This window comes from Mirounga angustirostris, unplaced genomic scaffold, assembly GCF_029215605.1.
Source record: "Mirounga angustirostris isolate CCGP_5_RB_7025 unplaced genomic scaffold, mMirAng1.0.hap1 SCAF_15, whole genome shotgun sequence".
NCBI classification, from domain to species: domain Eukaryota; kingdom Metazoa; phylum Chordata; class Mammalia; order Carnivora; family Phocidae; genus Mirounga; species Mirounga angustirostris.
In genome coordinates, this window is record NW_026991723.1 from 26,026,333 (window position 1) to 26,170,511 (window position 144,179).

The window sequence follows — 144,179 nt, forward strand, 5'->3', positions numbered from 1 at the left end:
GTAAAATGTAGGGAGCCATGTTTACCTCTGCGTTTGTATGATTGCCTTTGGGAGATCCTTAACATACATCTGATGAATGGATGACTCAATGAACAAGAAAACTGAGGTCAAGCCTTTGGGAAGCATACCATGTCAAATCAGAAGGGACTCATCTAGTCATTAAAATAGGTGCAGTGAAAGGCCTTTACACCTTTCTAGACTTGAAAACTTCTCTATAATAACTATCGATTACTTTTGTAATCTGATAAAAACAAAGAAAGAAAAAAATAAACAGAACACTAGTAAAAAAATAAAAAGAGATCTAATTGCTTTTTTAAGGATGGCACTAATTTACTTCATGACACATTTCTTTAACGTTTTTCTCATTTGCACCAAGTGATGTTTTAACAGTGCACAATACACACACTTGCATACTCAGTGAGTTACTGATAAAAACATTAAGTCAACAAACATTTATTGAGCACTTATTGCATAGCAGGGTGCTTTCTAGGCACTGTGGGGGATTTATGGATAAATAATACATGAGTCAGACCTTCAAGGAGCTCACTGATGATGCAGGTGGGACCAAAGCCATAATTGTTAATGATGAATGGTAACTTTCAGTGGTAAACTGTTCTTTACAAGCAAGTAACATGCTTTGTCCATATTAAAAACATATCCGATGGCACAAGGCACATCTCTGACATTTTTTAATTAAATTTTTACTTTGAGAACATTGTAGATTCACATGCAGTTGTAAGAAATAATATAGAGCAATCTCATGTACCCGTTACACAGTTTTCCCCAATGGTAACAGCTTGTAAAATTGTAGTACAATATCACAACTAGGATATTGACATTGATACAGTCAAGACACAGAGCATTTCTATCACCACATGGATCCCTCATGCTGCCCTTTTATAGCTACACCCAGTTCCCTCCCAGGCTCTTCTCTTCTAGCCCTAACCCCTTGGCAACCACTAATCTGTTCTCTATTTCTATAAATTTGTCAGTTCAAGAATGTTATATATATGGAGTCATACAAGATATAGCCTTCTGGATTTTTTTCACTCGGTATAATTCTCCAGAAACTCATCCAGGTTGTTGTGTGTATCAATAGTTTGTTTTATTTGTTTCTGAGTGGTGTCCCAGGGTACAGATGTAGCCGAGTTTGCTTACCAGTCTCTTATTGAAGGACATCTAGGCTGTTTCCCATTTTAAGCTGTTATGGATAAAGCTGCTATAAACATTTATGTACATTGTGTGAACATAAGTTTCCATTCCTCTAGAATATATGCCCAGGAATGCGATTGCTGAATGGAATGGTAGTTGCATATTAAGGTTTTTTAAAAGAAACTGCCAAAATATTTTCCAGAATGGCTGTACCATTTCACATTTGTATCAGCAATAGATGAGTGATTTGGCTTCTCCACACACTTGCCAGCCTTTGGTGTTGCCACAAATTTTGTTTCAGCCATTCTGATAGGTGTGTAGTGATATCTCCTTGGGGTTTCACTTCCCGTTCCTTTAACGACTAATTATTTCGAATACCTTTCGTGTGCTCGGTTGCCTTATGCCATCCGTATGCATTTCCGTGAAATGTCTCTTCATACCTTTTGTCCATCTTCGAACTGAATTGTTAGTTGTTTTCTTAAGTTGAGCTTTGAGCATTCTTTATGTATTCCAGGTATTAGTCCTTTATCAGATATGTGGCTTGCAAATTTTTAGGTCTTTTCATCTCTTATAATAGGATCTGTAGCAAAAGCTTTTGTTTTTGATGAAGTCCAGTTTATTAATTTTTCCCTTTGTGGATCATGCTTTTGGTGTCAAATCTAGGAAAGCTTTGTCTTGCCATAAATCCTGAAGATTGTCTTCTTTCTAGTTTTTTCCCCCTAAAAAGTCCTATAGTTTTATGTTTTACGTTTAAGTCCATAATTCAGTTTTTAGTTGGTATTTGTATGAGGTGCAAGACTTAGGTCATGGTTCAGGGGTCTTTTTGCCCATGGATGTCCAATTGCTCAAGCCCCATTTGCTGAAAGGCTACTAGTTTCCTAGAAATTATCACAAACATGGTGGTTTAAAACAACAGAAATGTATTTTCTCACATTCCTGCAAGTCAGAAGTCCGAAATCAATGTTGACAGGGCTGTGCTCCGTCTAATGGCTCTAGCAGAGCATCTTTCCTCGCCTTTTCTAATGCTTGTGTTCCTTGGCTTATAGACCCATCACCTCCCAATCTCTGGCTCCATTTTCACGTGCTGTTTTCCCTCTCTATGGGCACACTCTCTATGCCTTCTGTTTCTGTCCTGTATATGGACACTCATCATTGGATTTAAGGCCCACCTGAACCCAGGATGACCTCATCTTGAAATCTTTACCTTAATTATAACTGCAAGGACTCTTATTCCAAATAGGGTCACCTTCTGAGGTTGCAAGACGTATCTTTTTGAGGCCACTGTTCAACCCACTACAGTTATCTTTCCTTCTGCTCAATTGTGTTTTCATGCTTTTCAAAGATCAGTTGGGCATAGCTGTGTGGGTTTATTTCCGGGTTCTCTATTCTAACCATTAATTTACATATCTATCTCTCCATCAGTAGCACATAGCCATTATGACTGTAGCTGTGTAAGTTTTGAAATCAGATATACTGATTCTTCTCATTCTTCTTCCTTTTCAAAACTATTTTTAGCTATCCTATATATTGCATTTCCATATACATTTTTCAGAACAATATTGCCAATATCTACAAAAAATTTCACTGGGATTTTGATAGGAATTGTGTTAATTTGGAGAGAATGGAAATCTTTACTGTGTTGAGTTTTCAATCCATGAACATAGTATGTTTCTCTATTTATTTATATCTTCTTTGATTTCTTTCATCAAGATTGTTTTCAGTATATAATCCCGGCACATATTATGTTAGATTTATACCTAAGTATTTCGTTTTGGAGGAGCAATTTAAGATGGTATTGCATTTTAAATTTTGGTGTCCACAGTTCATTGTTAGGCTTAGAAATACAATTTAATTCATGTTTACTTGCATCCTTACAAGCTTGCTGAACTCACTTATTCTAAGAGTTTTTTTATTTTGTAGATTTTTAAAAAAAAATTTTCTATATAGACTTTCATGGCCTCTTCAAATAGAGATAGTTTATTTTTTCCTTCCCATCCTGTGCTTGTTACTTCCTTTTATTTGCCTATTGTACTGGCTGGCGCTTCCACTACTGTGTTGAGTAAGAATGGTGAGAGCCTTGCCTTTATTCCTGATCTTGACGGGAGTGTATTCAGTCTTTTACCATTAAGTACAATGGTAGATTTACCGTTAAGCATATTGTAGTTTTCTATATAGATGCTTTATATCAAGTTGAGAAACCTTGAGGTGCACCCATTAGAAGATGGGGCCTAGGAAGACTTGGCTAGGTTTCATGGTGGGTTCTTAGCTCAGTAGACATATGAGGTGCTGTTTAGGAAACTGAAGGAGACACTTGTCAACAGACAGGACTAGTCAGGGTGATCAAAAATAACAGTGCTGATACCTGCTACAACATGGTGAACCTTGAAAGCACTGTTAAGTGAAAGGATACCAGACACAAAAGCACACATATTGTATGATTCTATTTATCTGAATTATCCAGTTGAGGCAAACCCTTAGAGATGGAAAACAGATGAGTGGTTGCCATGGGCTGAGGGGAGGGGAGGAAATGGGGAGTGACTGCCTCATAGGTCCAGGGGTTCCATTTCTGGCGATAGTTGTGCAAAACTGTGAATGTACTTCATGCCATTGAACTGTACACTTTAAAATGATACATTTTATGTTATGTGTATTTTACTGTAATTTAAATAAATGATGGAAAATTTAAAAAAACTAAAAAACTTCAAAAAACAACAACAAACCCAGCAGTATTTCTAATCCCTGTGCCCAGCAGACATTACTAATTGATCATGGCACTCTTCCACTAAGCCCCCAATCCTCTCAGCATAATGCTTTATGGAGGCACTTCCAATCAATAGGAGAAGGCATGGATGAAAAAGATCTGTTTTCCATCTCAGGCAAGGAGCCCATCTGGCCGCACAGGATGTCCAATCTAGAGCAGCACAGTGCATCCCAGAGCCCTTCGAAGCAGGCCTGGGGCTGCTCATTTCTTGCCTCCCTCAATCAGAATTGGTCCAGGGCCGGGTACAGCTGAGCCTGTGGATGCCGAACTCGGTTACAACAGCTGACATTAGTCAAGGGCCAAGAGGCAGAGAAAAAACCATGTTACTTTTTGTATTAAGATCCAAGACATAGCAGCTCTATATTGTTAATTCCTAAAGATTTCAAAGCAGCCTGCTTGCAAGTTGAATTTCAGGGGAGAGATGGGAGTGATTTATGGTGACAGCTATTAAGCTTTTATAGAACATAATACATGTGTTCTTGCTCCTACCATAAAATTAATTGTTGCTAATTAGTTAGGGCTGCCAGCTCACTTGTGTGTGAGAGTCTGTCACACTCCCTTCTCCTGGTCCTGTTAATTAGTCTTCCGAGTCTCATCCTATCCCTGTGTCCTGTAGCTTTTCCCTCCCTGTCTATTTCTTATTTAAACAATCAAGCCTGCTTGTTGGCCTTGGTTGGTTTTGGACAGAGGTTTGACTTTGGTGGCAGAGAAATCCTTGTGGGTAGTCTAATGATGGCAGGTGAGACAAATAATGTTTTGCACACCATTAGGCATGAGACAAGTGCATCTGACCCACAATGAACATCTGTCTTTCAAAAGTTCTTTTTTACCAAGGACCAAATTGCTATGAAATAATGCAATTAAACTTGGGGTACTTGGTTCAGGTCATCCCTTTCTGGGTGGCTGGAGTCTGGGGCAGAGGTGGCTCTGCTGGAATGCTAGCCCGTACATGTGTGCAGCAGTGGGAACACCCGGGCAGGGCTCCTCTTGGCCACAGTGACAGCTGCCTGGTGGGGCACATTGGAAGTCTCAGCTCCCAGAGAGATGCTTTGAGGTGGTGTAGGTACCCTCGCGGTGATTGAGCTTGTCTGCAGCCTTGTCGCCCTCAGACTAGCTCTGGCATATTTGCCTAGGGAGTGCTGGTTGTATAATTGCTGTTGACATTTCCACGGGAAAAGAAGGTCAGTTCTGTTGGATTTTTCTGCGAGCAGGGCGCCTGCTTTGTCCAACCAGCGTGTATCTTCAACCAGCGTGAATCTAAGGGTGACAGCCTCATGAAGTTATTATCACATATAGTGACAATAAAAAGAAAAGGTTTTTCCTAAATACACTTCTGCACCCAATGAAGCTTGTTCACTCCTCTGCTCAATGAGCCAACAAAACAGGCGCAGGAGAGAGAAGAATCCCGTTTCCACTGATTGCATCGTGCATGCCTCTGCCTACCTCCTGTGAGGAGGCTTATTTCACACATCCCCATGACAGAGTAATGTGACTTCATTGACTGGCAAGCAGCTGTTGGTACAGCATGTGAGGTGTCTGGGTGTGCGTGTGTGTGTAATGCCCACACACTGAAATGAAGAGGGAATGGAAAGCATGATACAGCCATTGAAATTTAAAGGGGAAGGATGCCTTTATTACAATTCACTTATGAAATAGAGGCTGTGGCTATGTTCAAATCTGATCATGTGTACAGACACGCCTGCCAGGCCAAAAAAGGGAATGCGTTTCAACCCTGAACCTGTTTTGCTTCTGAGCACGTCTTCAGATCCCAGGTGCTGGAAAGGCCCGAGCCAAGCACTGAGAATCTGGTTGGACCAGACAATCAAGTTATTGGGATCCAGGCTCTCCAACCACCAGTGTTATACTTGTCTATGGCCTGCCCCTTCGCCGTCTCGGCTCCATACCTGGGGCTTTGCACCTGCTACTCACCTGCTTTGCCCCTGTTCTTCATCTTCCCCTGCATCTCCTCGGAGGTGATATGGGTCCAATGAAAGGTGACTCTTGAACAACATCTTCTGACACTTAGGTGCAGGAATTCATATGACACGAATCCATAACTCACTGCATTGGGAAGGTCTGAAGATGAGCCCGAAGGTGTTTGCGCAGATGTATAACCGTTTTACTTCTGAGAAGTCTTCTTGGATAGAAGACCAAGGGATGAAATAAGGAATCTTTTTGACAAATTCATGTGATATTTTTTAAAGATTTTATTTATTTATCTGTTTGAGAGAGAGAGAGAGCAAGACAGAGCAGGGGAAGGAGCATAAGGAGAAGGACAAGCAGACTCCACGCTGAGTTTGGAGCCCGATGTGGGGCTCAATCCCAGGACACTGAGATCATGACCTGAGCCAAAATCAAGAGTTGGCTGCTTAACTGAGTGAGCCACCCAGGCGCCCCAAATTCATGTGATTTTTAATGAACCCTTTGCTTTGGCAACTCTGGATCACTTGGCAGCATGGCTAAGGGGAAATGTGATTGAGAGAAGCTGGTCATGTTTCTGAGAGTCATGTGGAGTATGGTAGCTGAGTGAATAATTCTTTGCTCAGATTATCAACAAGTTGGCTGTTACGATTTATAGCTTTCTTTTTATTTTCATTGCCACACTGTAACCCAGGACTTCATGATTATGCCTTTATTAATGCAAACATCTAGCTTCTCTCTTTGCTTCTGGGTGCATTTAATACACTGAGCATATTCCTACCAGAAAATATGCTGCTTATATAATGCCACACCCTCATTCAGGAACCTATGATAGCTCCCATCTACTTATTGGATCAAATCTAGACCTCTCAGCTAACCCACAGGCGCTCTATGATCTGGTCTCATTTAACCAATGGGAACTTCTATTGAAACCCTAATCCTGCCCCCTCTCACCACACCCTGGATTAACCAGAGCAGCTGTATTCCTACTACCCTGCCTTTGTGCCTTGGCTTCTCCTTGTTTCTTAAGAGCCCTGCCCCACTTTGCCTCTAACTATTCAAAGAGATCCATTCTTCACATTTCAACCCAGACCTTTTTCCTTTTTCTTTTCTTTTCTTTTCTTTTTTTTTAAATCTGTGAAACCTTTCTATAATTCCCATACACATTAACTTCTCCTTCTTGACTTCCTATCCCTCCGGTAGGCAAATGCTTGGCACTATTTTTGATTAGCATCTTGCATTGATCTTAGTGTCTGACCTACCAGTTTTATGTCTGGAATGAAGCTTCTTACTCTCTTGGTCTCCAGAATGCCCACTCTGCCACTCGGGCATTAGGGATATTGAACTTGGAATTAAAAGGCCACGCTGGGGCTTTGGCTCTAGAACTGACCAGCTGTGCAGACTTGGATGAACTCCCTGGCCTCTCTGAGCCTCTGTGTTCTCAGCTGTGAAATGGAACTCAGGACATTTTCATAGCCTATTTCACCGAGTTGTTTTAAGGTTCAAATTAAAGACCGTGGGAGAGTACTTTATGAGCCTGAAAGTACTCGGAGAACAGCAGGCCCCATTATTATTGTTGTTGTGTGTCATAGTTAACATTACTTTGAACCAATGAAGTGTATCTGTAAGTCACCGTGTAATCTTGAGTGTGAAGTTGCTAAATAGCAGTGGTCCCAACACATAACATTTATAGCACATTTTATTTGTTAGAGTACTTTTTATTTAGCATACCATTTCGTTTTCACTAGGGGGCAGGGAGCAGGTATTTTTATTCCCATTTTACAGCTAAAGGAAATAAATTGAAATTGGACAGAGAGTTTAAGTAAATTGCTCTTAGTCAAGTGGTTAGATATTAGCAGAGATTGGACTGGGGCTTCCTTTCTGCGCATTACTCCCTGCCTGCGGACTGTGGCCATTTTCACTCATCACTTGCCCCGTTATCATCCTGGGCCCTGCACAGGGAACACCTCCCTCCTCGTTTCTCATTTCTCTTCCTCCATGGGCATTTTCCTCCTTGGCCTTCACAGGTTCTTGGATGGTTAGGGTCGTTTCATCTAGGCTTGTAATCACTGTGTACCTGCATAAGATGGAGGGACAAAATCTAAGCATATTTTTTCTGTGCCTTACAAACATTGGATCACTCAAGCATTTCTAGGGGGAGGAGCCCAGACCAAATTAGTGACTGGAGTCTGATGGTAGGCCCTCAGCGTAAGCTCAGGCTCCACTGTAGACGTCATTCCTCCTGAGAAATCAGGTTCTTCCTAGAGGCTTGTCTGCCCAGGTCCCAGTGGGTCTACCAGGCAGGACTAGACACTTTTTAGTGATACCCCCAGGTACCCCCAAACTGATTTCTTCCTCAACTTCAGCATACCGTAAAATTTAATGTTGGCTTATTCTTGAATGAATTTGTTTAATATAATCTACTCCAAATATTTGATATCATTTCAGTACTTTGGACCATGCCAACCCTGAATTAAATGGTTTGTATTAACGCATAAGAACAGAAGTTTTAATCACATTCAGTATAAGTAGTTCCCTTTGTAATAGCAGCATTGAAACTCTCGCAGGAGAAGGCAATTTCTATAAAAGACTTCATTATAAAACCTGGGGAACCATAACAGGAGCTGGATTTGTGGGACCCTCTCTTAGTTTCCCAACAGGACCCCAAAGCCCAATGGGTGGGAACTGTTCTCTCCTCTCTCAAGCAGTACAATTAGGTAAATGTTACTTAGTTGTGTACTTCTTACAACTGTTCTCCAGAAACAGAACTTGTATCATTGACTGCAAAAATTGGAAGTATTCCAGCTGACAGAAGCCCACAGAACAAGAACAAGTCTTCATCATAAGACAGAGAGGAAAGGGACCCGAACACCATGACTCTCACGTTATAAATCTGCTCACAGCTCATAAACCGCCTTCATCACTATGCTTCTTGACATGAATTCACACCCAAGGTTTTGCAGCTCATCAAAGATGGAAAGTGTAAATAGGCAGAAGACAAAAGAGATAAATCTGGTAGCTATGGAGGAAGAGTGATTTGACTTCCGGGGACAGACTATAGCAATATTCCACTGACTTCATATCGCCTTTGCCTTTCCCGATTTCCTCTGTTCTTACTCTTTTGAGGTATTTATTGTATTTGGATGATAAATGTCTATAATGAGAGAGATCAGAGTATAATGAAAATGGCATTGGATTTAAGGGCAAGCAAATGGGTTTTGGGTCCTGGCTCAGTTCTGGCAAATGAGCACTTTTACTGTGCCTTACTGTCCTCGTTTATAAAACGGATAGGTTATTTAAGGTCTTGCTTGAGCTCTTGGAGAACATCCCATCTGCTTTGGAGACTCCAAGAAGCACTTCCTTAGAAAGGTAGTGAAGACATTCCATCTGGACTGTTGAGCTGAGCATATCCATACAGTGAAGGGAAGGAGAGGTGGAAATCCTTAATGGGTAAGATTTCTCAATAGATTTTTGGAAGAGAGATGGTGTGTGGTCATCATGGGCATGCATGAAACACAGTAGAGGAATCTTCATTTCAGAATATGCTATAGGGGGTCTGAGGTGGAGACAGGACTGCCCTATTGCTCTCCAGGCTTGGAGCCAACAAATGCAGCAGGTACAGTAGAGAGTATCTATGGGAAAGGGCTTACACATACTGGCAGGGCAACTGAATGAGTGGTATGCACCACCCCCTCCAATCTGGCAGAAAAACAGATAGCCACCCATTATTTATCCTCAGATTAAAAAAAAAAAAAAATCAAAAGCACTTCTATGCAGAAATTGCCAGATTGTCCTAGAGGATGAGGGCTAATAGTATGGATATTGAAGCCCCAGAGTGACGTTCTCTTTAGTCTGGCATGTTTATGCTCCAGCTTAATGGCCCACTTTCTGCCTGTGTGTCCTAAAGCAAGGCCTGTCTATCTATGTATTCTACCAGTGACCCAATTCCTAAGCAATATCACCATCTGAAAACAGAATTACTGACATAAGAGCTCAAGAAACCCTACCCAGGCTTCCATCCTTAAATATAAATAAGATTCAAGATCCAGCATACACATGAGGATGATAAGCACTGAATGTAAAGATCCAAAGAGAAAAAACTGACATTGGAGGAAACAAGTATTTTAGGAATCAGAAAAGAATTAAAAACAAGCAAGTGTTCTCTGACTTGAGATGTTTATATACATAAATCAAAGTTAGGTAGCTACGAAAAATGAATCCTAAGATAACAAGAAGGAACTCATAGAAATTAAATATATGATGCTGAACTAAGGTTTTCAATCACAAGTCTGAAAGAGAGTCAAGAACATTTTCCAGAATAAAGAGCAGAGATAGAGAAGGCTGGTGAAGAAAAGATAAGAGACATAGAGAAGCAATTCATGAGAGATAATTCATACAGTTCAACTATATGAGAGGTGACATAGGCTACTAAGATTTCCAAATAGTAATGAGAACACAGAAAAATGGTAGAGAAAAAATGAACAAAGAAAAAAACCAGAAGGCAATTTCCCAGTGTTGAAGAAACCCCAGGCCTCAAATTGAAAGGTCTGCCAAGTGCCAACAGGATAAATGAAAAATCTATCGATTTGAATTATACACTAGGACAATCTTGATGGTAGGGAAGAGAAGGCATTTGATCTTGATGCTTAGGAACATCCTCCTTCCAGTGGCCCAGAAGTTCTCTGTGTGACATTAGACATGTGGAAAAGAAAATCCAGTCCTGGCACCTACTTAACCTTGTAGCATACAGTATTAAGCTGGCCGTTTATCGAAATAAATTGTGTTTATCACTTTTCAATTTTTAGTCACATAAGACACTTAATTGTACCATATCATAAGTTGAAGTACATAATAACAGTCATGACAGAATTGCAGTAAAGGTCAAGATCAAAGAGTATGTGAAGTGACTGGGGTAGAGGAAAGGTAGGGGGAGCTAATAGGCTCATGATATACAGAAGAGTCTAGCATAATGGCTTAAAAAAGGGTATGATAGATTATCAGTAGAAGAACTAAAAATATACAGCTCCCAGTTATTGGGAAAAGGCGGGAGATAGTGTGAATAAAATCTTTCTCTTGAAGAGCGGAGAATTGCTGAGTGTCTTAAACTGGGAAAACAGGAAGAGAAAGTATACGTATTGATTAGAGTTCTGGAGGAAATCCCTAGAAAACAAAAATCCAAACTGGATTGAATCAGACACCCAAGAGAATGGGTTTGAGGATAGGGAGGCATGTAGAAGGGTACAATTTCTTTCCATCATGAGTTCTTCAGTACTATTTGATTTCTTACCATGTCCGTGTATTGAGTTCCTGAATATTTTCTTGAAAATTAAAAGATAGGGCTTCTTTTCTAACATCCAGAAGTTCTGTTTGCAAACACAACAGCCTAGCCATAAATTAGGTTAAGCCATACAAAATAGCTGATATTTGTCACATTTGGGCCTGCACAAATGAAAACTTCATTTAGTTCAACTTAAACAGTTTTCAGATTTGGGACTTTAATGTGGACATGTCTTAACATGAAGATCCAGTGTACGATCAAGTCCTTGACATCCTGGCATTTTGGAAATGTCATAATTAATTATGGCCAACATGGCCCTTCTTTCTGACCAACATTTCAAGCCCCACTCAACTTATAAGGGAAAATTCACGCGGCACATCTTCCAACCCCAAATCCTTTACTCAAAGAATTTGACTCTTTTTCTTCTATACACCCTTAACCCTATATTTTTTTACATTTGTCACAGCAGTTTTGATAGTCTGCCTTTGACAATTGTTATTTGTATATTTGCCTCATCTCTCTGTTAGACTGCCCATCCTTTGGGGGAAAGATTCATGTTCTACTGGGGGAGATTGCTTGGTTTTGAAACCAGTCTGAGCTTGCCTTGCCCACTTTCCAGCTGTGTGGCTTTGGGCAAGTTACTTAACATCTTCAAGACTCAGGTACCACATTCCCTAAAAGGAGAGAGTGATGTCTCTCCGCAGGTCCGTCAGAATGTCTTGAGAAGAGAATGTGTGTACAGTGCTTAACACAATGCCCAGCACACAGCGGCTATGTATTTAACATCCACTGACATCCTCTTCTCCTTCTTCATCCTTGGGTCTTCCACACCACCCAACACAGCGCTCTTCACATAGATGCTTAAATGGTGAAATGGGGGGGGGGGGGGGGGAAGAATTGAAAGATGCTACAAGTATTACAAAATCCTTTAAAGAAAATAAACATTAACATTACCTTCCAAAATGTGAGTTCTGAAATAAGCATATTAAAGAGGAAATATCATCAGACTCTGCTTTGCCTATTAATTGGACAGAAAGCCCTCTAGAGATGGAAAATATTTGGGATGCACCCAAAAATCTTGTCTGTCACCCTCCATCTTTTGGATATTGGCCATGTATCATTGGTTATGGACTCTCCTGGAATCTGGGCAGAGTCTAGAGCCGTGGAAAGCAGCCTGAGAAGCTGGCATGAAATTCTGGACCTTATAAAATGACCACTGGCCTTCCACTGTGCCTTAAGCAAAGCACTTGCCCCTTTCTCTTGAGTTCAGAGCTTCCCTCATAAAGACTCCAACCTGCTCTTCTGAGGTTGGCCCAATGGCCTCATGAGCCTTTCCTGAGTGGCCCACTTGCCTTGTACTTTGCTTGTCCTTCCCATCACCATTGATACCATTGTGATCTAGAACATGTGTGCTAGAGTGTGTGCACAGAGAAGATAGTCACTATGTTTACATTAGACACAGGTCAGGGAAGCCCTGAATTCCCACCCAAAACTAAAGATGTCTTGCATGATGAGAGCATTCAGGTAGGTGTACATTGGTAAAACCCAACTATCTTGAAGAAGTCGATTAAGAAACCATAATGGCTACCAGTTGAAGTTACTGAAGGAAGGAAAGCTTCCATGGGGAGGGCACAGGAGTGGAGGGTCTCAGATGATAAGACAGGCACCAGTGTTGAACCCTCAAATGGAGGCTTGTGCATACAGCTTAGGAGGGGGTGTGGGTCATGAAAGGGATGTTTTCCATCCTCGGGAGCAGGAGGAGCTTTAGAGCTCAGGGACACAGGGTCAGAGGGATAGACAGATAAGACCCTCTGGCCCACCTGCCAAGATTTCGTACAATCACTCGGCATAATTATTCTTGAAAATATAAACATTGCTGGGGCTGACTGACAAGTATTGTTCCAGCAGGGAGGGCTGTCAGGGCAAATCAATCCAATTCCACCACATGCCAGTGTGTAAAACAGATATAATTTTGGCTGTTAGGGGCTGTCAAAGCGAAGGATGTGCCGTATGTGTATTTTGAAGTATGGTGTTCCCTTCAGTCTCACAGCTTGAAAGATGATTTCTGGGGCTTTCCCCCCTCCTTGGATGTTTTCTACAAGAAGCGTTTGGATTTTAACTTCAAATAACCTGATCACCTTTATCTCCTGTGACTTTGGGTTTCAATAATCTCCATTCCCTCTCCCTTCCCCCACAGCTGCCCTGCTCTCATTCAGCACCGGGTCTTAAAATTTGGTTTAGGATGGAAGGGTCCTTTGCTGCCTCTGGATGTTGTATGGGGCATCCAAGTAGCTACTTGGTGTCTTAATGTAAAGTTGCTTGCAAGAGTGTCTTGCCCATCACTGGACCCCATGCCAGGCTTAGCCTGAAAGCTTATGATGGTCTGTTCTTTTTTTTTTTTTTAAAGATTTTATTTATTTATTCATGAGAGACAGAGAGAGAGAGAGAGGCAGAGGGAGAAGCAGGCTCCCAAGGAGCAGGGAGCCTGATGTGGGACTCGATCCCAGGACCCCGGAATCATGACCTGAGCCGAAGGCAGACGCTCAACCATCTGAGCCACCCAGGCGCCCCTGATGGTCTGTTCTTAGTGGGCCCTTCCGGAATCCCCAGAAGTCTACTTCCTCCTTCCTTGGCTCCATGCTGTGACGAGCAGCAGAGTTGAGGCCTTCAGAAGGTGGCTCACTCAAAATCTCTACTCTCTGTTTCAGAATGTTTCTGGTATCTCTTACCCACTGGACCCTCAATGGCTTCCCCAGGAATCTCTCCTACCAGTTCCCTTCCTCCCTCCCTTCTTCCCACTTACTTCTTGTTTACTCCTGTGCCCCCATCAGGCTCATTTGTGGCCCTTTCTCCTGCCTTTCTTAGGTGCCCATTTTGATCACATGGCTCCTTGTTCTCTGTGTTGATCGCCTGACATGTTCTAGGCCCAGCAGTGGGTATAGGGAAATCACATCCCCAAGGCATTCTTGAGCATTCCCTGAGACCTTGATTTTTATGCCATTCTGATAAGATGCCATCATATCTTGCAGTGCTTTTGCCAAGGGTAGCTATTGTGCTGTGTGTTTATTTCTTACAGAGCTCTGCTGTAAGCACTATTCTTTTTTTTTTTTTTAATTTTTTTATTCTCATATTATCCCCATACATTGCATCATTAGTTTTAGATGTAGTGTTCCATGATTCATGGTTTGTGTAAGCACTATTCTTAAGAAAGAACACTATTTACTCTATGGGCATGATTGAGGACATTGATCCCCTGTGTAAAATCCACATTCCTTCAAATATATTTTGATATATATATGATATATGATATATTTTGATATATTCCTTCAAAAACTAAATGCCATGAAGAATCTCACTTACCATAAGGAATCTGTGTGCTTTTACTTATGGGTAGTCAACATTTTATTAATTATTGTGTTTCTCTTTTGGTTTCTGCTGCCAGGAACCTCAGAGCCAAATTATGACTTAATTTTAATAACCATGTGGGACCCCTAGAATCTGCACATTTGCGTTTCTACTTACCACCTTGTCTTGGCCTTCTATTCCACTTTCCTGGACTTGAGTTTTTATTTGAGTGTTTTGTTTTTCTTTGCATGGTCACATCAAGTACCTACAATCTTTTGTGAATGAAGCAAAGGTGTTAGTAAAAGATACGATAGATATGAGTATATGTGTTTTTCTGCTCCTTGAGGTTGTGAGTTGCTTAAGGACAGGGATTATTTTGCTCATCCCCACTATCCTTGGGGATAGTGGGCCCCAGAAAAATGCCCAGGCTATAGTAGGTGCTTAGTCAAGACTTATTGAACTAAATTGGTAAAAGTCGACCCACATATCCCTAGGTGGAGAAAATCCAGCTAATCTGGCTTTTCTTTTACTTTGTTTTCTATAAGAAGGCCAAGGCAAAGTAGAATATTGTAGTAGAAAGAATTTTAACTCTGCCTGTTACTGGTTGTACAACATTGGGTGAATTACTTAGTTCATCTGATCCTCTTCTTTTTACTTTAATTTGAAAATGGACATAAGGATACCCTACCGGATTACTATGAAGATTGATAATTCTTGTAAACCTCTCAGCACATTTTCTGGCCCATAATAGCAATCTGCACATGTTAGGCCCCTCCCCGTTTCCTCATTTCAGTGGAAATAGCACTTGGAAAAGGATAAGTGGGTCCCTCTATGACCACGAGTAAGTCAATTAATTGCGGTGTCATCTGTAAAATAAATGTGACTGTTGACCTCATTTGGAGAGATATGAAAATTAATTGATGGTAATGCACATTGGGATTTTTTGCTAAAAAGTACTTAAGAACAGCTCAGTATTATTACATGTTCTTTTTCATCATAAATATTATTTATGAATATTTCGCCTTGTCTTGTCCTGGTATGTTTTATGTCTGTGGTCTTAATTGCATTTATTTCCAATTTAGTGCCACCTTGTATTTTAATAAAAATGTAGATGAAATTCAAAACCATAGTTCCAGTCTTTCATGCAACTTTATTTTTACAAGGTGGATGATTTTACCTGTTTCAATATGCTGCCCATGAAATAGACAGTAAGATATTTAGTAAATGACATTTGTTCATCCTGTATAAAATCAAGCTCAAGCTTTTTCCAAGGTATTTAAGTTTTATTTCTTACTTTTTGCACTCATTTTATTTTGTTAGCAGTTTTCTGATGAAATTCTTGAGTATGAGATGCTTGGTCCATTTCAGATGATAAATGTGAGCATTTCAAGTATTTCTGATAGAAGAGATATTAACTAGATGAAATGCCTATTTCCACCTTAATGCCAAGAGGCCCTCACTGCCTTCAGTCTCAAATGGGGGCCTATGTTATAGAGTCCTGGCTCCGTCACCTTCTAGCACTGTGGCCCTGAGGAAATGCGTCACTATTCTGAGCCTCACTTGCTGACTACCAAACATGAGGAGGTTTAAGTTCTTTTGCCATTATAGCATCCAGTCCTTTGAGATGGAAATGCTAAGGCTGACCCCACACTCAGGTTTGTAGAGAAACAGAGAGATTGCATCTACTGTAGAATATTGTCTTCTAGAGCATATTACTTTTTACCTTTCTGCTTCAAACTCTAGAATAGTCTTCCTTGTAACTTTAGATCACTTAGTACTTGGCATATATTAGAGATTTCAATTAATGACTCAATTTAAGGGTCATAGGCTGAGCAGGATATGTCCACTGGGCCAAGGGGCTTTCTATGAAGCCGCATTACTGAGGAAATTAGAAGGATACATTTCCGATTTCATCCTTAAGTGGGTAGTTTTATTTATTTATTTATTTATTTATTTATTTATTTATTTATTTATTTCGTTAGTTTTAGATTTAGTAGTAATGAATATGGACATAGATTAATACTTTATCTATAGCCTGTGTGTCTATATAGAATATCTGTTTCTGGGGGATACCAATACGAGAAATTTGATTTAAACCATCTGAAACTGCAAGCGTCTCTGTAAACTACTGAAGGTACTTGTGAGAAAATGCATCTGTCAGGGGTTGTAATGTGATACTAACACAAAACTGGAAATCTACTCAGTTCTGGTCCTCATGAAGCAAATGACCAAGGGCACCAAATTTCCACTCTGGAAAATCCCATTAATGGCAAAGGCATCCAGATAGTTTTCAGCCACTCATCCTGATTACTATTGCTGGTCATCAGTTTCTCTCTGATTCCATAGAGTAGATTTGTTCATACAATAATTTAATCCTGTGCTTTGTTTTGACTCTATTGGGGTACATAGGTCAGTCTGCAGACCATATGAATTTGGTGTATTTCCATCTCGCATTGATACCTCCTCATCTTCTAGCACGGTGAATTTTAAAGAGGAACTTTTCTACAAAACTTTTTTTTTTTTTTTAATCAACTATTGTTTTGAGTTTTCCTCCAAGTGTAGGAAGACATTTATGGTAGAGTTTGGGTTTTTATTTATTTTTTTATTACTTGTTCACGTTGGGTTTGAGGTGATTTTACTCAAGTCTCAGGAGTTAAGAACAGACAATTGACTGATCTCAGAAAAGGAAGCATGTAAAAATTTTACATACTTACCTGATAGTTTATTTATCATGGAATCTTTAGACTCACTTCACTCAGAATATTTTGTATCAAATGAATCCAAATGTTCATAAGGCCTTTTAAGACAGTGTTATTCAAAGTGCTAGTCCACAGTGAAATCAAGAGCTTGTGCAGAATGTGAATCAGTGCATTGCTTCCTTCATTAAGACAGTCTTGCTCCCAGAGAAAGTCACCTTAATGCCATCCAGACAGCCAAACCAAACCTCCCAGTGCCTGGCTCTTGGCTACACTATTAAAAGACTCAGATAAATGGTAGCCCAGTGTTTCGGCAGCTTAGGCAAGTTACTGAACGTCTCTGTGCCTCAGGCTCTGAGAATGATGGCATGGGTAGGGTGAAGAGGAAGAGTGTAAGCCAGGAGATCGGTGGATAAGAGGAATAACCAGTGATGAGGGGGCAGAAGTGGTATAGACTGCTGGATCCTTAAAATAGATTCTTTGAGACAGCTGAGGCTCTGGCAGGAGAAAGGGGGTAGTGGTCAGAAATTAAGCACACAGGCCCTCAAGTACCTGGGAAAAGTTTGGGGGATGGTCTCCATTTGAGGCCACAGAGGTCCTCTGGGCATAGCCAAGATTTTATTTGAGTCAAGGAGGTCGAGGGAGGCTTAAGGAGAGGTTGGGGACATAGGGAGCTGATGCGTGAAACAAGGCCAGAGGGCCCCTGAGAAGGTCTTTGAGGGAGATGAAGGGATTGGCATTTATGAGTGGTGTTGGAGTAAGAGGTTGGGTAAGGAGGGATGATACCCTGAGATGGTCCGAGGACTTCTGGTGGTGACGGATGGAAACAGGAGTTGGGGCAGGTGGGGATGAGCCCTGATGCTCTCTTGGAGGAGATTGGGAAGAAATTCTTAGCTCAGTGATGTGGGAGCTTCAGGTTAGTTGTCCCCACCCCTGACCTTGGAGAACTGGGCTGCTTTATTGCCCACTTGAGAAGATGGTTGTCAGTGAACTGAAATGATATTTGATTAAATAGTATTTATCTGTGGTTGTTAATTACTATTGGTACCTTTTTTCAACAAATATTTGTATAGCACCAGCTATTTGCAAAGCACTGTGAGGCCCTGTCAGGAACACAAATACAAACACAAAATTTTTCTCTCTGCTTCTGAGTGGCTTCTAGTCTTATAAAAGAGAAATTCTGCTTAGAGGGAATCCATTGGTAAAAATCCATTCATATAATCTATTATGTCCCAAACCAGCAAAGCAATTAATGCAAAATAGCCCATTTCTGAAAGAAAAGATAAACTTGCTGCTTTCAAGGTCAGCATAGAAAAACCAGTCCCATCAATTTTAGTTTTAAAGGTGATGGAATTATGGCTTTATCCATAGCTTTATACACTTCAACTTATTTCCCACCAACTTCTTCTCTTAGTTAGAAAATTAAAAAGAAAGAAAGAAAGAGAGAGAGAAAAGTGTAAATCAAAAGCAAAAGAAAAAAGTTAAATACTTGCCTCGATTTGGTGAGAATGTAAAGTAAATCAAGTGGCAATTTAATTCTCAATGAACGTGTGACAACCATGGAGTTAAATATTAGATTTAAATATGGCAGCTAATTCTCTGCAAGAATTACATTTGTCTCTTTATATGGGCACTCTACCTAATGAACACATTTCTCTTAAGTTCAGCCGTTGCTACTGGAGCATGAGAAATTAATATACATTCTTATATTCATTAATATTGTTGCTCATAAAAGACCTTTTGATTTTTTTTTTTAATCACCCTGTGTTCCCAGAGGGTCATGGAAGCTGTCATAGCTCCAAACCACATGAATTATCAGGGGAAAAATCCTATTAAAGCAAAACCTTAATCACCGCTTGCATTTTATATGAAATTGTATCTAAAAAGAAACTGTAGAGCAGATCCATCAACATAGAATGAATAAATAAGTGGTGGTATAGTCCTTTCAGAGAATATTATAAAGTAGTAAGAGCAAAGGAATTACTACTACACACACACCGTAACTCAATGCAACTCAATCTCAAGGATATTGTTGAGTGAAAAATGCAAGACATGGAAGAACACACATTGTATGTTTCCACTTATGTAGCAAAGTCAAACAATATCTCATTAGGGATATATCATTAGTAGCAAACCTATAGAGGAAATGATTAACACAAAATTCAGGCTAGTAATTACCCCTGGAAGAGAGTGGGGAAGTGGATACCATCAAGGAAGAATAAGGTGTCATAGTGGTGTTTTCACTGTACTAATGATGGTCTATTCTTGAATGGGATGGGAGGTTTACTTTATTTAAACTACAGAAATATGCTTTGTATTTCCTTTTGTTTTCACAATGCAGTTCACATTCAAGAAAAAAAACTTTTAAAGAAAGATCATCAAATTTAACCACAGTAATAAATCTTCCACGGGCTCAGCACCTGAGGCATTGCACATGATTATAGGAGATAGATGGGGTTGCTTTTAGCCTCGGGGAGTTTACAGATGTGCAATGATTGGGAGATAAGCCAGAATTCAACTAAGCATAAATCATGACATACTATGAATTCAGAGAAGGAGGACTTTGGTGGCCAAAGTTGTCTTGGAAACCCTCTCAGGAAGAATTTGAACTGGCCTTTGAAGGGTGGAAGAGTATATTTACTTTTTATTGTTTATATATTTCTATTTCTCTTGCCATGTGTGACACGATTTGCTATGGAAAAGAAACTTTGTGCATGTACTCTGGATTCAGATAGACCTGAATTCAAATTTCAACTCCTCCGTTCCCACACTGAGAATCACTGAAATTTCTGCAGGCTCAGTTTCCCCACTTACAAAATATGGAGAGGGATGCTTCCCAGGGCTGTGGGAGTAAAATGAGAGAATACTGTTAGCTACACATTCCAAGTTCCAGAGGGCTTCTCAATCTCTTTTTAATACTGCCATTCAGGGATGAGGCATCCAGAAAAGAATGGCAGGCAATGACCTTGTAGAACCCTGTGCTGAGGATGGGAGCATTTGACGGTCAAGGTGAAGAGGCACAAGCTCCCACTGCAGCTCTGTCCTCCACAGAGTCTCCTTTTGGGCTTCCCACTGGCTCTGTCCTTCTGAGCAATGCTTCGTTCTGCTCCCCCCCCTTGCAGCTGATGGGCTTCCAGAGAGCCTTGGCTGCCTCCTGCCTTGTTCCTCAGGAAGAAGTACCGATGAGTTGATGTGGACCAGCTCCACTCTAGACTAGAGGGGGAAGTATTCTCTCTTCCTGCCATGCAGCTATTCTTGTCTCTTCTTGGCTTTGGAGAGCCAAGACTAGGGTATGATCTTAGAGAGGGTTGGGGAAGCCAGCCGTAGCATGGTCTAAACATTTCTGGAACGAGAAGTGAGTCTCAACCATGGTCTAGCCCGGCTCACCAGGAGGACAAAGCTTTAACTAGCCATGAGGCTCACTCCTCTGAGCCTCCCTCCTCTAGAAGTCTGAGGCATCTTAACAAAGAAATAGGGATTCCTGGCTCTCTCCCTGCCTTTCCCCACGAGACACATGACAAACTAGTATATGCAAAGCGTCTGGCTTGTGAGAGGCCTGCCGTTAATGTCCCATCCTTTCTCATTTCTCCCCTCTCCTAATTTGGAAAGTTCATTAATGACATTCTGTAGCCAACGGGGAGGTCACTCTTTCAGTTCTAGTGAAAATAATAATTGAGCTCTGGAGAGCACGCTGGTGCAACCTCCTTCCAGCCACTTGGGGTGGACAGTGAGGATGGATACTGAGCCTCTCCTTTGGTTTGCTGGTGCAGAGGGGAGAAGCTCAGGAGGCGGGCCCCTGACTCCCACCCTCTGCCTTCATCTCCGCGTGCCTTGATTCCAATTTCCATTCTGTCTTTGTTTTACAGTTGTTCAGCACATCAAGAGACATAACATTGTTCTGAAAAGGGAGCTAGGCGAAGGAGCCTTTGGAAAAGTTTTCCTAGCTGAATGCTATAACCTCTGTCCTGAGCAGGACAAGATCTTGGTGGCAGTGAAGGTAAGAGAACACTCCAGAATGTCTCATTATCCGTGGTCACACTCACATGTGGAAGTACGTTATTTCATGTTGTATTCAGCCAGTTCAGGAGCAAATTATGTCTGCTCTGGTGGATGAGTTCAAATTTCCTGGAACTAAGTGGACAGTGGGAAGGGTGTTTTGGGCACATCTAACTGTCGGAGCTTCTTCTCAGGGGCGACCTACCAGTCCATAGGCTGTAAATAGCTCTGGGCTACTCTTCCAAGTCAATGCTAACTAAATACTGGATGGAGGTCAGTAGGGTCAAACAGAATTCCTCCCGCCAAGTCTTGGAGACTCAATCTGTGTCCTTGGATGGCTCGGTGCTTGTACCAAGCTCAGGTGCAGCTTGTCCTCAGCGGAGGCTCTGGGAGGGAGACTGGAGTTCGCTTCCCATCTCAGTTCTCTGTTCTGCTGACATCTTCTGTTACACCTGTCCCTGTCCCTCCCAAATGTTCCCAGAGCCCCAGAATTGAATACAGTATGGGCATGATTCCATCCTGGGGTGGATGGTATCTCTTGTAGATTCCACCACCCTAGGAGACACAAGGTTTTACTGAAATAAAGGAGGCTGAAAGTCCCTACTTCCCACCACTTCCTCCCAAAACTCAAAAAGGAGACCTGGTCTTGAGTAAGATAAATGTTACTGGAGGGGATGAAATTTCCACTGAGCTCTCTAAAACATAAGAATTAACAAAAATAGCACAAAAGACTTCAGCTGATCTTTTACATATGCATTGTCAAAACTAAAAAAAAAAGAAAACCCAACTCACCAAGGTATTGAATAATATATGTAAAAGACTTAAAAGAGGCATATATTTATAAAATGAATTAAGTGGCAAAGGAATATGGGCTTGGCTAGTATAATAAAATGTAGCTTCTTGGCTTCACGGAGGATGATTGGGTTTTGTTTGTTTCTGCCAAACACAGGATGTTTATAGAGTGGTGTTTGTTTACTAGTTACAACCAGGACAACCTTTCATATTTAAAAATCAAATGTCTAAAAAAAAAAAAAATCAAATGTCTATTTCATTACTGCTGTACTTAGCATTGAAATACTTTAGTATATACATAATAGGTAATTGAGGAGAGAGAAAATTCTTCTGGAACTTACCCATCCTGCGGATTAAACACAGTTTCTGTTAAAATTCATCTAAATGAAGAAACAGTGCATTTGCTTTCCTGATACCATCTAGAGTAACCCAAACTGAGTGGCACGGAGGCTCTTAGACTCTCACCAAAGGTTTTTAAAGCTGCACTTTGGAGCAAATAAAGGACAGAACTTTCTAGGGAGGGTAAATGTAATATCAATAAACATCATCTCACTAAGCTAGGCAAATGGAGGGGGAGAGGGAGCCAGAGGAGAGGAGACAGGAAGGTGAAGCTGGAAAGATGGGAGGTCAAGTGGGGTAAAAGGTGTAAAATAAGAATCCTTCCGTGACTCGGGGGGGGGTGCGAGGGGGGGGTTCCTGGTTGTGACTGCTTCCTCTTTTCTTTCATTTACCCAAAAAGTTTGTTATTTTTTAAAGCACAAAATGTTCAGAACATTTGGCAGTGTTCTATCTGCAGTCTTCGCTTTCCTCTGCAGCTTTTCCCCGCACTTTGGGTAAATGGGACCAAAAGGTGCCTCTATTTTTGTAGATTCGTAGACTGATAAAATATGAGAGATGGAAGAAGCTTAGGGAAGATCTGATCCTAATCTAGCCAAGAGTTATACCCAAGGACACTGAAGACCATGGATTCATGTTCTGGGTTCATGTTTTCCTCCCACTGATATTTGGAGGTCACCCAGGGAGCTAAGTCAGGCCTTCAGACTCTGAATTCAGATTCTTGGGGGTCAGAAGGTGAGCATCTTTGAATGTGAGAAAATTCTGGGAGATTAGGGAATCCTAGATGACAGTGTAGGAGTAGCTGAGGGACCTCAGCCAGATATGGAGAGGGAATCACCAAATTTCCTAGTGGGGAGAGCCTTTCATTTTAGTGTCATTCTGTATTCTCTGCCTGCTTCGCTGTACTTCTCTGAATGCCCTTGAAAACAGGGTGTTCCCCGGCTAAATCCACGCACCCTCAACTCCTGCATTCATTTCCTTCCCAACACATGCTAAGACAGGGCTTCAGGGCCTGGGCTGGTCATGATGAAGGATCAGCTAGCGTCAGCTGGGTGTGGACAATTGCCCTGCCCACAGCCTGCTTCCATTTAGGCACATCTCCCACTGCTATTATCAGTGAGGATCCTCCCTGGTTTGAATCCAGTCCCAGTCCTAATCCCACCTCTGACCTAGACACAGGACCTGGTCCTCATAAACCCCCTGCCAAAGAAGTTGGCGAATTCATGACCTATGGTGAGTGCTTGTGAATCAACACTGCTAAAAACAAACCAACAAAAAAACAACCAAACCAACACAAACTTAATTTTCCCCTTTATCAACTCCTGACTCCCTCTCTGCTAGTTCCTTCTTATTGAAATTCAAATGAAACTATTATTTCAAGTTGAGAGGATGAAACACCTGCCGCTCAAAAATTCATTCCAACTTCAAGGTCGCACACCTAAGACGTCTCATCTCCACGACCTTGCGTGCAAAGTCTTGTTGCAATCAGAGGCTATGTTTGCCTGAATGACTACTAGCTTCAGAGAGGATGCCCATTTTCACTTTCTGGGATCCAGAGGCTGCAGCCACCCAAGGCACGAGTGAGACCTTCCCCAGCTCCAGGATGAATGGATCTGAATAACACATGGACCCCTTACAGAGCTGCTCTCACCAGCCTGCCCTGCTCACTTTTTGGGCTGTGGGCTCGGCAACTGGAAGTGTATTCAAACACTATCCTCTGAGCCTGGGAGGAAAATTTCTATGGTTCAGTCCTAACCACAGCAAAGCGATTTTTTAAGGAATGAGACGAATGGAATGCAGCTTCCGGGGCCCTACCCAGCCTGTCACCTCTGAGGAGTTGCCGCCAGAGATGCTCCTCTTCCATTGGAGGCACCCAGGGATGTTTGACAGGCTTTCTGCCCGTTGCCTAGCAACCCCTGCAGCATTGATTATGCATCTAAGAAATAGCAGCTATTGTCCTCTTTCCTTCTCTAGAAGGAGCTGACTGGTTTGAAATCCAAGGCTTTGCATTTAGACTGACAGATGTCAGTTTCCTGTAAATTCTGGCATCACCTGCCCCAAATGATTTAAGAACTTGAGGGATCTGCAGGAGCAGGTCTAAGACGGAAGTGATCCTAAAACACTCAAGAACCCACGAGGGCTGAGCACGCCTCTCCCGTTAGAGGATCTGCTTGTTTGGAGCCAACCAGATTGACCTTTTCTTTATATTTTTTGGATGACCTTTGTTTTTTAGTGAAATGGATAAACCATCTCTTTTTTTTCCCTTTACACTGAATTACAATTGAAGAACCCATAAAGGGGATGAGGAGCAGAGGAACCCATCTTTGATCAGAATGAGTTACTTTACCTTTAAGTATCAATTGCCAAGGAAATGCTTCATGGTAGTTTCCCTGCATTAGCTGTGGGTTAGCTATTTTTGGCTCTGTCCAACCTGCATTTCAATAGCTATGGTGCCTACAACATTTTCTTGTACTATGAATGCACACTGATTTTTGTTTTTTAAATAAAGTGCGCTTCGTAGGATTCATGGCCTCTTTTCTCCCTCTCCACTAACTCAGGTGTATTTCTAGAAACAGAAAATGCTGCATACAAGACAGACTTTAGAAATCATATAGAACCCAAGCCTCATGTTTTATAGATGAGAAATCCGAGACCCAGGGAAGTTGAGTGACTTCCTCGAGGTGTAAGTTAAAGCGAGTGAGAGGCACCGCACAGGAACATTTGAGACTGGGAATGGTGAGATCTGACTTCAGCAGGCACTTCCTTCCGGATTTTTGCATTTCATGATTCTGAATATCTTCTTGTTAACAGAGGGAATAATGATGATTTTCTTCACCAAGGGTTTTGGCAAAGTTGACTGATAAGCCCTCTGGCACATTACCATTCTGCAGCCCCTAAGTAGCATCCAACATGTTTTGCCATTCCTACGTCTGGAGAGCCCTACCTCAGCCCCTCGGTCCACACAGCTGCCATTAATCCATCCGCTCTCCGTCCAAGTTGCTCATCTTTGGGGAGACCTCCCCTTGCCTGATCTGCCAGCTGGATCAGACCTCCCTATTATATCTATTAAGGCATCTGTACTTGTCCTTTATAGCCTTTGTCAAGGTTGTTAATTCTATATGTATCTGTCGGCTTATGTCATCAACGGCATGTGTGTATCTCCTCCGTTAGAGTGGCATATCCTTGAGGGTGGAATCCATGCTTTTTAGCACATTGTCTAATATCTAGTAGCATGGAATAAATGCTTGTTGAATGAATGAAGGGACGGACGGATGGACAGATAAACTATAGAAAAAAGTAGCCTTTGAAATAGTGAAGAGTCGCAGTTGGCATTTCTAGGTAAGGAAACGGTCTGATGAGCTACTGATAGTCATAGAACTTTATAGCTGAGAGGAACTGTAACGATGATATATATATAGAATAATGTAATCTAATGAGAAATCATTTTAGAAATGATTAAACCACCATGCAGATATATAGAGCTATTAACTGATGTTCTTTAGCTTAACTCCCACATTTTGCCAGTGAGGAAATGGGAACGCGGAGAAGACGAATGACCCATCCAAGATCACGTAGCTTGAACGAGGGCACTTAATGTCAGATCTAGGACTAAAACTCAGGCCTCCCCATAAGTCTGATGCTCATCATGCACCACACTTTTTACTTATTGAATTTTTCACATGCCCTAGTAGACCCAAGTGAAGAAATTCAACACAATGCCACTTACCAAGTAATGCAAAGGTATGTGTTAGTTGGGCTCATTTGTGTGTAAGGATGAGAGACACTTCTGTGTTTTTCTGAGTAGAAATGCAATTCAAGGAAATAGGTGGAAATAAAGAAACTTGGAGTGAATATAAGCAAAACATCATAACCAGCTTTGATAAGAAAAATTATAGAATACTTATGAGAAACCTAACTCAATCTGGTTTAAGCAGAAAAGGAAATTTATTTGCTGAAGCTACTGGAAAACCTTGCTATTGCTGTCCTAGTTTCAGGTATTGCTGGTCAAGGAAATCAATTCTCCCTGTATGTATCTCTTGGCTCTGCTTTCCTCTGTATCAACTGTATTCCCAGACAGGTTATCCCCTTTCCACTGTGGGAAAGACTTGGCAGCAATGGCTCTGGGCTTAGATCCTGCCATCCTAGCAACCCAAAAGAGAGCTCCTGTTCCCCAACAATTACACTGATGTCCAAGGGCCAACTCCTACTGGCTTGTTCTGAGTTGGGTCACCAGGTCCTCTGACTCTCTGGATAATAATCTGAATATCCAGACTTGAGTCACATACATACCCCTGGAAATGGAAGATGGGGTCAGCTCTATACAACACACAGAGACTGAATGTGGGGAACCATGGTTTCCCAAAAGAATATTAGAGATTCCATCCTTGAAAGAAGCGGTGAGGAGCTGAGAAGAAAAAATAGAAGATGACCAACTCAAATAGGAACTGCGGGGCAGAAAGGCCTCACTGTGACTGAAACACCTGGGGTCTAAAAGCTCACTCTGGATCTGAGGTAGCCCTTAGGACTGTGCCTTCTTCATCCTCTCAGCAGGAGATATCAGGGATTGCCCTCTAGGCTTCCCTGCTGATGGAGTCCAGGTATCTCTTGCCTTTCTGCTGCTTCCTAACACCTGACTCCTGCTTCCAGGCCAGTTGCTGCTCATGCAGTCTCTGTTCCTCCATACAGACTGCTCAAGAAGGAAAAGACCATGTGTTCAGTGATTCCACTCTGTCTTCTCCAGGTCACCTACCTGTGGCCCAACCATCCAAGGTCGTCACATGGGACAGATGAGGCCCTTTGTTGGGGAAGAAGCGACTAGAGCCAGTTGTCTCAGAACATGGATAGGGCAGAATAAGGGTTCAAAAAGGAAAACTCATTCTCTCCCATTCTGGAACAGTGAAACAATCCATAGACGAGAAAGGGCATCGAGAGTTCATCAATTCAAGTGCTCTACCCAGGCACAAATTTCTCTAAGACAGGTGGCTCTTTTCTTTTTTTCTTTCATTTTGGGGCTTTTTGTTTTTATTTTTTTATGGTAGTCACCCTATCAGTCCTCACATCTTGATTAATCATGAAGTTTTCCACCCATTCCTCCCTCTTCCTGTGCTCCCTCCACACTTCTCCATGGATACTGGCACGTGAAATCCTTGTTCCAACAAAATGGAAAAGGAAGATGACAAGATGAGTATATTAAAGAGAACATTCATTAGCTCTGCCCCAAAAAAGGAGTTTGTATACCTTACCAGCAGACAATGTTACAGAAAGTGCTATCCACTCCCATCTTTACAAGTCTCTAGGAATAGAAATTATAGAAATTTTAATAGTGGCTTATTAAAAGCCTTCATCATCTTTATGATCCAGACATTATTTAGTAGATTTCTATTGTACTTTAGTGTAAGCCCATTTTTCCCTGGTGGCGTGCATGTGTGTGTGTGTGTGTGTGTACATGCACACTCACATACACTATGGGACGGAGAGTGACATCTTCCTGGTGAGAACCCCCTCCTGTACTTGAGTCAGGTAGACTCCAGTTACTACGTTGCTCCATCCATGTCCCCTTTCCAGGAACTTCAACATTTAACCTTTGACGGGAGATCTGGTTTTTGTCCTGTTAAGTTGTCTTGTTAACCCTCTTTTCTGGCTCATCTCCAATTTATTCCCATTTTCTCAGAAATGCTAAACCCAAAACAGTGCATTTCACTGGAATGAGGACTCCTCTGGTATTGAACACAGCTGGAGGCTTCACTTCACACTTCTATATCTCTGGAACCTGGGCCTTGCAGTAGCTGTGCTACTTTTTAATTGACTTTAGCATGATAAGCCATCTCCCGATTAAGTTCCGATCTACCATGATCCATCAGCAACTTTAGTGAAATCGGCTCTGATTTTTAATTGTATTTAAAGCCGGTAAATATATTGCAGCTGCCCTTACTGGAGGACTTCTGATTCATTCCTTTGAGTCAATATCACTCGTATATGACTGTTGCTATGAATTAGTTTCATGTCTTCCAAAGACTTAGCATTTGTAATATGCAGCTTGATGTAATATGCACACATAAGCTGTCAATTTCACCACCCAAATTAGTGCAAGCATTTCAGAGCATGTGAATTAGGACTTGGCCTTGTGTTTCCCATTGGATGGTCGACTCGTTAGATTCTGAACGGTAAGAGTTAGCGTGGCTGTGAAAATAAAGATAGCAGCAATCAACACCCTGGCTATGAATCTTGTATTTGAAGCTGTCACTTGGTACATAATTAAAGTCCTCACAAAGGCCAGTTACATATGATCGAGTTGATACACACAGAGTGTTGCTTTCTAGTACGCAGTGAGCACTGAGTGTGATCAATTTCATTTTCATATCATCACTTCATTAGTTTTTACATTTGTCAGGATGTAGGGGAGCCACCTAATGTGCCCTCCTTAGTTTTTAAGATCTTCTATCAAACTCTTCCTATCTCTGAATGTATTACAACATAGTCTTCCAAAGTTCACTTTTATAAGAATTTGATAAAAGCTTCCTCTACCATTCTTTAGAAGAGACCCTATAAGTTAGAAGAATCTCATAGCATTGGGACTACAGCTTACTCTAAATACCTGGCTAATCATTGCCCGTGAAAACCTTACAAGAAGGGTATCTGCCTTAATTCTATTTCAGTCTAGTATTGTTTTCCAGCAGTCCGAAAAGATATGTTGACCCATTGATAGCCTATTGATATGGCTTTTATAGAACAGTATTGTCCAACGGAAGTATAATATGAGCCACAAATGCAAGCCACATTTGTATTTTTAAATTTCCTAGTATGTACATTTAAAAAGTAAAAAGAAACAGATGAAGCTAACTGTATTCATATATTTTATTTAACTCGACATATCTAAAATATCATTTTAACATATTGTTGATATAAAAATATTAATGAGATATTTTATTCGCTGAAAGTTTCCAAAATCTGGTGTGTATTTTACACCTACAGCACATCTCAGTTTGGATTAGCCATATTTCAAATGACCACCATCCACTTGTGGCTGTTGGCTACCATATTGAACAGTGCAGGTCTAAGAGTTATCAGAAGAGTCAACAGTCTCCATTAGCGACAGATCTTGACCCAATGAACCTGACCCAGAAGAACTTAGGCACATTGACAGACATTCTCGTGCATCTTAGTTGTTTCCTATGGGGGTTTACTCACTGCCCTCCCATGGCGGTGGGCATTGGGCACGATGAGGGCTCACCATAATGATCTGTTCTTTTCTTATCCTTCACCTTAACTTTGTTTCTACCTTGTTAAAAATTACAGGAGAAGAATATAAGACCTGTTTAAAAAAAGGACACACACAAAAAATAAAATAAAAAAAAATTTAAAAAGGACACAATCTCTGTTTTACCTTGTGTCTCCTAAACCACCTGTACTTTGAAATGCATGATCATTTGTCGTATCCTACAGCATCCATTCACACAGACGATTTCAAATAAGCTCTCTTGCCTCTCCTACCAGCTTCTTGTTAGTTAGCCTTAATATTTCGTGGAAGCATTTGAAAGGAATGTTAATTTTCCTTTGTTTTTTTTTTTTTCCTGACTTCTATTTTGCCTTCACTAGTTTCTCAGTTCTGTGCTGAAGTTTATTGCATGCTGCTCAATTCTCCCAACTCTGAATCAGTGTGTGCTCAAGGCAGTAATTCGCTGTAGCTCTGGATGAGACCTCTCCCTTGAGAATGTCTTCAGAAAAGGATGGTAGCTTTGAAGTGTCAGGAAATTCACCAGGAATAAGAAGAAACAAAACTACAAAGCAGACACCAGGAGTAAGAAAATAGCAATGCTCAACGATGGGGCAAATATGCCTGTCAAAGTGGTGGCGATTGTCAGTGAGGGAAGCTGCCACCTCATGTCCATTGCCAAGGACTTGGGGAACCAGCCAAGCCTTCCTTAATTGAGAAAAATGACAATCAGCCATGGTACAAAAACAGAGATGATTTTTATAAATAGGGTTGATAGCAGGATTTTTCCAGCTTCTGATTGCTGTCTGGCTATGGTTCCACCCTTAGAAAAATTCTGTCCTTCGAGTGCCAAATTCAGAAGATGATTTTGCCCAACTTGTTACTGCCATATTTTCTGAATCTCTTAAAATAGAGTTGAATCATAATTTAGAAAAAGGACCCAACATGCAAAAATGGATGGGCACATAGGATGGAGCTAGGTTTGTGGGATGCTCTTGCCCCATGAATAGTAAAATCTTTCTTAAATCTAAAAATTTTACTGAAGCACAGCTTCTGACATTACACTAAGAACAGTCTCTTCCTGCAGTAGATTGCTTTGGGGAAATTGAAATGTTAGATGCTCGTTAGCTCTTTTAGTTTGGTTCGTGCCCCCCCCCCGAAAATCCTGTCTTCTCTCCCATCCTACCCCTCTACCCCACTGCCTGACTCTCTCTCTCTCTCTCACACACACACACACACACACACACACACTAGCACTCTTGAATCAACACTATAAAGCTAAACTTAAGAAAAGAGGTTACATGCAGAATTTGTTCACACCTTGTGATGATAATGGCCTAAAAGGGTCAGGAGCCTTCTCTAGCTCACTGTTAAAGAAAGGCTGAGGCCCCAGCAATAAGCTGTCCCAGTGATGCAGGGCAGCCTCTGAGTACGGAGTCTTGATCTCTGAGAAGACACCACAGGCTTCAAAGGCTTTCAGCGGGGGGAATGCGGACAGCCTCCAGGGCCCACAGTTCCCATGGTGGGGGGCCATCTCTGTGCCTTATCCATGCAGCTTTTGGCCTCCTGGAGGTTTTGATTTCAAATATCACTCTCTACCAGGACCTGGGACACATCTCAGCTTACACGGAGGACCTCACTCATTCCTCCCGGTGACCCTGTGAAGTAGATGATATCATTACCCTCACTCCACAGAGGAGAAAATCAGAGTTCAGAGAGGTCCAGAGCAGAGTCAGAATTTGAACCCAGATTTTTTTTTAAATTCTAAGCTAGAATGCCTTCTTTTTGAGTACCACCATTGTGAGGACCAGTCTTTTGACCAGAAGGAGAGCACAAATTTTTGTGGCTAGCCCTCCAGGAGACAGTGAATCGGGAAGTCTCCTCTTCATCCTTACATCCTCCTGCCTGCTTTCTCTGCCTGTACTTGGACCCGTGTGCCACCTTTCCAGATGAACGCTCACTTTTCATTCCTTTCCAGTGCTCTTTTATCTCTAGTTTACACAGACCTTGTGGGTCAAGGGTTCTTTTATTTGCCCAGCATTGGATTCTGCTGTCAGAGGAAGTAGTGGAGACAAGACACATACCCAAAACCAGAATGCAAGTCCCAGGGTGAAAGATGTTCCCATGTGTGTATTTTGCATCAGCCGATGACAATGTCCATCTCCTCCGTGTCTATCTGCTTGCCCTAACTGTGATTTTTTCCTACTTAGAAATTCAACAAAACAGTCGTTGGATTAAAAACCGACCTAAACAAGTCATCAAGATAAGCACTTCACACCTCCCTATGCAACAGGGATGAAGGGGCTGAGTTTGGGTGGGTATAAACCCTGTTTCTGGTGGTTCCAGGGAGCAGAGCCCCAGACTCCAGGCTCTCAGCCACTGTTCATTTTGTTATTAAATGAAGAAATGTGTGGTTTCCATGGCAACAACCCTACCAAAGTTTTATAGCCTCTCTCAGTACTTGCTGGACCAAATCTCACTTTTCAAAGCAGGTGCTCTTAAGGGACCCTTCTCAGAAAACCACATGCTAACATGAGAATGGGGAACCCCACCACCAGACCCTTTTTTCGCTTGGTATCTCCAGAATTTGGCATAGGAAACAACTGCCTCTAGCCTAAAGAAAACTCTAGGTATAATTTCTGTATCGTTGGGTCAGGTCATCACTGGAGAGAAAGCTTCAAATCCGGCTAAAGGCCGTTCGTGAAAATGCTAGATTGTAGCAGAAAACACTTTGCGACCTTGTTGTTGCCTCTGTCATCTTAATGTTTCCTTGTCACTGAGGCAAGGCAGGCCCTGCATATTCATCCGTGCCCTCCTGTGTGGAGAGCGGCCTTGGGCATGCTAAGTTACATATTGCAAGCTCATCATGCGGCAGACTTGATGATGAGCCTCTTGCCCCCTTTGGGAATGAAGGACTTGCTCCCTCGCTTGCTGGGAAGGCTGCAACAGTCTCAGCTGCCAGTAACCTGTGGGGGCTCAGGAAGTCCACGCAAGGTCACAATCCCCTTCTGGGGTGGCCTCCATCCAGCGGCGGGCTGGTGTGAAGCTCCAAAGGCCCAGCCCCCTTGGCTCGACTCAGGACAGCTCCGAAGGTTCATCCTGGAGGGCCAGACGAGGCTCAGCTTCAGAAGCTCAGCTCCTCCCTCTGCCCAGTCCCTCCCAGCAGGTGTTAATACCTAATAAATGTCTTGGCTGCTAATTTCCACGCCAGGGTCTTTTCCTTGGGAGCTTGACTTGTGGCACATCCCAAGGTCTAGAAGCTGCCCGGGTCAGGAGCATCCCCCCCAGGAGAGCAGAGTCAAGGCAGCGAGCTACAGCAGGACCGCCAGGGGCCTGGCAGTGTTCTTTGATCCTGGACATGGGGTGTAGTCTCACGCTCAGTACACTTCTGATGCATGACCGTGCTTTCATTCTGCTCCAGGGTTCAATTTTTTGTGACTATGGATGTTCACATTTGCCATCTAATACTGGTAAGGACTCACTGCAGTCTCCAGAGAAGGCGTTCATGTACACACATGCCACCTCTACCAGCAGGAGTCCTCTGCGTGTCCTTCTCCTTGTCCCTTAACTGTAGCTGCTGTCACTAATTACTACAAACTCAGGGGCCAACACAACACAAATGATCTCTCTCACAGTTCTCATGGTCAGACGCCCCAAATCAGTTTTACTAAGCAAAAGGGAAGATGTCAACGGGGCTGGCTCTTTCTGGAAGCCCCAGGGCAGAAGACGTTTCCTGGCCTTTTCCAGTTATTAGAGGCCACCCACATCGCTTGGCTTGTGGCCCCTTCTTCTAAGCCAGCAGCGTGGCCCCTGTGTCCTGTCTGACCTCTGCTTCTGCCCTTACAGCTGCTCTCTCCTGATCCACCTTCTCACCCAAGGGCCCTTGTGTGGAGTGACTCAGAGCCCACTCGGACAATCCCTCTGCATCAAGACCCTTAACTTACTCATATCTGCAAAGTCCCTTTGGCCATGTATTCTGGGGATTGGCATGTGGACACCCTTGTGGGGGCATTATTCAACCTGCGACCCTGGTGACCATGCCTGAGTGAGGATTCCAGGCGAAGAGAGGGACACGGGCAGAGACAGGGAGGCCTGGCCTGATGTCATGTGGGAAGCTGCAGAGCCTTGTTACGGTGAAAGCACAGGTTTCAAGAGAGACATGTCAAGGGATCGAACCAGGGTGCCTGGGTGGCTAAGTCGGTTAAGCGTCTGCCTTCGGCTCAGGTCATGATCCCAGGGTCCTTGGGATCGAATCCCACATCGGGCTCCTTGTTCAGCAGGGGTCTACTTCTCCCTCTCACTCCCCTTCTGTGCTCGCTCTCTCTCTCAAATAAATAAATAAAATCTTTAAAAAAAAAAGTGATCAAACTGGACAGAGATGCAGGTGAGCTGGTTCAGTTAGGATGTGTGTTTTAAGCGTGAATTAGAGTAATTATAAATGTTACTTCTCTCCCTCTTTGCCCATAAATAAGCCCCTGAGGCCAGGATTCGGGTCACTGTCTTCCTGATGCCAGCACAGCTCTAGCTCTGTGACTGGCACAGGGCAGGAGCTCAGCACAGGTGTGTGGCATCACGGAATGTCACCTTTGCCCTATGACACCGCAGTGGCGGAGCGCTCTGAGAAGAGAGCTAAGGGCCCCAGAGCCTGGCCGGCATGACCCTGGGCATTGTCATCTTGGCAACGTGATGGGCTGGCTTGGCACTGACTGGACAGGGGCATCTGCTGAGCCGGCAGCTTGCGTGGGCCCAGGGGGGAGAAGGCTTTCAAACGTGTTACATAATAAAACTGGCAAAATGATCACTGTTGAGGCTGGAAGATGGGTACATGAGGGTTCGTTATGCTCTTCTCTCGACTATTTCCATGATATGAGGTTTTTTTTAAAGTTATGTGAGCAGAAGTGAGCGGCACGTGGCATCCTTGAAAGTGGAACAGGTACCACAACAGAAGAGAAGTCTGTGGTAATAATTGGGTGATAACAGGGATAAAAAGGATGAAGACTCTAAAAAGCTCACGTCTGTTACTTAAGAAGAAGCACGTGTACCGAGCGCTTCATCAACGGCAAAGCTTTCCGTACCCATGAGGGACAACTGCTCCTCAGTGTTTAACACAGACAGTATTTCCTCGGGAATGAAGCCATTTCCCAGTCTTTTGTATAATGAATGAGATGAATTTCTTCACATGTAGGAACCGCAGGGCCCGCTGGAGTCATTCCTTCTCCACACAACCTTCCCTTAGATGTTCTCAGTTTGAAGTGTGTTGCTTCTCTCCCTTGTCTGCCCCTCGTCCCCAGACGCTGAAGGACGCCAGCGACAATGCCCGCAAGGACTTCCACCGTGAGGCGGAGCTGCTGACCAACCTCCAGCACGAGCACATTGTCAAGTTCTATGGTGTCTGCGTGGAGGGCGACCCGCTCATCATGGTCTTCGAGTACATGAAGCACGGGGACCTCAACAAGTTCCTCAGGTAGGGCGCGGGGTGTGGCGCGGGAGGGAGCTGGGGGAGGGAGCGGGCCTCCATGTTCAGACAGGCCTGAGGGTGAGGACAGGGAGACCCGGGGAAGGGCCAGGGGTCCGCTGGAACGTTCTCAGGTGAAAACACCAACACGTTCTACAGAGAAAGAAACGGAGGACACTGAAGAAATGAGGGACGGGAGAAATGAACTGAGCCGTGGACTCTTTGGGGAAGGGAACCAAGCGATGCTTTTATTTGCCTTGAGCAGAGGTACAAATGGAAGTCGCCCATGTAAGAGCATGAATGGAAAGAGTAAGCAGTCCCAGTAGTGTGGGCTGGGAGACTGGATTCTCCTTCCTCGTCTGCATCAGCGGCCATGTCTGCCTGGGTAGGTCTCCAGCCCACTGTGTCCCAGGCACCCCGACTCCAGGTGGGCCTGAGCTGGACCCTCTTTCTGTCATCCCTGGCTCTAACACGCTGTGTTCTTTCAAACGTGGCTACCTCTCAGCTTTGAAAGGCCAGCAAGTGTGCGGCCTGTGGTGTCTTGGTAGGTAGTTTCACTGAGGAGAAACAGGAAAGATGTCAGCCTCGGTTTTCTTAACTGTAAAAGGGGTATAATAGTACCCACATCAAGGATTAGTGTTGGGACGATTGTGATAATAGATAATCAATAGATATTGTCCCCAGAGCCACATGGTTGAGGGATCCGCAACCCTGGGGATGTTATACCTCTTGTGTTACGGTGACATCTAGACCTCTCTGTCCTCCTCCAGCTACTGGGGGCCCTGGAAAGAGCTTTCCTCAGAAGTGGGCACCAGGAGCCCCTGGAAAATTCAGAAACCGTGCAGTTTAATAGTCCATCGCTGAGAGAACGGTGGCGGGGGACAGTGTACTGTGGTGCTTAGAGATGTCATCATGCGGCTTGTACCTTCTGGATCACTTGTACTAGGCTCATGAATACACGTGCAATTTAGTCGTCCTTCCCTGGGATGGGTCCCCCTTCTCAGCCTTGCTTATGATTGCATGGGGGGAGGGAATGCCAGGTGAGATTAGGAATACGTAGCCAACTCTTGGTGCTCAGAGTCAGTCATCCTGATGCGTTCCTCAGTGTCAGCAGTTTTTCTTGCTGGGGAGAGGGGATGATGATATTTTGTCTTTCAGATCTCATGTGAAAGGAGGAAAAGCAGCTACATTTGGTGGAGGTCTAGCTGCTCATAGAAGTATTTTTCCCTTGTTCCCGTGTTCTAGGCTACTTCTCTAATTAAAAATGGTGCTTTCCAAAAATATAGCACCAAAAATAATACACCAAACGTATTCACCTGGCTGCAATTAAATGCTTCTGTGAGCTCACACTGTGTGTGTGTATGCATGTGAGTGCATGTGTAAGCATGTGTGTGTGTGTTAATCCTTTCACTTTTGGCTCAGCCATCCTCTCCCTAGCTTTCCTTCCTGCTTCCAGAAGGAGCAGACCCCTAATTCTCCCTGGGCGTCTTGCACAAGGCATGGAGCTATTAGAAATCTCTCCCACTTGATTTCAGAATCTGCTGAACTCTGGTAACAAGAGGTTTTCAATGCCAAGAAGCAGGTTCTCAGGCACAATAATGCACTGTGAACTACAGTCCGTCCTCCCTTTCTGGAAGGGAACCCAGCCCCTCAATGCCATGACCATGTCCCACCCCACCCCCCGTGTCATTGGCACTGCCCTATAAAGACAGATGTCTACAATTTCCTCTCATCCTTTTTATTCATCCAAAGCCATACACTTAACACTAACATGGCCAGGCCCTGTGCTAGGGTGGCTGGGAAATGAGGAGAAACATAGTTCTTGCTTGCAAAGAAATGCCAGTTTTTCCTTTGGAATCTCTCCAGAATTCCCTTACGACAAGTTTGCAAGTAATAACAGCTAATATTATTGAGACTTCTAAGCATTTTAAATAGTTTAACTTGTATAAACTTAATAAACTATTATTACAAGTATTCCCATTTTATAGTCAAAAAAAGAGAACTGAGTCACAGAGCTGAGATTCAAACCCACAGCCCCTGGCTGCAAAACCCAGAGCCTTAAGCACTGCACTGCTTCCTCTTGAAGTAGCCGGTGAAAAAGATCAGAAGGAAAGTAGCATGCTGTGGAATCTGGAGCCAGACTGTGTGGCTAAGTGCTGACTGTAACCCACACTTGGAGAGAATAAGCTGAGGAAAGGTGTAGAGGCTCCCTCATTAGAAGCCCATTGAACCTTCCTGCTCTCCCAGCCAGGGTGCTAATCGTGCTTTTCCCCTTTTAAGGCATGTTCTCCCGGAAGAGGTAAAAATATGTTTTTATTTCCAAGAGCTGCAAGGTAACCTGGAGAATGAAGCAGAGGGCTTTTGTGTTGACTTTATTTATACTCCTCTTGAGAACTTGTTTAGAAGACTTGCCTGCCCTCTTTTTACAGCGGGATTTTCTGCTCAAAGGCTTCTCCCATTAAAAGGAGTCTTGTTCGAATACTCAAAAGCAAGCAGAGGAGACAGCTGGTTTAAAATGTGGGAGCCTGCCCTACACCACACCTGGTAGCGGAGAGTGCAGAAGGCACTGGAGGCCCACAGCCTTCTGGCGCCTTCACGCAGAGGTGGCCTGTGGCATTGGCCTCAAATGTCTCCTCTTCTCTGGAGTCTTTGCCATAGATAGATTCTTAGAAGGGTCTAGATTCCTGGGGCTGAAATAGGTTCTGGCAAGTGAGCAACATGTTTCACTCTTTGATTTGAATCTATGAAGATTACATCCTGGCCTAGATTCTCTGGATATTTCAGGATTTCTCCTAGTTTATGTGTTCTTCTAGGTCTCTCTGCTGGTTTGAAGTCACAGTAAGGGCTTTGTCTCCTGTGACAGGTGAAAACATTCCGCCTTTCGCCTGCCCCCTCAGTGCTGGGAAAAACAACCTCAACCTTTGAGCAATCTTAAACTGGCTTTCCATGAAAGGCCACGAAGCTCCGCACAAGCACGGTATTGGTTACTACTCCCATCAATGTGCTTAGGAGGGTGCAGTGGGTACCCTCACTTTACAGAGGTGAACTGTGCTAGGACCGTCTTGCACAAAACCAGGAAGTTCCTCCCCTGGAATGGTTCAACCCAGATATTTAGAGATACAAGGGACCTACACGATCACCCAGCCTAATAGCCCTTTGTCTGTTTGACTGATGGGGAAATTACAGACTGGACAAGTTAAAAGTCTTCCCTAGATCCTGGTGGTGGAAAACTCCCCTCCTCCTCATCCATGCTTGTTCTCTGAGAATCCAAGAATGAAGGATTTGGAAATCCAGCAAAAGGGGGACTCGCTGGGGGCTAGAGCCAGGAAGAAGGGGCATACGCCTGCAGTGGGAGACAGTCCAACCGAAGTGGGGCTGGCTGGTGTGGGGAGAGACAGAAGGAGCAGGGTGTTCTGGGACAACTCCAACCCTTTCGTTTTTCAAATACTCGTACAGCTCCACAACCCTACAGGTGGGATCGTCCGCTTTAAAACCCATTTAAAATCTTCCATATTGATTTTGAGTGCTTCCAGCTGTCCTGAAGGAAATCTTCTCCCTTATTGGCCTCTGGAAGGAAGCAGCACTTTGACCGCTCCGCCGAAGCGTCTGGAAGAGAGAGACCCTTTACTCTTTGCCCTGCAGCTCCCCTCAGGCCATCAGGGGCCAGTGACGCCAGTCTTGGCAGGATTCAAGAGCAGGGCCTGGTGGGGCTGAGGGCTCATCCTGAGACTGGGACACTCCCCTCCTTAAAGCATGTGCCAGTGTTGAGGTGCCTAAGTCATCACATGGCTGGGGAAAGGCCAAGTGCATAAGATAGAAGAAAAAGAAGATATAAAATACCATACTCCCCCTCCCCCCCGCCATAATGTAAAGAATAAAACCTGGCCCAGTAAAAGAATCGATGTATTGTGATTCCAGAACTCTCCATGTGGTGGCCAGGGCACAGGTGGGCAGGGGAGGGCTGGGCAAGAGATGGGATTTTTCACAGCAAATGAATGTCCAGGCTGAGGGTCCCTGGGATTCTGCTCAGGTGGGTTTGAGGGAGACCAGGGCAGCTTGGAAACCCTGCCCCACTGCAAAAATCTGGCCCTCGTGGGGGCACGCTGGAGACATTGCCTGGGTGGGGGGTGCTCCAGCTGCAGCTTGTAGCTGGGAGGGGAGGGCTGGGGCTCCCACTGGGGCATGATGACCCACCACTCCAAGAGAGCCAAACTCTCCCCCCATGTTTTGGTTTTGGTTTATTTTTATTTTTGTTCATGTTTTTTGCACCACTGCTTCTCAGGGTCAGGGGCTCTGGCCAGTACCTGGCCCCAGGCTAGCTCTGGGGCCCCTAAAACACAGAGCTCTGTGTGTGTGTGTGTGTGTGTGTGTGCTGAGGAGGGTACCATGCAGGCCCACATGGCCCTGAGAATTCTAGATTTCCTGGGAATTGAAACTTTAGGGGTGCACCTGTGGGTGAAGCATCTCCTCCCATTCTTTAGCTAAGTCAGGCAGCCCTTGAGTCCCAGCTGCTGCTGGGAGACAGGGCTCTTGGAGGGAAGAGCTGGGGCTCCAGCAACACTTCCGTGTCCTCCACAGGGCCCATGGGCCTGACGCCGTGCTGATGGCCGAAGGCAATCCACCAACAGAGCTGACCCAGTCCCAGATGCTGCACATCGCCCAACAGATAGCCGCGGGCATGGTCTACCTGGCTTCCCAGCACTTCGTGCACCGAGATCTGGCCACCCGCAACTGCCTGGTCGGTGAGAACCTCCTGGTGAAAATCGGGGACTTTGGGATGTCCCGGGACGTGTACAGCACTGACTACTACAGGGTGAGTGGCTGTGCCCATCAGGGGTCCCCAGGGCCCTCTTTCCCTGGGAGCCCCTTGTATTCATTTGCTGGGGCTGCCATAACAAAATACTGTAGACTAAGGGGCTTACCTAATAGACTTTTATTTTCTCTGAAGGCTAAAAGTCCAAGGTCAGGGTGATGGCAGGGTTGCTTTCTCCAAAGGCGTCTCTTCTTGGCTTGCAGACAACGCCTTTCTCTGTGTGCTCACATGGTCTTGTTGCTCACACAGTCTTGTTGCTGTGTGTGCATCCCTGGTGTCTCTCTCTCTGTGTCTAAATTTCCTTGTCTTGTAAAGACACCAGCTAGATTGGATGAAGGCCCACCACAGCCTTGTTTTCATTTAGTCACCTCTTTAAAGACCCTATCTCCAAATACAGCTATAGTCTGAGATACCGGGGGTTAAGGCTTCCATGCACAAATTTGGGGGGAACACAATGCACCCCATAAACCCATCCTGCTCTTTCCATGGTTCTCCAGAGTGGTGTGTGATATCTCCAAGACAAAAGCCCTCAGTGTGATGGTTCAGCCAGGGGAGCCCAAGGGCTTGGGGGAATCCCTAGTTGGCACAAGGTTAAAGGGTTTTGAGGTTTATATTTGATTCTGTGAAATTATGCCTGGAGCCTTTATCTGAGGGTGTGGCTGAAGATGAACTTTTCACACAAATGATAACACCATAGACCTTAGAAGTTCCCACCCAGAGCCATCTTGGTTGAAAGTGGGTTGGCTGGTGGTCTTCTTTGTGAGATGTAAGAGGTTCTGTTCTGCCTCCTCCTGAATAGTCCCACCTCTGGCTGGCTAGGTTTCCACCACTAGAAACACTAAGGGCTAGAGTTACAGAAACAAATCAAATCCCCTGATTACCTGGAACTGGTCCCCTGGGCAAGGTGGATTTGTTAACTGAGATCTTGGAACTTGGGTAGGAGAGGAAAAGGACATTTCTGGAAATCTTGAAGTCACAATATTGAAAGTGAAGGTTTGAAGTGGTATTCTACTACCTCAAACTCTCAATTTGGTTTTCCTGTGGTGTTGCTTGATTTTCAAGGGTAGAGGAAGAGAATAGGAAGGAAAAGGAATAAATGTGTTGTGTGTACATAGCCTAAGAAGGTAAAACATATAACTTGACTAGATTTCGTAAGGTAGGACTGGCAGAGACAATGCCTCTCCTCACTTTTGGTCTTCCCTTTATGATTTTTTTTTTTTTTTGAGGAACTTTGTTTCCAATGCCCCTCTCTGCAGCCTTACTCACTTCTCATGCCCCTGCATTTTAGTTAAACCAACATCACTACAAGTAGTCTAAGAAAATAAATCCAGTGCTTTGCTGCATATTCTTCTGTAGATTGTTTTGTGGGATTTCTTCCTTTGTCACCTTGAGAAGCATTGTTCGCAGTCTGTGGGACAAAAAAAAGAGTGGAGACCAAATTGAAAAGGATTCTCTTGGGTGTGTCTGTAGAAAATGTGAGTATGGTCTTAACTTCAAGTGTTCAAAATGGAGCTTTGAAGGACCTGTCCTGAGTCTAACGATGACTAGTCTATTCTGGATAGCTAAAATATGGTGGGAGCCTTTACCTACTGATGGAAGCATCTCCACTGTTAGCTCTGTTCCTATGGTGGGAGGTGGGGGTGGGGACGTTTCCCTGTCTCAAGAGATGAAGAACCACATGAGTCCTTCCCTAAAGAAGAGCTTTGCTGATCTTGATGAGCACCAAAGGGAGAAACATGTGGCCCTAACAAGAGCTTCGTCTTTAGCAGTAAGTTAATAAAGGTCCTAGAATGCTTGGCACAAAATAGGTATTCAACAAATGTTTTCAACTTTATCATGATCCAAATGGATAAAATCATTCTTCATTCCCAAAGCCACAACTGAGCCAGGTGGAGTCCAGTGTCATTTCTTATAATCTTTAGAAAAAATAAATCAGAAAAACAAGATAGAAATGCTCAACAGGAAGAAGATAAACAACCTGATTAAAAAATAGGCAAAATTTTTAAGTAGAGGTGTCGCCAAAGGGGATATACAAATGTTCACATGAAAAGATGCTCAACATCATTAGTCATTGGGGAAATGTAAATCAAAGCCCCATTGAGATAGAACTTCACACTCACTAGGATGCTGTAATAAAGATGGACAATAGCAAGTGTTAATGGGAATGTGGAGAAATCAGAGCCCTCGTACACTGCAGGTAGGGATGCAAAATGGTGCAGCTGCTTTGGCAAATGGTTTGGCAGTTTCTCCAAATGTGCAATACAGACTCATCATATAACTCAGCGATTCCACTCCTAGGTATATTACCTAAAAGAACTGAAATCATACTTTCACACAAAAATGTGTACACAAATGTTCTTAGCAGCATCATTCATAATAACTAAAAAGTGGGAACAACTTAAGTGTCCAACAACTGGTGAATGAATAAAGGAGATGTGGTGATCATACAATGGGCTATTATTCACCAGTAAGAAGGAATGAAGTACTGACTCATGCTACAACACAGATGAGCCCTAATGCAACCATTATGGTAAATGAAGGAAGCCAGACTCAAAAGATCACATATGGGATTCCATTTATATGAAATGTCCAGAATAGGCAAATCCATGGAGACAGAAAGTAGATCAGTGGTTGCCGATGGCTGGGAGAATGGAGAATGAGGAGTGACTGCTGCTGGATATGGAGTTTCTTTTTAGGGTGATGAGAATGTTCTAGAAGTGTACAGTGGTGGTGGTTATTTAGTATATTGATAAATGTGCTAAATACCACTGAAAGGTAAATATTATGGTATATAAATTGTATCTCATGTCTTTAAGAAAAGTCTAAAAAGCCTACAAGTCTATGGTATATGAATTATATCTCATGTCTAAAAAAAAGTCTAAAAAGGAAAATACTAGCTAATAGTGACCATTATTATGAACATAAGAAGTTAGTCTGGATTATTTATACATTAAAAAAGTACTGTAATTTGTTATCTACTTTATTTTGTTATCATTTATTAAAAAGGAAATTCACCACTTAGGTGACATTTTCCCGAAGTTCTTTTTTCTGAATTGATTGGAGGAAATAATGTTTCCCAGTTTCTTTGTTAAATGTTCTTGGAACTCTCCTCATCATTAGCAAATGTACTTCAGATGCCACATTTATGCAACCCCATCCCCCACCCCTCTCCCACCATGATCACTACTCAGTGGCAGCTGGGGGATCTGTATGTTCACTTGGCTATTTGTTGTTCCCACTAAGGATGAGGAAGAAGAACCAGCCTTACATTGGCCTCTGTTATAGGTGGGGATGGGCAGGAGGGGGTAGGAAAGTGGATGATGGATATTAAGACCAGACAATTTGATAGTAGCCTAGGAAAACAAATGATGATTCACCTTTTGGTTCCATGAAATTATTTAGGTGGGGATGGGCAGGAGGGGGTAGGAAAGTGGATGATGGATATTAAGACCAGACAATTTGATAGTAGCCTAGGAAAACAAATGATGATTCACCTTTTGGTTCCATGAAATTATTTATTAACCTAGAAGTCATTTGTAGTATATTTTTCCTTATTAAAATATCCATAGCAAATCAGTGGGCTTCATTCTGCTGGTTTTGTCCAATGGACAAGCCGAAGCTGTTGCCGATTCTGCACGTGAACTACAGCACCATCTTGCAGTGGCTGTTTCCCAGACCATTCTTGCTTTCCCATTAGTTATCAACCTGTTGGATCATCTCTAAGCTCTGCATTAGTCCCCTTCCCATCATGGTGTCTTTTCATCCTGTCTGTCACTGGAGCTGGGGAATGTGCCTACTTCAGAGCTTTGGTTTCTCATGTGCCAGCACCTTAAGTATGTTTTTCTTCACTATTCTCCTCCTATCCTCTCCAAAAGCCTGCGTCAAACCCCAGGCTGAGGAGCTGCTTGCTCTAGCTGGTGTGTGCTGTCATCACCAATGTTAAAAATCTCCCCCGCCACAGCAATGGGGGAGGATTTTTGTGTCAGCCAAGGCTCTCGAAACTGGAAGGATGGTGCTTGGTCCCGGAGTCAACTAGGTTGAGGAGTAACATGTCCCTTATCTTTAAGCAAGAGCAGGTCCCACTGGTAACCTGTGCCCTCTGCTCATGATGCTTTAGGAACAGCCCTGTGGGGTGGCCACAGCTCGGGGCAGTCCGTGGTGGGAGGGGCATGTAGCAGCTGTTCCTCCATCATGGGGGAGCAGGCAGCACCAGAAAATGGCTGCCTTATGGCTTCCACCCTGTTGCAGCTGAACTAATTATATCCTCCCAATGAAGGGAGAAATCGGAACAGTACATTTGCATTGAAACTAGGCTGATATGGTGGGTTCAAAATTACTCTAGCATTTATGTCCTCTGAATTGTTTTAATTAGCAGCTCTGCAGTACCAGCCTTTTATTTAGTTTTTATTGCTTCCCTCCACTGGCAAAACCTAGCATTTCAGAGACATCTGAACCAGATTTCTGTCACATTCTGCCTGTCGGAGACCTAGGATCTCACTCTCCTTGGTCATTACAGGGCCACAGTGGATCCACTGAAACTTTTTCTCATATGCACTTTGGTAGTTTTCCCTGTTTGGGTCCAACACGTGCTTAAAATGAATGTGATCTGTTGGTGAGGAGAGATCCCTAAAGATCTGAAATCCTAGCTTTTAAATCTTGTTCTCCTTTGGGCTTTAGTTTTATATTGAGGTGGTAAGAAACCCTGTCCTTTAATTCATCTTCCACTTAAGGAGAAAAAAGAGGGAAGCACAATAGGCAAATTGATTTATGGTGGACGTTTACAAAAGCAAATGAGTATACATTGGCTAAGCAAGGTTATGGTCAGAATCCTGAAGTATTAAAGTGATACCAGCTACAGTGTCTAAGAACTCATCTTCAGTTGTTCAGTATCAGTTTATTAGCTGCAGAGAGAAAAGAAAATGGATGGTATTGATATCAGCTGATGTAACAAGTACCAAGAAGAACTGATTTAAACTTTAGTACCAGCTGGAAAATAAAGTCCTCAACCACAGAGACGAGAGGAAGACTTATGTAACTTAAGAATAAGATAAACACATGAGAAATAATCAAGACTTAACTTTTCATACCTTGGGTATTGAAAATAATGTTTATTTTTTATGGAATATTTTTATGTAATATGAGCATTTCTAGATAGATCAATTGATAAATAGACTGATTGATTGATAGATCAATTATGAGTCATTTCACAAATGTTCTTAGTGAGTTGTCATATAAAATACCAATGTCATTCCCTCTATGAAGAACAGCACCGAATCTCCCTGGTGAATGCCTGCTAATTCTTCAAAGGCAATTCTTGTTTCATCCCCTCCCTGACTTCCTCCAAGCACAGTAATTGCTCAAAACCCATGATGCCTCTACGCTTCATATAAATAAGCAGTGCAACATAGTGATTTGATAAGTTTATGTACTACGCTATGCTGTACACCTGAAACACTGTGTATCAACTCTAATCAATTTTTTTTAAAAAATGCATCTCACTAGGGACATCTGGGTGGCTCAGTCGGTTAAGCGTCTGCCTTCAGCTCAGTTCTTGATCCCAGGGTTCTGGGATCTAGTCCCTCATCTGGCTCCTTGCTCAGTGGGGAGCCTGCTTCTCCCTCTGCCTGCAGCTCCCCCTGCTTGTGCTCTCTCTCTCTGACAAATAAATAAATAAAATCTTTAAAAAATGTGTCTCAGGGCACCTGGGTGGCTCAGTCATTAAGCGTCTGCCTTCAGCTCAGGTCATGATCCCAGGGTCCTGGGATCGAGTCCCACATCAGTTTCCCTGCTCAGCGGGAAGACTGTTTCTCCCTCTCCCACTCGCCCTGCTTGTGTTCCCTCTCTCGCTGTGTCTCTCTCTGTCAAATAAATAAATAAAATCTTTTTTTAAAAAAGCGTCTCACTAATAAATGCATTCTCACAAATAAATAAATAAATAAATAAGCATTAGAGCATAGAGCACATTGCATCATGGAAATTTGTTCATATATGTGTCTTCTCACTAATACGGGAGCAAGGAGAGGACAAGTCTTACATGTCCTTGTATCTGAGACTGCCCCTGGGCATGGCACATACTGAGTGGTCCACACATGATTCCTGAACAGGACACGTATCAGGGAAAAACCTTTATGAGTATAACGTTTTCGCCCTGTAGAAGAATGAAAAAGATACTCAGATTTTGGTAGATGGGCCTGGCCCTGAGGCTAGGAGCGCTGGTTTCAGGAAGCAAAGGTAGGGATATAGAGATGTCCTTATCTCCGACCATTTTTTTTTCAGTAGAGATCCCGGAGCTACAACTTATTTGCACTTACACTATAGTAAAAAACAAACAAAAAAACCAAAAACTTCCTCTGACGTACTCTGCCTAGAACCTTTGAAACCAGGCACATTGTTCATTTTAAGAGGCAGCAAAGTCCCTTCCTGAAAGAGGAATGTCCTCTGTCATTAACTCTTCTTTGCATACATTTCCTTCATTTCCCCCTTCATATATAATACACAATTACTCAACATCCACATAAACAGTTATAGACCTTTCTATTTGACTTCTTTTGATTAAAGTGGCCCCAGAAACTTAAGAGCTTATTTATTTCATGAAATCATCTTCAATTTACGCTTCATACCACACTCAGAGAGAGCACAGTTCAGAGGAACCTGTCTGCTGGGGAGAAATCAGAACATTGAGTTCAGACGAATTCTATATTAAACTAGATTTGCATAAATTATTTCAAGATTCTAAATTGGCTTAATTTGTATTCAAGCCTTCCTAAGAACCTTTTACATATGCTTTGGTGTCGCAAAAGGGTGGGTGAGTGTCCTTGCGTGCATTCATTCATTTTTTGGACACACGTATGAAGCAGCTACTATGTGCTAGATGCTTTACTAGATACTAAAGGCATCCAGATAAAAAAGACACGTGGGCTGGGACTCCGAGGAGTTCTTGCACATGTGATAATGTGATAATGTTGTAATAGAGACATGTACCCTAAAGAGGAAGCCACCAGCCTACTTTGGGAAATCAGAGTAGGGTTCGCAGAGATGTGACATTTGAGCTGGAATATGAGATATGAGCCCCAAATTGTTCTATTGGCAAGAGGGCCCCGGCCAGGCGGGGAGGGAGACATTGTTGGCATAGGAGGGAGCTATGAAAAGAGATGGTGGTGTAAACATCATGGTGTGTGGCCAGGGACTGGGGGCTCCTCTGCCTGCAACCCTTGCATGCAGGCTAACAAAGTAGGCTGTTGATGCTATTATCAGATTTCACAGGGACCTGTTTGCCATGCCAGAGCCTTTGGACTTGGTCCTTTTGGCAGCGGAGAGCCACTGAGAGATTTTATGCCAGAAAGAAACATGTCAGATTGCATTCTGTCAGCTTATGAAAATAGATCTGCCCAACAGATCCCCAAATCCCCACTCCTGTATAGTAGAACAGTGTCTCTCAAACCAGGTCCCTGAGCTGTCAGTGGGTGTTTGCCGGTGAAAGAGATCCATGATCACCAAGCTAAGCAATCATTTTCCTTGCTGCAGAACTCCTCAGAGCCTTTAGTCTGTCACTGTGCCATGGGACCTTGGTAGGGAGTTATGGAAGAGGTATGGAAGGTGCCTGAAGTCAGCATGGAGGGGCTGGCCTGCAAATTCTTCGTCCAGGTCCCTGGGCCTATTCGTTTCCTGGTGAAGACTAGTGAAGACGGTTAGCAGGACATGGAATAAATCTCTCTTGCATTTTCAGTCTCCTGAGTCCTTTATTCCTGAGATCACTAGCCTGTCTACTTTGTGCATAGAAGAGCTACCTGCAGAAATTAAGTAAGCAGTTAGGTGCTCTGGGAATGAAGATAGGCCATGGCTCATTGGCGCAGTTGGGCCAGCAGGACTCGGATTCCTCAAGGTGCTGAGAGGTGAGCAGGTACTTCCTCCCCCTTCTGCCCTGTTTTTGAAAGTCTGGCTTTAGCTTTCTCACACTCATGGTATTCCATGTTCTTCTCATCATTCAGACCAGAGCCCTTTAAAATGGAAGCTGGCAACAAAAAGTTAGCTGGGTTAAAGAAGAAAATGTCTCAGACTGAGATCCTAAAGGCAAAGGTTCAAATCTACTTTCTCTTTTCTAATCTTATGCTTCTATCAATGAAGAATGAATTTAACCGAGGCTAGCAATATGCTACCAGCAATGGCTGAAGCAGGTAGGGAGTCATTTTTGCTTACATGACAAGGAGTTCACAGGTGGGCAGCTTCTGGTTGGCTCCCAGGCTGCCCCATGTCAGAACTGTGGACTGGCACTTGATATATCCTTGGTCTTTTCCTCCTGGCTGCAAGATGGCTGCAGCAACTCCAAACACATCCAAACTTCACTTAGAGGAGAAAGGCAGAGCAGCTTCAGGGAGCAGGTAGTTTCTCCTTGCATACTTTCTTCTCATCAGAAAATAAATCTTTCCCAGAACATCCCCTCTGCAGACTCCTCCTTTCACCTCCCTGGTCACAGGTGGGTCAAGACTAAGAGCTGAACAAACTTGTAGAGATCAATGGCTTGTTACTGAACACCTAGACAAAACTGAGATTCTACTACAAGGACAAAGGAATGAAAAGATTTGTGACCTTTCAAAAAAAGACTTAAACAAAACTGTGATTCTACTGCAGAAAAAAAGGGAGCAAAAGTGAATGGCTTTGGAGAGAGTAAAGAAAATTATGCTATACTCACCTTATGTACCCTCATAGCCTCTGTTTCTTTATTTGAAGTGAGTCCCTGCCTCTAAAGTTTGTTGAGAAAACTGAATTGAAGTGGTGCATAATCAATGCTAAAAAATAAACTACTGGAATTTCTCAATGGGAGATCTTTGTTCCTCTGGATGCAATGCTTCTTCTTCTTCTTCTTCTTTTTTTTTTCCTGGTTGCTTTTTTTTTTTTTACGATTTATTTATTTACTTGACACAAGCAGGGGGAGCGGCAGGCAGAGGGAGAGGGAGAAGCAGGCTCCCTGCTGAGCAAGAAGCCTGATGCGAGGCTCGATCCCAGGACCCTGGGATCATGACCTGAGCTAAAGGCAGTTGCTTAACCAACTGAGCCATCTAGGCACCCCATCTGGTTGCCTTTAAAATAATGTCTTTATTACTGGTCTTGAGAAATCTGATTACAATGTGCCTTGGTATAGTTTTATTCATATTTCTTGTGCTTGGATGCAATAGTTAACTTGGACTTTTGGGCTTACAGTTTCCATCAATTTGGAAATTTTTTTTTTTTAAAGATTTTATTTATTTATTTGAGAGAGAGAATGAGAGAGAGAGAGCACATGAGAGGGGGGAGGGTCAGAGGGAGAAGCAGACTCCCTGCTGAGCAGGGAGCCCGATATGGGACTCGATCCTGGGACTCCAGAATCATGACCTGAGCCGAAGGCAGTCGCTTAACCAACTGAGCCACCCAGGAGCCCCAATCAATTTGGAAATTTTTTGACCAATTCTTGTTCAGATATTTCTTCTCTTTCCCCTACTTACCACCAAGGGACTCCAGTTTCACTTATATTAAACCATTTAAAACTGTCTCATGGCTCACTGAAATCTTTCATTTTTTGGATTCTCTTTTCTTTGTGTGTTTTATTTTGGATATTTTCTATTACCATATCTTCAAGTTCCTTAATCTTTTCTTTGTCAATGTTTATTTTTCCATTATTCCCAACCAGTGTATATTTTCATCTTACACATTACAGTTTTCATTTCTAGAAGTTCATTATGGCTTTTTTTTATATCTTCCATGCCTCCAGATAACATCTTAAACATAGAGAATACATTTATAATAATGTTTCAATATATTTCTTTGTGGTGCTAACATGTGCCAGTCCTGGGTCAATTTCCTTTGGTTGATTTCTCTCCTAATTATGAGTCATATTGTTCTGCTCCTCTGTATGCCTGGTAATTTTAGATTGGATGCCAGACATTGTGAATTTTGTCTTGTTTGGTGCTGGTATTTTTGCATTCCTTTAACATTTTTGAGCTTTGTTCTGGAATGTGTTTTTATTGCCTTGAAACAGCTTGATCCCTTTGTGTATTGCTATTAAGATTAGGCAGGACTAGACCAGTGTTACTTTAGAGCTAATAATTCCTTACTACTGAGGCAAGATCTACTGAGTAGTCTACCCAAGTCCCCACTCGGGTAGAAAATCATGAGGTTTTCACCCTGCTTCATGGGAACCAACACTATTTCTGATCCTGTGTGAGCACTGGGCACTCTTTCCACTGATCCTCTGGGTAGTTCTTTCCCAGACCTTGATAGTGTCTGCACATGCATGCACTCATCAGCACTCAGCTGAATACTCGAGGGGCACCCTCTCCAGATCTTCAGAATTCCCTCTGTGTGCAGCTCTTCCATTTCTGGAATTCTGTCTTTTCCACTCTAGCTGCCTGATCTCCCGAGACTCCCAGCTCCCAACTCCTCAACTTAGGGAATTTGCTGGGCTTCCCCACCTCTGTCTCTTGCAATGAGAGCTTAACAATCAATCACAGGACTCATTACATTTATTTCTCATCTCTCAGGGATCACTGTCCTTCACTGTTATCTAGTGTCTTGAAAATAATTGTTTCATATGAATTTAAGCCATTTTTAATTTGTTTCACATGAGAAGGTAAATCTCTTCTCTGTTACTCCACCTTGAATAGGAGTAGAAGACAGCTGCCATCTCTCTTGATGATGAATATGTCATTCCAAAAATCTATTAGAGAACCACTTATAAACTGCAGTAAAGAAAACAAGTTCTGGGGCGCCTGGGTGGCTCAGTTGTTAAGCATCTGCCTTCGGCTCAGGTCATGATCCCAGGGTCCTGGGATCGAGCCCCACATCGGGCTCCCTGCTCCGTGGGGAGCCTGCTTCTCCCTCTCCCACTCCCCCTGCTTGTGTTCCCTCTCTCGCTGTGTCTCTGTCAAATAAATAAATAAAATCTTTAAAAAAAAAAAGAAAAGAAAAGAAAACAAGTTCTCCCACCTCTTTAGAACAGCTACTTCCTGTAAAGTTTTTTTGTTTTCCTTTTTAATTAAATAACTTACATTTACCTAATACTTTTTCTACAATTAAAGTTTTCCTGCCTACACAAGATTGTTACTTAAGTAGGAGAGGAGATTTTTCTCCATATCCAGTGAGTATTGAGCAAGAGGAAATTATCTGAGCTTCCCTGTTACCTCTGAGAGATTCCCCAGGCTCAAATTGTGAATTGGTTCAAGAAGATTTTGGGAAAAAGTATGTGGGCTGAATATTAATATTGCTCCACACTTTTTACATTTTCCCACAGTCTTTGTCCTATGCTCAGGGACAGAACACCTTGGATGGATAAATAACGAAATTAGTCCAAGATGGCAGTGCATGTATTGTTCTTAGCCATGCCTCTTCAATTTGTAGATACTGAGTGAGACATCTTCTGTTCCCTAAAGAAGATCACAAGTCTCCTGGGGAGAAAACACATAAATAAATCACTCTGATACCACGCAGTGTGCTACATGTTATGAGTAGAGATAAATTGATTTTTGTTGGGATGTGGGATGAAATCTGGAAAGTTCTCTGGGGGAGACACAATTTGACCTGGATCTTAAAGAAAGAATAACGGGTGGGGGTGTTGTTGGAACTTAAAGACTATTGCATGTGACTGAAGTTATAACTGACTCAGTGACCTGATTACACGTGATTCTTGGGCAGAATGTGTATCTTCTAAATTTGACCTCCACATCATCTCACACAGTACGAGGCACTTACTAGGTTCTTACTGATTATAACTGCCTAAAAGGACTTTCTGAGAAAGATGGTATGATATTCTTCTTGGGAATGTTTGAAAGTAAAGATGCTATCCACTGTGGTGAGTCTTTGGGATGGAAATAGTTCCTAATCAAGTATGACTTGACTTCTTTTCTCAACTCTCCATAAAACTTAGAATTCTACCTTCCAGTAGTTATTTCCTGTTTCTGCTTGGTCTATTTGTCCAGATATGAAAAACCATAAAACGCTCAGAGATTGTTACAACCACCTAACCTAATATTGGATACATATGAAGTCATTAAAAACAACAGGATTGATCCCTCTGCAGAGTTGTGGCAGCTTCTCATTGCTGATTATTGTATTGGTCATCAGAACTTAGTACAGGCATATAAATTTAGAAATTCTACTTACCAGATCAAAACACATCCTTATTTGGGCTCCACTAAGAGAATTTTTAAACACAAATTACTTGTAATGTCTGACTGTACAACAAATTCTTTCCATGCTAATGGAGGCATAGCAGTGTTATCTTACCTGGTACTAAAGAGCTCCCCACTATCTAGGCTCCTGAGCTTGACTGCACATCTCAGTAGTTCAGAGTGATTTTGTCAAAATCTTGATTACTGAACTTCACCCGAGACATGCTAATTCAGCATCTGGGAGTAGGGGGATGAGAATTTGGGAATTTATATTTTTAATAAGCTTCTTAGGTAAGTCTGATGTGTAGCCAAGTCTAAGAATTGCATTGGTCCTAATCAGCAGCATTTACAGAAAGTAGCCAAGGACAAAACATGGTCTCATTTATGCTAAGATTCAAGTGGTAACATTATAACAGATCTTAATTATCCAGCTTCAAAAATAGGATAGGTGCTATTAAAAATTTTCTCAAACTTGACCCATTGTTCTCCTGATGGAGATGGTATTATAGTAATTAATGGATTTTTAGGACTTCCAATGGGAAAGACTCTAAATTGTAATCACCATCATGCTATCATACCCTGCTCTCCTTATCCTCAGAGTCTAAATTTTTTGAACCATGGCATCTCTGAATTGGTAAATTAAACATCCATTGAGGATGCCCCCTCTCATCCCAGGAGGGTGAGCAAGGCTCATCCTCTAGGTAAGTTTTGCCAAAGACAACATAAGGAAAGAAAGAGAGACAGAATAAGCAGGAAGTTCAAAGCAAGGCGATATGCTCCTGGACAAGCCAACATCAGAGCAGCAATGCCTTCCTCCTGCAAGGAGCTAGGTCGCCCTGGCTGGCCCGCAGTCTAGGCAGACCCCTGCTGGCCTTCTCTGTCACTGCATGGTTGTATATCTGTGTGGGTGACTGGTGGGGGCCCTGAAGCAAGAAAAGGCTTGTAAGGAGTCAAACAGCTTGTTAAGGTATCCTTGTGGGTGTCTGTATTGAAGTGTCACAGTATGAAGGCTTTTTATTAGCAGCTATTTTAGAATCCTAACACTGAAATGGAACAGTTTCTTCCCTACATGGCATTTCCAGGCCGGCTTCCTCCCTCACAGCCCTACGACAGCATCAGCCATCTCCTAAGGGGGTGGAGAACATGACGCTGGGCTCCTTTGACGGCGGAGCCAGGCTCTGTGGCCCACGCCCTCAGCTCTGGAGATAATTTGGTTCATTCACATGTTGCTGATGACGGGGAAGCGGCAGCGGAGGCTGAGGAGGACTTGCGGCTCATGCCTTGCCTGTGCATATGGTACAGAAAACTTCCTGGGTTTTGCAAGGATGTACAGGGATTGTTGCACAATTTTAAGGGCATAGAGAGAACATGTGCCCCACAGTGAAACTGTGGAGTGAGTTAAATCCAGTATTAGTATGTTTTCTTTTGGCTACTACAGATACTTGAATTCTTCCCAGGTCTTTAAGGGCGGAGGTGAATTTCTTCAGGAAAACTCTTTAAGTTTCATTGTAGGAAGGATTGCAACCTTATAAGACTCTCCTTAATGTCTTAGAGGGTTGATGTTGGGTCTTGTAAAGAAGACTAACATTTACTGGCCTCCTGTTATATTTCAGCCTGACATGTAGCCTTCCCACCCATCTTTAACAATATAGACAAGGAGAGTAATATTCAGAGACGTAAAGTCACATTCCTGAGATGCCACAACTTATCCGGATGGCAGAGCTGGCATCTGAACTCCTGTTCTCGAAGGAAAAATACAAATTCTTCTCACTTTGAACTCCCTGATGCCCTCAGGCTCGTCTATCTTCTCTCTGCAATTGGAACATTATCACCTGGTAGATCCACAGAGCTCTGCCCATAGTGGTCATCACAGGTTCATCTAGGATAGTGGCTCACTATGTAGGAAAAGTCCTAAAGCTTTATTGGCTGGAGAAGGAAAAGGGATACTTTAAATTTCTGAACCATAACATTTTAGACCAGGAAGGGGCCTCAGAAAAGCCAATCTGACCTTCTTAAGGAGGGATTCCGGAATCTTTCCAGATTCTAAATCTGGCTAATATGCCAGGGAACATGGAACCAACAGACAGCAGACCTGGATCTATTCTCATCTGCAATATGTTTGCAGTGTGTGACTTCAAACAACTCATACTTTTCTGAACCTGACTTCCCGTCTTAGTTAAATGGTAAAGAAGTCTGCCTGCTACCTGGTGCTGTCATGAAGCCACAATGGAAAGTGTAAAGTATATAAAGCTGAATCCTGTGGCATATGCTGGGCTCTACCTTCCACGTGTGGAGGAATGCTATCTTAGATAAACATCCTTGGATCTAGGATGAGTTCCTAGAAATGTGAGTGCTGTCCCAGATCTTTATGGAATAGTCCCAGGATGTTGCCTTTGGGGCACATGCATTGACCATCACCCTTTCCATCCCTTCATGTCTCCTGAATTCATGCCCTACCTCCCATGAGTATCTTACAGTCACTTTTCATACACTGTTGGTCTAGCCGTGAGGGTTATGAGGTCTTTGAGAACGTCAAAGGACTTCCCTCGATCCCTCCTGCCTGCTGATCTGAACTCTGTGTTCCTACTACTATGCCCTTAAAGGCAACGTTAGCTGCTACCAGAGAAGCACATTTTCATTTCTATGTGATAGGCTTCCTTTGTCTCTTTGTGGTTGGCCCAGGACTATCCCTTGCTTACCTCTTGTCAGTTATGAGTCATAACTATCTGCCTGGGCATGAAACACATGTCATAAAGGGAAACCATGGTAGCATAAACCACACACACTGCAGCCTGAGTTGACTTGGACAGCACGGGACTAGCCTCTGCCCTTCAGCAGTCTGATGAAGCCTCCTCCAAATAAGACTTTAAGTGCATAACATAAAGCACGAAGAGTTACAGAGGAACACAATCACACTGCAGTACACTTATAATATGTCAATGATGTGGTATTATAATGCATGTGTTTTTGTTAAACCATTAAATAATGAGATCTGGTGGTGGGTCTAATAACTCTATAATTTCAGAGTGATGAACACAAATGATGTTTTGAGATATCTGTGACAGCAATAATGTGATATGATAGTATCTAATTCCTATAGGTGACAACTTCACATACGTTGCTGATACTACTGTGGTTTGTTGTCTGTGTTCATAACTGAAGGAAATGCTAGCTTTTTGGAGGGATTAGTGAATATTAGAAGCAATCCAAGTTTATAGAACCCTGTGAATTCTATCCATGAATCCCTGAAGGGTGAATGCATTATAAGTAAAGTTCTACCTTAGAGCACTGTAGAACAGAATGCAGAAATGCTCATTCATCAGGCACAATAAAGTCCTGCTGGCTGAGAACATTCTAGAGCATCTGAAGCATGGAGGTAAGGGGTGGAGATAGTGTAAAGAATATAGACCTAGAGCCAAATTCTAGTTCTACCTCTTGCTGTGTGACCTTGCACAAGTCACATAAGGTCACAACATTCAATTTCTTCTACTGTTAAATGGCAATCATCCTAATGCCTTCTCAAATTGTGTAAAGATTCAATCGCTTTAACCAATACCTACCTCACAGTGGGCATTTTACATGTCAGCTATCATCATTATAATTATATATGAACATTTAAAAGAGTATCTCAAAAAGAAATGGTATAACAGTGAATCAGTCCTGGGCAGGGCAGTGGTGAAACTGGGCATGCACACACTGGTGTTTGACGAGCTGCGAGTTCAGCCCACACTTCTCTACCTCTCAAGGATCCTCTGGGGGACTTTGCCAAGAGTCTTGTTGAAATCAATATACTTCATGCTCACGGCAATCTCTCATATCCCATCCCAACAGGAACTGGATGATCCTTTGCTATGACTTCACCTTAATGAACCTGTACTTGCTCCCAGTTATCACCACTTCCTTTTCCATGTGCTTTCAAACCACCTTTAAATAGTTGCTGTGAAAATTCAGTCTGGGACAAAGGTCATGTTTGGTTATCAGTTGTTTCTGGAATGCTACTTCTTTACTCTCTTTTGAAAATCATATCAACTTTTGTCCCTGTCCCTTTATCATCTTCACTTCTTTGTTTCTTCGGTTCCCACTGTCTGTGTGGATGCCAAACTTAATATTGCCAAGAGGAGGAGGCTGGGGAACTGGTTAACAATGCCTAGAGACACACAGTCTTTTAAAAACAACCTTGAGCTTTCCACTTACCTCCTTTGGGTTTCAGATTTCTCTTGACCACATTTGTTCCACCTTTTCCAGATTGAAGATTGGGTCCCTTGATGGAGTAGAGAGAATTGAAATAGAAATTACATAGTCAATTCACTCAACAAAGGCTTTTGAACAATTTATGTGCAGTAGGAGGGAAAAAGTAAGCAAAGATAGACATGTCTCAGCCTAGTGGAGCTAATGATCCAGTTGGAGAGCTAGGCATAGACCAGATAATCTCAATATATGTAAATAATAACTGTAATACGTGTCATGAGGCATATGTCCTGAGGTCTGTAGGAACCTACAATCAGGGGAATCTGACCTGGTATAAGAGTTCCAGAAAGACCGAGGGAGGGCATCTTTGAGCTGAGTCCTGCAACTTGGTTTAAGGGCCAAAAAAAGGAGGGACATACACTCCAGGCAGAGGTAACCACAGGTAGGAAGGCCATGTGGCAGGAGAAGCAGATCATGGTAAAGGAGGGCCAGTGTGCCGGACACAGAGCATGAGATGTAAAATCCACCTGGAGAAGCAGAAAGGACTAAGTCACATAGGACCTTGTCAGCCACGCTGAGGATTTTTCATTATCATGAAACAGTGGCACACTGCTGAGAGTTTTAAGCAAGATGTGGGATGGTGCAACTCCAGAAAGCCAGAACAGCTGTAAGCGGGTAGGCTCAGGGGCTCTTGCAGAAGTTCAGGAGATAGACAATGGAATGGCAGTGAAGGGAGCTAGCAGTAGAAACAGAGCCAAGTGAAGAGATTTCTAAATTATTTAGGAGGCAAAATTGCAGGGCCTGGTGGCGGATTGGGTATGCAAAGTGCGGAGCAGAGGAAATCAAGGAAGTGACATAGATTTCTGACCTGCATCGCTGGACAGACAGTGGTATCATTCACTGTCCTGGTTTTGGAATGGGCTGAGGAGACACCAGGGATTCAGTCTGGTACATGGAGAGTTTGAAGTCATTTGAGCCATCTGTATTTCAAGGGCGTCTCTAACAAGCATGGGAACACTCAGAGGAGGGTGATCAAGAAGTCTGGGACCAGGCCATAGGAGGAATAAGTGAGGGAGCTAGGGACACTGGGACAAGAGGGAGGAAGACCCAGGTGTGAACACATTAGCTGTCTTCTGCTGGCCAGAACTGAGACCATTGGGTAGAAGTTTCATGAAGCATATTTGGCACAACATGAAGAGGAATTGCCTGAGAATGAGAGCTGTGACACGGGCTGCCTTTCCAAGAGATCAGCTTCTTGTCACTGGACGAAGTGTCCAAGCACAGGCTTTCTCTCTTCCATGACACACTTCCACGAAAGGAGTCAGTGTTGTGTAAATTGTGTTCTGTGGACCCCAGTATTTAGTGGAGTGGCTTCAGTGACTGGCTCTATAAACAGCTGATTTCTGATTTAAATGCCACCTGATGATGTGTACTATAACCATTAATATTACTATTTATACTATATGCATTATAACCATTAATAAAAACTAATGGAAACCAACATGCTTGGATAGGTTGTATAAATAATTTTAACACATTTGGCAACAGCCAAACTTTAATGTGCTTTTGGGGTTTGATCTACAATACATAAGTGTTACCAGTTTGAAATTCTAGAAATAAACTCGTAGTGATACAATGCATTTTTATTTGATTTAGTTTGGGACATTTGGTTTTAAGAATGTACGTGCTGTAAAGAACTTATAAAAAGCTCTACAACTCGAAGATTCCATGATTTTTTATTCTGACAATTAAAATCAGGTATCATATTCTCATTTCTGTAAATTATTTTAGCCCGAACAAAATGAATAGGAACAGATGTGTTGCACAGGGAGAAATTTATGAAACACTCTGCTTCTGGAATCAACTATGGTTCAGACTCACCCTATGCCTTCCAATAAGCCCTCCTTCTACACTCTCCTTGCTTCTTTCAGACTTGCCAAACTTCATTGGAGCTTTCAAAGGCAATCATGGACTATTCTCCAAAGTCTGAAGCTTAGTATCTCATTATACTTATGACATAATTATTTAAATAGCATAAGGACCGTGCTCAACGATTTCTCCATGTCACGGGGAGGAGAATGCCCAAATGTTCACGGCTTTGAAGTACAACTGACTGTAAATAATGAAGTGGCAGTAGTTAAGAGGAAAAGGGGAAATGGTAAGCAGTTCAGGGAAACCCAGAGAATGTTTGATTAAACTTTTCACCAGATGACTGCCTCACTGTTCCCCAGACTCTCAGTAGAACTCACCAACTTTGCAGTAGAGAAAACATTCACCCAAGGACACAGCTGGCCATGACAGTCTTCCCTGTTGCTCCTTCAGAGCTAGAACATCTAGTGTGTCCTCCAATACTCCTGCGGGAATGAACAAGAACATGGCGGCCCATTTCAGCCCCTCACTCAACATTCCAGGGTCTTCATTCCCCAAAGCATATGCCTCAAAACTCTCTCAACTGAGAAACAAAGTTGGTCGGCTAACGAACATAATACTCCCATTATATAATGAAGTCAATGACCTGTAGTTACTTGAGCCCAAAGTGTCCTAAGTAATGATTTCTGTGCATTGAGTACCACCCAGGTGATCTGCATGTCATCTGGGCAAACTCGAACCTCCTTGGGCCTCAGAATGTGGATCTCAGTTGCGAAATGAGGACAGTGTTTATGTCAGATGATTTCTAAAGTCCTTTTGGCTTTAAAAGTCTGAGCTCTATTTCCAGTTGCACTGGATTAAATAGAAATATCCTCTGCACAGAGAAGACTGAAGATCAGTTCTTAGAGAATGTACCAATCTGGCAAAAATAAAAAATAAAAACACAGCCACAGTTGAGTTCTTCTACATGAGGTAAAGTTTTTTGCTTTAATTGTATTTTTAAAAATTTCTTTGTTTCTTGCTCATTGGCCCACTCCATGAATCATTTAGAATTTTTTTTCTGGATGCGTCCATCTCCCGGCCTTACAGATAAGAGGACTCGGTGGTATTATCTTCTACCTTTTTCTCTCTTAGAGGACTATCTCTATATTAGTCAAAGAAGTTTTTTTCATCAATTAGTCTTACACAGACCTTCATGGTTTCTTTGTCTTGGGTGTGTGTGTGGATGGAAATACATAAAATAGCAATGGAATGCACAGGTATGTAAGATACCATAACATCTTCTTAATGACAGACATAATTGCTAGCATGTTATAGATCAATATTACCTGTGGATAGCCAGAGCCTCTCCTCATGACAAATATCGTAGCAGGATAAGGAGACAAAGGAACCAACGCAAACACAATCACGAGATGGTCCTTATGCAACAATACACCAAGGGCATGTGCCTCGTGTTACTTGGTGGAGTTCAAATAAGTGAAATACTGTCAACAGTTGTCAATGTGCTTCCTAAAGATCTGGTTTATGAATGACAATTTAGAGCTTCAGAAGGTTAAAGGCCTTGCCCAACATGGAGCCAGATAGCCCGAGAGTTCTCGTTACATCTTTAAAGCATAAATCGGGGAGGACTCTGATCTTATCACTCCGCACACTGCCTTTCTAGAGAACCATCATTTTTCCTTCAGCATGGAGACCGAGCAGGATGGAGGGTGAGATGTTTTTGGTAGGAGGTCTCTGGTTTACAGTAGAGACTTTTTTCCATCCACCAGCTTGGTTCAGTTTCTCAAATGAGGTGAAGAACATTCTCTCTTCCCTTGGTTCCTGCCTCCTGTAGGTCAGCTGAGAACTTCCGAGGGGAGGTGATGTGTCCTCTTCTCGCCACAGCTCTATCTGCTGGCTTCAACTTTCCCTTAGCAAGCTCAAGGAAGTCACTGGCAGTTTGGGGGTTAAGAGCAGCAGGCTTAGACATCCCCTGGGTGTGGCACGTTTCCAGGAAAGAAAGCTCCAAAAGGAAAGAACAGTGTGGGAAAGAAATGTCCACTTGAATGAGATCAGGATGTTCTGAGCCCTGTCCTGGTGCCGCGCGCCCGGGGCTGCAGCTTGGCAGTGCCAGAAGGCACTCATTGTTGCGGGCGGCTCTGGGTGCACCTCGGAAGGCAGCTCCGGTCCCAAGGGAGTACACACACACAAGCAGTTGCGGGCAAAGAAAGGCCACCCAGGGGGACTTCTCAGAGGAAGGAAGGTTCTTTTGAGGAGTGGTCAGCGAGACATTCTTACTCTGGGACTCATGAGAAGGGGAGCTTTTTTTCCTCTTTCTCAAAATGCAAATCGCCTCTGTCCTTGGAATAAGAAGATGGGTTGCTAGGCAATTGCTTCGAAACAAGCGTTCCCCCTGCCCCTTTTTCCTGACCCCTAGAACAATGGAGACTTTTCAGCAAATGGAACCAAGATGGAGAAAAAGACATGGCAAAAATAAAAAAAAATGGAACCAGAGATTATGGAAGGTCTGGCTTGTAGAGTAGGGGAAGAAAAAATGTAATATTAATAAGTTGTGCTCTCGGCAGAACAAGGGGGTTTCATTTCTTCCCTTGTTATCACCAGCCAAGCGGTATGGGCAATGAGCAGCCACTGTCCCTTGGTGATCCCATTTGTAATGACTCGGGTGACCCTGAGTGTGTGATGTGATCAACAGTTAATTAGGAGTTCTTGGGCCTCGGTCTCTCAATCAGTGACGCGATATTCAGATTGTATTTTGAAAAATAATCTGTTTAGCAATTCTCATGTTATGTTAGTTCCTGTCAGGGTTTTGATACGAAAAATGTAGCACACTGACATGGAGTAATAGAAATATTTGAATAAAAGGACAATTTACAAAGGTGTAGATAGACTTTAGGGAAACCACAAGAGATGGTGTTGGACCCCATCACCCTTGGACCCCATCCAAGTGACAAGGGGAGGGAGTGGTTACCTGAATCAGGAGGGGTGGTTACCTGGAGAGTTGCCTGACAAGAACGTCGATGTGGTAGAAGCCTGCAGCCGGCCTGTGATGACTCCAGATCCAGTGTGTCCCATCCTTTGAACCCAGTGGGAAGCTAGAAGACGAGAAGACTGAACCCAAGTGTATGAGTCAGCTCGGGCTGCCATAACAAAATACCACAGACGGGGTGGTTTAAACAACAGAAATTTATTTCCTCACAGTTCTACAGGCTGTGAGTCCAAGATCTGGGTGCCAGCATGTTTAGTTTCTGGTGGGGACGCTCTGGCCAGATGGCCGCCTTCTTACTGTGTCCTCACATGGTGGAGAGACAGAAAGCAAGCTTTTTGGTGTCTCTCTCTCTCTTCTTATGAGGGCATCAGTTCTACTGAATCAGGGCTTCACCCTTATGAAACTCATTTAACTTGAATCGGCTCCTTAAAGGACCTCTCTTCAAGACCATCATGTTGGGGGTGCGGGTTGGAGTTTTGTCAGAGTCTGCTCCGACTGCTGTGACAGGATACCGTGGACTGGGGGGCTCACACAATGGAAGTTTATTTCTCAAAGTCTGGAGATCAGGGTGCAGCATGGTCAGGTTCTTGGTGAGGGCCCTCTTCTTGGTTATGTCTTTCCGTGGCCTTATTTTGGATGTGCATGCAGAGAGAGAACGATCCCTTGTCCCCTCTTTTTGTAGGGGCAGTAATCCCATCATGAGGGCCCTGCCTCTTAATACCATCCCACAGAGGCGAGAGTTTCAACATATGCATTTTGAGGGGACAAGCTTCAGTCCCTGGCACCAAGTAATAGTTTAAAGTAGACATTCTGAAGACCACAGGGCTAGCACCCTAAAAGAATCAGAAGATCTCCCTGGGAAGCTTACAGCAGGATTTTAATGTACACATTCGTGCAAGGCCTGATATTATCTTTACCTCTTAGTGGAGCCAACTAAAACATTGCAAGATCAGGTGACCTGTCCAGAGAATGAGCATGAAGGACACATGCTGGCCAACTTGTTTTGTTTGACAAGGGTAGTGAGGCCACTGTATTCCAAAAAAATCTATACTTATGACTAGAGAACTCTGTTATCCATCAGCAGGGTTTCTTTGGCTTTTGTTCATTCTAAATGTCTGCATGGTGAAAGCAATGTTATAAAAACAATTTTGAAATTTTAAGAGAAAAACTCAAGGATCCCTAAACCCGGATAATTGCATTTATGTATTTGTACACACAATTTTCTTGTAGCGTTTGTATGTATGTGTGTATGTATATATATACACACATACACCTCTGTCTGCACACATGTATGTGTAGTTGATTCTTGCTACTAGTGGTAGTCGTGCTCTATAAACTCACCGCAAACACTGACTTAGTACATACTGAACCGTTGCTCCTAGAAGAAATACAGGGTTAGGTTCTTGTGAACCTCTGGCGACAACATTTTTCATCAGCTGATCAATGCATAATCTTGTTTTATGTGTGTGTTTGTTTAAAGACACTTTATTTAACATACACCATGGATTCATTAACTTTGACCTCAAAGCCAACAGCCCTCTATCTCATGCCTGAAGGCAGCTTATCTAACACACATATTTTCTCTGTAAGATACATCATATCTTCTTGTCCTTAGGAATGCTAAACGGCATTGAACATTATGCTTGCAGGCCATTTTCAACAGTGAAATCGCCAACAAAACCCATAAGAAATGCAAAAAAAAAAAAAAAATGTGGCACTAATTAGATGGGGAGAAGGATGCTCATTTATAGCGTGAGACCTAAAACGAGAAGGCAGAAGAGCATCACCTTATCTGACTCAAAATTGTCCCTGCTCAGCGAAGGTCTGTGAATGACTGTGAAAGCACCATGAGTATCGATTTGGGGGTTACAAATAAATTTTAGAGAGTAGAAGGATTTTCAGACACAGAGTCTCCAAATGAGCATCTGTGGTATATACGCTGTGTATATGTACACGTGCACACACATTATGTAGTTGTGATCACCTTGATCTTACGATGCTTATTCAATTTTACCTGGTCTTTTATTATAAACATTTTTCTTGAATGATCATTGTGTCATGATCATTTTTTGATGGTTAAGTAATATTCCTTATGGTTGAGCTACCAAGGTTAGCCTACTTGTTTTCTACTATTGAACTTCTAAATTTTTCCTTTCCTTACTATTTTAAATAACTGTGCAGAGAGCATGATTGTATGTAGGACTTTTTTCTTTTTTTGAATTACTGACTTAGGATAAGCTCCTAGTAGTGGACTTACAGAATCAAAGGATCTGAGCATTATTACGACTCTTGATCTATGTTGTCATCCTGCTTTTAAAACAATTGCACGGAAAAAAAAAAATAAATAAAATAAATAAATAAATAAATAAAACAATTGCACGGGATCTATCAGTATATGAATATTGCTAACCATCCATCCCTGTGTGTCTTGGTGGCATCCAACCCTGAGAAGATTGGTGATTAAACTAAAAGTTTTGCAAATTCCTAAATAAAACACTGTCTCCCGGGTGCGAACCTGGTTCCCCTTGGTTATTGGTGCATGATCTCTGTCCCTCTGACTGTTGATGACTTCCTTCGGGGCAAGGCAGAAAGTCAATAGCCAACGAGGTCTTTTACCCACCTTGCCAGCACAAAGGGCAGAGGCTGAATGTGGGCCGCACATCTGAGGCAGGGCATGCCGGGTTGAACTTGGGTAGCATGCCCAAAATGGAACCTCAAAGCATGCGATGCTGAAAATACCCCTCAGGGTAGAGGTAAATGCAGAACCTTTGAGGATGAAGACAGGGTTTAGTGAGTCAAACTGTGAGAGAGCCAGTAGTCCAAAATAAATGCTTCAGATACACATGCCAGGTTTTTATATGCATTTAGGTGATGCCTTCGTTGGCAGGGCTGGAAAGGACAAATGGCAAAATCAACCACCGTCCAATTTTTCTAACCCATTCTTATTTTCCTTGCGTAGATTCTCTGCCTCTGTGCTTCCAATATTTATGTTTTGAAGTCCTGATTTTTTTTTTCTTTTAAGTGAATAATCCCTTAAAATACGTGGAGGGGTGTGTGTGTGTGTGTAATTACTCATGTATATGTAATTAAGCAAATATTTTTTCCTAATCTGTTGTTTTTCCGTTTTCTTTTGGAAAGAAAATAGAGTTTATTTAATCTATATTTCAAGTTGTATAAATATTGGAGCTTGCTGATTTTTTCGTTATTTTCTCAAATCACTTGAGAAAGCATGATACCCTGGCATCCCTTTTTTTCGTAAGTGAGATAATTGTATTTTTTAAATAGCATTTCACTTCGGCCATTATGTCCACAGGATAAAAAAGAAGGAGTTTTAGAGAGAGAACTTATTTCAAAATGTCTGTGTTTTGAATCATTTAGCAGTTTAACCTTTAAAATGATAGTTTTGGGTTTTTATTGATTAGTCTGAAGAGAAGTCTATGTGGCCAAAATAATTAAATTGGCTTAGCCAAGAAATTAGCTAATTCAATGGGGGAAGAGGATATCAATCCAGTTGATTGATTGGTATCATGTGGAACAACTAACCAAGGGATTTAATTTCTTTCGCGCACATGCCGCAGGATATAAAGACGTTGGGTAACTAACACCTCTCTGGTACACGGAATAGCTACTGTTCAACATTCACACGGCCTTTCAGTCTAAAGGAAGTCATTTGTACGCTTTGACTTAAAAATCACCTCAAAGATAGACTGTATCCTGTAGCAAACTCCATTTCACAAAGATATGTGTACAAAATGTAATGATACATAATTGTTTATCAGAGGGGAGAGACAACATGGGGTTGAGCAAATTACATAGATTTTCTTTCTCAGAGCCCTAGTAGATTCTTCCTTTCTCCTTTCTCATTCTACCCCCTCCCACCCCCATCCAGGCCACTGTGGTTGGGTGAAGCCTGAGTAGGGAAGTGGGAAAGCATACTTCCTCTTCTGAGCCCCCTGAATTAGATGTTGAAGTGTGGTCATTTCACAGATGTATGCGCTGAGATATAAAGGTCCCTTAAGTGCTCCCAGTAGTTCTAGTCTTAAAAATTACTCCCTACTTGCCCTTTACCAGCATCTTATACCAAATTGCTGTCCTTTAAGTTTATAATCAGTTCTGTTCCCATGATTTCTTGAAAACTTAATGACCCCAAGGTCAGACTGATAGAGAGAAGCAGCATAAAATGAAATATGCAACCACTTATGCACAGGCCCCATCCTGGGATCAGCATCCACAGCTTCCAGGATGAAATCACAGAGCACCTGTTGTTCTTTGAAAAATATCTTGAAAGACAGCTGTCAAGACTTCCATCAGGGGAATGCAGGCCTTCACCATTATTTTAATTGTTTGACTATAAACGACTCTCTTTGAACCACTGAGCCAATTCTAGTTAGGGAAATTGAGGTCAGTTACATTTCTTTCTTTTCTTTGAAAATAAGTACCAACCATTTGAAGAACTCAGTGATCAAAGTGTTCTTCAATTTAAAATTTGGAGTAGTGTGTAAAAAGTGACCGAAGCTGTGTGAGCCTGGATCCCACTGGAACTGGGCATCTGTATGATCGACCCCTAGAAAAGCTCAGATTTCCACTGTCAAGTGCGAAGGACTAATGATCTTAGCAGCCCATCCGCCAAATTGCATGATGAGAATGGGGAGCACAATCGCCATCATGTTAAATGCAGCAGTCTATTGTGAAGTAAAGGCTAGCCTTATTTGCGCAGGAATTACAGACAGATTGAATGAACCCTTGCTAGTAAAACTCTGTCAGTTAACACTTGCTGAGAGGCAGTGGGACAGTGGGTTTAGAAGCTGGGCCCCTGGAGTCAGGCAGACATAGGGTTTTTTTCTTGCCGACCACATGATGTTAGAAAGGTTGACTGTCCCTTTAGAGCCTTAGTTTCCCTATCCAAGACTGTGAGAACAGTATTACATATCTTAGAGTTGTTGTAAGGATTGAATGAGATCATTTATTATTAGCCTCCTTATTCTAGGGCAACGGTTCTCAAACTTTGATGTACATGGGAGTCACCTGCAGGCCTTGGTAGAACAGAAGGCTGGCTGCACCCCCAGTGTTTTGGTTCAGTGGGGCTATGGTGGGGTCCCAGGATGTACACCTCTTCCAAGTTCTCACGTGAAGCCCCTGGTGCTGGTCTGTTGACCCCTCGCTGAGAACCACCGTGACTGTTTACAGCCCGTATTCAGATTTTTAAAAAATCAACTGTAGTTCATGAGGAGGTAGTTCATATGTAAACCGGAAAGAGCTTGTTGAAAGACAAGGTACCTAAGCTTTAGGCTTCTCCATGCCGCTAATTCATTGCATTGCCACAGGAAAGCCTCTTAGTCTCTCCGCTTCGTTTTTTGTTGTCTTCTGGCTGTATTTTCAGCAGGTTGTGGTGGAGAGCACATGAAAGAACATGCTTTATGAAGAATTTTAACGGTATGAGTATCTTAAACAGTGAGAGAGGAGAGTTGCTGCCACTAGGCTCTGAGCCTGACTTGGCCCGCCTGCCAGAGACATGCCTTAGGCTAAGCCACTAGTACAAGACTATGCCTCCTTAGGAAAAGGAGGTTAAAACAATCACCTATCTGTCCTTGCAAAGGTCATCGCAGAAACAGCCAAGCCCTTTGTTGATAGATTATTTTTAGATAAACCAGGCACCTAGGGAGTTACTAACCAGGGATAAACCAAACTCTTGATGTTATTTTAGTGTCCCTTTTCCATGATGGAAACAAAGCAAAGTTGCCCTTTTGGAAACTCTGTAATTTTTTTACAGATTTTATTTATTTATTTGAGAGAGAGAGAGGGAGATCACAGAGGGAGAGAGAGAGAGGGAGAAGCAGTCTCCCAGCGGAGCAGGGAGCCTGACACGGGGCTTGATCCCAGGACCCTGAGATCATGACCTGAGCCAGTCAGGTGCTTAACTGACTGAGCCACCCGGGCACCCAAAACTATGTAGTCTGTAACTCTATTTGGAAGAGCCATGATCAGCTGGATGAAGTGACTGATGTTTATTGAGTCTTACCGAGGACGGACCCCTCTGAGCATGTTATAAGTGCTACTCACAAACTCTGCCCTATGAGTCAGTGAGTACACGGGCCCCTCCTGGAAAGGTGAAGAAGCTCTACCTGTAGTCACATAATCAATAAATGCTGTAAGCCCAGATCTGAACCTACAGAGTATTCACCGCACAGCCTAAGATTTTTACCGTTCCTCTGCCAAAAATCTAACTGGGAGTAGCCTGCCTTTTTGGCTAAGCAGCTGACTTATTAAGAGGGATATATACCCACTAATTAATCTTTAGGCTAGTTGTTTGGTATAAATGTGGATATATGTTATGGTGGTATCTTCCTGAAGATTAATATCTACCCTCCTTGAATTGGTTGAGCATACATTGAGATACGGTGGAATATTTTAAGGTGCAGGATTCATTTGCATAGAAGTAATATTTTTGCCAGCATCACTGGGGGCAAAGAGAACTTTCATTAATTCCGCCAACGTCTATGAAGGCTCTCTGTCAAGACAAATAGGACAGGCCTTCAAGGAGCACTCCGTTTAGTTAAGAAGTGGGACTATTCGGTGTTTTTGCAGTTTTTCTGTGGCAGTTTCAGAGATGAATTATAAAGCCAGAAAGGGTGGGAAAGAGGAGGAAACAAGAAGAGGATGTGGGAGGGGCAAGGAAGACTGAGAGAGACTGGTCTCCTGGACTCTTTGAATTTCTGACGAGCGGATCCATGCAGCTGGGGCTTTAATTACACAGAGAAGCGCTCTGTGTTCTTTGCAGAACCACCCTCTCCCCGCCCCCCCCCCAGAGCTGTAAAGGTGGCTGCTCTCTGTAAGGCAGGAGCAGGTTAAATTACAGTTATTATCTGGTCTCTATTTGAAGGCCAGAGATGACTACCACTTAACAAGCAGCCCTCCAGCCAAATTATGAAGTTCTTGAACCCTCCCCAGTTCAGTCTGACAGTAATTCTTTGGAGAGACGCTCCAGTCACCACTGCAACTGTTTTTGCCTCCTTCAGAATTTCTTCCACTTGCAATAACTATGAGCTTCTTGGTCATCAATGCACCTCGTCCGTTGGTAGGCTTAATTCCATTAGATCTACTGAAACTATTTGATAAGTTATTGGAGCGAGCAAGCAAGAGACAAAAATAGGGATAGAGAGAGAGGAAGAGAAAGAGAACTTGTGCCCATAACTGGGGATCCCACTGTTTGCATTCACTAAGCCCAGAGAGGTGATTTTAATTGAACTGTTCTACTCAGGACATTCTTAGATGTATTCAAAAACCCTGCAGAAGTATCCTGGAGGTTAGAAGGGAGCATCTTAGGGCGCCTGGGTGGCTCAGTTGGTTAAGCAACTGCCTTCGGCTCAGGTCATGATCCTGGAGTTCCGGGATCGAGTCCCGCATCGGGCTCCCTGCTCGGCGGGGAGTCTGCTTCTCCCTCTGACCCTCCTCCCTCTCATGCTCTCTGTCTCTCATTCTCTCTCAGATAAATAAATCTTAAAAAAAAAAAAAAAAGAAGGGAGCATCTTATATAGGGCTTTGAAACACTGGCGATTTCACTAAGGAAATGTGAAGTCAATGAGCTGGTGCTGTTTCTGGTGAGGATGATGGAGAAAAAGATCACACTATCTCCTGTAAATGAGATCATAGATTTGAAATCTTTTGATATGAAAGAGTGAGGGTTTGAGACTCCAAGTGGGTCCAATTTTGCATTCAGAGTGAAAAGAAATGATTAGGAAGTTCAGCCTGCTGAAAGGGCATTATTGCAGTTTTATGTTAATTAAGCACCAGGCTATAAATTGTGAGGGCTCTCATCAATATCTGGTCAATAACTGGTTTGCCTGAAAGAGGCAATGATCCGGGGACTACCTTTAGATGACTCAGCACATGGACTGCGAAACAATTTCATAAAATAAATGGAGAAGAAACCCCATCCCATTTTCCTTTTTTAAGTTTGGATAATGCAAGTAGTATTGTTCACTCAGTGCAGAGATGTCAATCTAACGCTCAGTCCTTGGAGAAAGCAGAGAATACATATTTTCTTTCTTCTAGTACTTAAACTCCCTCCTTCTCCTTTTCCTTACATCCCTCCCTCTTAGCCTCACATTCAAAGCTCATGATTCATTTTTAAGGAATCAAAGGGCAGTGAAGCATTAAGAATGAAAAATCAGTAACATCAAGTCAAGCAGTGTAAAAGTTATTTTTCCGAGCAGAGGCTTTAACTAAGCAATGGCCCGTGTGAGCAAATAATTCTGCTCCCACTTTCCTCTTTACATAAATTCTTCTTGATTGCTGTGCTCACCACTACTAAATTACACTTATGATGCAGAACATACAGTTTTTAATTTATTTTTACAAGAATATTAGTAGTGGAACTTCTGAACTTCCATTTTATTTTTTAAATGATTCAGGTCTGCATGTAATATTTATCTATTTGTACTTCAAAGTCGTGAATTTCTCATTTGATTCCTTACAATACCGCAGTGACGCCCTTAGCATAATTACCGTGATGTATTTATTATCCATCAATCAACAAATGCTTATTCAACCCCTACTGGGCACTGTGGGGGCAATAGATGTGCACCCAATACAGTTCCCACTCTACAAGGAGGAATTTATTTTCTTCTTTACTGCATGCATGTGACATGTAACACTGTGTAAGTTTAAGGTGTACGGCATGTTACTTTGATAAATTTATATATTTGATATGATTATAATATAGAAGGGTTTAAATCTAGTGGGAAAGAAAAAGAATATCCATAAGGTGATGACAGCACAAAAGTTTAATCTGATCAGTGGTTTCTTCAGAAAGAGTAAATGTTAGATGCTCCCCCGGGTTGGGGGTTTCGTAGAGTGCTCCCAAGAAGGCTGAGCTTTAGCTGGAAGGCTGGTCAGAAATTGACAAGGTCCAGAAGAGACCTGAGTACGTTTCCCCAGGAAGCACGGCCCCGGCAAACAGAGGCAAAGGAGGCGCCACAGACAGACTTCCATGGCTGGTGCCCAGGGCTCCACTGGTGAGAGGTTTCTAGAAAGCACAAAACCCTTACATAGGCACCCTCACCCCAGACAGGGTTGGCAGAACCTTGGCGATGCCATCAGTGAGCAGCCCACAGGCCGAGATGCTGAGGAGCTGAGGGTCCCCAAGTGGCTTATTTGACCACATAAGATGAGCTGAGATGACAGATCTCCCTGATCTAAGCTGGATTCAAATCTGAAGCTTGGATCTACACGGAACTGTGCTGTCTTGGAGCTGGTATAGGAGTAACCTCATTTTCCAAATGCAGATATCTAGGATCAGAAAACACAGGCAATGTGGCTCCTTAGCAATAGTAAGTCACCAAACTAACCTTAAGAAAAAAGTATTAGGACTCAAGTAGTAAAATTAAAACTTCTTGTACAGAGGTACCTGCCCACCCCTACTTACCTCCCTCCGAGGCAATATTTTGTTTCTTGGTTACATGGCTTTTGTTTTTGGCAGGAGATACATTGATACGCGTCTCAGAAGAATCTCCTTTTGCATTTTCTTCTCCGTCACCACTACAAAATCCTGTTCTCTTCCGCATTCATTCATCCATCCACGTCTTCATGTATTTATGAAGCAAATATTTACGGAATGTCTATTTTGTTCCAGACATTCTGCTTTCCATCCTTATAATCTATTGTGTAGGTTATAGTACATGTGAGAGGAGACCTCAAAATAACAAGCCCTTGAAAATACTGTTTAGCTCTTGACATTCAACCCATCTTGGCAATTAAATAAAGGCATCTATATGTAATAACCAATTGCATAACTTCTAAAACTGCATTTGATCAAATCTTTTTTCAGGAACTTCCAAATAACGCATACGATCGCAAACCTGCCTGGTAAACCATGCTGAATTTTTGACCTGCAGTTTAGAAATAATCTGGCCCGATTTCCTCATTTTCTAAAAGCCACAGGGTAGCACCGGGCTCTCAACCTCCTAACTCCTCGGCCAGTGTTTTTTCTACCCCCATTAAGCCATCGCTTTGAAATGTCCCCTTTGCAGTCTTCTTTGAAAGCAAAGCCAATTTTCTTTCTGAATAAAGTGTCCTCACTTTCAAAGATTTCTTTGAAGGCCAACTTATTTAATCTCCCGAGAGGCTCTTCATACCCAGACTGCCTTGTGCCTTGGTCCCCAGAGAACATACAGTTTTAGCACCTAAATTTCCTAGGTGCAAAGTGAGTTGGTAAGAGCCAGGATAGCAGCCCCGAACATTGTTGGCATCCTTTGTCAAGGGCTTCCTGCCCCTCGTTCCTTGCTCGGCAGCACAAGCCTTATCTCCGCCCTGCCAGGCTGGGCACGAGGATTAAATTAGATGATGCGTGTGAAGTGCTTTGGGAACTGAGTGTCCTCTGCAAATGTAAGAGAGGGCCATTATCTCCAAATACCCTCTTAAAGAAGGACAGGTGGGTCGTCACTTTTGTATTCTACCCCTGCATCTCGCAGAGTTGTTCAATAAATATTTGTTGAAAAGAAATGAACGAAAGATTCATCAAATGTCACATTGAAAAGCTGGGGCTTGGGAGTCAAGCATGTTACAAAGTCTTTGTGTCAAAAATGACATCAGCAGGACAAAGGTGAATGTGACCGTGTGTATCTTATTTAATATGACCAAATAAGGCTTTTCTCTGCATCGTTCACCCGGACCGGGAATGCAGTGCCTCCAGGTTTTGCGTGGCTTCCAAAGCTTCATTCTCCAAGCGCGGGCCGCCTCCTGCTCTCAGGGTTTGCTGACTTGGATCCGAGGCAAGCTCCCAGCCCTGGCTTGTTTCTGGGAGTTGTCAGGCACGGATAAAGGCATGGCAGAATGTGCTCATTCCTTTGAGAGAAGGGGACTGTCAGAAACACAATCAGCTTGTGGTCGGCCTTTAGAAACTCTCTCCCACGTTGGTCCCAAAGAGAACATTTGTGTGTGTGTTTGCTTTGGTTTGGGGAACTAAACACCCCTTTCGACATTAATGTGTGCCAGCCACTTAACACTGGGGTGTTTCAGAAATGATGCTCTGGGCTCATGACGCAAAAGGCACTGCCTTGCTTTAGAAACAGGAAGAAAAGGCTGTGAAAGGGAGCTCTATAGAACGGGGGGGATGAATCAAAGCACTTCAGATGGGACAGAGCTTCAGACAGTGCTAAGGGGTGCCCCAGAATTGGAGGGGACCCCCAGACACCCCATCTGCTGCTCTGCCGTCCTGCTAAAGAGGACATGGAGGTGCCAAGCGTGGCTGGCCCAGTGTCTGTCCCCACAGCAACAGCAGGTGTCCTGGGTCACATCGGGTGGGAGCCAGTGGTTCCAAGCAAACGCACCTCAGTGGATACTCCCTCTCTTACGGCAACTCAGGAGAGCACGCACCTTGTATCGACTGTATTTCTCTCTTTTCAAAGGAGATATCATCGCATTTCGAATAGAATTCTCTGGCAGAGTCAGAGCACTAACAGAAGCTCCCAGTGACCAATCCACATGTGGATGAGAGCACACTCAACCTCGGTACTGTGTTTCACTGGCTAGGGAGGCAGTATTTGATTCATGAGACGGGCCATTGCGGACCTGTTTCTATCCTCCCTCTTTTGTGTGGGGCACCCCATGGACGAGGTGACATGAACATCAGCATGTGTAGCTGGATCTCCCAGTGCCAGGCTCCACTGGTCCTCTCTCTGTGTGCGGGCTTTTGTGTCTACAGGCACGTTTGTGTAGTGACCCCCTTGCCCTCAGCCAGGGAAGCTCCCCATCTCCAGCCACATCATTCCCCCAAACCCTTGCTCTCCCTCCCCCGCCCTTAAGCCCTTCTTCTTTGGAAATGCACCAGTGGAATTTTTCTCCCCACATCTCTATGGTGAGTTTTCCCAGCATTGGAAGGCTTGGTTGCCATGGCAGCGAGCCTCCTCCGCTAGGAGCAGGCGATTTCGGAAGAGGGGATTGTTGCAGTTGGAGGCAGGGGATGAAGAGTCATTAAAGTAGGCCAATTAGTATGCAGGACCAGAGCTTTCTTACAGCTTCTCCCCCAGGAGCAGCCAGTGCTGCACTCTGTCTTCCCGTGGAGATGGAATGAGGCGGGCGAGGGGAACCTCCCTACACACCCGTCTGAATGAGGCCAAACGAGCCCAGCCCCATGGGGACCCGGGTCCTGCTGCCAGCTTCCACCTGCTTCTCCTCCTTTGACCCGCTCTCCTTGGCCTCCATTTTGAAAACAGAGCTTCAGGAATGACCCTAGTAGAGCAGGAGTTGGAATGTTCGACATTAGTCAAATCTACTGCAAGGTTTCGAATACTTAATTATTTTTCTGATTCTTGGTCATCTATCAACTAGAATGAGAGACAAGAGCAAAACATGTCCTCCTATGATATTTTTGGCTTTTGGATATCTGGGGATGGCCAACTTGGGTGATATCGGGAAGAAGAAAATGACCAACCTTTCATAGGAAGCAGTGGCTAGTTAATTGCACAACTCAATAGAATCTGTTTCTGGAGACCCAGAGCAACCCGCAAAGTAAGGTACTCTAAGAGGCAATGGAATAGAAACGTCAAACACCAGAATTCTGAGATCTGGGGAGGACTTTGCCATACGTGGTTGGGTGATGTGAGCTCCCTTGGAGCCTGGGGTTCCGTGTGTTCATCTGTGAAATGGGCTTGTTAGGAATTCATCCCTCGAACCCACCAACTAAAGTTCCTCCTAATGTTCAGTTAGAAAATGGAAGAGCTGTAAAATGTCTGGGACTCAGGTGTAGAAAGATTCTCCGCTCTTAACAGTCTGTAAACTCTGAGAGGTATTGCTATGACCAACTGCCCAGAAAATCTGTCTTGAAGGAAAAGCCTTGATGCTTCTGCCACAACCTGAGTGAGCTTCCTTCTGCCACCACCAGGGGCTCGTTCCCAAGGACTCACCACTAGAAATCCTGCTCCCAGGTCCACTGTGGCCTCTGACGTTGGTGCCCACTGCCAGAGATAGATTTCTACCCTCAGCTTCCTATTCCCCTTATTTCTTGTCTTGAACCTGGGGATGCGAATGTTTCCGCAGGAGTCCCCACCCTGCACCCAGTACCTGACATCGTGCCTAGTGCTGAGCAGAATACAGTATTTACTGTCTACACAGCCTCTGTCTCTTCTTTCCCACCCACTCCGATTTGACTTCTGATCCCAATACCTCACCACAGCAGCTCTTGCTGTTATCTGATGAAGGTCTGCCGGGGAGTCTCTCGTCCCACACCAGTGTCAGGGTCCTGGCTGTGACATGATGGCTGTGTAAGATGTTACCACTGGGGGAAGCAGGGTGATGGTACGTGGGAACTCTCTGTACTACACAATCACTTGTGAGTCTGCAATCAGTTCCAAGTGAAGAGTTGAATGAAAAATAGAGCTACTCTCATGAACCCTCCAGGGAAATCTCTCTGGAGATCAAGCCAATGGTCATTTTCAGCCTTCATTTCATTTGATGATTTTTGTCCACTCTCTTTTTCTTTTTCTTTTTTTTTTTTTTCCCATTCCCTTTTTCTTGAAGTGTTTTCCTTCCTTGGCTTCTTTGATCCCTGTCCCTGCTGGTCATGCTTTCTTACCCCCCTTTCACAGGGCCAGCCATTAACTATTGGAATTTCTCAAGGCCCCACCTAGTGCTCTGTCCAGAATCCTCCCCTGCACCCTGGTTTCCTATGGGATACCACAGAGGCTCCCCTGTAGCAACACCCTCAGCCTCTCTCTCTTCCAAGAGTCTCTCTCTTGGCTCCCAGCCCCAACATGTCCCAGGCCTATTCAAGTGTGTCCTAGCTCAGCAAATGACCGTCATCTAGCAATCTGGCAAGCAAGAAGCAATATGCTCTCTCCACTCTTATCACCAGTCCTAGTCTGAGCCACCATCCTCTCCCTGGAATGGACACAGCAGCCTTCCAGATGCTCCCCCAGCAGCCTGAGAGTGCTTTTATAAAAGGCATACCTGGCCATGCCTTTCTCGGCTGAAAATCTTTAATGGCTTCCCATTGTTCATAAGAAAATAAATGAAATCTACACAATCCTGCGTGTTCTGGTTCACATGCAATACCCTCACCTCATCCCCTGTTACACAGCCTTTGCTTAATGCACTCTTGTCACGCTGGACTTCTTTAAGCTTCTCAAACACATTTTGTTCCCTCCTACCATTGGGCCTTTGAAGGCTCTCTGCTCAAGGCGCCTAAAAATAAGTTCTGTCTTCACCTAGTTAATTCTTACTTATTCTTCGGGTCTTGGCTCACATATTACCCCTACATGAAACCTTTTACCAGCCTTCCAGCCCAGAGCAAATCCCTCTATTATAAGCTCTTATGCAATGCCAATGTTCAGCCAGAACACTGGTTGCAAAACTTGAAAGATTTCCACACAAGTTGGTAGACAGCCACCACCCTGAGTCTGCTTCCTTCAGCCACTAAAAAGTGGCCTCCAGGAACAGCGTGGAGCCTTCAGGCACCAAGACCAACGTAGGTGCAGTTGGTCAGGGCCTGCTAGGTGTTTTGAATTTCTCTCTTATTTCTCTGCATCATGAATCTCTCCTCCATGGCATGTATGCACTTAAATTCCATATTTATTTTGAGATCCTTTGATTTAATATCTTCCCCAACCTCAATTCCGTGAGGGCGAGGGCCATGTTCTCCGTGATTTTCCCCATGTGGAATACAGAGTAGGCACCAGATAAATATGTGCTCGGCGAATGAATAATTTAAGTGAATCAACAGGCGTTTCTCAGGCAGCATCTGCTTTGACCCCTGAGCGCCACATGCCTTGGCGTCAACAGTGGTGGCCGAGCCCAGACCACCCCTCGGCAGCAAGTCGCCTACCCAGGGCTCTTTCCAGCCTCCTGCTCTGTCTTCTCCTTGAAGACTTGCAGAAGACACTTTTTATTACTACCATCCCCGGATTCTTTCAGGGCTTCCAAGCTCTTCAGCATCCCCTAGCCTCTAGCCCATCTCCATGACCCAGTTTTAGACTTTGAAATACAGGCTCTGCTGACAGAATCTGTGTGTGGCTTTTTCTTTTCTTTTCTTTTCTTTTTTCCTACTCTCTAAATAAAAGATGAAATCAGAATGGTCATGTATATGCTGTCTCAAAATAGTGCTTTATTTAGAGAGAGAAGGTGTTAGTTATTACTGGCATTTAACATTTGTTGAGTGAACAAAATCTGCTGAACATTGAAGAGAACATGGAATTACAGAGTTCCTGCTCGATGTGTGTTGTGGCCTAAATTAGACCCAGACGAATCACTAATGGGCAGCAGGGATGGATCTGCGCAGAGCCCCAACTGTAAGGCACAGAACATGCTCCAAACGGAGGGGTAGAATTTTCCCGAAGAAATGGCCATATTGTGCTCAGGGCTTAGAGGGTAATCCTTAGACCATTTTAAAAATAGCAAAGTGAATTATAAACTCCATGTGAGTCCTTAGAAACAGACAAGTCTTGGAAAAATTCGATTCGTATCAGAATGCAGGCCGTCCGGGTCTCTGGCTAGCGTGCCTTGTAGAAAAGCCTGCTGGGCTTCAGAAAGAATCACACTGTACAGGGCCACATTTTTACGAAGAATGACTACATACTGTTGTTGTTGGGGTTTTCCCCCAGAATAATTACAATATTGGTGGGATTTGAGGAAAGATCCCTATTTGTCCCCACCTTTTTTTTTGGCATGGGGTAGTTGATGAATCTTGCTGTGTCCCATGGAATCCCAAGTGCCCAAGTGAAGAGTATGTTTGACTTCTGTAGGTTCTGATCTGAATCCAAAACATGATGATAATCCCAGCAAATTGGAGCTGATTCTGGCCTGGGAGTCAGGGCACCGCGGGACTGGCTCGGCCATACACTGGGACAGTCATTTATCCTCTCTGAGTCCCCAGGTTCTTTATCTGAAATTTAGACATTGTAAAGCCTTGCTTGCTGCGTTGTTGTAAGAAACTAAGTAAATTAATGTATGTGAAGAACCAGCATATGGCCTGGAACATGTGTTGGTTACGTTTCCCACCCTGGGACATACCCCCTTTATCTAGCCAACTAAACAAAAACTCGAGACCAGATCCAAATTTAGGGTAACCATTCCAGACTCGTAGAGTTTTTTTATTTCAATAGATCACATTCACTTGTCTAAAGGTAATTAGCCTTTAAGAGGGGACAAGAAACACATGGACACTTGAGATTCCCAGAAAAGTCAACAGTTTCTTGTCTTTCCAAATATTACAATCCTGGGAAAATAGGGAGGCAGAGTTTTAAAAGGAAAATATCTGATTGGACATAAGTCCCAAATGGAACAAGATGCTTAAAACTGACTTAACAAAGAGCAGCAAAGTGATCATCATACTCTTTCAATTTGGACATTATTGCGAACATATGAGACTGCTGTACACAGGTCATAAAAATGTCAAAAGAGTGCAGAGATTTAGCATGAAATATTAACCTTGGGAAAAAGCATTTCTAAAGATGTAAACCCCTTCCCATTTATGTCACTTATTAAGCACTCAAAATTTACTAATGCAGCATGAAGACGTTGCCGCGATGACTCAGCAATGACCCGCCATCATGGTTTCTCATTCCAGCAAGCTTGCCAAAGAAAGTTTTAGGGAGTCTCACCAGAGGAACAGCTAAAGCAAGATAGCAGTTCTGCCCCAGGTGTCTGTGTGCTAGTGGGCAGAACCCAGATGCCCAGAGGCAAGTCATTTAAAGCTCAGCTTTGCAGCTGGGAAGTGGAGTTATTTCCCCCATCGGTCTATCTCCTGACCACACCTGACTGAAGGAGAGAGACCTTGCACTGGGGCCCCAGACTCTGCCCTCACCATGTGATTTCCAGGAGAGGACATAGGCTGCTGCCAGGACACCATGAGGTGGAGGGTAGCCAGCTCTGGATTCAGAGGCAGAGAACTAGGGCTCTATTCTAGGTCAGTAACTGCTACCATTGGCAGTTCTTTAAATACCAAACTGTCATCGAAATCATGGTATTATATGGAAGAGAAAATGGAAGGAAGTTCAGAGTAGAGAAGAGGTCTAGAGAGAGAGAAAAAGAGAGAGTACCAGGCAATAGCCTGTCCCCTACCAAGGGAGTGCCAGATCACAGCAGGTGCTCTGTGATCGGGCTGATTTTCTAGTACCCTTGCTGATTAACCCCCTTCCTCTCTGTGGCTCTTTCCTGGCTGGGGAGCCCAGTTTTGCACACGTGTAGAATCTACTGGGGCTTTGTCCACATTCTGTCCAGCGATTAGTAACATATGTCTGTATTCCTGTCTCTATCTGGCCATAAAGCTGAGAGCATGTGCACAGTAAGAGTCTCGAACAACTATGCAGGAAGCCAACTAAGGATGAAGTTTCTATCAACTGTTGACTTGTGATTGATCCTAGTATAGGATTCACAGAGAAGATGTAGCAGCCAGGCAGGGTGGGTGTAGGGCAGGCAGGTGCCAGGTTTTAGGCTTGGACACTATGGTAGCAAGTCCAGCTAGTTGTAGGAAAGTAACCCAGGGGCAAAATTAGTGTCTGAGATTTAAAGAAATCTCCAGTCGAGGCTAGGGGTCAAGAGGATGCTAAATGCCTCTTGAAGTGGATGGACCCAGAAATGAGGAGTTTTATACACAGATATCCCCAAATCCTGTCAAGTAAGAATTGACTACAAAAGTATCTGTCCTGTGGGACAGGGTCCCAAGGACTGAGCTTGTGTTTAGAGGCACAGATACACGTATCTCTGGAAGCCTAGGGGACAAGTAAGGCAACCAGAGTGATAAGTAGAATGGAGATTAAGCAAAATCCCTGTGCCAGAAAAAGGACTGTGTGGAGAAGCTCCAGTGCTGTGAGTTTTAAGCTGTGAGCTGGGGGTACATGGTGGACAGCCACTTGCCACCCCTGGGGCAGAAGAAAAAGAAGAGGTACTTTAGGCATAAGGTGGAGGCTGGGTTGTCAGCAAAGGGACACCAAGTCAGCCTGACATGGAGGTTGATTCTATATTCAGCAAAGCAATTTGGGGACGAGTTTGGGGGAAACTGAGGTTGCTTAGGTAATGATGGGTCTGAAAATAAGGGTAGGGAAATTTGGATCCAGCCCTAGTGGAATGCAGAAGAAAGGAAAGATAGTAGGGTCTTGCTGCCTAATCCCCTTCCTGGGGCAGATACTTCTCATGCACTGCTTCAGATCCTCTTGATTTTACCTGTCTTTGGGACCACTGGCTACTTGTTCTGCTCCAGCTCCTGTGTGGGTTTCCCACTGACCCCACAGCACCTCCATCTTGCCCATGTTGTGTACCTCTCACATCATGACCTCCTGCCTGCCTCTTGATGCTGAAGTAAGAAACTCCATTAGACTCATTCTGATACCCATGTGTGCTTGACTGAGAAGTGCAGAGAAGCCAACACCCAGTGCTGGAATCCTTGAGCAATAGGGGAAAGGCAACTGTAGAAAAGCTATTCTCCATTCTTCTCTTCAATCAGACTCTCTTGAGACCCAGTACTTCCTGTAGGCTCCCGGAAGGAGCCTGTGAGCATGCCGTCAGTCACATGGAACTTCCTGAGAAAATAGAAGCCTTGGCCTCAGGCTCTGCTGCACGGAGAAACTCTCCCATCTGCCACCATTCTTATTTCTTAGAATTTGGTATCAGGTGAATCCATTCTGGAAAGAAAAGGAACTTGCTACTGGAAACACCTCATTTATACATGATGCAGTGTCACCCAACATGGTTCTGTAATCCAGATTCACATGATGTCATTTTAGTGAAGCCCCAGTGCATGGAAGTTTGCCCCAAATTGACCCTCATCTGTGGTGGAAGTTGTCAGTCCCTTTTCTTGAAACCCCAAACAGCCTTTCCTTTCTTTCAGCCAAAGAAACTCTTCCCTCTTGTCTCCAGACCTTTTCAGTCTGTCTTCCACACACTTTTCTCGAGTATCTCCAGGGGACCCTCTTCCTGGTTCACCTAAGAAAACCCAGTCACTTATACATGTCCGAGGACAAGGTTGACCACCCAGCCAGCCATGAAGTCCATTTTAGCCTTTTGTTTTATCCCTTTTCCTCTGAACACCCTCTGATCACCTGACACTGAAGTTTTCTCTTCTACGACTGCCCAAGCCTATAGAAGCCTGTCAGAATGATCATTAGATATTCACTGTTTTCAATTGTGAATCGTCCCCATCAATAAGCTGTAAAAGCTCTTTTTGTACTTCCTATTAAGAGTCTAATATCCTTAAGGAAGAACTATTATGACTAAAATCATTCTAATATCTTTAACTATGATACAGCCAACAATATCCGCCCATTAAGACACAAATTGTAATAATTAAAGATGCTTCTCATTAATATCCTTTACTTCTTCATCTTTATTTATTCTAGCTTGCACCACTGCTATCCTGATATGCCCAACATTCTTGTAATCCTCCTGGCAAGTTTAGGTATCAAGTTACCAAAATTTAAAAAAGTTTTTAAAGTCATATGTGGAAGAAACAGTGCGTACATTCTACTGTAAACTTAATTTTATCTTGGTAAGAATGGTTCGGTCCCATATTCTCTTGGCCTCCTTCCCAAGCCTTCACAATGTCCCCATTTCGGAGACTCCCGAGAAGCATTGTTCTCTGTTTCCTGTTGAGAATGGACTTCCGGCCACACTGACTTCCACCCCGAGGCATGGGAAGGCAGGCTACCCATGCCAGCGTCCATCCAGCTGTATTCTCTGTCACTTTCCTCCAAGCCACAATTCTGCACCTCAGTTTCTACAGAACAGCACCCACCCAGAACAGTCCCGTGAATGCCAGGGGATCATAGTAAGGTTGGGGCAGGACCAGCAACCTCCTTTCCTGAGCTTTTGAATGGTACAGATAGAAACCAAGCGATGGAGCCTCAGGCACTGCCACAGCCCATGCCCTCAATGCAATGCTTTAAAAAAAATAGATTTTATGTTTCAGAGGAGCATTAGGTTCAGAGAAAAACTGAGCAGAAAGTAGAGAATTCCCACATATCCTCTGTGCCCCACCCATGCACAGCCTACCCCACTATTGTCTCCCACCAGAATGGTACATTTGTTCTAATCATGGTCCTACATCGATGCATTGTCACCCAAAGTTCAAAGCTTCCGTAAGGTTCACTCTTGGTGGTGCATATTGATAAGTGTATAATGACATGTAGCCACGATTATAATAGAGTAGTTTCACTGTCCCAGAAATCCTCTCTGCTCTGCCTACTCATCCTTCCTTTCCCTGAACCCCTTGCAACCCAGACTCTCAATCTTTTATTATGTCCATAGTTTTGCCTTTTCCAGACTGTCATATAGATGGAGTCATATAGCATGTAACCTTTACAGACTGGCTTCTTTTACCTACTAATATACATTTAAAGTTCCTCCGTGTCTTTCTATGGTTTGGTAGCTTGTTTCTTTTTAATGCTGAATAATGTTCTGCTGTCTGGATGGACCACAGGTGATTTACCCATTCACCTACTGAGGGACATCTTCAAGTCGCTTTCAAGTTTTGGCAGTTATGAATACATCTTCTGTTAACATCCAGATGCAGATTTTTGTGTGGACATGTTTTCAACTCATTTGCTAAATACCAAGACACACAATTGCTGGATCATATGGTAAGAGCATGTTCAGTTTTGTCAGAAACCACCAAACTGCATTCCTACGTGGCTGTACCATTCTGCATCCCCTCCAGCAATGAATGAGAGGTCCTGTTGCTCCACATCTGTGCCAACATTTGGTGTTGTCAGCATTATGGATTTTCACCATCCTAATAGGTGTGGAGTGGTATGCATCACAACGCTTTTGAGGCCAATTATTTCCCAGCACATAAGAGCATCTTGTATAGCCGCACCTGGGTGGCTCAGTTGGTTAAGCATCTGCCTTCAGCTCAGGTCATGGATCCTGGGGTCCTGGGATTGAGTCCTGTGCCAGTCTCCTAGCTAAGCAGGGAGCCTGCTTCTCCAGATCCCTTTGCCCCTCCCCTGCCCTGCTCATGTGCTCGTTCTCTCTCTCTCTCCCTCATAAATAAATAAAATCTTTTTAAAAAGAGAGCATTTTGGATAGATTCCAAGAGTTTCTGTTCACCTTCAGCTATAAAACCAGTTGCATCCAGTTTGTACTGTCCTTCTACTATCAGATTCAAAGCTTCTCCATCCAGCATCACAGGCTAGACTTCTCCCTTCTCATCTTGTCTCCAGTTCCTACAAGGTTAGGGTCTGAGAGGAGGGATTGAGGATAAAGGGCAAACCTCTCTTTACATCTCTGTTGTCATCCTCTGCTTTACCATTACTGCTTTCTGCTAACACTTCCAGGGGTCAGGTGTCACCCTGGGAGCAGCCAGGGTACAGACCAGAAGGCTCAAATGTAGACACTTCCCATAGTGCCCACTAACTCCTGAGACACCCACACAGCTTTGCCCTTCCCAATGCTGGGGGCGTAGGCTCTCCTGCTGCCCCTTTCAGCTCTGCTGTCTTTCCCCTTTTCCTTGCAGTGCACACAGTCTGCTGCCCAAAGAGAGGCCCAAATGCAGAATGAGGTCCCAGTCTTCCCTTCTTAAGGCACCCCCAGCCTTTATGGGAAGAATTCTCTTGAAGGCCTTTCCTTGAGTGCAGGTTGAGGATGGGGAGAGCAGAGAGAAGAGAAAGGAAAGAGATGACCCCTCTACAAGAACATTTCAATGGCCCCAGGCCAATAGTCCCACTGCTCTTGCTCACTCCCCTCCCCCATTCTCTCCCCCCCACAGACCAAGGAGGAGAGGGACCTAGGGTGGTGGTGGTTACCGTGGGGCAGGTTTATTATTAGAGCAAGACTCTAATCCTTCCGTCAGATATGGTGCTGGGCTACCCAGCGCTCCTTTTCCCTCAGCTGAAGGCCCGAGTTTTTAAATCAGGGGGACACCTGGAAAAGCTCCCCTGGGGATCTTAATATAGGGCATCAGAGGTATAGAGAGAAGGGGACTTCACAGCCACCCCCATCTGAGCATTCAAGCAATTAATGACCTATTGGCCATTAACGTCAAAAAGCAATTATATCAAGCGTGAGATCCTCATGCCACAATTCACCTTCACCTTTACTTGACCTGCCCTTGGTGATGAGCAGCCAAGCATTATTCCCCTGGTGATACCGCCTCATCACTTGAACATGGTGTCAGACCACATCTTAGCCTGTTTCCCTCCAGGTAAATAAACTCCTCCCCCCTCCCCACTGCCCAGCTCCCAGTTTTCCTGACCAGGACTTGGGTGATATAAATGCAAAGCAAGCCCGATTGTAATTTCTGAAGACCCCAAGAGGATAACTATCAAAATGAGGCCAGTTCTGATTGGCTGAGTTTTCATTAGTAGAGATCGTTAAGAGTCTGACCCGTGAGGCTCACGGTTCATGTCTGGTGTGAGCCTCAGATGTGTGGATGTGCAGGGCTTCCCACATGCTATTAGTTGCCATTGTCTCTCTGCAGTGCTTTACTTTATAAAGATCACTCTGGGTTCCTCTTCTGCTGAACCTAATTTTTCCCTCCAGGGGTAACCATTTTTCCCACTTTACAATAATGGTGCAACTTTAGTGATTTAATTTAAAGAAGCAATGAAGTGACCATTAAAGTGTTTAGCAAATGGGTAAAAAGCCTTTCACACGTTTCTCAAAAAATCTGTGTTCCTGTCTTCTGGAAGTTTTACCAAGTATGGACCATAAACAAGTAACCACCTGAGCATATACTTTTAGTTATTTGACTGTTCCAGCATTAAGTTTCGTTCAAATCTAGTTACAGTGAGGGACAAAGGTAAAATCTGGCCCCTGGGGCAAAAAGGGAGGTCATTTGGTGAGTCGCTCCTGTGAGGCAGAGGCAGCAGGGACAGGCCACTGAAACCATGGAGTTTTGGGGGACAGGGTTAGGTTGTCTTCAGGTGATGCCCTCAACATGAGGCAGCCCAGGCTAACATGAGAGGAGCTCAGGTAGATTCCCCACTGAGTTGGGACAGCTCTTGGGGTGGAACTGAACGCTCAGAGGAGGCTTTGGTGAAAGCATGCGGTGGTGTAAATCTACGTGGCTATGGTGGAAACGGGCAGGGGGTGCATTCAGGGTATATTTTGCAGTCAGATAAAAGAACCTGGTGATGACTGGATGTGGAGGACAAGGGGAAATAAGGAATCCAAGATGACTCTTAGGATTTTAGCTTTGAACAAAGATAGTGGTGGTTGGTGGGGATGGTGGTGCCATTTAGGGGGATTCAGAAGATGGGGGAGGAACAAGGGTTCAAAAGCGGGGGATCTGAGGACATTGAACCCTTGGAGAAGCAGAGGACACACCAGCATTGGAAAGGGGCAGATTGCTTAAAATTTCTTTGAGTCGGGAATCACCCCCGTCTTTCCTGAAGTTTTGAGTTAATTTGCAGTGGCTTTTTTGTTTTGTATAAACCTTGCCCTTCTCTGGAGCATTCTTGTCTTCATCTCAAAAGACAAATCTGGGCTGGAGGGAATTGTTTTCCCTGAGTCTGTGTTCATAGAGTAGATAGTGGTACTTAAAGACCTTTATATGTTTCATGAAGCTATTTCCATAAGTGGATTCAAGTAGATATTAATCAGTAAATATAGTATCTTAAATGCCAATGATCTCTACCTAAATAGATGTTCTGATATCAACAAAATGTAATATCTGGGGAGAGAGACCTTGGGATGAATTTGCAGAAAAATGGTTGTAGGGGTTGATGAAGGGATAGAGACAGGAAGGGAGATGCAGAAGGAATGCTAAGGGACCATCATTAAGGATTTCAGTGTTATGAAATCTTTTCTCTTCTCCCCTTGGGATACCACAGGGCAACTTTCTTCCTTAAAGGAAACTCAAGTTGTTTCAGGAGTCAAAGGGTGCCTCGGCAGTGATGTGACCATATAGCTGGTGGAATATTGGGAAATAATCAGGAAAAACAAGGTAGTAACATAGAGGTGCCCCCTGCTCATGTACTGACAGAGAGAAACATACAGGGACCATTAGCATCAGTCTTAAGGCTGAATGCCAATGGGGCTATAACTAAGCATCCTAGAGATTCCAAGCTGTGAGAAACTCAGGAATGCATCTGTGCTACTGAAGACTACTGCCTCTTCCTTCTTGCACTGAAAGAAAGGGGTGGGAGACCCACACAGTCAGACCTTACTTCAGTTCCTAAATCCAAGTGGTGGTGCAATTAGGTCCTTGTTGACCTCTCTGGATCAGGGAAGAAGGGATTTCCTTGTGAACAGGGCTTAGAGAAAGTGACTAATGATTGCTGTCACTGGCTTACAAAGCTGGCCATGCCACCAGGTGGATTAGGGCAAGTGGTGCAAACTTAAAGCACAAGTGAAAGAGAAAGAGGCAAGCTCAGTGGATTTGAAACATCTGCCTTCCATTGTCACCTCAGACCCTGACTCTGACTATGGTCTTGGGTTTCTATGTTTTAGTTTCCCTGCCTAGTAAATGGTAATGGTAGCTAGGTCATAGACTATGTGTTTATTGTAAAATAGTATTAAACAGCTTGCCTTAAAATACTATCTGGATGTAGCATATTATTTAGATATAAAAGTAAAGATATAATTTAAATATAGATACAGATATGGATATATAGACACACACACACACACACACACACACACCCCATACAAGATGCCCAGGTAAACACTCCACCTCTTCTCCTACACTCGCCTTCTTGCCACAGTCACTCCAACCACACTGACCCCCTTATTGTTCAAGCACATCAAGGTTGTTCCTACCTCAGGACCTTTGCACTTGCTGGCCCCAATGCCTGGAATGCACTTCTTCCTGATGTTTGCGTGTCTTGTTATTCTGATCTCTGCTTAGATATCACCTGCTCAGAAGAGTGTTTGATGACCTTCCTATTTAAATTAGTATGCCTCTCTATCCTTTCAATCTATTTACTTCCTTTTCTCCGTAGTATTTATCACCACCTGACATAATCATGCATAGATATCTATTTATGTATGGCCTGTGTCTCCCACTAAAATGAGAGCTTCATGAGGACATGGAACTGGTTCACATCCATGTCCCCACTGTCTAGGACAATGCCCAGCACCCTGCAGGTAGCTCAAAAAAATTTTGCTGAATGAGTGAATGATACCAAGACAAACAAATGATTCTCAATTCAACAATTTAAAAAGTCAATTTGTACTCAGTGCAATAAAGGTTTGAGAATCCAAATAACGTTATAATAGCTTTTCTTAATATTATCTGCTATGATGGAAGTAGATAGTCCCTTGAGGTATGGGGGCTTGGTTTTTACTTGAATTTTAGTTATTAGCACCCTGGTCATGATTGAAGGTTGTGGAGTTGGGGTAGTAGGTGAGAGGCAGAGGGCAGGTTGCAAGGAGGCAGTGGTACTGCTGGGGCATGGTTGGGGAGATGTGGACACCCCCTCCTTAATTTCCCTCTGCCCCATTGTTCTCTCCAGCTGGTGAGACTAAACAGGTGTGGTGCCCTGCCAAAGCCACTCAAGGACAAGCCTCCTCTACCTTCAAGCAACATTCTTCCCATGGGAGGCTTCCATGGGAAATTCCAGTGGGACCATCAGGGGTAGCCTCTGAAAGTGGGATGGCTTTAGGGAGTGAAGTTGGGGTGGCCAAGGGGGACGAGCAAAGGGAAGGGAACCCGTGGGACAGGGCACCCAGCCCTTCCATTCTCTCTGACTTTCCCCAGCACCCATGCCCTCTCCTCTACCAATGGGTCACTTCAGCCCCATTAATCTTCAGCTTCCACAGCTTTTCTTGGTAACTTGTCCCATATGTTTCTTACTCTGTGTACAACATATGTCTGTTCCATTCCTTATTTACAGTTTAAATTAGAAACGGGTGTCGTTCTCTAAAGCAAATCAGCTACTGTCTGTCTTTTCCTTTTCCCCTCTGGATACCCCTCTCGGCTCCAAGGGGTCTGTGCTGACAACCCTGAGTGGGGTGGACAGGAAGCTGTCTTTCTGGCCTTAGCCCTGGTTCTCCTTCCATATTTATTCCATACTGTAGTGTGGGCCATTCCCTGAGGCAGCCAGATGCAGTCATTTCATTTGACAAATACCTGTTGAGCATCCAAGCACCGGAGAGGGAACCCTTCATGAAGCTTGGAGTCTAGAGGCTGAGGTTAGATTGCAAACATGTAGCTACACAAATAGGCACGTAATTACAACAGATTGGTGCTGAGTAAGTCGTGCTACCTGATAGTCTCACTTGCTTCTGATGTCTAAGAATATGGCATTTAAGTCCTGAGGGACAAGTAGAAGTGAGGGAAAACTGAAGGAGCTACATGTGTGAAGGATCTGAGGTGAAAAAGTGCTGAAGACATTTAAGAGAAAGAGGGAAGACCAAAGTGGACGGGTCACTGCAAGAAAGGGGGTCAAGCACTGGGAGCAGACTGGGGAAAGAGGTACTGAGATCAACAGGGGTTCTAGCAGCCACTTTAATGGTTTTTCATTTTATCCTAAGGGCAATGGGAAGTCATTAAAGAAATTTATAGCAGAAAACGAAATGGTTTGATACAACTAAAACTCTAAGACTATTGCTCTGGTTAGTGTATGGACAGAGGATCAGGAGGGAAGAGGGTGGGCTAGTTAGCAGGTAGTAGCAGTGGCCCAGGGAGGAGAGAGTGGAGCCAGGAGATCAAAATAGAGGCAGAAAGAAGTGGAAGGTCCTTGGAAGGACTTATTTTTTTTTCAAGATTTATTTAGAGAGAGAGAGTATGTGCACAAGCTGGAGGAGGGGACAGAGGGAGAGGGAGAGAGAGAGAATCCCAAGCAGACTCCATGCTGAGAGCAGAGCCCAATGTGGGGCTTGACCTCAAACCCTGGGATCATGACCTGAATGGAAATCAAGAACTAGATGCCTAACCGACTGAGCCACCCAGGCACCGCTGGAGGACTTCTTAGAGTATTCCACCAGCCCTTGACTGCATGCTTCAGGACTCCCTGTTAAGTGAGGAAAGCAAATTCCCTCCATGGGTAAGTGACACGCGGCTGCTGACAATCCTTACCTGATGTGCCCTCTTCGTTGCTGCATTGGCTTGGTTTGCAGTTGAGTGCAGCTTGCTGAAATAATGTATGTAAAGTTCATGGCCATGCTGAACTTCCATCCACAAAGCTGAGCACAACTCAGCCATCACAGCATCTTTGGGGCGCTGCAGCCAACTCCTTCTTCTGAGGAGGTTCAGTGAGGATCAGCTCATCAATTTGCTTTGAAAACTCCCCATCCTATTTCCCAGTAGTCTCCCTCCTGTGACCCTCTGGACATGGTGGCAAGTTTTCTGGCATCCAAATATATACCTCTTAGTGGAAGGGAGCTGAAAGCATCGGTAAATTAAGCTGTTGGCCAAACTGCACAAGTATTATGATCCATAGCCAGTCGTTCACATTCCCACTATGGCATCAATCCTCTGCCTGGCATTGTGGTTATAAAACAAGCTCCAGAGGGCAAGGACCTAAGCTTATCCAATGTTGTTTCCCCACAGTGAACATGGCACTAACTAAATACAGATTTGTTAAAATGTACTCTGAGAAAAGTACGTGAAAAGAAGCAAGATTAATGAGAGATTGCAAGGGGGGTGGGTGTTACTACTTACACCATGCTTTATGTTGGTGACCTCACTTGAGCCTCCCAGATGTGACACAGTAAGTAGTGTCATCTCCAGTCCATAAAGGAAAAACCAATGGCTTTATGGGACGCAATGACTTACCAAAGTCACATGGAGAGTCATGTAAGCACCAGAATAGAGCCCTGGGCTTCTGATGCGGGGCGCCATGTTGGACAACTCCAGGAGGGGGTGTTTATGTGGACCAGAGAGTGAAGGGTGCCCTTCGGAAACTCAGGACCAGTCAGGAGTGGGCAGGGCTGTACGGAATCCCCATGCAGACTTGTTACAGTTACTCCACTGCTACCTTTGGCTTATGGGTTTTATTCCTATTTCAATGCAAAAGAGAGATTCTAAGATATAAAGTAATTTATGTTCATGTAGTTAGTAAGTGGCTAAGCTAGAACAGGAAACCAGGTCTGTTGACTCCCAAACCCATGTTCATTCTGTGGCTTCATGGGTCTCCCATGCGGACACACTGTCTTGCATTTCTGCACCAATGCCTCTCAACCAGGAGTCTGGGTAGCCTTTGAACACAGGATGGTGTGTTCAAACCAGAGACCCATGAAGCCAAAAAATGAACATGGCCCATATTTCTAAAGCATCAATTTTCATAAATGATTTGGAGATGAATCATTACTTTTGATAATGCATCGTGGAGTCTAATGCAACAATTACATCAGATGTTAAAGATGAAACATAGAACTTTGAAGAAATTCCAGACTTGCCGTCAGCACCTGGGGCTAGAGCCACAGATATGGTCCCAGTTATTCCCCACACCCTGGTCTTTTACTTCTTTCTGTGGTTTGGGGTGTTTTGGTGGAAAGGTTTGAGAAGCACCCAGTGACACCACACTGGTTTTCTATAACACCGAGCTGCTGCTATCTTGGGTGAGAAACAGAGCTCCAGTGCTCATAACATGTGCACTTTCTATGGGTATGTTTTGTCTGTAGGTATGTCTGGAGAGATGGGAGATCGCTGAATTTTAAATGTAAGGTAATTAAAGGTAATTTAAATTAAAGGCAATGTCTTTAGCACAGAGCCTTGCACAGAATAGGTAATTGAGAGTTAATTTTATATTATTTCTTAACTCTCATGATCATCATAAGAAATCACAGGTCTTTTGTAACCCAGGTCACAATCTCTATGCACCACATGTATCACAGACATTGCAGAAAAGGACCATAATGATGCCCAGGTAGGCATTCAGAGCTCCCTGGAGGAAGCAACTTTCTCATTATCGTTACACTCCTGTGGACACAAGACATCAGTTTTTCTATCAGAATGAACGTCTGCAGCTGGGAGGAAAGAAGACTTTATTCATCTGAAACTGGCTCTGGTGTATTAAGTCTTCATCTCAGGCTAATGGTGGAATGTACATTCTGGCATGGTCTTCAGTGTTAACTAATGGGCTGGGGTTAATGGGGGGACAGATGGATGGTGTCCACCCAGAAACCTGATCTCTCCACTTACTGGACTTGATGCACCCAGGACAGCAGTAACCACAGTAATCACCGCTGATATGGAGAGTGCTGATTCTATTACAGAGAAGCTTTTTTTGTTTTGTTTTCCTACTCTGTGAACAAATCACTGATTTCTTCCTTTGTAAAAGCTAGCTGGAATACCAGCTCTTCTGAATTATTTCCATAGAAACGATTTCACATTGGAATTTTCATGCCGAACCAACACACTGAAACCATCTTAACGTAGACAATGACATGAACATACATTGCTCCCACTTTTCTGATTGCCTTTGCTCAGCGCATGTTGGTCCCTGTTGGCTTTTCATTGTGAAAGGGTGCAGTGCTTTGGTCTCAAATGTTAAAGAGTCAGATGGTCTCGTGGGTTTAAAACCATAATGCTTAGGAGGCAATAAAAGGCTCAGGAACACTGAACATTTAAAAATGGCAGCTTGATGAAATGTATATGGTTGGAATATACAACTTCCTATTGCTGAGTGATGTGGAAGTGCAAGAATCACACTCCAGCCAGCGTGCTGTATTAGTGCTTCCCATAGGCATCATCCTCCCCTTGACCCCCTCAGGAAACTCCCCATCAAGTTTGATAAGAGTTAGTGGGATGGGGCTGGGGGTGATGAGCAGAGGCAGGGGGACACATGTTGTTACTTCTAATTTCACTTTATTATTAAGAATGGAAATCTTTGCTTCTAGATTTGAATGTGATTCTTAAACGTCGGTGCAACTGTAGTTTTATGCTTTACTGAGAGATGACTTAATTTGCTTCTGATTAGAGCCAGATGTAAAATAAGATGAAGCTACAGTCACTTCTGAGACTGGGCTCTTTGTTCTTTAAATTATATATAGTGCACAAGCAGGAGACAATGGGACCCAGGAGGGATGTCGCTTACGGCGACATGGAGTCCTGGAAGCCCTCTGCCTTTATCTTCACATCACTAGGGAGTCCAGGGTCTGCCTGCTCTCCCTTAGCCACTCCCAGGGAACCCCAGGTGGAGGAGGGGATAGAGCGATAGGGGGAGGATTGAGATTGCCCTAAGGTTTGCACTGGAACTAAATCTTCTGTGGGACAACAGCAGGTCAAGCCGCTTGCTAAGCTTTAGAACTAGTTAGTAATAATCAAGAGTTACCCAGGAGGGAAAGGAACAATGGGGTCAAACCTTCAGTCTGGGGACATGAAGATGCTGATAAAGGACCACATATTTGCATTCTGGGCCAGAATTACACAGCTCCTAGTATGTAGAGCTATTCTTGCTTTCCCAGAATGTACTGGAGTCAGAAGGAGGAGTGTTGGCAAGGAGAGTATTATGGACTAAATGTTTATGTCCTCCTGCCTTAGCCCCCAGTGTGAAGATATTTGGAGATGGAGCCCATAAAGAAGTAATTAAGGTTAAATGGTCATTGGGTGAGGTCCTGATCCAATAGGATTAGTATCCTTATAAAAAGAGACAGCAGAAGCTCACTTTCTCTCTGTACACATACAAGCTCTGTGCAGGAAGAGAGCTCCCACCAGAAACTGAACTCACTGGAACCTTGATCTTGGACTTCTAGCCTCCAGAAATGTGAGAAAATAAATGTCTGTTGTCTTAGCCATCCAGTCTATGGCAGCCCAAGCAGACTAATACAGAGAGCCTTTCCTAGCTCTGAATTTGACTCCATGTCAGACTTGAGACAGAATGGGAAGGGTGCCATGCATTTGGAGATCTAGGTCCTGCTGTAGACACTATCATGCCTTAGCTGTTTTGTCTTGGGTAAATCACTTCAACTCTGGGCCTGGAGATTCCTCACTTTTTAAGTTGGGATAAAAGATCATGTCTAACTAGCCCCACAGGATTACTGAAGAATCAAGAATCAAATACTTAGCATAACGACAACAGCTAGTATTTTTTTGCACATTTACTATGTACTGAGCATTATTCTAAGAGATTGATTGATTGATTGATTGATTTTAAAGTCAGGTTCACTGAGGTATAATATACATACAGTAAAATTCACCTTTTTTAGTGTACAGTTCTGAGTCTGGGCAAACACAATCACTTAATTGCCACCATAACCGAGTTGTGGGACATTGCCATCACCCCCCAAAATTCTTTTGTGTCCCTGTAAAGTAAGCCCCCCACCAATTCCCATCCCCTGACAACCATGGGTTCTCTAGACCTATAATTTTGCCTTTTCAAGAAATTCATTTATATGAATAAATGGCATCACACGATGGCACCACAGAGCTTTTCTAATATGAAAATTTAATCTTTAATTGATCAGTTGATTCAATTAATTCAATGAGTCCATTAATTCAATTAATCATTTAATAATTTAAGTGATTTAACAATCATTTAATCTTCACAAATATATTTTGGGGTACATAAAATAATGATAAAAATGAATAGATGTGAAAATGATAAGAAAAAGCAAAAAAGTGTTATACAAACATGAAGTGTTATTATTGTTATTTTCATCACTTTTATTATTATTTCATGGTAGAATAAAGACAAAATCAATTTCCAGAGGAAATTTTGTATTGAATTTGCCTTATCTGCTCACCTAGAATCCGAGTGTCTGAAGATAGCAATTTTAGCTCTGTGACCTTTCCCTTCAAAACATGATCATTTGCCTGGTTCTGACAGCAGAGATTTAACCATGAAAAAAAAAAGTATTTGCAAAGATATGGTTAGCAATAGGGTCCAGCACATCAACACTTAGCTTGAAGTTACTGATCCGTAATCCTTATGTCTATGACCACACTGGTAATGATAAAAGATAATGAGAGATTTCTAGGTTACAAATAACAGTGATTTCCAAGTGTAGTAATAATCAGTTCCCACTGTAAAGGAGATGATGATCAGGTTGTCACCAGGGCTCCTCTTGACTCAACCTGAGCTGGCTTCATTCAGGGCTTCTAGGCAGGGCAGGAAGGGCTGAATTTCTTCCCATGAAGTATCCCCTCGTTCAGTAGCCACATGCCATGGAAGCATCCCATCACTCTTCATAATAGAAGGATTCTGATCTTCCTGGATGTGGTCATAAAGTGCCCAGAGTCTGACCACAGTGGTTCCAGGTTCTCCAAGGAGAATATTTTGTGTAAATTGTTTCTCTCTCCTTTTTAAAACTTCATATTACAGATGTAACACATAATAAATAAGTAAATAAGGTCCAGCTATTTCTTAAAGTTTACAGCTTTCATGAATTTTTAAGGAACAGGTCAGGAGAAACTGCTGAAGCAAAGCAGTTGGGTATAGGGTGTGACAAGGAGGTCTAGGAGCCTCTTCAATATTTCATGTGGCCAAAAGCCTCTGACAGCTAATCATCTCTTAATGGGGCTTGCCCTTTGGCCTGAATGTTTCTAAGGGAATAAAATGTTTGGCCTCCAAACAAGTTATCACCCACTCATTGACTAAACACCGCAAGCTGAAAGTGGCCTCCCAGGCATCGTTGGTCTTAGCTAGTTGAGTGTAGAAGGACCCCGATTAGCATTACTCACCTTTAAATCACCAGTGGTTTCAAAGCCAGCTAAGCATTTGCTTTGGATCTGGAGACAGGCTCCAGTCTCCCATTATGCCTCTCCTAAACACAGAAGGGAGACCAGACATCAAGGCAGCTGGAGAATGAGTTGTGGAGGAGACAGGCATGATCATTTGGGGGAGATGAAAGAATTGGACAAGACAAAATGCAACATGGGATTTTGGAATGGGACTGGACAAGTGAGATTTGAGAGGAAACTCAAGGAAAGGGAGGAGAAATAGACCTGGAAGGGGCCACACTGAGAAGTATGGAAGCAATAGGAGAAAAGAAGAGAAGAGAAGGGAAGGGGAGGGAAGAGGTGATGATGAGGGAAAAGGGAGGTTGGTAGATGCATTGTGTGTTCATCCCAATGGAAGGAGGAGAGCTAAGCTTGTCACCTCCTCTTGCATTACCCAGAACACCAGGAAAATAGATACTGCATTCCTCATTACCTTCTACCAGCAATAAAGATATTTTGTATATTTGTAAAAATGAGAAAGAACCTAGGCTCCTGGTGTGAAGAGTGGTGGGAGGGAGAGCTGTCTTTAATACTATTGGTCACCAGTTCGTATCTACACTTGATCAGCAAGTGCCAAGATTTCCCTAAATTCTAGTTTTCCAATGTGGAAAAAATGAATCATATTGTTTGTTAAGCCATGAGGGAATTTTCACAATTTACCCTGTGACCAAAGAGTATGTACCTAAAGAGTGCTCCTTGGGTAAGAAATACTGTTGTTGAACTGATTAGATGTGTCTAATTTGATTTAAAAAGAGTAAAGTCATTGATTACTAACACAAGATAATTTTACCAATGGCCTTCTAGTATTTTCTTCAGGATTTATTGTCTTAAACACCTTGAGCACAGGTATATTTAAAGGATGCTCAGGCCTTGGTATTTTAATTAGAGCACAGTGGTTATTTTTGATTAACCAGATCATCCTATCCATGTCACCATCAAAATTATGAGGTATCTGGGAAACAAACACTAAGAAATAACTAAACAGTTCTTTTCTTGAAATGCTTTAAAGACAAGATCCATTATTTTCCATAACCTGATTTATTTTAGATACTATGGAATTTCGTTTTGGTCACAGGCCTCAGACATGGTTCTGATTTATTTCACTGACTTAAGCAAGTTGCAATGATTAGAGGCCAAGATGGTCATCAGTCCTTGTGTTCTTCACTCCTTAGCGTTCTTCTTCTTTTTTAAAAAAGATTGATTGATTTATTTTATTTATTTATTTTAGAGAGAGAAAGGGAGGTGGAGAGAGTGAGTCGGGGGAGGAGCAGAGGGCGAGAATCTCAAGCAGACTCCCCACTGAGCACAGAGTCCCACTCAGGGTTCGATCCCAGGATTCCTGAGATCATGACCTGAGCCGAAACCAAGAGTCAGACGCTCAACCGACTGAGCCACCCAGGCACTCCACTTTAACTTTCTTCTTTAGTCTGTCCTTTTTCTCCAGCTTCAGAGGCTATGAGATGCTAATCACTATATGTAGAACAGTAGTCCTCCATATTATGCATTATGACATCTTTCTAGCCTTCCTCCCCGGATCAAATAGTTTCAGGTCAGTACCATAGACCCCCGCCCCCCTCCCCCATCTACTGCACAGAAGGCAAATCAAGGAAGGGATAGGGCTCCCCACACAACTCAGGGAGCTCTCATACTCCCTGTGAACTCCAGAATTTTTGGTTGAATTTTAAGGAGTTATGAATTTCACTAAATGTTTCTTATTTGTAGCATCAAATAGATGAGCCAGTTTCTCTCAATTTAATACAAGGTTGGTTCTGTCAGGAGTTCAGAGAGTTACTAGAGGTTAGATAGGAGAGTAGTGAACCCTGATCTCTTTGAAAGAACATGTTGAGAATTCCTCTCCAAATATCAGCACTCATAAGAAACCCGCTCAAAGACATGATAAGCTTACCAACCAACCCCCTCATGCCTGGCCAGATATAACCGAGAAGTACCCATCTTTCTTGAGGCAGGTGATCTGTTAGCAAAAGAAAGGAGTGCCTGCCATGTCGCCAGAGCTGTCCTGAGGGGCGCTGGATTGTCTTTGGGCAATTCATTGGGCTGCAGCAGAACTGAGAGTTCCTTGAAATGGTGTGATTTGAGCTCATATTCAGGAGCTCTTTGGGGAGTAGGTAGAAAGGAAAGGGGATCAGACTTCCAAGAGGCATGAGTAGGTTCAGCCTGGGTGAAGCACCACACAACTGGGCCTGGGGGCTGAACACAGGGCATGTATTAGAGATTGCAGAAGCAGGATGCACAGAACGACCTGTGGGAACAAGTACAAGACGTCCAGTGGGCAGACATTATTGTGTGCCCTGACGTAAGCTACTTCAACTCTCTGAAATTACAGGGCATTATTTGCAATATGAAGGCAAACCAATGTCTACCCCTGAGTGTAACTACTGGGTTCAAGTGAAATTCTGAGTGGAAATTCTTTGTAAAAGTGAACGACTCTGTGCTGATGGATAATGATGGGGGCCAAGTGGTGGTGAGCGATTACGGAACCACAGCGTTTTGTGCTAAAAATAATCAAGGGCTGGTCTAACCTGTCCACATTTTACCAGTAAGCCAGACCTGAAGTGACTCAGCTGAGCTAGTTAATCGCACAGCAGGAGCTAGGTCCCCAGTGTTTTGGGTTGAGAAAAATAAACATCTCAAGTCCAAATCAAGTCCCCGGCCGCGTGGATTTCCCATCTGTCTTCAGCTCAGTCTGGTGAGTTTAGTGCCGGGCCCGCGCCTGACCCGCCTGGATCCTGGATCCTTGGAGAGCCCCGCCCGGCACCGTGGCAGGTCCGGCTCTCGAAGCAGCGCTCCGACTCGGCGTGTCATACTTGGGGTGGCATTCCATCTCACAGATACTGAAGCCAGGGTGTGAGGGCAAGTTGCCAGGTAGCACAATGCAAAACAAATGCCTCGTTGTGTTTGTGGCCACTCAGTATGTGGTTTTGTGAAGTCCAAAAGCCATCCAGTCGCTGTGACTGGAATGTGACAGTAATTTGTAACAACGGTGACTCTATTCCCCCCACCCCCTTGGTCTACTTTTGTGATATGCTCCAAAATGCTGAGAAAGGCCTGCAAAAGAAATGTTCAGAAATGTTCTAAATGGGTTTGGAAAACTTGTGAACCCTGTCTGAACTTTTATTAGATTCTCCCACCACTCACCCGTTTGACATCAGAACAAGGAAAGCATTATTTATAACAGCATGTGTGAAATCCCAGAAGGGACTCTTGAAAAGAATTAACGTGAAAAATGTGTCCCAAAGAGACTGCAAGCATAAAACAAATGATCAGATGGGAAAACATGTAAATCAAAAGTGGAATCTTTTTTTCTCCTTTAAAGGAAACAGGAGCTTTTTCTTTGGCCATTAGCAACATGGGACAGAGAAACTGGGAGGGTCGGGGCCACCATCGGAGGAACCCCAGAGCACTTGTCCCTGCAGAGCAAGGCACAGAGGAGAGTCGTGTGCACTGGCTCTTCTTAATGTCTCCAGAATGGAGGAGATAAGATAGTAAAGGTTACGGGGAAGGGAGAGATACCTTGAATAAATTAGTGCATTGGAATTCACCAAGCACTTTCACAAACGTTGTCTGTTTGAGTGTTTACCTCACCATCACCCTGGGAGGTATAAGTTGTTACCCATACCTCATAGTTGGAGCAACTAGTCAAGGGTTTGGCAACTAGTCAAGGACACCCAACGAGGAAATGGTGCCCTGGGACCCAGCTTCTAACATCGCAACCTGAGGGTTGTCCATGACATTACCAGCGTGTATATGCAGGAGTATGGAAAGCATGGTATCTTGTTAGGTTAGCACATCCCACAGTGGGAGTTTAGCTGTCTGATTCTAGACGTATGGAAGCGATTCTCTGACTCTCCCTCTCCCCACAAACACATATTCAAATTAGTTTAATTCACTAAGTTAAACAAAATTAAATCTGTTTTTTTTTTCCGCCAAACTCCCGAGACACGTTAAGAAAACTCTGTGCATCATGACTCTCCAAGAAGTGAGGCAAGTTACAGGTTACAGCATATTTGGCATGTCTGACCTAGGAACTTCTGTGGGGAGCTGGCTCTTAATGTTTTGAGGGCCTAGTATCCAAAAAGTTACCACATGTTTGTCCATAATGTCCTAGGTCTCTTTTTATCCCTCACAGACCAACTATATCTTGATCATAAATCTGGATTTTATTTTATTATTATTTTTTTAAAAGATTTTATTTGACAGAGAGAGAGAGACAGCGAGAGAGGGAACACAAGCAGGGGGGAGTGGGAGAGGGAGAAGCAGGCTTCCTGCTGAGCAGGGAGCCCGATGCGGGGCTCGATCCCAGGACCCTGGGATCATGACCTGAGCCCAAGGCAGACGCTTAATGACTGAGCCACCCAGGCACCCCATAAATCTGGATTTTAATTGCAATATTCCCATAAAATAAATAAATATGTCTTTTTCACTAAAAACCTGTGCAGAGACCTCTCACTCCACGGGACTCTGCACCATGTAGCTCCCTGCACCCGCCACAAAGCTTCTCCTTGCTGCTGGTATGTGGGCTGCCAGCACCTGAGCCGATCATTCCACGTTGGTCCTTGGGAGTATCTGGAAACAGGGGAAACGCCTTGTGTATTGGCACGTTTCCTTTCCCAGAGTCCTGAGCCCGTGGGGCTCCAGGGTCGGGAGCTGGGCAGTTCCTCAGCAGGCCAGCAGCACCAACACGGCGTGCTGAGATGGCCACCAGCATCCTCTCTGGCCCGTCAATGCCTGTGCCACACAGGTTCTGTTTTGAATATTGACCCTGATGGGAAGTATTGACATCACCTCCAGGCATGCCCGGGCAGCTCCATGAAGGGTATCTGTGCCCATGGAAGCATAGCTGCCTCTTACTGCCTGGTGAGAAGTGAGAGACAGAATTGAAAGCGGATCGAAGGCTACCCACCTCTACTTAGTGTCTGAGCTGGGGGTGTGTTCAAGGCTGAACAGTAAAGATATGAGGGCACCTCACCCCTGACCCAGGAATTTATGTCCCTACTTGTCAGATCTGGAGTCCTTGTACAGAGAAGAATGGAGGAAAAAACCCCACAGGACACCCTCCTCCTTCGACACTCAAGCTCTCTTCGATGCTAAGAGCATCGCTGGAAATCGCCAAGCATGTTACACATCCCTGACACGCTCAGCTCCTTGGGCTCAGGGGTTGGGCAGCATTTTTCAGGCACCGTTAGTCTGTTTCTTTCCTTTAATGAGTCAGAAATGGACGCTGACGATTGTAATCGGGCATCCGTCTGAGAACGCAGGGGCCGACGGTCTAACCCCTGCTGTCTTTGTGCTCACCTGTCACCCGGGCATCCGGCAACACGTTTGGGCTGGTAGTGCTGGGTTTTCCAGCATGAAAACTGGGACCCACCACCCACAGGGCTACTGTGCAGAAATCTGATCATGGTTTTAAGTCAGACAGCCCTGATGGGCTACAAACCGAAACATGAAATTCTTAACTTTTCTCCAGGAAGTCGGAAATCATAAACAAGTGTCCTTGTCAAACAAAGTACCCTATGGCTGGGGTAAAGCTCTTGCCATCTAATGCCTCAGCCTTACTGTTTTCATAAAATGGACTTTCCCCAAACTGGATCTCTTTATTTTTGTACACAAGCTCAATTGTAGTAGAGGAAAGTCCTAAGCTTGGGGTCCGAAGACTTGACTTCTTTGTGTCAATAGCAACCTGCGCCTCCGTTGCTTCATCTGTAAAATGGGACTAATCATTTTTGCCCTGCCCATGGCTGGGTTGTGTGAGGGCATCTGAGGCAGCCCTGTGCACTCATCCTAAGACCTGCAAGTGGAAGGAAGCTCCGGCCTTGCTAAGAAAGTAGAGTCATTTGGTGGATCATTTTGGACACAGCTTCCTACTTGTTTCCTGGCCAAAGTTAATTAGAAGACCGAGTCACCTTCGTACCAGGAAGCACGTGTGTGTGTGTGTGCCTGTGTGTTTTATCCAGGATGAACATCCGCCCCATCGTCATCTCTTTCTGCCCTATCTAGTTACCAGAAAGAGAGAACAGCAAAAAAGTATGAAAAAAACACTTTGACCATTCTTTGCCCTCTGTCTCTGTTGCTTGTTTCTTATAAAGAAATTGTATTTCCCTCGTGTGTTTATAAATAATTAAAATTAACAAATACAAATAAAGGAAAGGACAAAAGTGCCCCCCCATTTGCATTCTACCCTTCCTCCCCCTGATGATGGGAACTTGGTTTTCGGGTGACTGATGCCTCCTTTCTCCCCCTCTCCACCAGGTCGGTGGCCACACAATGCTGCCCATTCGCTGGATGCCTCCAGAGAGCATCATGTACAGGAAGTTCACCACAGAAAGTGATGTCTGGAGCCTGGGTGTCGTGTTGTGGGAGATCTTCACGTACGGCAAACAGCCCTGGTACCAGCTGTCCAACAACGAGGTGCGCAGTGGGCTGGGTGAGACCCCCGAGGGCTGACGTCCAGAGGCGTCCCTCAGCTGGAGGCCAGGAGACAAAGTTGTGTGGCTTTGTGGGGAGCAGCACCTCCCACATGGCCTCTCTATACCTAAATGTCATGGCCAAAGTCCAGTCACTCCCTGAGTTTAAGAGTTCTAGAGAAAGAAAAGCAGTGTTTGCTGACACATTTGGGACCCGCCAGTGATGGGACAGAGGAATCGCTTTGTGCTGCTCATCTGGTAAATTTGTAGCAGAAGTGGCACCTTCAGAATCCAACTAGTTTTTTTGGTAGTATTCCAATAAGGTTTTAAGGCTTTTTTTTTTTTTTTGCACATTTCACTAGAACATTCTAGTGTTTTATTTTCCCATTTCAATTATTTTACAACTATTGTCTATACTTGAGGCATAGCTTCTTGGTCAGGCACCTCACATCCTCTTCAGGCCCACATCTGTCTTTTATCCCAACTCCACTCATTTCCACAGCTTGGAATTCCCTTGTCAGTCAGCACCCTGACGTGAAAGTCCAGGCTCCATCGAAGGCCAGTAAGACTAAAACACATTGGAATTCCAGAGGTGTGGGAGCATCCCACAGAGAGAAAGCATTTCTCCACCAGTTTGGTGACATCGGTGTGCCTAGAAAAAGGGATATAAACCAATGAAATTAACCATGATTTACCAACCTATAATAACTGTTTAGGGCAGCCCTCTCCTTGCACGGACATTTGTTTTATTGGTTTTGTTTTTCTTCTTGTCTGATTCTGTCTTCGATCTCTGTCCTGTCCAGGTGATAGAATGCATCACTCAGGGCCGAGTCTTGCAGCGACCTAGAACGTGCCCCCAGGAGGTCTACGAGTTGATGCTGGGGTGCTGGCAGCGAGAGCCCCATATGAGGAAGAACATCAAGGGCATCCACACCCTCCTTCAGAACTTGGCCAAGGCATCTCCAGTCTACCTGGATATTCTAGGCTAGGGCCCTTTCCCCCAGACCGATCCTTCCCAAAGCACCTCCTCAGATGGGCCGAGAGGATGAACGTCTTTTAACTGCCGCTGGATGCCATCAATCTGCTGTTCTTCACTCCGACAGTATTAACAACAAAGACACCGAGAGGCTTTCAGAGGGAAGCCATGTGCACTTCTCCATCCGTAGACACAGTATGAACTTCTTTTTGGCATTGTCTCTTTCTCTCTTTCCACCTCCCTTGGTTTCTTCCCTAGTTTTTGTTTTCTCTTTTCTTCTTCCTTTTTTTTTTTTTTTTTTTGGTCTTTTTTCTTTTTGGTCTTCCTTGCTTCATAGCCCTTACCCCTTCTTTTGAATCAATCTGGCTTCTGCATTACTATTAACTCTGCATAGACAAAGGCCTTAACAACCCTAATTTGTTATATCAGCAGACATTCCAGTTTGCCCACCACAACTAACAATGCCTTGTTGTATTCCTGCCTTTGATGTGGATGAAAAAAAGGGAAAACAAATATTTGACTTAAACTTTGTCACTTCTGCTGTACAGACATCGAGAGTTTCTATGGATTCACTTCTATTTATTTATTATTATTACTGTTCTTATTGTTTTTGGATGGCTTAAGCCTGTGTATGAAACAGGAAAACCTGTGTTTAATCTGGGAAGCCTTTATCTATGGGAGATTAAAACCAGAGAGAAAGAAGATTTATTATAAACCATAGTATGGGAGGAACAAAGACAACCATTGGGATCAGCTGGCGTCAGTCCCTACTTAGGAAAAACCCAGCGACTGTTAGCTGGGAGGAATGTATTCGGCACCTTCCCCTGAGGAGCTTTCTGAGGAGTAAAAAGACTGTTGAACTCTGTGCCATGGACTATTCTTTTCCCATCACCAGGAACACTAGGGTGTAGTCCAGAGAAAAGATGGCTTCCATGAGACGCAAGATGGCGCGTCACACACCCGGACAGTCTTGTCTTTGCAGGTCTCGGTGATAGCACTGGTTTGTCTTTCCAGGTGTTGTCCACTGAACCTTTGTCGAGTTTAGCTGAAAATGGGTGAATTCTTGTCCAGAGATCGTTTCAGGGTCAGGTGGGAAAGCCAAAGACTTGGAAAAGATAGGACAAGCTATAAATTCGGAGGCATTATATTGAACTTTTCAGATAGCTGTTCCCTCCGACCCCTTCCCTCCACCCCACCTGTCCTTTAAACTGTGCAAGCAAAATTGTGCATGGTCTTCGTCGATTAATACCTTGTGTGCAGAAACTACCGCTCCAGACGTCGTGCCCCTGATATGTAGAGCAGATCCATAAAAGGTATAACTTATATAATTAGGGGAAGCTAATGGAGTTCATTAGCTGAGTATAAATGTCTCTGGGTCGTAGGGTGGCGATGGGTTTTAGCGAATATGGACCCTGAAGCCTGGATGTCCTCATCCACGTCGAACGGACTGTGGGACTGTGGGAAGGGCAGACTCAGTCCCCGAGGGAAAAGAAACCTCACCCTGGGGGCATCACATACATTGATGTTCAGTGTGCATAGGCCACGACCCTGCTCTGGGCTCTGGTTGGGAGAGAGGTTTCATTCCCAGTGTACTCCATTGTCCGTATGCTGTTTTGTTTTTTTCCACTCCGTTAAAAGAAGTAAAACTTAAAAAAAAAATCAGGCACAGCATGCCAATGGGAAGCTATGCCCAGACCGAGCTTTGGAGGTGTGCTTCTGGGTATAGTCGTGGGTTTTGTGAAGAGGTTGTAAATTTAAATAGAAATTTACAGTTATTTGGGTGATCGGTTTTACCAAGGAAGAAAAATATTTCTGTTCCTCAAGAAAACTTGCTACCCTCTGTGAGGGGAATTTTGCTAATTTGACATCTTTATAACACAAGACAGATTGAAAGTGAGTGATTTTAATTCATCTTAGGACATTTTATTTCGTATTTGTTTCTGAAGGTGCAATTGCTCTGTTTCGGTTTTGCTTGCGCCCTTAATTCCTGGAGCACCTTATTTTCCATTTATAGGCTTTGAGAGCCCGTTCTCAAAAATACAAGTGTCAATTAACAGAGAACAAAAGGAAACCGAGTAGCATAAGCAGTCAAGTGGAGGGGGTTGAACAAGATGAACCCTACAGTCCCTTCAAGTTCTGCACTGGCCTATGAGACACAGGAGTTGAGTTGATTGTTCTCTTTGTCGGTGAAAAAAAAAAAAAAAAAACCCTCCAGAATACACACAACAATATAACGAAAGCCATATCTCCATGATATATACCTGCACGTATATATCCTATTAAGGACCCATGGTACTGTTAAAACACTGTGGCACTCTGTGAAGCAGTAAAGAAGGGGCAGATTTGTACAAATCCTTTCTAGATTCCATCAGTGATGACCTGAATACCTGCACAGGTTTGTCATTCTGCGTGACTGGTCAGCTGCTTGGGGGCGGGGAGGAGGGGGGTGGCGGGGTGGGGAGAAGCTGCAAGTTACTTGTTTTATTTTAACAGAGAGCAAAGGAGATAACTACGCTAAGGGATCAAATTCAAGAAGGGCTGCACAGTTTTAAAGCAAGGATTTGTTTAAGGCAAATGAGAAGATGGGAGCATTCTATTCCATTCCAATGTGTTTTCCTCTGAAGGAAAAAAGCAAAAAACAAAAACAAAACAAAACAAAAAAAATCTCCTTACCTTCTGACAAGTCCCTCAAGGTCTTGAAATTAAAGGTTCTATGCAAGTGCAAAGTTTTACAGTCATTTATATTGCTGATCATTATTATTTTTTTTTCTCTGTTGTCTCAAGAGTATGTGATTTCAGAGACGTCTCACATTGAAAGAATACCAGATTGAACGAACCACAGAATAGCTTAAAATAGTCATCGCAGTTCTTCCACCATCCCCTCTTCTCATGCTCTTTTGGTTTTTAGAAAAGGAACATCCTCGTTCTGAAGTGTAACGATCACAGAACATGGCCTGCTACCCGATTTGTGAAAAACTCCAACAGCAGTAGGGACGAACCTAATTCTCTCGCCCAAACTCAGTCTGACCATTGTTTCCATTTACTGATTGTTTTCATAGTTTTCCAGGCGCTTTTCACATCTGTTAGCCAATTATTCCCATTTTTTATAAGTGAGGAAATCGAGGCTCGGAGAAGTTGAGTGGCATGCTAAAAATCTCCAGGCTCGCTTCTGGCACCGGTGGGATTGAATCTAACTGTTCTGACTCTGAAGTTCATGATTCTGTCCACTAGAGACTCCAGGATACAAACGGTCCAAGAAAGCAAGCACGCTGGTAAACTCACGAAGCGGGACATGGTTGGAAGAAGAAAAGGAAATACGTGAGATGACAAGCAGCTGAAACGTCGTGATATATAATCATGCTCATAGCTTCAGCTCAGTCCTTGTACACTGAACCAGCATCATAATCAGGCTCATTTAGAAAACATTCTGAACTATGCGATAAAAGATCCTATCAGAATCCATATTATACATATGTGTTCACATCCGTGCTACCTGTGGTATTTTCATGTATTTATATGTGTGTTATAAATACTTGATTTATACATATACAGACACACAGACACAGGGTGTTTGTGTGGCTTATGTATAAATGTATAGGCACACAGCACTAGAGATAATGATAAGTAGGGTGCAGTATGAATCATTCGCTTAAAATCTGCTAAATAACCAAAACGTTTTAATGTCCCATTGCGGTTAGTGCTTCCATTCTCCATGTGGGTAGGACTACATCGCACTTCTCAACTCTGTGCAGTACTGCATGGGTGGAAGACATATTTAAGATAATGTGCTTCCCAAAACAACTGAATCAAAGCCATCCCACTATACTGAGTCCTTTCCCTGGCTCCTTGCAAAGGAGAATGCAGACTGAAATAGATCTCCTTACGTAAAGGTCCAGGAAAGGAAAATTGTTTTTTTTTTTTTTTTTGGTCATCGGTTTGCACATTTGTGTTATGCTCACCTTGTCCCACTGTGACCCCTTTACACTTCTGTTCAGAGTCCAAGCATTCCAGAAGAGAACCGGAATGTCGGGAGCCCAGTGTCTCACAGGCCAATGGTGAGAAGTCCAAGACCCTACTGCAAGGCGAGCGACTCTTAGGAATTCCTCTGAGTGGGAATGCAAAGCAACAACAGTACAAATGCTGTCCTTTGCAAAGAGCCATGACAAAAGGATCCCCTGGTCAGGAACAGATGTTTCTTTTTAGCCTTCTCTTTTTGCCAATTGGATCTTCTATAATGCCAATAGTATTAAATTGTATGTCTAATTAAATAAATGACTCCATACACACACACCCTCAATTCTCTCTCTCTCTCTCTCTCTTTTTTTTTTCCTCCCATTTGAGGATTTTCATTTCCAATGTTGAATTCAGTTTCACCCATCACAGAAAATCTCACGAGGGGAATGGCCGGTGACCCAATCCTCAGATGGCTAATGGAAGTTAAAGCATTTCCTTCACAGTGCGTAACTGTGGAATGCAGAGACTCCCAGATTGTGATAACAAATGTTATTCTAAAAAATTCGGGGCAGGAGAGATTCGTAGTTAAATACGACAACACATGAAAGGGTATTTTCTCATTGTCGGGGCTGGAATGAATCACTGCTGCTCAAGTCAAAGGTTCTTGAATATTCTTAGTTTTTGCATTGTGCCCACCTTCTCCTTCTACCTTTATTTATGTATGTATTTATTTATTTATTCATTTATTTATATATATTTTTTGGCTCCATTCATCACAAACACAAAGCAAAGCAAAAAAATATATATATATGTGTGTATGTGTCGCAGGCAAAACACTGTGAAATTCACAACAGCAACCAAGCAACTCTTCGCCATCTTAACATACGTCTCAGGAGACGAAACGAGAACACATGGGGATGTCATTTTTTTAAGTCTATGCATTCTAGGCCAGGTCCGTGTTTGTTTTCTTTTTTTTTTTCTTTTGGTCTGTGCATTAACGAAAATGATCCTGAGTGAAGGTTGGCTGAATGTTCAACATAATGGAGCAAGCATAATAAAAGCTGCTAATAGCCACATGTTTGGACTGGAAAAAAAAAAAATCAGAGAAAATGAAATGAAATGTATAAAGGCCTACAATCTTGCAGCTTGTATATCTTACTATTGCTTTAATAATGTATAAAACAACTGGAAATGTTTTAAATACAAGGTCTTTGAATTAAATGTGGATTTTAAATATGTAATCCCTTGACAAATGACCAAATTCTTGTGAAATATTGCTCCCTGCATTCATTGATCATTACCTATCACTTACAAATCTGCCGAGAGATGTGGACACTCTCTGCATCTGCTTCTGTACATGGAGAGATGTTTGTATATATCCAGGCCATATACACACACACACATTTCAATATCTCTCTGAAGATATATTGCCCCTTAAATTGTGACCTGGTATTTGGAACCCTCTTTTTATTTGCTTTATTTTCCTTTTAATGTGACGTCTCTGTGCTAATACTTACTGGTTCTTGTTTTGCGATCTGTTTTGAGGTCCATTGCTTTACTAAGACCCACTGCATCTTGGCTGATTTCAAAGTGACACCAGAATATCAGTGTTTAAAAAAAAAAAAAAAAAAGTTTTGTTTGTAAATCATGTGACCAGCTTCTCTCAACCTGACATGGAGAGTCTCTTGTACTACAGTGTATTTAATAAAAATGATGTCTTACAATAAATAACATCCTCCAAAAGAGACACTACAAGTTACATGATGATTACTTTAAAAATGTATAGCATTTTCACAAGGCATGTGTGCTCTTTTTTTCAGTCTGTCTTTTTTCTGTCCGTCTGTCTGTATTTTAATATGGTCACTGCCGATGCCTGCAGTGTTCATTAGTTGAAGGCAAGAAGAGTATGTGGCCTTTGGAAGAAGTTCCCTGGCTCATCCCTCCATAACCTGGCCCTTTCAACTTCTACCTTGGATAACTGGAACATCACCGTCCAATAGAACTTTCTGTGATGACACAAGTGTTCGACCTGCCCTGTCCAATGTGGCTAGCTGGCACTTGAAATGGGGTCAGTATGACTAAAGAACCGAACTTTACCTTTGACTTAGTTTGAGTTAGTTCACATGTAAATTGCCACGTGTGACTCGTGACTACTGTGTTGCACGCACAGCACAGAGTGAGGAGATGGAAAGACTGATTTCCAGCAGGTCAGACCTAAGAAATCTGCCAAGAAACAAGTTGGATATCATGGCATCCCAGGGTAGGGGCATCTTTGAGGATCAGAATGACCCGAGAGCAGTAGCCAAATTGAAAATGCCACCCTCTCTTGGCCTCTCGGTTAACCAGTGTTTCCTGGTTAAAGGTGATGGAGAGCAATGTATGGTGGCTTGTCAGGGGTCTCGTAGCCTGTCTCTGCCTCGCCAGCAGGTGGCCCACCCACACTTCTCCTTCTCAGGATTTTGCAGTCCTATTTTCCAGTGTCTGACCTCATCCCCTCCATCTCCCCCGAGAGGAAAGGAGACATCTGGGCAATATTCCTGGTGGAGGCTTCAGGAACATAAAGTTTGGCAGCAGATTATCCCCAAATCCATCTCCTCAGGAACTCTGCCCTCGTGAAAGCCCCTCTCACTGGTGCAGATAATGTTTTCCTTGAGGTGAAAAAAGACCAGGTTAACACTCAGCAGGGACTTGGGGAATTCAAAGTTGTGTAAGGAGGGAAACAACGTGTCCAAAAATCCAAATAAGATCATGAGTCCCTGTGGGATGGAGAGTCTATCCCGCTCAAAGAAACCAGATTAAAGGACAAAGGTTAAATTTATTGGCGCCTGGCCAGCTAGAAACCAATCTGGACTATTAAAGGTCCACACTTCCACCAGACCATATTCTGATAGTCCCATTGTTGAGACAATTACAATGCTCTCTGTTTAAATTCCAAACCCAAGGTCAAGGTTTCCAGCATCCTTGCCTGCTTCCTCCTCAAACACATTCTTGTAGTTCACCCTTAAAGATGCCTAATTTCCTGTTGGGAGCAACACTCTTGCAGTACTGTGATGAGTAACCGCTTACAGCATGCCGGGGTGTTAACGTACGTGTGTTAGTGGCCTGTGACTGCTTTCACAAGTTACCAGACACTGTGTGGCTTAACACAACGGAAACTGATTCTTTCGCAGTCCTGGAGGCCAGAGGTCTGAGATGAGGTGTTGGTGGGGCCACACTACCTCCAGAGACTCTCAGGGAGAATCTGTTCCTTACCTGGTCCAGCCCTTGGCGGCCCCAGATGTTCCTTGGCCCATGGCCACATTGCCCCAATTTCTGCCTTAGAGGTCACCTTGCCTCCTCTTCTTTGCACCTCTCCTCTGTGAGTCTGTCTTAGAAGGATATGTGTGACTGCATTTAAGGCCCACCTGCATAATCAGGACAAGCTCCTTCACTCGAGATCCTTACATCTTCTCACTTACAAGGTGACATCCACAGGTTCCGGGGTTTACACCATGAGCATATCTTTTTGGAGATGACCATCAACTACAGTGTATTACCCAACACTTAAATCAATCCTGTAAGGCAGGTACTATTATTATACCCAGATGAGAAACTGAGACACTAAAAGTGACGAAACTTGCCAGGAAGTTTGATCAAAATAAATTGAACAGTAAATATAGTGCTTCCTATTTGCCAGGGAGATAGTAATTTGATGCTCAAAGGCTCCTACTCCAGGTAATAGGCAGAAATGCAAGTGTCTGGCTAGCAGAGGGAAGGCCTGCAGGTGGGGTTTGGGCCATGTGACTTGGTGTTTAGGGCCTGGTAGAAAGCAACTCAATGGCCCAGTCTTGTGGGAACAAGGTTATCAGTGGGAGCTAATGCCAAGATTCAAGGTTCGAGGAGACTAGAGAGTTTCTAGGAAGTTAAATGTGGGGGGTGAGGTCTTCAGTCATTAGGGGCAAGGTGAGCATTTGGCCCTTAAGCCAAAGTCCACAGTCAACTGAGCATTACCAGCAAGGTCTTTGGGGTACTTTCCTAGTGCTCCTAATCCCCACCCTCAACCACACATCAGTCTCAGGGAGAGTGAGCCTGCAGGTGGAGGGAGCCACCTCAAAATGGGGTTCTGAGGCTTAAGGAGATGTTAGAACCTCCTTTGCAATAAGATCCCTGCACATTTGGCCATTTCCCTAATGTCAGGTTCTGCGGTAGGCTCCCATAGTGAGGGCTATCTAACAGCTAACTACCCTGCCCCCGCCCCCGCCCTCTGCAGATGGTGTTTTACAATGAATGCAAGCTTCAGACTGGACTCATACAAACAAGCAATGATATATCATCAAGATCACAAGCCTGCTTATGTAAGCCAGGAAAAACCCCCTCCCTGTCCTTGCATGGAAGTTACACTCCAAGGCAGATGCCATGATACACGAAGATCTGGCCTACGTCCAGATCAGGTGACAGGGAGGGACAACATAAGACCCAGGAAGCTGCCTTTCTGGCATGAGAAAGCCGGGCTTGCCAGATTCTTTTGGCTCCTTCATGCGGGATGGACGGCACTTGTACCATACCTCTAATAAATCCTTCAGAACCAGCCATTTCATATATCTACAAAAACCTTTAATGCCCCTTATGCTAATTAACAATATTTAAATACCAATTAACTACTCAAGTCATTTCTCACATGGGCACTGCACCTTTATGTCAGCTATAGGATATCTGTATATCATTATATATGTCACGATACCTAATCACTTCTAGTGTAGAGGCTGGATTCAACCTGTACACACACATCACATCTACACACAGACTTTAAAGCTAATTGCCATGCAGACAATGTAACCACCTCCTTATGGACAAGCACAGCCTTTTATCCTATAGGAGATATGGATCTGTAGATACCAACTCAAGTGTGGGAAATGCTACTTTCTTCTTTTCCTTTAAATCAGTTTATGTTTGACTCAAGTCCACATCGCACATGGGCAAAATCAATCTCAACAATTACTGGGTATGCCTCCTTTTTCTCAGGTAAGCCATGGATCTCAAGGCTCATTGATCCCCAGGAAATATCCTAATTTACTGCTTATCACCATCCAGTGGTGCTGGTGCTAGAGTTGAGGAGCTTTGCATTTAGGACAGATGCATCAGGAATACCAGAGCCATCCCCAAAAGCCCACCACCTCCCTGACGCCCTATCCACTAGGTATTGTGACTATCTACTTTCAAGAAGGGTCACAAAGCTTTACCTCCAAGACTTTAATTTAGCTTTCAGTTTTGTTTGGCTTGGGGAGATTTTTTTTCTTTTTTCCCATTCTGTTATAGTTTATCAAGCATATGTACATGTTCAGAACAAAATGGGAGACTCTGTGCACCTGTTCAGTCTTCCATCTTCCTTGGAAAAATCAAAGCTTTCTTCCCTAATTTGAGATGAGGGTTCTCTTCACATAGTTTTATTTTTCTGGCAAGGTGAATATTAGAGCAATTCTTCTCAGCTTTTGTTGTAGGTCAGAATCACTTGGATAACTGAAAAATGTAGAAGCCAAAGCCTCACCTTGAAAAAAATTAGTTTCTATTAGTCCAAGGTGGGGCAAGAAATAGGCATTTTTTACCCCAAATCCTTTAAGTGTTTCTATTATGCAGCTAGGGTGGAGAAATACTCTTCTAGGGGATGATAAAGCTCAGCCCCAAAATTTCAACAATCCAAACAAAAAATACCTGATGACAGACCTAGGACTTGCCTCAGCAGAGAATGGGCCAGACAGAGAAGGGTCTAGAACTTAAGTTCAAGAATGCTAGATGAAGTGCTAGATAGATTTGAAGCAGATCATCAGTATCCAAGAAGTTGAGTAGTGAACTACATGTTCTCTCAGGAAACAAGTTTCCTGCAAAGCTCCATGGAAACCAGTTATGGCCCAGTGTTTAAGGCAATCATCAATCAACCAGTCCTGATGGGCTAAAAGGCTGGGATTCCAGCTCCCCTTTACGCCAGAAGAACAGCTGGTGGTTCTGTAACTGTAGATTCTGATGAGGACCATCTTGCTGCTAGCTTGCTATAACATGCAGAGCAACCACAAGGCTTGGACCTACCCTGTGACCATGAAAACTGAGCTCACAGGATCCGTTGGAGTTGAAGTTCCACCATATTGCTATTAGATGCTGGCCCTAGATCACTGCAAGGGGCAACACCAGCACTTCCTTAATTATGCAACAGCCCCAAGGTCAGTATCCCTCTTCAGGAGTCTACATTCAGTCCTACAAGATTGCTCTGTGCAATCCCAGAGAATGATGGGCAGCTGAATTGGGAACACACATACCGGATACTGATTTTATCCCCATGAATCTTCTCCTAAATCATAATATTCTAGTAGTTCTGCTCTATTCACTATCTAGCCATTTGCTCTTGTTTGTGTGACAATATTGTGATTTTTATTTATCATTTTTTTGTTGGCCATTTCCTACAACTAGAATGAACTAGAACAATTCTGTGGCATCTTTAGGATGATAGTTATTTTTGTTCAATTCAGCCTGACCACAGGACTTTTCTATAGTGGACTTACAAAAAGCATTTGCAAAGTTATGTAATACTTTCTTAGTTTGGAGAGAGACCCTCTTGGAGACAAATAGTGACCTTTCCAGCTTTAGGGTAGAGAGATGAATATGGATCAGAATGGTTGTCCAGGATCTCCTATAGCATCACAGATTCACAAGGTTGGAGGGGCTGCAGAAGGCAATCCTTTGAACATCCTTACCAGGGGTGTCCAGCCCTAGTGAGAGGGAATTTATTTGAACACATCCTCCTGCCCCCCTCTCCAATCCCCCCACCAAAGTCCATTTGCATTTTACAAAGCTTCCCTAGCGAGCACTTCCTGGTGCTGAACCAACATCTGCCTCCCATGGGCTCAAATCTCCTGGGAGTGCACAGAATAACTCTTATTCATTATTACTTGGCATCCCTTTATGACTCTCTTGTGCTCTTCCTCCCACATCCATCCCCCTACAGAAAACTCTAGAATGCTTGCCAAATACCCAGGAGAAAGGGCAAGGAACCCAGCTCTGCCTGGTAAAGCTAATGCCCAGCCCACAATTCCCTAGTTACTCTTTATTCACAACAGCTCATTTTCCCCTACCTGTTCTTCAGGCTTCACCTCTTCTTGACACGAGCAGAAAGTAACTTTTTAAGGGATCAAAGAGATTAAAAGTGAGGTGTGTCTCTTCTCCACTGATAAAATAGACAACTAATATAGGTCCACAGCCCTTATGTCTAAGGGCCACCTAACATTTCCCTGGATGCTGTTAAAAACAAAGAAAGTAAGGGAATCTGGATGTCCTATGGGACAGTGAGATTTGTAGTCTCTGATGACAGAGAAAAAAAGGTGAAAGGCTTTGCTTATTTGCCTGCTCAGCCAAGGGTGGGGATGTTTGCTAACCTAAAGATAGCCTTAATTTTATTTGTTTTTCCTAAGGAACATCTGCTTACACAATGATTACACACTGGCATTCATTAACACAGGAAGTGAAGTGTCTGAGGTTTGTGTCACTGGGAGTGTTCGAGAACAAAATAAGACAGACACTCGTGGGAGTGATTTGAGAGCATTTTTCACACTGTGCAAAGGTTCAGCCTAAGAGAATGTCTAGTATTCAGAGGGCATGATAGTTGAGAACTCAGTCGTCTGTAGTAATTGGGAGTCACTCTCTCTGGAACTGTGGGACAGGGTGGACGATGGATGACATTGACCATGTGTACGTGCCATGTGAATGAATACCTAATGAGGGCCTGGTGGCAGCAGCATCTCAGAAAATGCTTGCTGAATAAATGAATAAATTTCTTAGGCACGCAGTGAAAAGAATGCAGAACATTCTGTACACCCTTTCTACATTCCAAAGTACATTTACATATATTATGGCATTTTGCTTCCTAACATTCCCATGAGATGGAGCCCAGGCTTTCCCTCCCCTATCCCCCATTTTGCAGATAAGGGTCTGGTCATGGTCCCATGAGTTAGGGACAGAGTCAGAACTAGATGGGGAGTTTCCTAATTCTTGATAGAATCTTAGGACACTCAATCATTTGGCCAGTGAGTTTAAGGAAAATTTCCCAGATTCTTAGTTCTCATTTATAAGATCAGGATATGGTAACAATATATCCTGAACCCCTGCCTCTTTCCACCCTCCTCCCTTGGGTCAAAACCATAAAAAGTGATGCTATTAGAAATTAGATCTTTGAACATGTTAAGTATTGTGTGAAAGTGTGACAAAAAGGAAAATAATAAAATTTAAGTAGTTGCTCCATCTCTACATCTATTCTTCAAGACTTCCAGCAACAGTCAATTGAATAGATTTTTGAAAAAAATGCAAAATGCAGGAATCAATCAGATTTTCCCCATTAATTAAAGGGGAGAATTGAAGACCTCCACAAAAAAATAATAGGACTTCATCCCTTGGTTATGGAGAGAAGGTGGGACTAGATGTAGACTCAGTGAAGTTGGAGATTTGAAGGATACTTTGGGGATATACCAGTTTACCCCTGTCAGCTTACAGATGAGGACACTGAAGCATAGAAGGGTCATGAAGAGTCATGTAGCCATTAAGGGCAGGGCTGTCTCATTCTCAGGTTTCCTAACTTCCAGAGACCCTACAGCTATGGGGCCTTAGTGTCCTATTTCTTTGGCTCCTTGGAGCTGATGCATCTGCATCTTCCTCTTCATCACAGTGGCCTGTGTGCATACGTGTCCCCAGCAGGCCCATTTCTTCCTTCACTCCCTTCCCCCCAAAACAGGGTTCAACACCTATAACCGAGCACAATAAAGGGTGTGTATTTAAATATCTACAAAATAAAATTAAAATATTTCTTCCAGCTTTACTCCATCTCAATAGTAAGAACAACAACAACAAAACAAACCACATTGCTCCCTAAATTTTAGTTGTCCCCACCAATTTCCAGATTCCACTTAGGAGATCAGTCCCAAATAGCAGGGCTAAGGATGGGAAAGAATCTGGAAAAGCTGTAAACAGCTCCCCATTTCTAACCCCCATGTGGGTTCCCCCTTCCCCCACCCAGCTTTCCCCTTGGCTCTTGGAACCCACTGACCTCTTGGGACACAGTCCGCCCTCCATCATCCTACCTACTGGCTCCGCATCCCTCTCACATCTTTTTAAAGAGATATTTGGGGAAGCAGCACACGCACATCCAGAGACCAATTACTCAATCGCCCAGCAAGTATGGAGATGATGGAAGTATAGCCCTTCCGTCTCCTAGCAACGGCTTGGGGGGGGAGGCTGGAAAGAGAGCTGGTTGCCCAGCACCACCCTGCGTAGAAGGCATTTGCGCATTTCGCTTTTGTTGTCTTTGATGGCCATTTCTAAAACTGGCTCTGTATTCTTGGGGGGATTTTAGGCACTTAAGTTATTCTTTTAAAAGAGCTCTGCTGACATCCACAGGTCCTATAATTAACATCTCAAGCCTTCACAGGCCGGAAGTGTTCCGTCACCCCTAAAAATACAGAGGCCCATCTTGGTCTTCCTCCTGTGGCTTATTAGGAATTTGGCCAGTCCTCTACTTCCTCCATGCTATCTCTCGCCTTTACACATATTCACCCCAGATGTGGACATTCAAGCACTCCTTTCTTTCTTTCTTTTTTTTTCCAAATTGTGAACTCTGCCCTCTAGAAAAATCAAAGTCACTGGACATCTTACGCAGCTTGCTTTTTAACCTAAAACGACAAGCCAAAGCAGATTTCCACACCTGTTGTCCCAACGCCTCTATGGTCTCCAGCTCTGTTCCACCCTCCCCCACAGCAGACGTGTCATTGACAAAGGAAATATTTGACAAACTGGAGTAAGAATTGATTAAATGAGGGAGGAAGGTATGAGCTAGCCTGATAGCTGACTCCCCTAACTGAAAATGCTCAGGATCCCAAGAGAGAAGGCTGTTGAGTGGAAAGGCCATTGTTTCTGTTGTTTATGGGAGAGGGATAAGTAGGGAAAGAGAAATAGAGGTAGGATTAGAGAGAGAAGGGAGATTTCCATTATCAATCAAAGAAAGTTAAAAGGGTGAGGGGGCTGAGGAGAGCTGGGTCTGCTCTAAATTCAGCCCCCACATCTGTTATTTCTGACCCAGGGGCCCCTCAACTTTGGAAATCCTTGAGAAGGTCAAACCTTCTGGCTAAGGCTTGGGGATAAGTGAGGGCCAATGGGAACGCCAAGGACTGAAATGTTTTGGGGGGCTGGAGTTGGGCTGGGGGCATCAAAGATCAGGAGGTGGGACATGCAGTGCTTTGTTGCAGGGGCACTGATTGAAAGAACAGGAGGAGGCACCAAGCTTGCCCTTCTATGCAAGGTTGACAACGACCTCCCGGGATGGATAAGATGAGAAGCTGGGGTTCTGAGATAATCTTGCAAATTTTATTTCAGTCAAGCAAGAGCCTGTTTCTCTAAGAAACAGGGAAATTCTTTCCCTCTGCCTGCCTGTGCCCCAGTTTGCTGTTCTTGGAGTCAGGAAGTTTGCACAGATGATACCACTTCTATCGACTCCCCTCTGGGGCCCATGAGTTGCCATACAGAGCCTTGCCAGACTGTCCATTTTTAGTCCTTCTGAGCCAGCTCCTGAGAGATTGCAACCATCTTGCTCCTAGATGGAATTCAAGCCTGAACAATTTAGCTCATGAAGCCATGAGCAATGGCTGGAATTCTAGTAGAAAAGAAAGAGAAGAAAGACAAGCCTCACACTGGCCCTGAATCCCAGGACAAGTCCCATGAAGGCCCTACAGGCCCCCATGGGCACATGAACTCCTCTCCACTCCTGGGCCCGGCTCAGGAGCTATGCCAAGCCTGGGCAGATAGGCCAAGGGATTCTGAGAAAGGGATGGAGGGTTCCAGGAGAGATGAAGAAGGCAGCACAGAACCTGCTCCCTGCTCCAAAGGAAAATCTTTTGGACAAAGTAATTTTGCTCCCGTGGCTTCCTTCTGGTGGCCTCAGCCCTGTAGAGGGGGACTATGGCAAGTCAGCATAGCTTAGGTGCTCACTCCCTGCAGGAACACTGAAATCTGCTAGGTCTACAGAGAACGGTGAATCCGTCAGGACTCTTCCCTGTCTCCCCTTCACACTGGTGTCAAGAGGAACACGAGGTTAGAGCTCTCAGGCTTTCAAGGGCACCCAAGTGCATAGGTGGGAAACAGAATTCCAGTTTGGGGAAGCACCTCAACTCGTTAAGGGCATCTCAGATCTGTGGACTCAAGGCCAATCCTCTAAGACCACCCTGACTCTCTGAAGGCTCAACCCCAGCTTGTAATTTCCTAAAAACCAAGGGCCTGACGCAAAGGCCAAAACAGATATAGACAGGGGTGCTGAGAGACTGTGAAAATGGACTTTCTTCTACCATTTTGCTCAGGACCAGGTCACTTTCCAGAAATCCTATGGGCTGCCTCTCATAACTTCCCAAGTTTATGGACAAATAGACCCAGGAGCAAAACACAATCCTCCAGATTGTTATTTCTGAGCCTGCTGAGGTTGATTCTTTATTTTCATCACTTATCTGAAGTTCTGCATTTTCAAGTTCTGCTCTGACACAGGCCTTTGTCAGGAGCCCAGTTACCATGGCAGTGCCTCCAAAATAGAACAAGTCCAACACATATCAATAGACGGTACAATAAATAGAATAAGTACTACTTACAATACATTATTCGTTTCTACGGGGTAGTAATTTGTATGGAGAGTTGAAAATAACTATACCTCCCCCCTTCATTTAATTAAAGGAAAACAATTCCACAAATTGGAAAGGCGCAGTGTTTATATCAGAGCGGAACTGAGTGGCTGTGTGATTAAGAGGCCAGGATGACGGCTGAATTTGCTAGGGAAAACTTAATGCATTAAGGCTGGAGCCATTGAGAGAATCACTCTGAAGCACTCTTTCCCAAACCCAGCCTATGGTGTGGTTTGGTGGGAGGCACTAGCTAAGTATGAACTGTAAGCATGTCACCTAAGAAGCATAACATTTTTTCCTAGTAGTAGGGTAAGAATTCCTCTCTGTTTTCCCATGGCCACCCTGGTTTGCTCCTATTGTCCCATGACACTCTCAAGTGTCATGCTTTGGATCAAAACTTATATAAGCAAAGACACAGATGCAGTGAAAAGAAGGTCCATATGCATCCCAATGTTCGTAACAGCAATGTCCGCAATAGCCAAGATGCCCTTCAACAGATGAATGGATAAAGAAGATGTGGTCCATATATACAATGGAATATTACTCAGCCATCAGAAAGGATGAATACCCAACTTTTACATCAACATGGATGGGACTGGAGGAGATTATGCTAAGTGAAATAAGTCAAGCAGAGAAAGTCAATTATCATATGGTTTCACTTATTTGTGGAACATAAGGAATAGCATGGAGGACATTAGGAGAAGGAAGGGAAAAATGAAGGGGGAGAGATTGGAGGGAAAGACGAACCATGAAAGACTATGGACTCTGAGAAACAAACTGAGGGTTTTAGAGGGGAGGGGGGTGGGGGGATAGGTTAGCCCGGTGATTGGTATTAAGGAGGGCATGTACTGCATGGAGCACTGGGTGTTATACAAAAACAATGAATCGTGGATCACTACATCAAAAACTAATGATGGTGACTAATATAACATAATAAAATTAAATTAAATTAAAAAAAAATCTTACATAAACACCCTTATTAGAGGTAACCACAGGGCTTAGGAGGCTGGTGAGAGACATTTTGAAAACATTTCCAAGGCTCACTCTGGAAAAAAGATACCCATCTTTATGGTAGATATTTTGATGAATATTTTATAGTTTGAGTTGTTTGTAGGTAACACATGTCTCAAGGCCTCCAGGATCTAGTATTTTCCCTGGATGACTCTCTCACTTAGAGTAAGAAACCTGACTGATGGGAGAAGGCACTGCCTTTAGAATCAGACAGGCCTGGGTTCCAGAACCAATGTTGTCTCTTAGCTTGGGAAAGTCTCTTCGGTTCAGTTTTATAGATGTGTAGAAGTGGGGATTTCACTCTCTACTTTGAGTTGTTGTGAAAATTGAATGATGTGTGGATACAAGTGCCTAGCACAATGTCTGGTCTATGATGGGAAACAGTTATTAGTGTCTTGTTCTTTTTCAGTACAATGGCTGTAGCTGGCATGGTAGACTCCTCAGACACAGCCTTGGGACCCAATTGGACCTAAAAGTGACAGGACCCTGGGAAAGTTAATAAACCTCTGAGGCTCCCTGCCCTGACTCTCAAAGGTAACCACCATGAGAACATCCCAGCATGTTGAGAAGAATAACAGAGATGACAAATATAAGTCGCCTGGCATAAATCCTGACACTTAGTAGACATTGTCATAGGTAATGTTCCCTGGGAATCAGACACTGGGATGGAGGTCAGCATGTAAGATGTTTATTAAGGAATGCCCCTGGGATGAACACTTGTGGAAGACAAGAAAAAGAAGCAGGATTGGGAATGTGAAAGGGTGTAATGCAGTCCACTTGACAACTTGGCAGCAAATGGCCACTTTGCCTTCTTAAGAGATGGTGCCATGTCAAGGACTCATTATTGGCCTGCATAATGGGCAGGCTGGACATTCATCAGTGGTGATAGCTGGATCAGTCTTGGTAAATTCAAGTACCTGCTGATGGCCTATTTGTAGCCTTCATCCTTGGCACCATGACCATTTCACTCATGTGCCCTTTGTGCCTTTACTGGGATGGCCGTGGACAGAGGCTGTCGGAGGTGAGTAGATCCAAGCATTTTGTCCATTTGGTTTGTGCCTTTCAGGGGTAAATACTCTGTGAAGGAGATTAACATGTTGTGCCACTTACCTGGGTTCAGCCTCTCAGCTTCAAACCCATTCTTTTTTAAATAACTGTTTTTAGATCAGTTTCAGATTTACAGAATGATTGTGAAGTCAGTACAGAGTCTCAAGTCCTGTACATCCCTCTCCCAGTTTTCCCTATTATTAACATCCTACGTTCATAGAGTACATTCATTGCAATTAATAAACCAATGTTGATAGATTATTTTTTTAAGATTTATTTATTTTAGAGAGAGAGAGAAAGAGAGAGAAAGCAGGGCGAGAGGACAGAGAAAGAGGGAAGGAGAGTCTCAAGCAGACTCCCTGCTGAATGTGGAGCCACGTAGGGCTCAATCCCACGACCCTGGATCATAACCTGAGCCAAAACCAAGAGTCAGATGCTTACCCAACTGCACCACCCAGGTGGCCCCCAATGTTGATAGATTATTAACATCCATTCTTTACTCAGATGTCCTCAGTTTTCCCCCAGTGTCTTTGTCTGTCCCAGGATCCCATCTAGGACCCCACATTCCATTGACTAGTCATCTCTCCTTAGTCTCTTCTTGGTTGTGACAGTTTCTTGGACTTCCCCAGTTTTGCTGATTTTGACAGCTTTGAGGTCAGTTATCATACAGAATATTCCTCAGTTGGGATTTGTCTGAGATTTTTATCGTGTAATGTGCTTTTGGAAGGAATACCACAAAGCTATGGGCCATTCTTATCACATCATTCAAAGAATGCATGCTATCAGTGTGACTTATCACTGTTGATGCTAACTCTGATCACTTGGCTTGAGATGAGGTTTGTCAGATTCTCCATTGTAAAGTTTCTCTTTTTTGTCCCTTCATTTGCTATGCTCTACCACCTGGAGGGTGGAGGAATAGTTACATAAATCATTTACACTTCTTTGGCATGGGAGATTTGTTTATTTTCTCCCACTTATTCTTTTATTCAATTATTTATTTATATCATTATGGACTCAGAGATATTTATATTATACTTTGAGTAATAATCCAAAACTACATTATTTATTTTGTTGCTCAAATCATCCCAGCTTTATTTGGAACTCTTAGTTGGCATCTGGATCCCTTTGACATACCCCCCTTACTGTGGCACATTTTTGCTTTTGTTTTTGAGCATTTTCTCCCTTTCAGGCACTAGAGATACTCTAAGCTCATCTTGTATATTTCCTGCCCCAGTCCTGAATCAGCCACTTCTCCAAGGAACCCTGCTTCTTTTTATTAGAGAATAGCATTAGAAACCAAGATCTGGGTTCTGGGTATCTTTGTTGCAACTGGGGTGTCACGGCTTCTGGGCCCTCCCTCTCAGCTGACAGATCAAGGAGATACATGTGTGTATACTAACCAGTGCATATATGCCTATTTATAAGTATTTCCATATGTAATCATGTATATCTATATTGGGCCACACATGGGTTCATACTGGTGTCTCCAGGTTTGATCTATTACCACGTGAAACATTCCAGCCTCCCCGCTTTGCTTAGCTGTAACCTCCCACACCAACAGTGTGAAACCCGGTTCTCACCATTTACTTAATTCAAGTAAATCAATCTAAGTTTATGTGTATGGTGGTTTTAGAATTGCTAACCCATCCTCTCTTGGAAGAAAACCTGTCAACTAGAGTGCAGTGCTTGCAGACAGTTCCTTTTGCCAGACTCCACTCATTCCCAGAGTGACTTAGGTCAATGCTTTATTCCTCTGAATTCATTCTTTATCCTGCATGGATACTGAAGCTGGACCCTCTAAATATTTTCTCTTTGCCAACTGGCATGATTAATCTTTGTTAGTAGAAGGACAGGGAGGAACACGAAAAGAGAAAGGGGCTTCTCTTCCAGGTTCTGTGTGCTCTTCCCTGCTTGCTCCTGTGACAAGAGTAGCAGCCAGCCACATGCAGGATATCCATGACACTCAATTTTCCAGCAGGTTCTGTCAGCAGGGCAAAAGAAACAGTGTAGTCTCTCAGGACCCCATGGTCATAAGGAGCTGCATACTTGGTTTAAATGCTCTGCTGAGACTATCTTGACATTCTGAATGATTTTGTCTTGGAACTTATGTCAAGTCCAATGGGACAACAAAGCACGCATGTGTGCAGGTGAGTGAGCATGAGCAGCTGGCCTGGCTACCTACCTGGTACCTACAAGCATATTTGGGGCAGGTCAGGGCCCTAAAAACCCCCAAGGGCGGCCTGAGCTGGGATGACAGAGCAGCAGCAGAAACTGGTGGCTGCGACAGCCCTGGAAGAAAGGAGAGACACCTCAAGAGTTCAATGACGGGACCTGTGGGGAGAGGCCAGCTTTCCCATCTGTCGCTGGAGCCTGTCCCTGTGGCACCTACACAAACACAAGCTCTCTATCCTGAGCACCAGGGCGGGACTGCCTGTGTTCAGCCGTAGACATTTCAGTAAAATGTTCCAAAATGAAAGTGCAATATTGTGATTTATAATAAGAAATATATATATACCTTATTTCAGGCACAGAGCTCCAAAATCCCTTGGAATTTCCCAACTGATGAGAGCAATAAACATCAGTGAGGTGACTTTTGGAAATACCTAAGGGTTGGAGTTGGTTGCCAGAAGAACCAACCATGTGATTTCAGTCCTACCCAGCTGACTTCTGGGAAGGGGAAGGGGCTGGAGGTTGAATCAATGCCAATGATCAGTGATTGAAACAATTAGGTCCATGTAATGAAGCCTCCATAAAAATCCAAAAAAAAAAAAAAAAAGTGGGGGGGTGATGGTTCAGAAACTTTACTGTTGACACAAACATGGAGGTTCAGGGAAAATGGCACATCTGGAGGGGGCACGGAAGCTCCACACCCTTTCCCTCACACCTTGTCCTATGCATCACTTCCATCGGCTGTCCCTGAGTTGTATCCTTTTATAATAAACTGGTAGCCTAGTAAGTAAAATGCTTCTCAGAGTCTTGGGCCCCTCTAGCAAATTAACCGAGCCCAAAGAGGAGTCACTGGACCCTCCAATCTACAGCCAGTCATTAGAAGCCCAGGTGATGACTACGACATGCAAGTGGCATCTGAACTGTGTGTATTTGGGGACAGTCGCATAGGACGGAACCCTTAACCTGTGGAATCTGACACTATCTAGATAGTCTACCTGGAAATGGTGTCAGAATTGAGTTGAATTGTGGGACACTCAGCTGGTGTCCCAGCATTACTTGAATGAATTACCTGACCACCACACACACACTGAAGTTAGGACCAGAGCTCCTTAGAAAGCATACCCATGGGCATCGCAAATAAAGCATATCAGGGAGTTATTCGAATTCTTCAAATAATTTAGAATCTCTGGTTTTGAAACTTGCAACAAAATCGGATAGCAAATTTAGAAATAGAAATTACATTTAAAAATTGTTGCATCCATTCAAAAAGAACTAGTTTCATATGAATTTTTCAAAGAACCAATTCCTACTAACAAGAAAGGTAATTTTTAAATTAATGTTTTCTTGTCATTGAAGATACAGCAATTGGCTACATAATGGGCATTTTGAATTATATACAAATCATGAAGTCCCTTTATGTTTCTTGTACAAATTCCACAAGTTACAGGAAATGTCAGAGGAAATATTAAAATGCCATTGTATAAACTTATGTTTAAAATTAAACTCAGACTTAAACAAAAATGATTTGTATAAAGGGTTAAGTCTTTTCAGAAAAAGATTTAGAATCCTAGTCTAGATGTACTAAAAACTTACTTTGAAATAACATCAGAAATTTGTCCTGATATTGTCACAACTGGAACATACTCTTAACTCCAGTCACGGTTGCATCAGCAGAAAGATCCTTCTCAAAATTAAAAATCACTGTTGTTCTTACATTTGCCAAGAGCAACTGAGATGGCTTTCAATTATACCATTGAAAATGAACTTGCTACGTTTTAATGAATTTGTAGAAAAGTAGGCCAGAAAAATCATAGGACTAATCAAGATAGAACATTAATAAAGCATTATAATTTATTGTATTATATAAAATTATGACACCTAAAGTATTAATTAATTAGTTAACTCCACATGGCCTTTCTTCCTAGAACTAATACCCTAATACCATAGGTAATACCTAATACCTAATACCTAGGGTGTCCCAGGATATTTGCACTGACCACAGACCTGCTGCAAAGCCCTTTCCTGTTATAGATACTGAAAGCTGACAGCCTTTCGGATCACCCACTGGGGGAGATAGACCCTAAGGTGGCCCATATTCATGCTCTGTATAATCTCTTCCCTTTGAGTGTGGGCAGGACCTGTGACTTGCTTTTAACCAGTATATTATGGCAAATGTGATGGGATGTCACTTCTTATCATCCATCCTTGACATTCTTAGTATCACAAATTGAGAATATCCTTGTTAGCCACCCATCTATTTTACCCCATGAACATGCTGTGAACTCAGTTGTCTGTCCAGTGTGTGGGTTGGAAGTTTACTCTGCTTTGGAGCTGGGCCACTCTGGAGAATAAGACCTAGACCTTGTTCTCAGATCTTTCTCTCTTTCCCCTGAGGACATGAGAATTGCTTTGTAAAATGCCAAAAGGTCCACATCCAGAATTACTGTGGCACCAGTTAATCTCTGGTCATTTCTTGCCTAATAGCCTACAAATAAGATTTCTTTTGAAGACATGGACACTGTACACCTTCAGAGGAGATGAGGACACATTGGGAAGGAATGATTTTACTCTGGATCACTTCTGTAAACATTTGCCCTAGTTCCCACCAGTTAGTTTGTTGGTTTTGTGTGTCCTGCTCCAATCTGATAAAGATTTGTGTTTTTTAATTAACCAGTTAAGTCTCCAGGATGGAAAGCTGAGGGAGAGGGATAGCGATTTAGGAGCCTGGCAGCTAAGTGTTTTGAATTCCAGATATCTGTCTAAAATTCTATGATTTGGGGGCAGCTGCTCAGCCTCTGAATGGCAGAGAGGCCTGATTTTAGAGAAAGGGAGGTCCCCCAAAATTTGATTCCTTCCTTACCCCTTCCCCTAGGATGGGAAGGTACAAAAACCACTTGTCACCATAAAGAGTCAGAACTAACATCCAGGACTACAGGACAGTTGGAGAAGTACAGAAGGATAAGGGAGAGAGGCAGGAGGAAGCTATATTCCCTTTTCCTGTTTCCTCCTTTTATAAATTTTAACGTTTAACACTTAAACTTTTCCCAGAATTCTTTTTCTGTGGCTAGCTCTTTACTTGTTATTACAGTTTACCCATAGATATGATAAATGAATACAGTGAATGATTGCTGAGGGTCGACCAGATGGCTTGATGACTTCATTTACTCTCTCTTTGAGAAAACAATTGAAAGAAATCCTAGCTACTCATTTTCCTGCAGGCTGGGGTATGCAGTGATCACTTCTGAAAATGAAAAGATAAACATTCTTATTGTGTGCCTGGAGGCTCTGGGGATCCTGGAGACACTTTCTGCTCCACCATTTTATTTGAGAACATAAGGAGTTAATTGCACACCTTGCTGTTAAGAAAAGCCACATTGTATATTCCAAATATCAAGATCTTTCTTTTAGGATTAGAATTTGTAGTTGACACAGAGAAAATACTTTCAAGATGTTGTGGGGGAAAAACACACACACACATAAGACTGCATCTCTTTGGAACTCAGTGTTACTCAGCACCTGCCTAGTTTCATATCTCTGTAGGTTAGGGGTATCTATTGTTTCTCAAAGACCATGACCCAGACATCCATAATCAAGCATGAGTTCTCTCAAAAGATACAAAAAGAAAGAAGGAACTCTTCCCAAGAGTTTCAAAGTATTTCCAGATAGGAGAGCTTTAAAGAATGATTTCCTCCTTGGGGATCTAAGGGCTTCTGAATCTGAAAGACAGGTACACTGCTTTGCATTTTCCATCCACACTGGATCCCAGTGTGAGTCTAGCCTGCAGACTGGCTAGACTGCGGGGAAGGACCAACTAGGAGAATCAATGGGACATTTGCAGTCATGCTTGGGTTTTGATCCATTCTGACTCTTAGGTTCCCCTTCTGCACAAGGGCAGGTGTCTCTTGACCCCCAGAACTTCCCCGAGCCTGGTAAGTAGTAGATGCTCAAGCAGTTTTGTGAAATACTCTCCTTCTTTCTTTTTGTATCTTTTGAGAGAACTCATGTTTGATTATGGATGTCTGGGTTATGGTCTCTGAGAAACAATAGATACCCCTAACCCCCAGAGATAGGAAACTATGCAGGTGCTGAGAGCTGGAGGAATCCTATAGCCCTAGCCCCACCTCTCCATTCTGAAGATAAGCAACCTTAGGTTCAGAGAAGTGAAGTCATTTGCCTCAGGATGCACAGTCAGGTGGCCGCAGAGCTAAGATTGGATTCCAGATTTTCCAAGTCCCACGCCAAAAGTCTTACACTGCTTTTTTTCATTGCATTTGGTCTGGTTCCTCTTTCCCTCCTCTAGGGAGGAAATGACATCCCCGCGAGCAACGCCATCATCAGATGCATACAGTTGAGCCATACAAGGGCTTCTGACAGAGTCCAGGCAGACAGGACGCTCTTGAAGCACCGCATCAGAATTCCAGAGGCTTTTGGGCACCTGGGTGGCTCAGTTGGTTAGGCGACTGCCTTCGGCTCGGGTCATGATCCTGGAGTCCCGGGATCGAGTCCCGCATCGGGCTCCCTGCTCAGCGAAGAGCCTGCTTCTCCCTCTAACCCTCTTCCCTCTTGTGCTGTCTCTCATTCTCTCTCTCAAATAAATAAAATCTTTAAAAAAAAAAAAAAAAAGAATTCCAGAGGCTTTTGTTTTCCTGTCCTGGAGAGGCTGTGGGGCATTCATAGGCAAGGTCATCTGAATTTGCTTATGTTTTCACTCCCAGCCCCAGGCAACGAGGACCAGTGGTGGCAAATCTGGGTTTCGCCATCAAGACATACAGACTTGGAAGAAATTTTAAAGGTTTGTATCCTCGGGTCTCTCAAAGTAGGAGAACACAGTTAAAAGATGGCAGGATTCCGTGGAACTGGCAGGATTATAGTAACAAGTTTATCAACAGACAAATGAAGCCTCCATGTGTATTATTTCATGTATACGAAAGAAGACAAAAATGACACCCTGAAGGAGGGCAATATGAGCGCCATTCCACGTATCTTAGAGCAATACTCATGTGGACCATACCATGAATTTCCACCCCATGCTTTTAAGTTCTCCCTCCCATAAGTTTCAAAGCAGATCTGGAAAGTTCACTTTGCTTTTTTACGGGTGATAATTCATAGGGGTATTCATGTCTGTTCTTCCTTTTTATGTTCTGACACCTTTCTGGGTTCTTAACCCAAAGTTGTTAATGCACATCCCTCTGTCCCATGTGTACCCTAGAGACACAGAGTAACTTGGCTCCTGCATGGAAAACGTTGGGGTTTCTCTGTTGTACCAATCCCCCACCTGTCTTGGGGATGCTCTCCCCTCCCCTTCTGTAATCCATGAGTTATGCAGCTGACGATTTGGCATGACAAAGGCCTGTCACGCCCTTCAGAACAGGGCACCACGTCCAACCCGCTCCACACTCCTCTTCCCTCCCCCAACCACAGTGAGCATTCAGCCCAAGGCCAAGGCACAGCTGAGCTCACCTTCCCTTATCTCTCTTCGAACTCTTTTGTTGAAAAATCCCTACACTGTCTGGACTTGGTCTCACTCCTTGTCTCTGTTCCACTTTCTCCTTCAATAAATATTCCCAACTGAATGGAGGCCCATATTGGAAGTTCATCAGAAACTTCCCTAGAAGAGATGCGTTTTTATTAGAGTTTTGCTCAAGGAAGTTGCTTGGGTAGGGTACAGTTCTTGGGTCTATTTGTTAATCTACAAACACTCCTATCAACCCGCCCTCAAGGGCCAGCACAGGCCTGTATCTGATGAAGTTGTAGATGAGGGAGTGCTTGAGGTGGTTTCTCGACCTTAGGTAAAATTTAGACCTCCCCATTCTGTTTTTTGTTTTGTTTGTTTGTTTGTTTGTTGTTTTTGTTTAGGCTGGGGTCCCATGGCAGTTGTACCATCTTTCTATGCCAGGGTAAGTCTAGGTGTCTTGCTTCCCTTTGCCATTTTGTACAGATCCTAGAGGAGAAGAACACGTGTGGTGTAAGGGAAAATGAGTAGAACCCGCGGGTAGTCTGAGTGAGGCCCACTGGGCTCCACAGGCAGGAGGCCAGACAGGGGAGGCAGGACCCCTTGTGCTGCGGGCAGGATTCATGGTCCAGCCACATCTAAGCTATTGCAAGAAGGGAAAGCAAGATGAGTGGAAAGCAGAGGTCTTTTCTCTTGGCCATTGCCACAAACTCAAAACTGGCCCCAGTGGCAGAGCAAGACGAAGCTAACAGGGGCAAGGCTTAGATGCAGGCCAGAGGGCCATTTGGATGACGTTTCATGCCCCCTTAGAGGCCTCAAATTAAATTATACCAAGAGCCCCAAAGAAGCATAAAAACAGAATAAAAGAGGACGTTCATCATACGACTCTGATCTTAGGTCTTATTCCCAGACCTTGTTTCTGTTTTCATGATAAATTAATACTTTGGTAAATTCTGGAAAGTTTTTGTGAATAGCATAAATTACATCATTAGCATACCACAACTTCTATTTGTTAAATGGAATGTATAAAATAGACTTCAGTTTTGGGGCACCTGGGTGGCTCAGTCGGTTGGGCATCTGCCTTTGGCTCAGGTCATGGTTTCGGGGCCCTGGGATGGAGTCCTGCGCTGGGCTCTCTGCTCTGCGGAGAGCCTGTTTCTCCCTCTCCCCCTGCTCTTCTCTCTCTGTCAGGTGGATAAATAAAATCTTTTAAAAAAAATAGACTTCAGTTTTGACAACTTTGTTTTATTATTTACTCACTTTTAAATATGCCTCAAAAATACATAGCTTACATGCTTTAAATATACCTATATCTTATTGAAATACATTTATAATTTAAACACACTTTTTGGCAAATGGTGCCTTGGTTTCTTTCTAGCTGTAAGGATCACTGATGTGCAGAAGCCAAGATAAAAGGTAAGTTGATACCTTTGGCTTTTACTTTTAGCTCTGAATTTTCTGTCACAGGGGTCGAAACATAAAATTGCAGAATTCACAAAAAAGAGGCAGCAGAGTGATTCTTTGGTCTTCTGAGCATAACCACATCTACTTCTTTTGTTTTTCAACAAAAAGCTACAACATAAACCCCATAAGCTGGCCTGGGCCTTGCTGATAGAAGACACAGAGCCAGAGAGAAATGGTCCATCACAAATAAGAAAACACCAAGGTCCAAACAGTGACATTGGGAAAAACAGAGAGAGAGGGAGAAAAGAAGATAGAAGAAGATAGAAGAAACGTGAGATTTCTTTCATAAATATTTGGGGCTTTGAACCTCATGTTTGGAGTGTAGCTGGTGACAAATTCCTCTCCTGTTGATGCAAGTTGGTAACTGGAAATTCTACTCCGATGAAACCACAAATACATTCTCAGACAACACACTAAGCAGAGAACCTCCCTCTCACCAAGGCGCATGCAGACATGCAGACTAACTGTTGAATTCCAAGAGATCAGGCCCTGTCTGAGGTTCCTTGATTTCCCTGGGGAATGGTGGGTTTTGACAGAAACAAAACAACTTCCACCAAAACCCTGCATCGTTTCAGACCCCCTGGGGGCAAACTTCCTGTCTAGTCCCCAGTGAGACCCTGCCTGCCACTCTCAGCCTGCCTGGCCAGCTCTCCTAGGTCCTCAAGTTGTATCTGCAGTAGTGCTCAGACTGTGACGCTGGTCAAGGGTGACTGGTATTTCGTGCCTTTTTTTTTTTTTTTTTTTTGAAGGGGGGCCCAAGACTAAATGAGACTAATGATGCGACAAACACTATTTTTCTAGTTCTGTTTGCACCTCAAATTCCTGACAATTACTTCTAGAAGTTTCCCTGGTAGTGTCTCACATGCACTCTATGGACCAGCTCTGCCCCTGCTCCCTGTCCCTGGGATGTACCAGAAGCTGACGATGCACGGATGACAAAGCTGACTGTAAAGGTCCCCACGGCAGAATCACTCATCCCCAACAGCAGAGCTGCTGATTTCCTCCAAGGCGCTGTTCTCGACGGCCCTCGCGGCATAAGCTCTCCGGAGCCGGTATGTTTCAAAGTTACTGCCCTTATTTGCTTTTACCACTGACGATGCTGGTGTTGGAGGTGCTGAGATCTTGCAATATTAGCATCTGAATCCTGGGCTCACTTTTCCTTGGACACCCCTCCGCATGGGCTGCAGGACACATGGGGTGACAGAATTGTGACCACCCCGACCCTCTAGCTCATGCTCCACGTTTGTGCGCCTCAAAACTCATCCCAGAAGGCTCCTTGAGGGCCTTCTGCAAATTGTTCCAGCTCTTCAAAGACCCCGGCACATGCTCTCACCCCCCATAACCCCCATAGACATTCCCACAGGATCCACGCTATAGGTGTGCCCCACACACCAAGTAGGTATCTAATAAATGTTTGTGAAAGGACTCATTAATGACTTGCACTGAATGTGGACAGTGCTGGCAATGTGTTGCTTATAGTTGGCCCCAAGTGTGTGTCTGCAGCCCAGCTTTGAGGGTAGGGAGTGGGACAGATAAGGTCATAAGCATCAGGGTCTCTCCTTCAAGTCCACAGGAGGACTTCTTGACAGGACGTCACTGTGACTGCTGTCCATGCTGGAGTGTGGTTCCCAGGGTCCATGCTGCATAAAGATCACGCTAAGCCCCACCCCAAGATAATCGCCGTCAGTTCTCCTGGGATGGAGCCGAGCCCTAGGGGTTTTGTTTTTTTCTTTTTTTCAGTTCCTCAGTGACCTTCATGCAGGTCAGGGCTCTAAGTTCTGCCTCAGAGCCAATCCATAAACACACAGACGCATAAAACTCTGAAGATGCAAGCAGCTTATTTTATCATTTTTACTCTTTTTTTTTTAAAGATTTTATTTATTTATTCACGAGAGACAGAGACAGAGAGAGAGAGAAGCAGAGGGAGAAACAGGCTCCCAAGGAGCAGGGAGCCCGATGTGGGACTCGATCCCAGGACCCTGGGATCATGACCTGAGCCGAGGCAGACGCTTAACCATCTGAGCCACCCAGGCGCCCTATCATTTTTACTCTTATAATACTTTTCCAATGTATCAAGATTTTGATTTTGAAAGTAACAGTGTTCATTGTAGCCATTCAAGCAATAAACATGCGCAGATCAATAATAGCATCTCCCTATGCTAAGCCCACTATACTCCCCCTCCCCCAATGCAGGAACAATTTAATAATGGGGTGTTTATTCTCTCAAACCTTTCTCCATATTCATGAAAATTATATGCCCATATATATATACAAGTTGTTAGCTAATTCATTTGGAAACATAATGTCTTTCTTTCTTGCCTTGAACACAACCAATCTCCTTTTCTGTAAGAGGCATCCCTTTGCCTTGGGGAGAATTATGTTCCCTACAGGAAGAACTAGAAGAGCCAGACCAGTGTTCTCTTCTGACATATAAATACAGAAGGGCACCTGGGTGGCTCAGTCAGTGAAGCGTCTTCCTTCGGCTCAGGTTATGATCCTGGAGTCCGGCGGTCAAGCCCCACGTTGGGCTCTCTGCTCAGCGGGGAGTCGGCTTCTCCTTCTCCCTCTGCTCCTCCCCCTGCTAATGCTCTCTCTCTCTCTCTCAAATAAATACATAAAATCTTTAAAAAAAAAAAAAGGATCTCTGGACCTGCAGGAAGACAATAGTATTTGGCAAGAGAGAAACATTTTCCTAAATGTTTAAGCAAGGTTTGCTGCTTTTCACTTACTGACTCAACATTACCACTCAGCACTTCTTAGTTCTTGTCTGCTTTCTAGAAAGAGCCAGGAAATACATTCTTCACAGTCCCTTTTTCTACATTGTTCTGGGTCTGAGTCTTCTGGAAGAGGAAAATTTCTATATGGGCCCTCAAGGTGATAGGGGGAGGACAGGAGGAACCAATTATACTCTACTTCACTCAAGAAGTGATTGTCATGCTCCAGTGGTATGCCTGGCACAGCTCTGGGTACTGGGGAGGGAGAAAGGAGCCAAACAGACCAAAATCCCTGCCATCATGGAGCTTCCCTTCAAGCTGGGACTTTGGCAGAGAGCAAGCTTGTGTCCAGTAACAAGTGTGACAAAGCTTCTCACCCAGAGCCCAGTGGAGAGGGACAGCACCTGGACAGGCCACCTTTGCTCAGTGTCCCATTGTCAACCAGGGCCTCCAATGGTAAATTCACCAGATGCCATCTTGGAAGGAGATGAGGAGGAGGACACTTAGACTGAATTCACAGTCTAGTTACCCCCAAAGAGACCATACTAGATTGGGGGAGGGGGGGTTATACACAGAAAGAGACTAAGGTATCAAGAAAATCCATTAATTGGAAAGTTTAAGTTTCCCACTCTAAACATTTAGAGATTCAGGAGGAAGTTTCAGTTACATACAGAAATAAGCACATCTAAGTAACTACCTAATAGTTTGCCATTATTTCACATGGATGTGAAGACTGATTTTTGGTTTTGCTTTGTGACAATGAAATCCTGCCCATGCACCTCCGTCCCTAAATTATCATTCATTGTTTCCCATGTCACCCTGGAGATTCTGCCCAGCAACCAGTTCCTGTCTTTTTCATCATATGCAGGAGTAAGTGGGTGTGAAAGAAATCCGACCTCACTAGCATAAAGGGTCCCGGGCTTCATTAAAATGAGTAAGAGGCCTCCAGAAGAAGGAAATCACTCAAGATTTTGGTTATTATTGCAATTATTCCAGTGGTGGAGGATTTATGTATTGAGTGACAGTGCAGAGCATTTGCAGGGTGAGCTCACCCACTTTGTTTCTGAGTGGGGCAGCACAATCCAGAATTGTGTCTGGAAAGCCCCCAAAACTTTTTAGCTTCAGGTTGTTTATACAGAAACACAGAACTAATGGGCTGAGTAGAAGGGAGAAGTCTCAGAGGGTCACCACAAAGTAGTAAGAATCTGAATTACGGAGTACTTTAAAGGAATGGAATTTTGTGGCATTCAAATTTAGAAATTCACTTGATAGAAACTATTTACATGAAGACTTGATGATCCTACTTCTAGAGAGAATGTGAGGAATAAATCTGGCAGTGAGACTCACTGGGTTTCTCAGGGTAAGAGAAGCATACCACTCGTGGCATAAAAGATTATTTAAAGTTAGAAGGGCATAGTGTATTAAATAATATAAAATCATGTAGCAAAAAGTTATTTCATTTGCAATTCCCTTTATATATTCTGATTCCCTAAAGGAGGAAGACCCAATGCAAGACTTTATTTGCTCAACACTGTGTGACCCTTGCCAGTCTCAAGCTGGGAGCCTCCGTGGGCAATATCAAGCCAAAACTTGGTAATTTGTAGTGTCCTTTGAGTTAATGTATACTGGTAGCTTTTATGTATACACTGAGTCTTGTTTTCTATTTATCTGGTGATACAAAGTTTCTATTAGAAATGTATTTATTTGCCGGGCACCTGGGTGGCTCAGTTGGTTAAGCCTCTGCCTTCAGCTCAGGTCATGATCTCTGGATCCTGGGATCGAGTCCTGCATTGGGCTTCCTGCTCAGTGGAGAGTCTGCTTCTCCCTCTCCTGTTGCCCCTCCCCCTGCTTGTGCTCTCTCTCCTCTTTCTCAAATAAATAAAATCTTAAAAAAAAAGGAATATATTTATTTGTGTAAAAATGAAAGAGTAGATACAAAGAAAAATATTAATGAAGCAATATATGTGGTTCAAGATACGGTAAAATTTTGAGTGCCTTATTTGAATGACACCTGCCCGAGAAGCACTATGCTAACACCTAAACGATGCATATACCATGGTTTTTTAAATATTTGTTCCTTAAAGTAGGTCAAACATGTCCCTTGTTTACACTATTACTTGCTTAGCATATTAGTTCTTCATTGATGCTTTTTAAAAAGTCGTTTCTCCATTTCTCCCAGTGCAAGAACATTATGACACTTTCCCAATGGCTTGAGCCAAATTTAATGAGATTTTATTGTAAAAGAAACCTAATGTGGAGTATTAGTCTCCAAAAGAGTAATGTTCCCCCAGGAAATTAGGAAATTGTTTTATGATGAACAAATTTAGATGAGGGCACTTATTTGGAAAGCTACTGGTATCATTGAATATCTCGCGCAGTTGATGGAGAATAAAGATGGTTATGTTTTCATCCCAACCTTCTCTAATCAATTTTCCTTTTTCTACATCTGTTTCTGCCATTAAAATAGGAACAAAGGAGAAAAAAAGGTGGCTTAATCTGGAGGTAATATGGGAAGCAGTTTGGGAAATAGGTGGGTAGGCTGAAATAAATGGAGAAGAAAAAATAAAACTGGATGAGGAAACTTGGTGGAAAAAGGATTCTATAGATAATCCATTCCAGGAGATTGCAAAAAAACATATCCTTTGGAAACTGGCAGATGTGAATTCAATTGCTGGTTTCACAACTTGCCAGCCGTAAGCCTGAATTTCCCATTGGTGTAATGGGGTAATTCATCTGGACAAAAAGGCGTGAGTGGGGAAAAAGGGGGCAGGCAATATGTCAGGGCAAGACTCTGGAGGTTGATGCAGACAATATTTCCCTCACTAAAAGAATTTGAAAGTCATTGTTTTCTTTTCTTTCTTTTTTTTTTTTTTAAAGATTTTATTTATTTATTTGAGACAGAGAGAATGAGAGACAGAGAGCATGAGAGGGAGGAGGGTCAGAGGGAGAAGCAGACTCCCTGCCGAGCAGGGAGCCCAATGCGGGACTCGATCCAGGGACTCCAGGATCATGACCTGAGCCGAAGGCAGTCGCTTAACCAACTGAGCCACCCAGGCGCCCGAAAGTCATTGTTTTCCATCAGAGCAATTAGGGCCTATAGAAATTGCTCTCATGAACATCAATCACATTATATCTGTTGTGAGACAGACATATTTTCAGAGCACAGAGAGTAACATAAATGGTTTTCATTAAGAAAGCACAGGTGATATTTTTCAGTGTCCATCAGATATTAAATTGAAGTCTAAAATCATAACCATCTTTGCCTATGAAGATATGGATGCCGGTTTTTCTTACAGTTTGGAGAATTTAGGCTTCTTTCTAAGCTTATCTACAGATTTGAGAACTGAGGGTCAGGCACTGCTCTCAATCAGCTGTGATGGGGGAGAAGGGTTGGCCAACTTGCCCACTCTAGAGCCAGGAGTCATATTTTCAACATAAAATGTGTTCTCCTACCACACGTGATTAGCTCTCATCCCCCTTAATTTCTTACAGATCATAGGCCCTGGGATCTAAGCTAATTCACATGGCTGCCATAAAGGGCTGGCATGATGCTGAAAATCTGGTCCCAGCATGTTAGGAAATGCAATCTAAACAATATCATCTTTACACAGTGGGGACAGTCCCCTAAGTCTGAAGGCCAGTGATGAAGAGTGAGTAGAAGAGCAGGAGAGCGGTCTTGTTGATGTGCAGGGGGATTTGCTTGGGGGTCTGTAAACATGTGACAGACAGTGGGTGTGATTAAGGCAGTGGAGAAAAATGCAGACTTAGCCCAGACTTGGCAGAATGAGGTTCCCACACCCATTCCTGAGATCTAAGTAAGAGAAGGCTGGGGAATTAAGACGAGGCTAGGTGTCAAATGCTAATCAAAGAAGCCAATCAGACTTCCCTGTCCAAATCAGGAATTGGCTAAGTCAACTTTTTCTGACCATCTGGTGTGAGACAGGCCATAGCCATGGGCAACCTTCTCCTTATTTTGTTGAAATACCAGAATCAGCTCATCGCAGGGTGCTAAGGAAGCTATTTTGGGAGCCAGGAATTCCAGCCCCAGGCATCAAGAAAATAGTCTCAACCTTAAGAGTCTTAGAGCTTACAAGTTTCTTAGCTCACTGTCATGCCACACTAATTCCAGAGTCTTAGAACAGGATGCATTTTGAGGTCACCAATTTAGTAAGAATAATATATTGGAAAGCATGTTGTAACTGGAAAGCTTTATGCAACTGAAAAGCAGGCTCATTAATAGATGATCCAGTCCTGGGTGTGTTGGATGATGTCCCAAGGAGCCCAGGTGGGGATGCCTCAAGGAAGGAGCAGGGAAAGTAAGGGTCTTCTGAGATGCTGAGGGCCACATCCCCATTCCTGACTCAGCCAAAGCACCCTCGTTTTAACTGATATTCATATTGGGGTTCTAAGATTTGTTTAAAATCAGGGGTGCTTCTGAGGTTAATGTCACCATAAGAACCATATGTGACCCCGTCTCCCCACTTTCATGGTAAGGACATTCAACAAGGGTTGCATGCTGTTGCTGGGTCTGGTATGGGTATACAGTAGAGATTGAGATGTAGACAGCCTAGCTCTCTTGGAGGTTACATTCCCCTAGGGCGGAAGTGGAAGACATACAGATATTAAAGGCAGCATTACTAAATTATATGCTAAGTTGAGCTCTAGAGCAGTTGGAAATGCTCCAGAGTGCTTGGATACCCTCTTTGGAAGTCTAACTCTCCCTTAGTCCCCATTAGGGTTCCAGAGATCCCCTTAGGTTTACAGATGCCCTGTGCTGTCCTCAGATGGGAGATGGAGAGTAGCTCAAGTGCAGGTGATTTGGAATTGCCACTTGTGTGAAGGCTGCCGGGTAGGCTTGCAGCTGTCCCAGTGGCCTTTCCTGTCTGTCCACTTGCCAGATGCCTCCTAGCAGCAGATCCACTCACAGAGAACTGGTCTGGGTCAAGTCCCATACATGGAGTGCATGTGGAGTCCCCAGATCCAGAAGCCTCTCCTTCTTAAGGACAGAGCCACCCAGGCATCCCAAGAAGCCTCTCCTTCTTATCACATATCTGCCCCTGCCCAGCTGTCCTAAGTTCCCTGCCCCAGGCTCAATGTTTTAGCTCAAAATCCCTGCATCTCTTCCAATAGAACTTCACCCATCAGGAAAAGGTTGGGTCCCTATTAGACCTGCTCCCAAACCGTCTCCAACAGACAAGATGTTTCCCCTCTCTCAAGGGTAGGATGACCTTGGTCTTTAAAAAGATTTGCCTTGTCTGCATGCAGTGGAGAAAATAGAGGGAAGGAGGTACATTTTCATTGTGACCTAGGAAAGGAGTTGCCCTTGCATCAAGGGTGGGTAAAAAGGCACTTTCTACAACAAATACAGTAAAAGAGGAAGAAAGGAAGCAAATTTTTTTCTTTTTTTGAAGCTTTATTTATTTGAGAGAGAGAGAGAGGGAGAGAGAGCACACTGGAGGGAGGGGCAGAGGGAGAGGAAGAGAGTCCCAAGCAGGTTCCACACTGAGTGCAGAGCTCAACACTGGGCTCAATCTCACAACCCCGAGACCACGACCCCAAGGCCACAGCCTCAAGACCACAGCCTGAGCAAAAACCAAGAGTCAGATGCCCAACTGACTGCACTGCCCAGGCACCCCAGGAAAAAAAAAAAATGTCTACATATCAGTGATACGTGGAATATTCAAACACTTAAGATATCACTACAATTTCTCTCATGGTAAATGGTTTGATAGAGAAATACAAAATAAGAGAACTTTTAACAGGGGGTCCTGACCCAACCTAGGGAGTCAGGAAGTTATCCCTAAGGGGGCAAGGAGGAAAGAGAGTGTTCTCCGCAGAGGAACAGCATGTAAAAAGGACCCTGGGGCAGATAGGGCCTGGCATAGTCGAGGAACTGAAGGAAGGCCATTGCAGCTGGATAAGAGAGCAAAGGAGAGAAGAACTGGAATGATCTTGGAGAGGTGAGTGGGCACAAGCCATTCGGGGCCTTGGAAGCCATGTCCCGACTGCCTTCATTCTAGGGGAGTAGTAGGATGATGAATGGGTATTAATTTTCATTTATCAAAATTGGAGAAAGGTAAAAATGGATATGGGTAGATGAATTAGGAAACTATCCAGTCATACAGGGGAGAGATAATGGTGTCTTACATTAGCTGAAGGCAAAGGACATGGGGAGTTGTGAATGAATTCAAGAGATTATTAGATGATATCTTCATTGGGGCTTGATCAGCTTGCCTCAGAAGAGAAGGGTATTTTAAGATTGGTTCCAAGGTTTATCATGAGAAAATAAGTACTACTGATTGAGATGGGGAAAACAAGAAAGAGGGCATCATGAGTTCAGCTTTGGACATGCTTAATTTTCTATTCTCGTGGGCCCCCCATCCAGAGCTGCTATATATACAAGTGATGCACTACACGGATCCAGGGCTCCTGCCAATAGCATACAGTTCAGAATTGTCAAGGGCAGATCTAGAAGGCGGTCCCTAACCTCCAGTCTCTACCTTCAGGTTCCGAAAATTCCATGATCCTAACTGACCATTTTTGAAAAGTAATTTTCTCTCAAATTCCTTTGAGGAAGGTCATGCTTTTAGTCTGTGACTTTGATGTCAGGTGTTAATGGTACCCAGACTGTGAGGGAGACATAAAACACAAAATCAAAGCGAAAGATTTCTTTCCCCTTGAGACAGCCTTAAGTTCTTATTTCAGGAAAGAAAAGGGCAGGAGGAGATATGTGTTAATGTTTCCCAATGGTAAGTAAGTCTTTAAAACTCCATTGACAATTTGGCAACAAGGAGAGACCTTCTCACATCTTTTGGCACATTTCAGAAGGTGATGATCACCCAAGGCTTCTCAGAAGTTAAGGGAGGCCTCTTTTTTTTTTTTTTTTTGAGATTTCTAATATATTAAAAATAAGGAAATGCCAAAACAGAGATACAAAAATTGTGTCACATTTTAAATGTTTACACTGAAGAATCTAATGCTTTTAACAAACACACAATGCCATATGAATGAGCCATTCAGAAGGGTATTGAGGTATTTATAAACAGTACTATGTCATAGTTCAGTATAGGCAGTGTGGTCTGATAACAGGAGTGAAAATAAAATTTTCAAAAAAAACCCTTAAAAATAGTTTTGCACAGTGTATAGTGAACACACGTGCCAAAGTTTTATTCAGCTCATGAATTGGGAAATAGAAGGATGACAGTGCTAGTTCACAAGAAGAATATGAAAACTTGGGATTTTTGTGGTCAGTGGGATATACAGGAAAGCCAAAATAAGGTTACTCAATTAGATCCTAATAGTGAATGTGTTCCCATTGCAATGAAATCAGAACCTTTGCCTATCTTGCTTCAGAGTCAGAAAAGAAATTCATCACACCTTATCAGTTTCACAGAACTGCAAATGTCTGGCCCTGAGTCAGTTGTGCTAACCAAGTTACATCCCCCTGGAGATGACATTGAAGAGCGCCAAGCCATCCTTTGCCTTGTTTTTAAGACGTGGATCATTGTTCCTAGCAGGATACAAGTTTGAAGCCATATGATGGACGTCTGCTTTCAGTCCCATCCCTGTGCCTCCATGACAGGTTGTCCTTTGTGCCTGGGGGGCCAGTGCAAATAACCCACTTGCCCCTCGCCCTGCCAGTGGCATCCTAAGGTTTGACCTTCACCCCCCAAAATAGCAGTCAGTCGGATCAAACTCCAAATTGAAAAATAGTCTTGCACGATTGATAGTTGTTTAATAGTGAACTGAAGACTCAGAAGGCAGATTTTTCATGTTGAAAAGCACTGCTGTGCTCTCGTGCTTGGACAGGGGGATTTATCAGGGAAGGCTATTGAAGAAGGGAGAAGAGGCAGTGTAGAGTGAAGGATAGCTTCTGTTGTTGGCACAGTGCTTAAGTAATGCAAATTCAGTAAGGAGAAGCAGGGACAGAGATTTTTATATAATAGAAGAGATTGTCTCAGAGTGTTATTTTTAGGAACTAAAATTCTGTGATTATGACCCAAACACACCCATCCAATACTAAAATCTCCACAGTGAATACTATTAGGGGCTCATTTGGGAGTATGCTTTTATGTTTGAAACCTCCATGTAATATTCATCATTTTATGGAGTTCCATTAAATCTGCAAAACTTATGCTAGCATGGTTTTCATATGCATCACTAATTTTTGAAACCAATTCTAAATTTGCTTTGAAAATAGATTACAGGAAAATTGCAGGTTACAAACAAGACACTGAAAAAATATAAATACCCGCCCCCCCCAGTCAATTACTGGTCTTTTCTAATTCAGCATCAATCCTGGCAAATATTCAGACAATTCAGAAACTGACATATCCCCACAGTCCTATGCAGATATTATAGATTTTATTTTGAGCTGTAGTTTAGCCAAAAACAAAAACAAAAAAACAAAAGCAAAAACAACAAACCAACACACAGTGTCTACAGGCAATGAGATCTGTCACCTACATTTTCTGCAGAGGGTCACTGGCTGCAACGTCAACTGCCTTCTCAACAGTACTCAGCGGCCTCACCTGGGAGAGACAGAACACTTGGGTGGTATTGGTAATTGGACCAGGTTCTGTGTTTCAATTAAATTACTGCTTGGTTGGTCTTTAAGATAACACTGGGAGGGCACCTGGGTGGCTCAGATGGTTAAGCATCTGTCTTCGACTCAGGTCATGATCCCAGGGTCCTGGGATTGAGCCCCACGTCAGGCTCCCAGCTCAGTGGGGAGCCTGCTTCTCCCTCAGCCCCTCCCCCTGCTCATGCTCTCTCTCTCTCTCTCAAATGAATAAATAAAATTTTTTAAAAAAGATAACGCTGGGATTTTAATCAAGCACCTGTTGACTAGTGACTACTTGTGTGCCTCTGAGTTTTACCTTCCTCTTCACTTTTCGTCAAAAGGCACCCTGATCTGATTTGCACACCCTTCTATCTCCAGCACACATCCATGTGAGTGTCATATACACATGCAAGATGTACAAAAAATGCTGGTTACTGAATAGACTTCAGTTAAGAGGCTCTGCTTCTCGAGGGAGAATGTCACAGTCACAGGCTTTCTCCCCAGGGCCCCACAATACCATGATGCTAGTCAATTTCCTGGGAAATTGGGCTGTTACTGCTTCTCCCCCACAAAAAAAAAAAAAAAAAAAAAACCCACAACAGGAACAAATCAGTGCAGGTAATTCAATGGAAAATTCTATGGAAAAAAACTACCTGTAGTAAGGTGAATAACGCCCCAAAAACATCCAGGTCCTAATCTCTGAAACCTGTAAGTGTTATCTTTTTTGGGAAAAGGGTCTTTGCAGATGTGATATATTAAAGGGTTTTGAGATGAGATTATCCTGGATTATCTAGGTGGACCTTAAATTCGACCGTAACTGTCCTTAGAAAAGCAGAGGGGACTTTTGACACTTTTTGACGTGGAGGAGAAGACCGTGTGAAGATGAGTAGATTTGAAGATGCTGGCCTGGAAAATGGGAATGAGGAGGCCTCGAGCCAAGGAATACCGCCACCAGCCCTCCCACCACCAGAGCTGGAAGAGACAAGGGATGGATCCTGTCCTAGTCTCCAGAGGGAGCATGACCTACCAACATCCTGATTTCAACCCAGTGACACTGATTTTGGACTGTGGCTTCTAGAACTGTTGAGAAAATAAATTTCTGTTGTTTTAAGACACCAAGTGCATATGGTAATTTGTTAGAGCAGCAATAGGACATGAATATACTACCTATCTTGGCCCTTCTCCCAGCTGGCTGTCCAGTCTCTGCAGCTACTTCTCTATCATTTTTGAAGCCCCAAAATGTGTGATCAAAAGGTCACTAGATCTACCATCGGAAGCCCTCACCTCCTCTGCCCACTCCTCATATAAAAGCTGTCTTCACTCAGCAACTTGTATAGGTTTCCTAAATTGTATCTGGCCCAAGGACAGATGAAAAAGAGAGATGATCTTCACCTTCAAGGAGCTCAGTTCAGGAGGTGAGATAGGTGGAAAAAGGGCAGGGCTGTCCAGGACTGCACAGATGCTTCTAAACCCCTTCACCCAGGGTAGAGGGAAGGACGGAGGCATAGCAGAGAGGACTTTCCAGAGGAGGTGATGAAATATGAGCTTGGTAGTAATACTTACAATAATAATGGCCGACATTATTGAGGCTAGTTGCCAGCCACTGCATCAGGAGCCCTAGTGCAGGGGAGCTCAAGCAGAACATGAGGCAAAAGTGCCACCCTGAGTTAGGTGAGGCAGTGGCCTTCCATGACTCTGCCCAGCATGTGTCACATAGGAGCTCACCAAATCATCACAGTGACAAGTGAGGCTCTGTTTTCACCCAGATGTTCCCAACCAAGAAACCGAGGCACAGTTAGCTCTTATAGTTAGTAAAGGGTGGGGTGGGAGGTGTGGAGAAGTGAAGTCTTGTCTTCATCCACAGCCCCAACTCTTACCATACTTGGGTGGATGTTACTGTTGTCAGACAGAGTAATTCAGCGTGCAAAAACAAAACAGTGTCGGGGGGGAGGAGCAAAATGTTGGAGGAGTAGGAGACCTGGATTTCGTCTGGCCCCAGGAATTCAGCTGGATAGGGATCAAACCATTCTGAACACCTACAAACTCAACAGGATATCAAAGAAAAGAATAGCAACAACTCTCTGAACAGAAAAGTGACCACTTTCTGGAAGACAAATGACAAAACAGAAAAAATCACCTCAACAAAAAGAACAAGAGGCAGTACCAACTGCCAGGGACCTAATCAATATGGACATTAGTAAGATGTTGGAACTAGAGTTCAGAATGATGATTTTAAAGATACTAGCTGGGCTTGAAAAAAGCATGGAAGTTATTAGAGAAACCCTTTCTGGAGAAATAAAAGAACTAAAATCTAACCAAGTCGAAATCAAAAAGGCTATTAATGAGGTGCAATCAAAAATGGAGGCTCTAACTGCTAGGATAAATGAGGCAGAAGAGAGAATTAGTGATATAGAAGACGAAATGATGGAAAATAAAGAAGCTGAGAAAAAGAGAGATAAACAACTACTGGATCATGGGGGCAGAATTCGAGAGATAAGTGATACCATAAGACGAAACAACATTAGAATAATTGGGATCCCAGAAGAAGAAGAAAGGGAGAGAGGGGCAGAAGGTATATTGGAGGTAATTATACCAGAGAACTTCCCTAATTTGGGGAAGGAAACAGGCATCAAAATCCAGGAGGCACAGAGAACCCCCCTCAAAATCAATAAAAATAGGTCAACACCCCGACATTTAGTAGTAAAACTTACGAGTCTCAGAGACAAAGAGAAAATCCTGAAAGCAGCTCGGGAGAAGAGATATGTAACCTACAATGATAGAAACATTAGATTGGCAACAGACATATCCACAGAGACCTGGCAGGCCAGAAAGGACTGGTATGATATATTCAGAGCACTAAATGAAAAAAATATGCAGCCAAGAATACTATATCCATCTAGGCTGTCACTGAAAATAGAAGGAGAGATAAAAAGCTTCCAGGACAAACAAAAACTAAAGGAATTTGCAAACACAAAACCAGCCCTACAAGAAATCTTGAAAGGGGTCCTCTAAGCAAAGAGAGAGCCTAAAAACAACATAGACCAGAAAGGAACACAGACAATATACGGTAACAGTCACCTTACAGGCAATACAATGGCACTAAATTCATATCTTTCAATAGCTACCCTGAATGTAAATTGGCTAAATGCCCCAATCAAAAGACACAGGCTATCAGATTGGATAAAAAAACAAGACCCATCGATATGCTGTCTGCAAGAGACTCATTTTAGAACCAAAGACACCCCCAGATTGAAAGTGAGGGGGTGGAAAACCATTTACCATGGTAATGGACACCAAAAGAAAGCTGGGGTGGCAATCCTTATATCAGACAAATTAGATTTTAAACCAAAGACTGTAATAAGAGATGAGGAAGGACACTATGTCTTACTTAAAGGGTTTATCCAACAAGAAAATCTAACAATTGTAAATATCTATGCACCTAACATGGGAGCAGCCACTTATATAAGCCAATTAATAACAAAAGCAAAGAAACACATCAACAACAATACAATAATACTGGGGGACTTTAACACCCCCCCTCACTGAGATGGACAGATCATCTAAGCAAAAGATCAACAAGGAAATAAAGAATTTAAAAGACACGCTGGACCAAATGGACTACACAGATATATTCAGAACATTCCATCCCAAAGCAACAGAATACACATTCTTCTCTAGTGCCCATGGAACATTCTCCAGAATAGATCACATCCTAGGTCACAAATCAGGTCTCATCCAGTAGCAAAGGACTGGGATCATTCCCTGCATATTTTCAGACCACAGTGCTTTTGAAACTAGAACTCAATCACAAGAGGAGAGTCGGAAAGAACTCAAATACATGGAGGTTAAAGAGCATCCTACTAAAGAACGAATGGGTCAACCAGGAAATTAAAGAAGAATTAAAAAAATACATGGAAATCAATGAAAATGAAAACACAACTGTTCAAAATCTTTGGGATGCAGCAAAGGCAGTCCTAAGAGGAAAGTATATAGCAATACAAGCCTTTCTCAAGAAACAAGAAAGGTCTCAAGTACACAACCTAAGCCTACACCTAAAGGAGCTGGAGAAAGAACAGCAAATAAAGCCTAAACCCAGCAGAAGAAGAGAAATAATAAAGATCAGAGCAGAAATCAATGAAGTAGAAACTAAAAGAACAGTAGAACAGATCAACGAAACTAGGAGCTGGTTCTTTGAAAGAATTAAGAAGATTGATAAACCCCTGGCCAGACTTATCAAAAAGAGAAGAGAAATGACCCAAATTAACAAAATCATGAATGAAAGAGGAGAGATCATAATCAACACCAAAGAAATACAAACAATTATAAGAACATATTATGAGCAACTCTATACCAGCAAATTAGATAACCTGGAAGAAATGGAGGCATTCCTAGAGATGTATCAACTACCAAAACTGAACCAGGAAGAAATAGAAAACCTGAACAGACCTATAACCACTAAGGAAATTGAAGCAGTCATCAAAAATCTCCCAAAAAACAAAAGCCCAAGGCCAGATGGCTTCCCAGGGGAATTCTACCAAACATCTAAAGAAGAATCAATACCTATTCTTCTGAAACTGTTCCAAAAAATAGAAATGGAAGGAAAACTTCCAAACTTGTTTTATGAGGCCACCATTACCTTGATCCCCAAACCAGACCAAGACTCCATCAAAAAGGAGAACTACAGATCAATATCCTTGATGAACATGGAGGCAAAAATTCTCACCAAAATACTAGCCAATAGGATCCAACAGTACATTAAAAGGATTATTCACCACGACCAAGTGGGATTTATCCCTGGGCTGCAAGGTTGGTTCAACATCCGCAAATCAATCAATGTGATACAATACATTAACAAAAGAAAGAACAAGAATCATATGATCCTCTCAATAGATGCAGAAAAAGCTTTTGACAAAGTACAGCATCCTTTCTTGATCAAAACTCTTCAAAGTATAGGCATAGAGGGTACATACCTCAATATCATAAAAGCCATCTATGAAAAATCTACAGCGAATATCATTCTCAATGGGGAAAAACTGAGAGCTTTCCCCCTAAGGTCAGGAACGCGGCAGGGATGTCCACTATCACCACTGCTATTCAACATAGTATTGGAAGTCCTAGCCACAGCAATCAGACAACAAAAAGAAATCAAAGGCATCCAAATTGGCAAAGAAGAAGTCAAACTCTCACTCTTTGCAGATGATATGATACTTTATGTGGAAAACCCAAAAGATTCCACCCCAAAACTGCTAGAACTCATACAGGAAT

At 43.4% G+C, this 144,179-nt stretch overlaps 1 protein-coding gene across 1 annotated transcript; it reads left to right on the forward strand.

Moving 5' to 3' along the window:
* The first annotated feature begins 33,867 nt into the window (after positions 1–33,867).
* Positions 33,868–103,303, forward strand: LOC135362749 (BDNF/NT-3 growth factors receptor-like). The gene is made up of 5 exons (XM_064579879.1): positions 33,868–33,873; positions 34,781–34,953; positions 39,523–39,757; positions 99,738–99,896; positions 100,696–103,303. Exons 1-5 carry the CDS (start codon positions 33,868–33,870, stop codon positions 100,879–100,881), a joined length of 759 nt encoding a protein of 252 aa, XP_064435949.1. The 3' UTR covers positions 100,882–103,303.
* Positions 103,304–144,179: the final 40,876 nt, after the last annotated feature.

What these genes read in the sequence shown, in the direction of transcription:
- LOC135362749 (XM_064579879.1), top strand. An exon ending in GACCTCAACAAGTTCCTCAG is followed by an intron (nt 34,954 to 39,522) that starts GTAGGGCGCGGG and finishes TGTCCTCCACAG; the next exon opens with GGCCCATGGGCCTGACGCCG. An exon ending in ACAGCACTGACTACTACAGG is followed by an intron (nt 39,758 to 99,737) that starts GTGAGTGGCTGT and finishes CCTCTCCACCAG; the next exon opens with GTCGGTGGCCACACAATGCT.